The sequence below is a fragment of the Rhinolophus sinicus genome, chromosome 14 (assembly GCF_057876585.1).
Source record: "Rhinolophus sinicus isolate RSI-liver-muscle chromosome 14, RSI-T2T, whole genome shotgun sequence".
NCBI lineage: Eukaryota > Metazoa > Chordata > Mammalia > Chiroptera > Rhinolophidae > Rhinolophus > Rhinolophus sinicus.
Genome location: NC_142514.1, coordinates 139,029,967 through 139,142,732, shown reverse-complemented (window position 1 = coordinate 139,142,732; position 112,766 = coordinate 139,029,967). Strand labels below are relative to the sequence as shown.

At 51.3% G+C, this 112,766-nt stretch overlaps 2 protein-coding genes across 8 annotated transcripts; one reads left to right on the top strand and one right to left on the bottom strand.

The window, feature by feature from the left end:
* The first annotated feature begins 24,097 nt into the window (after positions 1-24,097).
* TPBGL (trophoblast glycoprotein like) lies at positions 24,098-27,829 on the top strand. The gene has a single exon (XM_019726470.3). The coding sequence runs from the start codon at positions 25,120-25,122 to the stop codon at positions 26,287-26,289; it is 1,170 nt and encodes a 389-aa protein (XP_019582029.2). The 5' UTR covers positions 24,098-25,119; the 3' UTR covers positions 26,290-27,829.
* A 10,272-nt stretch (positions 27,830-38,101) lies between these two features.
* Positions 38,102-109,589, bottom strand: ARRB1 (arrestin beta 1). 7 transcript variants are annotated; one of them, XM_019726468.3, is made up of 16 exons: positions 109,282-109,589; positions 62,812-62,842; positions 61,017-61,077; positions 59,297-59,341; positions 58,385-58,581; positions 57,018-57,077; positions 56,093-56,160; positions 53,856-53,991; positions 52,904-52,988; positions 52,364-52,436; positions 51,415-51,552; positions 50,189-50,272; positions 48,899-48,922; positions 46,616-46,686; positions 45,773-45,824; positions 38,102-44,445 (listed from the first exon to the last, which is right to left on the bottom strand). In XM_019726468.3, the coding sequence occupies exons 1-16, from the start codon at positions 109,299-109,301 to the stop codon at positions 44,334-44,336; spliced, it is 1,257 nt and encodes a 418-aa protein (XP_019582027.1). In that variant the 5' UTR covers positions 109,302-109,589; the 3' UTR covers positions 38,102-44,333. The 7 variants fall into 7 exon arrangements, with proteins under 7 accessions (XP_019582027.1, XP_074191862.1, XP_019582028.1 ...); XM_019726469.3 differs by lacking the exon at positions 109,282-109,589 and adding an exon at positions 75,387-75,407 and having other exon boundaries at positions 44,119-44,445; XM_074335760.2 differs by lacking the exon at positions 109,282-109,589 and adding an exon at positions 75,081-75,142 and having other exon boundaries at positions 44,119-44,445.
* Positions 109,590-112,766: the final 3,177 nt, after the last annotated feature.

Below are 112,766 nucleotides of genomic sequence, written 5' to 3'. Positions count from 1 at the left end.
CTTGAGCAAGTCCCTGCTGCTCTGGGCCTCTAATAATTATAGCAAATACTTATTGACTACTTACTATGTGCCAAACACTTTGTTAAGACCTTCCCTTCCATTATCTCATCCAATCCTCACATCAAGTCTGCTATGCCAATATTTTTACTCTCTTTGTTTTAGGGATAAAGAGACTAAGGCCCAGAGATATTAGGAAATTTGCCCAAGGTTACACAGCCATTTAGTGTTATATCTCTGGATTCTGAATTCAGGCTCATCTCTCTCTAAAGCACAGGCTTCTGACCATAATGTTATACTGCCTGGTGATAAAAGAAAGTCTCTGGACAACATGACCTCTAAAGGCCTTTCCATCTCAAAGATTCTTTGATTTGCTATTCCATGTCTAGCTACATGATGAGCAAACCAACTTATCCCAGAGAAGAAAGAAATAAGGACTGTCTTAAAAGTCCATCTGAAAAGCTGTCGTGTGAGTGGGAGGTTAGGTTTACTCAGTGGAGCTCGTAGGACATGAACTGGACCAATGGGGGACACTACAAGGAGATACAGTGCAGTTTATATCAGGTAGAACTTTCCAGCTGCTGTTCAGCAGGGGTAGAATTATGCACAGAGGTAATGACTCCCCTGTCAAGAAGCTTATGGAAGCTTGTGTTTGATAAGCCTTTGTCAAAAGTACCGCATTGACTAGGGACGGGACCGAATGGCTTAAAATTTGTGGTAGGAATTAAATGGGATAATATACTAGAATACTCCCAGCACTTTAACTGATACAAACAGAGGGAATTGATAAATGATCGTTTCTTCTCCCCCTTGACACTGAAATTCTTGCATTTTAAGATTCTCTAATATGAATTTTTGGCTCTTTGGCTCTAATATTCTACAGTTCTATAATTTCAACACACTGTGATTCTGCCCTGCTAAGATGTTATGATTTTAATACTCTAATTTTCCATGATTGTGTGGCTCTAGAAGCTGAGCAGTCTGTGATTTTGTAATTTAATAGTCTCTAGCTTTAACAATCTCAGATTCAATAAAGTGTCTCTCACCAGCTCCAGAAACATGAGGAAGTTGCTCTAAATGCCGTGCTTCAGTGGCCTGCAAACACATAGGGCTACTCCCTCTAACCCTCTTACCACTCCACTGCCGTCCCCCCACAGCATGCTTTCCATTCCAACCAACCCTGCCCGGATCCATACCCCAACTCCACTCTGCTGTCTCCCAACTCACCAGATAGGTACATTCACTCTCTCTCTGCTGGTGATTGTTCACTAAATAAGAGCCTTCTCTGTGTCCAGCTTGTGCTTATTACAAAGGGGATATAAGAGGATGAGAAGTCATAGTTATGATTCTCAGGGGGCCTAAGATCTAGGGACCCAAGTCCCTTGCTTTTGTTTAAGCTCAACTCTACCAGGAATGCTTCCTTGATATCTAGCATTGATATCCTCACTTACATGTGTGAAGATCTGAACTCTTTGGTTGGTTATTGTGAACATTTTAACTTATCTGTCCATCCTGTATCCCTGATTATAATTGAGGTTTCCTTCTAAATCAAGAGCATGTCTCTTCAACCAGACTGAGAGTTTTCCAGAGGAAGACCATGTCTTCCCCATCGCACTGGACGCTCCCTGTAGACATGAGCCATGACTCTCTTATATCATACTTGAGTTAGAGTTAAAGATAGAATGATGTTCCTCCACCAGATTAATAAATTCTCAAAGGCAAGTTTGTGTTTCTGCCATTGCACTGAGGATTTTATAAAAGCAGAAGCTACATCTCCCCTTAAAACGAGGAAGTCCCTAAGGCCAAGGACTGGGCTTCCCCCTCAGACCGGGGGCTGTCTCCTTGCGAGCAAAGGGTCTAGGGCTTTCTCCTCTCTTTTTTATTCATTCAATCCCAGCCCAGGACTCGCCATAAGAAGGGATCTTTTCCCTAAAGCAGATAGACAAATAAATGGAAAACGGATGATTCCGGAGGCAGAGTAGGAACTCACGCCTCTCTCCAACGTGTCCAGACCCTTTCTTGCTCTGTCTGGGCCATCTCCTAAAAGCTGCCATCTCTCTGCCCAGTGGGCCCCTCCCAGCTCCTCTCAGCAACTCGGAGCAGTAAGTGAAGATGTCAGCACCTTGGACAGCGCCCAACCCATTACAGGGCTCTGGAGCCAGCGGAAGCCAAGCTCTCCAAATCCCTTAGCCTCTGGGTGATGGATTTCCTCGTTTCTCAATTTGATTAAAGACCCGTAGATAACCAGAGCGCCTTGTTCTGTTCTCTTCTCTCTTCCTGATGAACATAATTAACTCCGTCAGGCTGGGAATACTTGCTCTTAAATACTGCCTGCCCAGCCCCCACCAGGGCATGAATCAGTAAAACAGGGCCAGAACACTTGGAAGATTCACATGTTTCTTCCTGGGGAATGGAGGTGGGAGAGAAAACTCTCCCCAAGAAACACAGGGGCTGTGAATGGAGTCTTAAACGTGGTAGTTGGGTAAAGAAAACCATGAATTGAAAGTCAGGAAATTTGAAGTTTAGTTCTGGCTTTGCCACTAATCTAAATATGATCTAGAGCAAGCCACACGTCCTTTTTTAGTCAATTTTCCATTTGTAAAATGAGGATGTTGGACTAGATAATCTCAAGTGCTATATTCAGTGCTAAGATTCTGTGGCAAGGATGGGAACTTTTAAAACAGAGAAGGAAAGAGACTTGACCGAGGTCACACAGCAGGCTCATGGCAACGCTGGGTTTAAATTCATGGCTCCCGGCTTTTACTTCAATGCTAATTCACTTGCACAGACTTTCCCCCTTCATCCACATTACAGACTTTTTTGCCTGGGTATAGGGCTGAGGAAGCTGAAGATACTTGGGATTGAATTCACCTGTGCCAATAAAAGACTGCAAAGAGCATAGGAGAAATAATTATAATTGGGGGAAAGGAGCACCTGATAGAAACAGAGATACAACCTCAAACTCAAAAAAGTCCAGAAAGGTTCTGTGACATCTAAGGCCATCTAGTAGAATCTTCTTAAAGAGAAAAAGTGAACTCTTATCCCAATCAAGTGTTGAGGGGTGTCTCTGTCAGAGAAGAGAAGGGAAAATATCAATCATCAAGTATATATTAGGTTACTGAAGTGTGCCCAGCTCTGTTCTATGCACTTTGGAGAGGATATGAAGAACGATATATGAATTCTTTTCTCTATATCTTTGATGTGCTACTTCTTCTACTTGGAATTACTTCTAATGCATCTATGTACATCCAAATTCTGCTGTTCCATGAAGGCCCAAACCAAAAGTCTCGTCTGGAGGGAAGGCATCCACAACTTTAACCAGATGCAATTTTTCCCTCCTCTAAATCCCAAAGCATTTTCTTTGTGTCTGTTTTATAGTACTCAGCATCATCTGCCTCATTGGCTCCCATCCCCTCCCTGAAGAAGGCGGGGCGGGCTTGTATTTTATTCAGCTTTGAATCACTCAGAATACTCAACACAAGATTTGAAACGTAGTAGAATCTCAATAAGTATTAAATGGATGGATGGAAGGGTGATGAATATAGATGTATGTGTGACTGGGAGAGAGAGCAGAGGAAGGGTTGGCTGTGTGGATTGGTGAATGGATATATGGGTGTATGGTGGGTGAGCGGATGAATGGATAGATAAGTGCATGATCAGCTAGATGGATAGAAAGTGGATAAATGGGTAAATGGGCTGGTTGATAGGTGGGTAAATGGACAGCTGAATGAGTGCATGAGTGAATCTGTGGACAGCTGAATAGAAGGGTATGGAGGTGGACAGTGGAGTTGATGAACTGATAGATTAATATACAGTTAGACAGTTGTTGGGGATGAATGAGTGGATGGATAATTGCTGGATTGTGTGGAAAGATAAATGTAGGGGTAGATGAAAAGAGGAATTATGGGAAAGAATCATGGAAATGTTCCTAATATCACAAAGATCATTTTCATGGGTAATGTCAGAAAAATGACTATGGGGGTTACCTGACTCTATGTTTAAGCTGAGTCAAAAATGTGGCAAGGCCCCAAAAGGTTTCAGGCAATTTCGGGCTTATCAATGGAAGTCTAGTATCAAGATCCAAAGATCCAAAAAAAGGTGATGGTCCTCCCTGGTGGACCTGAGCTGTTCACACTGTCCCACTGTCCTGGAGCCTGTCTTATGGTCCATGAGTCTTGGATGATGACATCCATGGCTTAGCCACGTGAGAGATACAGTGAGGAGGAATCTGTGAAGTCTACCAAATGAACTGGTGGAAAAACCCAGGTGTTCAGCCTGGAGAAGAGCAAAGTCAGGGGGCAAAGTTTTGGGATCTGGCTAGCTTTCCAGAGGCAAATCTGGGTCCCTACGGAAGGCACATGGCTGATGTCATAGACCAGGGGTGTCACAACTGCAGCCTGCGGGCCAACTGCGGTCCACAATCCATTGTTAATTGGCCTGCAGCAAATTCCAAAAATATACTTAGTTTACTTAAATAAACCAGGTGAGGCAATACGTACTTCACCTCGAGTGAGTGGCCCAGCTGTTTGTGTATTTTACTGCATATGGCCTTTGGTAAAAAACGTTGAAAAAAGTTTGGACACCCCTGTCCTAGACCCTTGTGAGAAAGGTCATAACACAAACGGAGGACTATCTGAGGGGTGTGACCCCCTGCATCGCTGGGGGTACATACGTAGGATCTGGACATCCTCCATCAGAGAAGCTGCAAAGTGGGGACTTGCTTGCTATGGAAAGTAAATAAAGGCAACTCTGAGGTCTCTTCCCACCCCAAAATTAAATCATCTGTTCATCTCTTTGTCAACAAATTAGGTTTAGCTGTGCCCTGTGCTCAGCTCAGAATGCCAGGAATTTCTGTCCAGAGCTGAGGGTTTGGGGAGATTTGAGAGACAAATAGAGTCTTATGGGACCCTCACCTTTCTCTCCATGTAGAACTGGGGTTTGAAGAATGAGGAGGAGCTGAAAATGTTCTTTCCGAGACACAAATGGTTGGGGAGGGGGGGATTTAGAGCCACTCAGAGCCAACCCATGACCTAGATTCTCCGTAATTAATGAGCCCTACGTCACTGATGTGTTGGCTTCTGATCAACCTGTCTCCCTAACCCCGCCCAGCTCTCTGGTATGAGATTAAATCAATTAGAGGGAGGAGATCTGGCTGGCGCTGGTTGGGAACAGTGGATAATTCACTTACATAACAGGGGATTGAGGTTTGGACAAGGCCCTTGAATAGTGGGCATGGATCCCAGATCCCAGGCCTTTAGAGAGAGACATCAGGACTTGGGAGTGAATACAGGAGGGGAAAGGGAGACCAGGGGAGGGGGCAGAAGTGACTCTAGGCAAAGGCCCAACTTCCATCCTCCTGTTGAGAACTAACCCTCGTGTTCTCTGGGCTTGGAGAGGACCAAATTAAATCACTCTTCTTTCAATAAATGAAGGGGGCCAGCCACCAGGATCGTTCAACAGCTAAAATCTGGCCAAGCCTCTCTCCTTAGTCTGGCGTTCAAGGCCCTGCAAACTCTCTAGCCGCATCTCCTGCCTCCAAGGTATGGGGGTGGACAGAGAGAGAGACGTCCTGGTTTGCCCTTTGTGCTGGGTTCTGGCTAGGCACTAGAGGTACAGAGAGAAACAGACCCAGTTCCCTCAGAACTGCTGCCTGGGGGGTTGGGGGAATACCACAACACTGTGCCAAGTGGTATAACAGGCCTGCAGGGGCAGGGCCCAGACGTGGCACAATGAAGGACCCTCCGGGAGCCAGTTCCTGAAGGCTTCCCAGAGTGGCAGTATTTGCACTCACTAAGCCTTAAAGGAAGGATGGATTAGTGGGAGTTCATTGGGCCGACCTGGTTGAGAGAGGGCCTTGGGCAGCGGGAACAGCATGTCCAAAGGTGTGGCAATGACAAAAGTTTGGCACACATTCTGGGAAGGAGTTGGTGTTGATGGAGCCTGGAGTGCAAGGTAAGAAGGAGGGCTATGAGGCAGGAGACGTAGCAGGGTCCAGGTCTCACGTTTGATGGCATGCCAAGAAAGTCCTCAATGATCCCCAAGTCTCTGATTAATCCACCCTGAGCACAGACAGTGGGCCAGACCCTGCACTGAACTGGGGTCAAGTGGGAGTGGGGGAAACAGAGATGAAGCAGACTCAGGCCCTGCCCTCTGGGAGTTCTAGAAGGACACACAAATATTTCCCCTTGCCATGCTGGATAGTTCCAGCTTGGCTCTGGGTGGGATTCAGGTCTGGCTGGTGTCTCTGGAGTTCCACTTGTTGGCTGGGCCTGCCCACAGCCTCTCGCCTTAGGACTGAGATAGTCGGGGAAGTCGTCTTTCTGCTCAAAGGTAAGCTGGCCTCTGGGGGCCTGTTTCTGCCACTTAACTGGTCTCCTGAAGACTAGTCCTGTGGCAAGCAAGGTCCCCATGAGCAAATTCTGATAGATGAGAGATAATGATGGGCTGAGCTCGTGTCCTGGGGATGGAGGCAAAGCATGGACCGAACATTTACGAGGTAGACTGGAAGGGTCTTGGGAGACACCTAGGGTTTTTATCTCGGGTCACGCCACCCTCTGGGAAACACAAGGGCACGTAAAGACGGGAGGGGAAGAAGATGAGCTGCAAAGGTTTCAGGCTGCTCACGTCACAGGATTCATCGGATGGAGGCCCAAGGAGCCTTAGTTCAAACAAACCTCACACAAGCTGCCTGCAGGAAGTGAGCAGGTGGAAATCCCTTTCTGGCCTGCTCTCTCCCTTCCTTCTCTTCTGCAGCAGTTCTGAGTACCTCCTCTCTCTAGGTAGGCTCTGGGTTGAGCAGTGAGACACACATCTAGGGTCGCCTTGTTCTTTGTCCAAAAGGCCAGCATTAAGCACAATATTTCTAGCACATCCAGTACTTGTCCGCATGAAAACTTTGGCTGGGAATTGAAGCTAGTGCCTGAAATTTATTCTACTGTTGAAAAGATTTAGGGACTAACCTTTGTGGTTGTAAGCAATAGAAACTCAGACTAAGTAAAACAGAAAAAAAAAAATATTGGCTGTTCCAGTGGGCAGCTCAGAATGGATAAGAAAGCTGGAGAACCAAATGACTGGGCAGCCGGATTGAGAGCCAAGGTCATACCATAGGAAAAGCTGGTCCCAATGGCTCCACCAGTAGAGCCTTTGAACGTCACCACATTGCACATGCAGAGGTGTCACTGCTCATGACAGAAACATAAATGAATCCTAACAAATCTTCCTTCCAGCCTCACTAATGGTCACATGGAAGTCCTGAGCCAGGTACAGTGGGCCAAATTGCCAGGTGGTGGCAGTGGAAGAGTATCTGACCCTCTTTGGCTTTGAAATGGAAGGGGGGGCCCTAGTTTCCATAAAGATTCTCCTAGTGGGAGATTCACTCAAAATACAAAGCAAGGGATTAGTATTAGGCAGCAAAACACGTGACAACTGTCCATTGCACCTTCAATGAGGACACACTAAGTTCTGGGTGCATGGCCAGGAGTTTTATACACCCAAATCTGCAAAGCAACTCTCTAACTATATAATGGTTAATCCCATTTCATAGCTGAAGAAATTGAGGTTTTAGTGGTGGAGTAACTTTCCCAAAGTAAGTGATGGAGCCAGGATTCGAATACAGGTGGGTTTTTGTTGTTGTTGTTATAAATAGGTTATGCTTTCTCCTAAATTGTAAACACAGAGCACTTGTACTTATGGTTCTTAACATGTTTTAAAAAAAAAAAAAAAACAACTGTGGGGCACAGGAAAATAACTAGAAATAAACATTCCAATGTCTTCACGTAATTGTTTTCGGCATCTTAATGTTTTTCTGTACTTTCCTTTTTTAAAAACAAAGAGCATGTTTTACCTTGATAATCATAAGAAAAAATAAAGTAAAACAGTTTTAAAGATTATAGCTTATTAATACAATTATGGAGAAAATATGCATAGAAAAAAGACTAGAAGGAAATTCGTCAAAAAAGTCTCTGGATCACATTTCTCCAAAGAGGACATACAAATGGCAAATAGACATATGAAAAAATGCTCAACATCACTAATCATCAGAGAAATGCAAATCAAAACCACAATGAGATATCACCTCACCCCAGTCAGAATGGCTATCATCAACAAGACAAATAGTAACAAGTGTTGGAGAGGCTGTGGAGAAAAAGGAACCCTCATACCCTGTTGGTGGGAATGCAGACTGGTACAGCCGTTATGGAAGGCAGTGTGGAGGTTCCTCAAAAAATTACGAATAGAATTGCCGTATGACCCAGCAATCCCTCTCCTGGGTATCTACCCAAAAAATCTGAAAACATTTATAGATAAAGACACGTGTGCTCTAATGTTCATTGCGGCTTTGTTTACGGTGGCCAAGACATGGAAACAACCAAAATGTCCTTCGATAGATGAATGGATAAAGAAGTTGTGGTATATATACATAATGGAATACTATTCGGCGGTAAGAAAAGATGATATAGGAACATTTGTGACAACATGGATGGATCTTGAGAGTGTAATGCTGAGCGAAATAAGTCAGACAGAAAAAGCAGAGAACCATGTGATTTCACTGATATGTGGTATATAAACCAAAAACAACAAAAGAACAAGACAAACAAATGAGAAACAGAAACTCATAGACACAGACAATAGTTTAGTGGTTACCAGAGGGTAAGGGGGTGGGGGGTGGGAGATGAGGGTAAAGGGGATAAAATATATGGTGATGGAAGGAGAACTGACTCTGGGTGGTGAACACACAATGGGATTTATAGATGATGTAATACAGAATTGTACACCTGAAATCTATGTAATTTTACTAACAATTGTCACCCCAATAAATTAAAAAAAAAAGTATCTGGATCGTGGGATTATGGGTGTATTTATTTTTCTTTCAACTTCTAATTTTCAAATTTTCTACAGTGAGCACACTCTGAAAAAAAGTAAAACCAGTTGTATTTTAAAACTAAGCATAAAAATATTAGCAAAGAAATGGTACTGCCATGTCTTGGTCCTTTCAAACACCTACAGTCATGTCCTAGAGTGGTTTGGAAGCCGAGGTAGTTCTGAGTTTTCTGGGGCAGCCTGGCAGTCGTTGCAGTGTCTGCTGCCAGAGCTGCCAGAGCTGGCATGGATCACAGTCACACTTATCTCAGGCCGAACACTCTGAGCCAGGGTGGGAACAACCCAGCATGCCCACCTCTTGTAACAATGTGGATGTTACCAGGCCCTGCGACACTGAGGGTTCTGCCCCAGAGGCTGGAATCCTCTTCTCTGCCGGTTTTATCTCTTATTTCCCAGGCTTCAAGTTTTACCTTGCCCTTTGTGATGGAGGCAGGGCTGCTCAATCACGTGACACCAAGGCCCCTCTGAGGTGCCTTCTGCATCTCTTCGTCTGAGTTGCAAGCCCCCAGTCCCCTCTCCGCCCTGCACTGCTCCCACGATGAGTGTCATGGATAAACAGCGCATTTGGTCCTGTCTGGGCCCCAGTCTGGCGGGGGAGTCAGTCCTCAATCTCAGGACGACTCTAGGCTATTCCCTGCCTTACGAATGTCTCAGATGGAAGAGGCAGTCCCTAGTTTACAGGAGCTCCCAGTGTGATGGGGAGACAAGTGGAGAGAGAGTAGGGGCTGATTTATATAAGAAGACATCAGTCTCAGCCAACCTGGACTCCTGAGCCTTCTGCAGGACCCCTACAGCTCCCCACCCCTTCCTCCCAGCGGGACAGTCACTGTCATGGCCGCCCCCGGCCTGCAGGGCCCATGCTCCCTCCCCTCCCCCACCTCCTCAAGCACAAGAAGGTTTTCTTGTGGCCTGTGCATCCTCTGGCAAGTCCCCCAACCCGCTTCTCAGTTTCTTCCTGGGCAAAGTGAGGCAGCTAGATCATCTTGAAGGTCTTCCAATCCAGTGGGGACATTCTGTGTCTCATTAGCCCCTTCCCAGCTCCTCCCCTTTCCTTTCGCTTCCCAGCATCTTCACCAATCTGCTCCCTCTCCTCCTCCTTCCAGGTACACCCTCTTGTTGCCAAGCCCTCAGAAACTCCAGGCAGAGGTTCGCTTTGGCTCCTGCAGTGGCCAAGCTGCTGCAGTATGGGATGCAGTGGGGCAGAGTGGAGGCGGCTGGGGGGGGGGGGGGGGAGGAGGGCCCAGGCCAAGGCCGAGGTCGAGGAGGCTGGGCAGGGCAGGCGGCCAGCCCTACTAGCTCAAGCCAAAGCTACCTCAGCAGCTTCTGCTAAACTCTAGCAAGGCGTCTACGCTTGGGTGGCAGCTCCAGGGCTGAGAGGCTCATGGGGGAGGGGCCCTCTGCTGAGGTCAGCGCAGCCTCCATAAACCTCTCAGGAGGCCACAGAGAGTCCCAGCCCAAAGCCTGCCCTCAGGGATAAGAGGAAAGGACACTTCCTTCTCCTTAGGGGAGGTGACTCAGGTCCTGGTAAGCTAGAGTCCAGGGCTGAGAGGGTCCCCAGAGGACATCTGCTAGGAATCTCCTCTACTCCCCCACAGGGCATAGGATCCCTACTCACGTGCCTTCTGGGGCAGGAAGCTCATTCCTTTCTATGGCAGTCCTCTCCACTGAGAGCTGGTTCATGCATCAATGACCAAACTGCCACCAGTGCCTCCTCTGTGCCAGGACCAGTGCTGGGTTCTGGGAGTGCAGAGATGCATGTGGTCCCGTCCTCAAGGAGCTCGCCCTCTAAGGGGAGAGGCAGACATTGCCCACAGGCTGCAATGGGGGAGCTATGGGAGCCCAGAGGCAGCCCTGAGGCAGCCTTGGAGCAGGGTGGGGGGTCAGGAACTGCTTTCCATAGCAGACAATGGGCCCATGGGACCCTGACTAAGCAGGCAGTTTCAATTACCACCTGGATATCTCCACATCTCTAACTCATCAGGACCAAGGCCAAGTTCACCCTCTCTGTCCACCCTGCACCTGGCCTTCCCACTCTCAGTGAATGGTCCCACCATCCATAAGCCAGACACTCAGGAGCCATCCCTCCCACTCGCCTTGTACCCGGCCTGTCACCAGGCCCTGAATGACAAACCCACCATTTCTCCCACCTCCACACCACCACCCAGCCCAAGCACCAGCGTCTTTCACCTGTACTCCTCCAAGCGTCTCATTTGTCTTCTTACACTAGCCTCCTCCAATCATGCAGTGATGGTGATCTTTCCAAAATGCAAATACAATTGTCACCTCTCTGCTTAAAGGCCTTCAGTGGCTTCTTCTTGCCATTGGAATAAAGGTGAAAATCTTGAACTAGTGTGGCCTGCCCTTTGCAGACCTCACCAATTATATCTGGCAGCGGTCCCTCCTCCATCTCCAGCCCACCAGGTTTTATGCCCCACTTCAGAGACCTTTGTACTTGTTCATTGCACTGTCTCCCCTATGGGCCAAGGACGTGGGCTGCCCTCCTTTCCTCCTCCAAACGACTCCCATGACATCTGTTCTTTGTGTGTTCACTGCCTCTGAACACCAGCCTCTGGCCCTTCTCATTTGAAGGAACAGCTGCGGGACGCAGCCGGGGGTTATAAAGTAATCTGCATCTTGGAGCCTGTGCTCCCGGAACCTCCCAGCGTTCCCGGAGGCAAGCCCCTGATTCCAGCCCCAGAAACCTTTCGGAACCCCCACTCTCCTCCTGCGCTCTTCTTCCATTTCCTGACTGGGGGCTGGGAGTAGGGAGTTGCCAAACCTCCCCATCCCCTCAGCCTGGACGCTTCTGGGACTTGTAATGGAGCTCAGCGCTGAGTGGCAGAAATGAAGTGCTCAGGCTGGGGCTTCCCTTAGACCCTCAACCTCTGTGTTCCCTGGGCTCCCAGACAAGCCAGCCGTCCTCAGGCCTCGGGCCAGACACTGCCTCCTCTGTGTAGTTTGCTGGGACTCCCCAAAGCAGGAGGCCCCGGTTTTCCCTGGGCTCCCATGCCACTGGGTGGTACGCCCTGTCAAAGCCGTTGTGTCAGTTTCTCTCCTCAGACCAGAGCTGCTCAGCTTCCTCATGCACTGTTTTCATCTCTGCACCCCCGAGCCTGGTGGAAGGGTGGTCCCAAAGGAGAGGCTCAGAAAAGCCTCAGCGTTAGAATTCGGGACTAACATCACATAAATATGTGTTTCTATTTTCTTTTTATATAAACTACTGTTCAGCTCTGTCTCCTCCCTCCTGCATATTTGTGAGAAGGTGGACCTCTGAATCTGACCAGTTTTGATCTCAGCTCTCCCTCTTACTACTGGTGACCTTGAGCAAATGCTTAGCTTTTCAGGACCTCAGTCTCTTCCCCTATAAAATGAGAACACCACCCTCCTCTAAGAGTTTTCATAATTCAATGAGCTATCATATGCAAAGGGTGTGATATACAGTATATGCTCAGTAATTCCTTCCCTTCTCCCCACCCCAACCTTTGAGCCCTGAGAAGGACTTGACATTTACCTCCATGAACTTGAACCTATGGTTGACAGCTGTAGGTCAAGTCAATCCAGATCATTTTGAAACCCAGTTCTGCCATCTGATATAGTCACTCTCTTGCCTATAGATTTTAATACAAATGTTTTATTCGGCCTCATCCAAATCCTTCAAAAACACATCAGACTGAGCGAGTCAGGAGGAGGACTAAGGCCCAAGCAGAGCTGGAGTCTGCCCCCCAGGCTGCCATTGATGCACTTACCAATCCTCCACCGGTAGTCCAGGCAGCCAGGGACTCCCCTAGACTAATCACTACTTGATTCTGCCCCTCACCTTACTATAAAAATACCTTGGAAGAGCTTCCAAATGCCTTTTCAAAGTCAAGATTCTCAGGACTCTGACAGACCCCTGACCTGTTCCTCAGTTCTCCCAAAGGAGGAGAGAGGGGAGGTTAGCCTGACTTCCTTCAAGTAAACCTATGGTGGGTCCTGGTGATCGTTACATTTTCTTCTTCTTCGTGTTTTACTGATATAAATCAATGTTTTTCTGCTGTGTTTGTTAGTGCTATTAAATCTGAAGAATTTTCAGTCCTCTCTGAAAGGTCTCACTTAGAAATGATCAAATTAACCCAGGCTACTTGCCTACAACGGTTGGCTGTTGGTTGAAAACAGCTCAAAACACTTACTGAGAACCTCCCTCTACCGCAGGAAATTTGGTTTCTGATTGAAGGAAGGTTTCCCATAGGAAGGTAAATTTCCATCCTGCTCTTGTGACTCATTGTAAGTGTAAAATGGTGAAATTCAAATAATTGCTGTCTCCTTTTAATCTTGCGTCAAACAGTCACTTGTTAAAAATATAACAACATTGTATCTTAATAAAAGCTGTATATTTTAAGACCGAGAAAAGAAGCTTGGCCGACTATGATTTTCAAAGTTTTGTAAGATTATTGAGAACACAGAAAGCCAGTACAAGAGGGAACATAATGAAATCCAGCAGGAATAATTTGTAATTAGAAAACCCCACGCAATTCTTCAGCCAAGGAGAATGGTGATCCATCTTAAGAAACACATGTGTCCCATGCTGGGCACTGATGAGCCTAATCAGACACACTCCACTGACATTTTTCACAACACCAATGGGCCCCTAATTGCTGGTGGGTGCAGACTGGCAAGCTTCTTGCTGCTTCTCTCAGGAGATCATGATGATTAAGAACAGGCCTGGGGCCAAACAGCCAGGGCTGGAATCCCAGCTGTCCTCCTACTCACTTTGTGACCTTAAGCAAGCGACTTACCCTCTCTGTGCCTCAGTTGCCTCATTGTTAAAACCAGGACTGAAAATCACTACCTTTCAGGATGGTGGTTATGAAGACTGAACCAGCTGCTATGGGAAGTCTGCCTGACCCAAAATGTGTGTCTCCCACTCCCCGGTTGCTACTGGGGTGCTCATGGGCAGGGCCAAAAAAGGCTCCCCTCCCCCTCTCCATTCTGCTGCCTCTCTCCTTTGTGAGGGACACTTGGCCCCTCCCAGAAGATCCCGCCTGTGTGGAGGGGCACTGTGCCCACAGGGACCTGCCCTGAGGCCCACTGTGTCCTCTGGTTCTCAGAGCCCCCCACCCCACTCTGGACCACATCTGGTCCTAGCCCAGCTGGCCTGGTGGTGATGTGCCCAGGTTAAGCAGGGGTGGCTTGGCTCCAGCAAGGGCTAAACATTCTTCATTGTGTTTTCTCTACAGCCATCGGGGGTGGGTAGAGGGGTAGGAGGAATGGCAGAGGGGAGAAGAAATGCACTATTCCCACACTCCTTCCTCTCCTGTCTCCCCCAGGGCCGGGCACAGGTTGTGTTCATTCCAGATTGTCCTCAGCCCCAGGAAAGCCCCTCCAGAGGCCTCCTGCATGGTGTCTCAGGGGCTGGGAGTGATCTGGCTCTGTCTCTGCAGCACCTCCATCATTCCTCCATCTGCCTCCCTCTTTATGTCCTTCCCTGGTTCTGCCTGTCCTGCCTGTTGCGTTCTACAGCGCCTCTCAGCACTTGCCACAGGCCTGGCTCTCCCCAGGCCGAGCGCAGAGGTGGGGGCACAGAGATGACACAGGCCAGGGCTCTGCCCTCCAAGCATTCATTTTATAGCAACAAGAGCACAGGCTGCAGAGCACACAGCCTGAGCTGGACTCTCTACTTGGTCCCTTTTAAGCTATGTGATCTTCGGTCAACTACTTAACCTGAGTGTCCACCTCTTTACCAAAAAATGGGGGCCAAAGTATCTCCATTTCAGGACCCCTGTGAGAATTAAATACAATCATGTATATAAAGTTCTCCACTCAGGGCCCTGCCTACAGTGGATGCTGTGAAGTCTGCCTGCCTTCTGTTCCTCTAGCCAGCGGCCTCTTCCAGAGGAGAGGACCAGGACAGAGTCTATGGGTAGATATAGAGCCCCCCATAGCAGGGTGGTTGTGGTGGTGGTGGACTAAGGGCCAGGGTCTGACGGGCCTGCGTGGGGCCAGGCCTCGTGCTAGGTGGTGTGGGGGCACAAACCAGCCATGGCTCTGCCTGCCAGGAGCTTTCTTTTAGATGTAGACTCAGTCCTCTGACCTCTTTTTCTCTCTCCCAATGGCTCATTAGGGCTGATTGTGGGCTCCTTTTTAGCCTTTCCTTTTCTGGACTTCCAACTGGCTTCTTTTTTCCTTCCCCAGGGCGGGGCTGGAGACACACTGGCAGGGCCGAGCTGAAGTCCCCGCCTCAGCCAGGCCCTACACTAAGGAGCGGGTGAGAACTCTTTATCCTGGGTGTACCATGGGGGCTGCTGAGGCACAGAGTTTGGGGTGGCCCCAACAGGAAACTGCTTCTTGACCGTCCAGGCTGCTGTCTATCCATGTGTCCCGAGGGTCCTGTCCTAAGTCCAGGAACATGTGGGGCAACCAATAATCAGAGTTGGGGCCAGTCTGCAGGGTCTTCCCGCCCACTCAGGCCTTCCAGAGAGGAACGAGCTCAGCAATCCCCAGAGAGATCACGCCCTTATTAAGTTGAGGGAAGATACCCTAACCCCACCTGAGGCCGAATGCTTTCTCTACCATTTTGAAACATAGTTGGGGAAATCTAGGGACCTAGAACCTGACCCACTGGGGGAAACCAGCACTAGATCATCCTGGTAAGTGGCCAACATGAGGCTAGCAGGAGAGAGAGGCTATTGCGTGGCAGAGAACCTCTAGTTCTCGAGGCCTCAGCTGGTGGCAGTAAATGGCCTGCCTGCAAAGAGCAGAGCTCTCTGGGGGCTCCTGCGTGTGCTGGGAGCTCCAGCACTCCAGCGGTGGGAAGTGAGCCAGTCATGTGTCCCATGGCCAAGAATTACCAGCAGAGTGGGCTGAGACCCAAGGTGGGACCCAAACATCTTCAATCTCTAAGAAAGGACTGAAACCACAGTGAAATAAAGCTGCTCCAGCTGGGCAGAGAGAAGGAGGGCCACAGTCACGGGACTCAGGCAGGGATGCCACTTACAAAGAACACAGATCAATGGAAAGGGTAGGTAGGTCAGGACAATGTCATACAGGAGCTCTGAACACAAGCAGAAAGAGAGAAGGGAGTGGGGGAAGAGGATTCACAGGGAACCTTCTGGGAAAAGGGCAGTCACTATGAAGATTGGGAAATCTGGTGTCCAAGATTCAGGAGGGGAACTGGAGGTGGGTTCACCAACCAGCCAAAGCACCAGGGCCTGCGCTGGGGTTCCCTCTGCATTCTAGGTGGGTGCTGCGGGAGTGATGCTGGAACTACGTAGGCCAAGGTGTCCTCCATGCTCCAGCTCCAGCGGGCAGGAGGCTGCCACATGTTCTCATCACGCCTTCTCACCTGGAGCCAGAGCCTGCTGGCTCCTCTGCTAATGGCTTCCAGGTGTGTCCTTGGGCCCCTGGGGGAGACATCCTGAAGAACACACCCCCTCCTACCCAGGTCCCACCCGCCTGCTCCCCTTCAGCTGCAGAACCTGGGCTGTCCTGAGGCAGGTGGTGGTGACTGGTGCAATCTCCCTCCAGGTGGGAGGGGTACCAAACGTCAGACCGCCTGCTTCTCCGATTGGCTGCTGAGCTCTGAGCCCCCTTACCAATGTCATTTCTGGCTCTTCGGTACGTTCGGTGTGTGGGTCCCAGGAATAACATGGGAGTTGTCCTATGGAATGAGGTGGCTGATAGCCTACATCTCTTTGGGGGGAGGGGTTACCCTGGTGCCTCCTTGTGAGACTGAGTGTGTCTGTGCCTGTGGGTCTCCATAACTGTGGGCCTGTTTCTTTCTGCAAATCTGTAACTCTGTCTGCATGTCTTTGCAACCATTTCTCTCTATTTCTCAGGCGATGTGTCCATGTGTTTCTCTGTGCATTTCACAGCAAAGCTTTCCTTGACTGTAACAACAAATTCCTTCGGTGTTTATTGTCTAATAAAAAAAGTCCAATATTGCCCTTCCCGCTTCATCTCCCTAAGGCCCTAAGTTTTCATTCCAGAGTTATTTTCAGCCTCAATGGGGAGAATCTGATTTATGCTCTGCTGGGGGTGCCTTAGACTCAAGAAGATGAAAGGCTCATGGCTGATGAACGGCAAAGCATCCGGGAAGCCAGAAATCACTCCCTGGTGGCTTAGAGCGGCTCCCAGCTCCAGACACCTTACAGGCACTGGCTTCATCTCCTGGTCCAGGGTGATGCTTGAGTGAGTCTGTGACCCGGGACCAGAGCTTATATTGACCGTCAGCTTTATCATCAGCATCCTCACCGTCACCCCCTTCTTTATCATCATCACCACCGTTACCATTATCACCCCCTCTACCAACATCAGCACCACCACCGTTCTTTCCCACTGTCACCATCGACACCACAACTAGTATATCACAGGGACTGTCACCATCAACACTGCTGTTCCGTTACTAATGGCAAAGGTTCTCGTCATTTTTTAATAGCTATTTTGCCTTCTTCTTCAATAATAAGGACCACAGCTATTTGCTGGCACAGTGCCTCCCACTTAAAAGACTATTATTTCCCAGGCCCTTTGAAGCTAGCTAGAGGTAGCCATGTAAGTGAAAGTGTTGAATGAAATTAGGGGAAGTGCCCATAAGGGGAAGGTGGACCCTTATTTATTCTTGGCCTCCATCTGCTACCTGACGTGATGGCTGGTGCTCTAGCAGCTGTTTTATACCATAAGAATGAAGACTACATACTAGGGAAGGCAGAGGGGGAGGCTGATCGGAGTGCTGGTTTCTCATGATTGTGGAGAAACCATTAAGACTCTGGACTGCTACTTCCGGACTTTTTATGAGAAAAAGAAATAACTATTTCTATATCACTTAAGAGATTGTTATTTGGGGCATTCTGATGCATACAGCTGAACCTAAACTTCATTAGCATACATCACCACATAGTTTGCTTTTAAATAGTCCAGGCCAATGATTTCTATATGAGAGATGGGGGTGTGATGGGGTGGAATTCTAGGACATGGGAATGATTCCATGATTCCTACCCTTGGGAAGCAGCCATTCAGAATCAGACAGTGGCCCGGCAGATAAAGAAGTTCAGCACCACGGACAGATCCCAGAACAGCGTAATGAGGGGACAGGGCAGGGAAAAGTAAGAAGTTTTGTGGTGGTGGTGTTTTTCCTCAAGATCTGTTCATTAACCTCCACTCTGTGCCAAGTGCTGTGCCAGGAACTGGGATAAATATCAAGACAAATTTTCACCGAGTCCACATTTAGCTCCCAAGACCAGAGCAAGTAGATCAACGTGGGAAAGCTTCCTAAAGCATAAGACAGAGACTGAGAAGCCCGCTGAGGGAGAAGGAGAAATAGCTATTGAACAAGAAGGCTGCGTGACATAAGGACAGAACACTGAAGAATAAGGGACCCTGTGGGGTAGGGGAGAGGGCTCCAGGTTTGGAAGAGGGTGAGTGGGTCAGTTGGTCTGTGAACTAAAGGAGAGTGCAGCACTATATGGGAGTGAAAACGTGAGTTCTCAGAACCCTTCTACTCTTCAGTTACTGTGTCAAAGATTCCAGTTTCTGGTCCCTAGAATCTGTGAGACTGTGATTGCAGGGTATATGGAATCAACGACTAAGATTCTGCAATTCTAATTCTAAGGCTCTGAATCAGTTATCTACTGCTGTGTAACTTAACGGCTTAAAACTGCAACCATTTTATCTGTTCACAATTCTGAGTCAGCAATTTGAGCTTGTGTCAGATGCGTAGTTCTCCTGGTCTTACCTGGGGTCACTCAGGCACCTGGAGGCAGCTGGAAGATTATCTGGGAGCTGACTGGTCTAGAGGGCTTCAGCTGGGATGGGTCATTTCTGGTCTCTTCCTCTAAGAGGCCTGCATGGGTTGCTACACATGAGAGGGGAGGGAAGGACCGGGGAGGGGAGGGAAGAGAAAGGGAGGGGAAAGGAGAGGAGGAGAAGAGAGAAGAGAGGGGAAGGAAGGGGAGGGGAGGAGAGGGGAGGGGAGGGGAGAGGTTGAATTCAAAGACATGGGAATGATTCCATGATTCCTACCCTTGGGAAATAGCCATTCAAAGGCAGATCATGGCCAGGAAAATGAAGGCGTTCAGCACCACGGACAGATCACGGAACACAGTAATGAGGGGACAGGGCATTTGTGTAACAACTGACAGCAGGCTCTGAGTGTTTCATTCACCACCATTCATATTACCAGCACCGTAAGAGTCTTATGTTCTGATTCAAACAGACCATGGTTCTATAGCTCTCCGAGTTTGTGGTTCTTAGAATCCAATATTTTGATTCCAAGATTCTGTAATTCTAGAAGTAGGTTTGGTACAGCTGAGAACGATCATGAGGACCCGAGAGGATGCTAAGGAAGTCAAGCAAACTAAGGTCACTCCCAGGTCTACGCAGGAACCCACCTGCTTCTCCCATTCCCATTCCTATCCCTCAGTCCCCAGCTTCCTGCCTGGAGGAAGGCAATGGCACGGGCACCAACTTGGGAATCAGAAAACACACCTTTAATCTGGGGTGACCCCAAGCATAGCTCTTACCGCTCCGTGTCCTTATATAATAAAAAGAGATATCAATCCTGGTCTGCCAAATGACACAGAACAATGGTGAGGCCAGGAGAACTGGGCCCACTGATTTCCATTTTCAGGAGCCTGACCCTGGCACAGCTTCTTAGGACAGCTTTGCTTCCACCTTCTGAAACTGCATCTACAGCTGCCGAGACCCTGAGTTTTCAGGAAACTAAGATTTAAACAAGTTATTTCCCTTGGTGTGTCCTGACCTCTACCTGCAAAAGAAAGGAAGGAGGGGAGGGGAGGGCAGGAGAAGAGAGGAAAAGAGTACAACTGTTCTTTCTCCTTTCCCCCAGTCACTCCTGCTCCTGACCCAAATGAGTCTACACTGGGGCCAGCTCCTGCCTGGCCTTGAGCCTCCGTCTGCTCTGCCCTTTAGCTTCCCCAAGAACAGGAGTGTAGAGACAAAAAGTAGCTCGAGGAGAGGAGACCTAGACTAGGGCAGCAATTCATGAAACTTTATAGCTACAGGGCCCAGTGGCAACCCACCAGCTGAACCACCATGAAGTACAAGTGAGGAAATAGAAGCCCAGAAAGGGATAGGGACCTGCTGACGGTCACACAGCCAGCCAGTAGCAGACCAAGACCAAAAGCCAGAGTCACTTCCTTTTTCTAAAAATCTGTTTCTAATTCTAAACTGGGTATAACAAACCCAGCCTGTGGCACCACTTAAAAACTGTAACGCACTGTGTAAAGGTAGTAAGGAATCGGATTTTCCCTCATGACCTGGAAGTCTGGGGTGGGGGCTGAGGGTGGGTTGAGCTGGAGGCAGGAGTGCTTATGACTTTCAGAGGACTCAACCAGCTTACTCACCTTTCCTCAGAGGCCCAGGCCACAGAGTGGAGGAGCAGGGTATTAAATATCAGAGAGTTATTGAAAAGCCAATGTCCACCCCTCAGAAGCACTGTGGCCTCTGCTGACTCAAGGAGAAAATGAATCTTGGGCCTATGGATTTTCCTGAGTCTCATGGCGGAGGGGGGAGGGAGAGTGAAAAATAGGAACAGCGAAGTCTGCAGTGGAGTTTTCCCCTCCTGCCAGTGCAGAAGCTACGTCAGAGGAAAGAACCTGGGGCCTCCCCCACTGTCTAATGACCGAGCTCCATCATGTCAGCCCAGCCCAGCTGCTCCTGGCTGCTCCTCCGCTTGCCTTAGAGGAAGGAGGAGCGGAGGGAAAGGGAGGTGCCGGGATAAAGGGACCTTGGATCACAGGCTGCTACGGGCATCAGACTTAGGAGAACCCCAGACCATCCTACCACCACTGTCTAGTCGGGATGGGGCCAAGTTCAAGGTCATACATTGGGAGGGCAGGGGCACCAACTTGGGCAAATCACTATTACCTTCCCCTCCATGACCCCCACCCCTAAAAGGCCAAGGGGCACATCACTCAAAAGCCTGCCAAGACTGTCCTATCCTGTGTTCATACACACCTTCTTGCAGACAGGGAAACAGCTGGAAAGGAAGAGGTGCCCAAGGATTTCAGTAACACAGACCCTTCTGACGGACCAAATGTAGCTGGAAGAGGATGGGGAAGGGGCTACCCGCTGGGTAACTTCAGGAAGTCCCCAAACCTCTCCCGGATCCCTCCCAAGGCTCAGTGGAGTTTACAGAGGGCAGGGCCTTTGTGGGGAGAAAAGGCGCCCTAGTGAAGGTGAGCAGGGGAGGGGACAGAGCCTTGGACGGTTGAGAGGGGCTCGGGGGTCCAATGGGATAATAAATTCAAAACTTGGGGTCCAGAGTGGCTGACCTGGGGGACTTTCAACCCGGCATAGGGAATACAACTTTGTTTGGGTGGGGCTGGGGTGACTCTCGTGCTGAATCCTAGGGAAACCCTGAGGGCCTGAGCTCTTTGCCCAGAGGTTCCCCTGGGACCCGACCCAGTCACACTCCCCAGAGAGCGAGCCTGGGATGTGGAAGGCTGTGGCTAAGGAGAGGAGCAAGAAACCTGAGCTCCCGTCAGACTCAGGTCCAGTCAGCTGTGCAACCTGAGGGAAAAGCACTTCACCTTTCCGGGCAGCTCTCTCCTGGCATAAAGTGTAGATGGGGGAATCCTCACCTAGTCTGGGAGGGAAGGATCGAGCCAGAGGTTTTTAAATCATTATTTCAATGTTCCTGATGACACCTCCATGCTGAGCTCCGAGCTGTGTGCTGATAACGCAGGGAATCAGACCAGACCTGAGTCTCCAATGCCGACAGTCAAAGGGCTCAGGGGAGCTCTAGCCCTCTTATCACTAAGTGGAATCTAAAGGAGAGAGAAGGAAGCCATGAGGCCTTCCTGGAGGGGGCAGAACTCAAGCTGAGCCCTGGGGGCAGTGGGCTGGACTGGAGAAACTGTCCAGGGGAAAGAGCACCCTCGCGGGACAAGCAATCTGAGCAAAGATACTTCCACTGGACGCCCCAGAGAATAAACACACAGCCTCCCATGCAATTCGACATACATTTATTGAACACCTACTACATGCTGAACACTGACAGCCCTAAGATGGACAGGGCTGTTCCTCCAGAGAACAGATACCCCAAAATGGCTCACAGACTTGGCTGCAGGGGAAGCTGGACAGATAAGGGAACACCTGCACAAAGACGGGCGGGTGGGAAGGAGGCTGGGGAGAGGAATACGGAGAGACAACGAGTGTCAACTCACTCCTTTTACTATCAACCATGAATTTGCTGTGTTCGGGAGGGGAGAAGATGGAGCACAGCCAAAAGACATGGGAGCTGTTTCATCCCAGAAACGGGCAATGCCTCATCCAGAGTCAGATGGTAAAAGCATGACAGGATAGGTGCTAGGTCCCTAGATGCCAGATGATACGGCTTTTCTTGTTTTGAAGCCCTTTCCATTTCCTTTATCCTGTGAGAGGACTAGGAAGGAGAGGATTTGAGAAGCCCACCTACTTTCCAGAAGTAGAAGCTGACAGCTTCAGAAGGGTGGAGAAAGTTCCAAGGTCACACCAAACCCACGCTAGCATCTGTTCCTGGTCTGGAACATCTGCTTCCGGGTTTGGATGAGATTTCCCTGTGGCTCAGAACCCTCACAGCTGCAGCCACTACCTTGGACAAAGCCTTGACAACCACTGGCTTTGGGGCAAGTCTCTGACCCTCTGGCCTCTGTTTCCCCATTTATAAAATGATCACTGCCTTGTGCTCTGGCACCTAAATGATTCTAGGTTCTCTTTGGCTCTTTTCCCCGATTGAGGTATCTAGCACCGACCCCCATCCCCCCGCCATGTAAGGCTGCCTACGGCCCTGCAGCACTTTCCCAGGAGGCCAGTGGCCAACCAGGAACCAGCCACCATGGGGACTGGGGACGGGGCTCTGGCCTTGACAGTTGGACTGTGATTCCTCAGACGCTAGAGGCTAAAGGGGCTCCATGCAGTGGGAGAGGAAGGCCAGAGACCTTTTCACTCCTTCATTCATCTAGCAACATTTACTGTCCACTGTCCACTAGACACACAATAGTGAAGAAGAGTCAGTACCTCCCTCTGGGGGAGATGTCAGAGTTGGGACTTGGAGTTGATGTGGGCTAGGGCGGGGGCTAGGGGGAGGGTGGTGCAGGAGCTGAGGGCCCAGCCCCAAAGCATCTGTCTGAGTATTGGTGTCCATATGTGAAAAGACACCACAGCCTGTCACCTCCATGGACCAAGGGCATGGTGGAGGGCAGGAATGGACTCATTGGAGTGTTGGCCAATCTCTGGATGCACGTGCTTGTACTCGTATGCAGGGGTCTCTAAGCTTGCCCCTCCGAGAATGCACCCAGGAACTGCACGGGCTCAGAAGTGTGAACATTCAAGTATGAATGTGCTTATGAATCCACGGGCACATACCAGGATGCATTCAAATCTGCACATGTATGAGCCTGCACGTATTTGCATGAGGCACATCTGAGCCTGCCTAGAACCCTGCACAAGCTTCTGCAAGACTTCTGATGCATGTGTATTCACACCCAAGTTAGCATGAGTCTGTGCGTGTTCACATGTACATCTGTACAGACACATTCCATCACGCATTTGTAAGTTGCTGTTCTCATCTGCCAATACCTGGGACTGATGGCAGGGATAGGGGAGAGAGAGGGAAGGGGGATGGAAGGCCAGGCCCCTGCCCCAGCATCAAAAGCCCTAGTCCTTAACAATGGTCCTTGCCTGAGACCCAAGCAAGCCACTGCAGGGTCTACCGCTTCTCCTTAAGTGGTATTGATCTGTCGGTCGCTCTGTTAAATATAACCTCAGGGACGGAGTCAAACCAACAACCGTCCCTAATTCAGGAGAAAGAGACTGACTAATTCTTAGGTGGGGGGAGCCTCTATCCCAACTAGCTCTGCTGATACCAGAATGGCCTGCTGGATCAAGTGTCAGCCTGAATAATTCATGCCAAGGCCAGGAGTGCTCCCTTTTCAGGAGTCTGTCTCTTTAAATCAGGTCTGGAGCTTCCCAGTTCTGCCAAAAAAAAAAAGAAAAAAAAGAAAAATCCAGAACAAAACAAAACTATAAACAGCTCAGCCCTGGCCCCCTCTAAGACCCCCTCCACTCCATGCTGCAAAATCTGCTCCTATTCTCCTAACCACTGGCTCCCCAAACCCTTCCACCCATTCACCACTTCTAGGTGGGGTACCCTGGAGGCAGGAGGGGCAGCTGATGGTGTCCAACAACGCCAGAGTCCTTGAGATCCAGTAGAACAGTTTAGGGGAGTGCTGGGGTGCTGGGATGCCGGGGAAGGGACAGCAAAGAGTTGAATCACCACACCCACCGTTCCCACAGCTTGGGAGTGTTTGGTGGAGGAGTCCAGCCTGGTGGAGGAAAACCAGATGAAAGAACTCCAGGTGTAGCAGCCAGTGAGTTGGGGAGGGAGGGGAGAGGGGAGGAAAGGGAGGAGGGGGTATTGCTGACTTCCGGGGGTGGGCATGGGATGGGGGTCGACAAAACGCCAGTCCCACCGGACGTGCAAAAAGGTGATACCTGAGCCAGGGCTAAAGTCACTGGGGTTGTAGGCAAGGGGGCTGAGGCTGGGGATTTTCCAGTTTCTCCTAGCACAGCCCTCTCCTTGATCACAGAGATTAGGAAGAGGCTGGAAAATGAGTAATTATCTCAGCCCACCCCTCATCCCTGCCTGCGCTTGTAGGGGGAACGCTAAAGTCCTCGCCCCAAATTATCGCTTCGTGGTGCTGACCCACCTGCCGGCTTTTCCCGGTCCGGCTCCGCCCCACACGTGCCAGAGAGGAAGGAGGAAGGAACCAGCTTAAACTTGGGATGGGGGAGATGAGGGGGCAGCAAGTCAGATCCTCGGAGAACCAAACTTCTCAGGAGCCCCCGAGAGGGGGGAAAGAGAAAGCGCTGCAGCCCAAAGCCTATTCTCGGGAGCCTCCCACCCCGCCTCTTGGCGAGGAGGGCGCGGAGAGTCCGCTGGGGGCGGAGGAGGAGGCCAGGAGGCGGGGTGGGGGGGAGGCAAACCCTGCCCACTCGGCTCCGAGCCCGGAACGGCCGCGGAAGCCGGAGGCCGGCGCACAGGGCGAGTAGGGCACCAGGGCGGGGGGCGCCGCTCCCCGCCAGACCCCTCTCGACCCAGCCAGGAAAGTGAAGCCTCCTCGGACTTTACAGCCAGCGGACAGACCGACCGCGACTGCCAGCCTCTCCGCATCAAGGACTTACCCCACCCGTCCCCCTCCCCGCCCCCCAGGCGCTCCGAACTCACTGGTGAGCGCGACGACCCGGGCGCTGAATGCGGGGGCAGCCGCGATGGCCCCGCGTGCGGGACAGCTGGAGCCAAGGGGGCCGCTGCTACCGGGGCTGCTGCTCGTGGCAGCGGCGCTGAGCCGGCCCGCCGCGCCCTGTCCCTTCCAGTGCTACTGCTTCGGCAGCCCCAAGCTGCTGTTGCGCTGCGCGTCGGGCGCCGAGCTCCGGCAGCCGCCGCGGGACGTGCCGCCCGACGCGCGCAATCTCACCATCGTAGGCGCCAACCTGACGGTGCTGCGCGCTGCTGCCTTCGCCGGCGGGGACGCGGACGGGGACCAGGCGGCGGCGGGCATCGTGCGCCTGCCACTCCTGACCGCGCTGCGCCTCACGCACAACAACATCGAGGTGGTGGAGGACGGCGCCTTCGACGGGCTGCCCAGCCTGGCGGCGCTCGACCTGAGCCACAACCCGCTGCGCGTCCTGGGCGGCGGCGCCTTCCGCGGGCTACCGGCGCTCCGCTCGCTGCAGCTCAATCACGCGCTGGCACGGGGCGGCCCCGCACTGCTGGCCGCACTGGACGTCGCGCTCGCCCCGCTTGACGAGCTGCGCCTCCTGGGCCTGGCAGGCAACGCGCTGAGCCGCCTGCCTCCCGCCGCGCTGCGCCGGCCGCGCCTTGAACAGCTGGACGCGCGCCTCAACGCTCTGGCGGGCCTGAGCCCCGACGAGCTGCGCGCACTCGAGCGCGATGGCGGCCTGCCCGCGCCGCGCCTGCTGCTCGCCGACAACCCCCTGCGCTGCGGCTGTGCCGCGCGCCCCCTGCTGGCCTGGCTGCGCAACGCTACGGAGCGCGTCCCCGATGCGCGGCGCCTAAGATGCGCCTCCCCGCGGTCGCTGCACGACCGCCCTTTCCTGGACCTGGATGAGGCGAGGCTGCGCTGCGCCAACCGCGGCGCCGACGGTCGCGGGGAAGAAGGGGAACTCCCTGGCCCGGAGCTGGAAGCCTCCTATGTCTTCTTCGGGCTGGTGCTGGCGCTCATCGGCCTCATCTTCCTCATGGTGCTCTACCTAAACCGCCGCGGCATCCAGCGCTGGATGCGCAACTTGCGCGAGGCCTGCCGGGACCAGATGGAGGGCTACCACTACCGCTACGAGCAGGACGCCGACCCGCGCCGCGCACCCACCCCGGCCGCCCCAGCCGGCTCCCGCGCCACCTCACCGAGCTCAGGGCTCTGAGAATTGCCTTTTGGGGTTTGGGTGTGTCCCTGCCAGCTGATGACCTTATTGGGGCTGCCTGGCCTGAAGCCTTCGGTATGAGACACTTGAGAGCTTGGGGCTTTTGAGACCTGACGCTGACCGATCTGAGACCTTTGGATTATGGCATCATTCCCCCCGCCCCCCCCCCCCCTCCGCCCCAGGTCCCAAGCTGTACCCTTCTTCCCAGCTTTGAAGGCTCTCACCATCAAAGACCCAGAGACACCCCCTTCTGATTCCAGAAACCCTACCCACCCATCCCAGGCTCTGACACACCTCTCTGGATCCACCAAAAGTCCCCCCTCCCCACCTCCCACCATCGCCTTTCAAGACTCACCCAGAAACCCCGTCCTAAAACCTGAAAGCCTTGAGACTCTCCACCACTCTGTGCTTAGAGCCCTAACCTCCCAGAGGGAAACACCCTTAATGTCTCGGACCCCCATCTCCAACTTGGAGCCCTCAGCTCCCTTCCCAGGGCTTGGGCCCTCACGTCTCATTCTGGTCTCAGAAACAGAGCACTCCCACAGGAAGGTTTTTGTGGACTTTGAGCCTTTTTTTCTCATCCTGCATAGAGACCCACTCCCGGGTTGGGAACCCTCTCCCAATCTGAGGATGTATTTCATACCACCCACCACCCTCGCTTTCTTGGCCTAGGCTTGGGGCTCAGCTGCATTGGTCTCTCCCATCCAGGGACAGGTACACCCCATTATAGCCTTAGTGTGGAGCCAATCCTCAGCCTTTCCCACCAGGGCTCTGATCCCCCAGTACTCAGTACTTATCCCCAATCTCAGCCTCTCAGCTCTTCATCCCCATCTGAGTTTCATGCCCCTGCCCAAGTGTTAGGCTCTTGATTCCCCCCACACCCATAGCTTGCACTCAGTACCCACCCTTGCCACTCATTGGGTCAGGGTTCAGTGAGGAATCCATCCCTGGGATGTGCCCACCCCTTTTATCTCCTAGGATGAGCTCTCCAGCCCCGCAAGATAGGCGCAGATGCCCCCACGCACACACACCCAGCCATACTGGCAGATCCCCATGGGGAAGGGAGAGTCCTGGGGGTGTGAAATCAGGCCTCAGCACCAGGGTCACCTGCCCATCATGGCCTCAGAAGGGTGAGGGAGGGGACTGTGACGGACTGGGAGCTGCTGCCCACATGCTGTTTCCCACCCACGTGCTTCTACTCCCCTAAGGATTCCTTGCTGCTGTACCTCCTCCCCCATATGCCTTCTGGAAGAGGAAGGGGGTCTAGTCTTCTGTCTCAGGCACAAGCCCTCCTGTTCAGGGTCAGAGCCTCAGCGCCCTGCCTTCTGCATGATCCCAAAGCACAATTGGTGAGTGGGGAGGGGGCGGCCTCTCCCTGACTCCCACCCCCTTGGTCAGGCAGAATGGGTGGCCTGCGCTGTCTCCACAAACAGGAAGTCACCCTCTTCAATATACTGGCTGGAATCCTGCCTTCCCACACCTACCCCCAAATCTGGATGTCCCTTGGGCAGTTTTCTATAAAGTCTGCAATAATCTCCGATACTCTGCTCTTGTAAGTGGTACCATGTCATTCCTGCTGACCTTGGGGCATTGGAGGAGGTGGAAGGGGATACTTGGGAGGGCATTTTGGACTGCCCTGAGGTGAGGCAGTGACCCTTGGTGTCTTCTCCCAGGCTGTGTGAGAAGAAATGGGCTCTGGCCGTGTGTAGCAGGATTTAGGCACGTAGACTTCCCATTGGGATGGCATTGCTGTCCAAACCAGTCTGCTGTTTATCCTCTGAGATGAGGTTATCCGCGGCCAGGGTGGGATCCTACACCGCTTCTACATCCTTTTATCCTCCCATTCCTCATGGGGATGGGGATGGGGGTTGTGGGGGAAATGTAGTCGGACTGACAAGCGCTAGCATCAGACAAGGCCACCAGGGAGGAAATCCAGCCACAGAGAATTGAAGCACTTAATTCAGACAGGAAAGGGGGGGGGGGGTCATTGTTGGCTGTTTTAGCATCATCCCCTCTGACAAATTGCCTGATACTTCCATATGTCCTTTGTCACGCCATGCTCTCCTAGCTCTCCTCAGGGGTAAGAACTGCCCCTTAGGTGTGTGAGAGGCTGAAAGGAGAAGCAGCCTAGAGGTAGGGGTGTGGATAAAATGTCCACTTGAGATGTGGAGCAAGGAGGCAGGTGGGTTCTGGGCCAGTAGGGCCAGGGTAAGACTTACGTCCTGCCTCAAGGTCCCCAGGCTGGGTTATTTTCCCTTCAGGGTCTCAGAGCCCTGGAACCATATGGCAGAAGTCCAGAATTGTGGCATTTTAGAATCTTAGGGCCACATAATCCTAGAATTTGTGCCTTCTAAACATTGAAAAGGACCTCAGAGGTAATGTGGGAGCCATCTCCTAAACCATCTCAATAAGGAGCACCCTCTCTTGAGGAGGTGCTCACTCCCTCCTCTCCTGGGAGCATCCGTTTCAGTGCCAAAGGAATCTGCCTCCCAGTCCCAGCTTTGCCTTGAGGCCAGGAGCACACCTCACCCTAGGACAGCTCTTTTCAGAGTTGGAGGCAGTGGAAATTTTTCGCAGTAAATTCCCTATCCCTTTTCCCAGTCATACCTCATGAGAAGGGGTTGAATTCTCTCAAAGCATTTCCATCTATCAATGACCTTCAAAGGGTGCTCCACCAATCCTCCAAGACAAAATAGGCTAGTGTCTCTAACACAGAGAACTATCCCTAACAGGTCACCTCCCCAGTTCCGAAGACGTGCCCTCTAATGATGTAACCAAAGACTGCAATAAGTCCTGGCAAACAAAACCTGCTGTTGGCTGTGGGTTCATTGTCAGCAAAAGTCTTTGAGGGTTCAATGTGAGAGCTGCTGCTAAGTTAAGTATCAAATCAAGTTAAAAATCAACTAATTGAGTGCCTAATATTTGCCACTTGATATTTACCTTTAGTGCCCACTAAATGTCTCTGGGCTGCCACCCTTCTTGCAGCCTGTTAGTGGCCTTTGTCCTTATGGGACTCTCAGTAGATCCCCAGGGCCCTCAGCCTGCCTCCTCTGCAAATCCAGCCATTCATTCAGCCTCTACTGAATACAACTTTGCCAATTTCAGAGAGGCGAATGACCCAGGGGAAGAGCCATATTTAATCAAGGTCTAGAGAAAAGAAGTCCTAGGAAACTGAAAACTCAGAGTAGGGATCCGTGACCCCACCTATAGAGACTTCTTATAGGAAGTCACATTTGAGTGAGGTTTTGAAGGATGAGTAGGAGTTTGCAGAACACAGGAATATCAGAAGTATCAGCTTGTGCAAAGGCCTGGAGGCAGGAAGATCTTGTTAGTCCAGGAATTGCAGAAGACCATTCATGTCTGTGGTAGTAGGAGGATGAATGTGGGTGAGACAGTCTGTGTTCCCCACCTTCTCCACTGGGAAGCACAAGAGGGACGCCCTCTGCCCTCAGATGAGAAATCAGGGAAATGGAGAGGTGGGATATGTGGGACAGGAGAGCTGCATGGTGCCTCTTACTTGTTACTTCCTTCTGCCCATCCTTTTTGTGCCAGGCCTCATGCTGGGCCCTGGAGACATAGAAAGGAATCAGAACTAAACCATGCCCACTGGAGGCTAGATGGGCAGGGGGATAATGGAAGGGGCCACTGGAAGAGCCCAGAAGAAAGCTTGCAGGAAAAGGTGAGATGGAGGGATCTGGCTAGCCCTGCCCTGACACCCTGGTGCCACCCACCAGCCTCTCAGCAGTGCCGAGGCCCCCCTGAATGGCCAGCTTCCCACTATAATCATATGCTGTGAATGCTGCTGGAAGTCTGAGGTTGGCAGGGGACTGCAGGGTCCCAGTGCCAGGGGGAAAAACTCCCTCCAGGATGTCGCCTTAGAGAGTAGGTACGGGAGAGAGCAGGAAAGGGAGAGGAAGTATGTGTGACTGTCAGAAATGTGAGACATGAAACCAGCTATGCATGTTGATAAACATGTCAGACTGCCTGGGCTTCTGTGACCCTGTAAAAACGGAAATTCGTCTCAAAAACAGAGGGAAGCCACGATCACCATCTCCTTGAGACGTTTACCTCCATGACCCCTTTACTCCCCACGCCCTGCAGGTCTGGGAGTGGGAACTGCCCACCTAGAGTCCAGAGGATGGGGTTTCAGTCTGAGTTAAGCATGACTTGTCATGTTATTTGATTCTTAGTCAGAAATACCAATTGAAATCCTACTGTGTGCTGGGAATCCAGCAGTGAACATGGTAAAGCCAGCTCCTTCCCCCGTCCGAACTGACTTTGGACACCCTGTCCCTCTCTGGCTCCAGGGTCCATCTGTCCAGGCTGGGGCTGGACTTGGGACCTCCAGAGGCACTGGCTGCTCTCACTGAAGTCCATCTCCTTCTTCATTAAGTCTGTCTGGCAGACTCACAGCCCTAATTTATGGGCGTGGCCTTTCCCAGAATGGGAGAAGTGACGGGGGCAGTTAATATTCCTGGGGTAATGCACTTGGCTACCTTCAGAGTCCCCTCCTCCACCCTTTCACCCCTTCCTCAACGCCCCCACCCTCTTACCTCAGTGATGCCTCAGGGCAATTTATCCTGGCCGACCAGTCCCATGCAGAACCATCTCAACTAATCCTTCGTTGTACGGGTAGGGAAACTGAGGCCCTTCAGGTCACAGAAGGTGTCAGAACAGAGCAGAACCAGAGTCCAGGATGCCCTGGGGCTCTCCCTGCCCTGCTCTGGGTCTGTCAGACCCAGGACCACCTCACCTCTGTATCTCTACTCCTGTGGTCATTGCCTTCTGCAGCCAGACCCAAGCCTGCGGCAGCCGGGAAATGGAAAAAGACTGCAAACAGGAAGGCGTGGGGAGGACTCTTTGGCCTTCATCTGCAGCTTCCAGCGGCCTCAGGAACCCACTGTAGCCTCCTTGTCGTGCGGGGCAGCCTGTGGGGTCTCTGCTCCTGCTCCCCACACAAGAACGCAGGACATGGTGAGGCCAAAAAGGAACACCCATGGAGCCATAGATGGGGGAGTCATACCACTATATTCTCTCTGGCGGCACTATACTCTCACTGGAGGCTGGATGCACACAGTCCGCAAACCGCCATCCATGCTTGCCAGCCCAGCCGCCATCTTCTTGCTAGCCCCCATTCTTTCTCTCTCTCCTCTCTCCCTCTCTTCTCTCTCCTAGCGTAGCCACAGCAGTTATATTAGTGGCCAATGGCTCACTGGTTACAGCTGACGGCCAAGTAGCCACAGCTGATGGCCATGCAATCACAATTGATGGCCATTTACTACCTAAGCCAGCACCTGTCTATGTGAGGCTGAGAGCCTGGAAACTACTTTCTGGGGCTCTGCCCCCACACTCCTGCAGGCAGGAACCCTGCTGGGGAATCCTTCTCTACCCCTCCCTGAGAAGAGAAAGGGGTTTGTTCTGGACCCCCAAGCTCTGAAGTCCCAGGCATGAAACTCATTCTTCCTGAGCTTCTCCTCTCCACTGAGCACTGCTGAGTTGGACCAAATCCTGCTCCTGTCTTCATTGTGATAATAGAAGCTCAAGGGGCCCCTAACTAAGGTGACCGCTCAACCTAGGAAACTTTGGAGAGTGAAAATGGCTACTATTAATGATTACATGGTGTCATGCAGGGCGGCCTGCGGGGTCTCTGGTCCCGCTCCCCACATAAGAACGCAGGACATGGTGAGGCCAAAAAGAAACATGAACGGAGCCATAGATAGGGCAGTCATACCACTATAGTCTTGCTGGTGGCTGTGTTGGAGACACAGGAAGCAGAAGCCACACTATCCGCAACCTGCTATCCACTGCTTTCTGCCAACCCACCTCACTTGCTAGCTGCAATCTGCCGAGCTAACTGCAATCCACTCTTGCAGCCACCATCTTCTTGCTAGCCCCCATTTTTCTGCTAGTGTAGCCATGGCAGTTATATTAGTGGCCAATGGCTCACTGGTTATAGCTGACGGCCAACTAGCCACAGCTGATGGCCATCCAATCAGTTGATGGTCATTTACTACCTGAGCCAGCACCTTTCCACGTGAGGGCGAGAGCCTGGAAACTGCACTCCTGGCTCTGTCCCCACACATGGGGACAAGAATAAGCTAGGACTGTGCCTGGCTGGGGACCTGGACTTCATGACTTTTGACAACACCTGGATGGGAAAAGAAAAAGTGCTAGACTGCTAGACTAGTTAGTCTGCCAGCACTGCATAACTAATACACTCCCCACTATTGACCCTGTTCTCCAGCCACACCAACTGCTCAGATCTTAGTAACTGAGCCCAGCTATTCCAAGCTCCATACCTTTGCTCACACAGTACCTTCTGCCTGGAATGCCCTCCCCACAGCATGAGTCCCCTCTGCTTTCCTGACCTCACCCTCTTCCTCATGTCACTGTGCCCCACCCCCCGCAGACCTTTACTTGTACTGATTGGTTTTCTGGCCCGTTGTGGGCACCAGACCAGATGCTCCCCACAGGGGCCCAGTTCCCTTTCCAGTCCCCAGCCCTGGTTCACAGAGAAAATGTGTGAACACTGCCCCTGGCCCACAGAAATCCACAGGACGGGAGGAGGAGCATCACGTCTCCCTCCGCTGCACGTCAGGTGCCCACTCCCTTTGACTCCCACAATCTACCACCTCACTGAACTGAGGTGGTGGTTCCTAAGATGCCTGCATGGCCAGCTGCTTATTGCTATTCAATCAAGTGAGAAAACAAAGAAAATGCAGCCTAAGGATATGTAATCATGCAAAACATAATTTAGCCTTAGCTTCTTGACTTTGATTTTTTAATACAATTATAGTTCTCTGGCCCTCCATTTGGAGTACTTATCCAGCGTCCTATCTGAGCAACGTTTGCCATTGGCTGGTTCAGTCTTAATTCCTTGCCCCCAGGGAACTGCAGCGACATCTGTTGGCCAGTTGTGTCCAAGCCGGACCAGTTTTAATTTTTCTTTGCATACATGCGCCATCTGCTGGTAAAGATGGGAAAGTTCCTTTTTGGATTGGATTTAGTCACAATCCATTCAACAATAAGTGCCTACTATGTGCCAAGCACTGGGCTAGGAAGAAGCTGAGGATACAGTATTAAAGAAAAATGACAAGGTATATGCCCTTATAAAATGATAATAGTGATAATTAACAGTTATATATGCTTACTATGTGCCAGGGATTGTTCTAGGCACTTAAGACATATTAACCCATTTTCGCCTGATGACAATTCTATGAAGTAAGTATTATTATTATTCCTACTTTACAAATGAAGAAACTAAGGCACACAAAGATAAATAATTTTCAAAGTCACTCCACTAATAAGGGGCCAAGTTAGACTTAGAACACAGAGCCACGTGCTTAGACTATAAACAAATAAACAAACAAGATACTTAGGAGGAAAATAAATAAACAGTGATCTGAGAACGATGGGGAAGGGTGTCCTTTGAATGGGGTAGTCAGGCATACCCCCCTCCCCCAGAAGGTGTCTTACCCTGAAGAATGGGAGGGAACACAATTGGTTAGGAGCCCAGAAAAGATCCTTTCAGGCAGAAGAAACAGTGAGCGCAGTTTGTTTGAGACAGAATGTTCAAATATCTGATGAGAGTCCAGTTCTGGCTACTCTACCCCTAAATACCTTTCCAATCAGTCCTTCTTCCGCTTCTCCATCTGGTCCCAGCTCTCAGGTTCCTCTCTGGTCCCCCTGCCTCCAGCCCCCCACCCCCACCCCCACACCATCCATACTCTGCAATGCAGCCAGGGATCCTAGAAATGCATGAGTTTGATCCCTCTCACCGACCTGCTTAAACCTGGCTCACTGTCTTCTGGATAGAAACCAAGTTCTGAATATCTGTAACCTCCCTCCCATCTCCTGCCAGCTCTTCTGGTTCCCTTCATCCTAACCACACCAAAGTCCTTACAATTCCCTGAAGGTCTCAGGTTGCCTCACCCCCTGAGACTTCCCATGTGCCATCCCTTGTACCTAGAATGCCCTCTCTTCACCCGCCTAACTCCTTTTCATCCTTCAAAACTCAGTTGAAGCAATTCCTCCTCTAGGAAGACTGCCTTCTTTCCCATCTCACCCACTCCAGCTGGACGTGATGACCCCTCCTTGGCGCTCTCATGGCATGCCACGAATACATGTCAGCCTCATCTCCAAATTTCTTAACAGCCAATCCATACTTTTGTTGTCATACCTTATCCTCCTATGAATCTGGAGGTACCTTGAACAAAGGGATTGTCTCATTTATCTTTGTATCTTCAGGGCCCAGCATAAGCCCTAGTAAATGGTACAAGGCCAGTAAATATTGTTTGTGGTTTGTGAGCTATAAATTGTTTAGTTTCTTTTCCAGCAGCCACCCCCCACCACCACCGATTTTTTGGCTTTTTTGTTAAGATACATATTTGCATAGAGTATCCACTCTTTTTGGCATACAGTTGATTTGGACAATCAAGATATGGACAGTTCCATCCCCACCCCCCAAACCCTTCTGTTGCCCCTTTTTGTAGCCAACCATCCTTCAACCCCAGCCACTGGCAGCTAATGGTCTGTTTTCTGTCCCCATAGTTTTGCCTTTTCCAAAATGTCGTATAAATAGAATCATACAAATTTGTCCTTTTAAGTCTGGCTTCTTTCACTTAGCATAATGCATTTGAGATTCATCCATGTGTTGTAAGTATTGCTAGTTTGTTCATTTTTATCACTGAGTAGTATTCCATTGAAAGCCTGTACAATAATTTATCTATTCACATTAGCTGAAGAACATTCCAGTTTTTGACAATTACAAATACAGCCATTATTAATGTTCATGTATGGGTTTTTGTAAGAATATAATTCTTCATTTCTTTTGGGAGTAGAACTGCTAACTCTTGTAGTATGTTTAAATTTATAAGGAACTGCCAAACTGTTTTTCAAAGTGTCTGTGCCACAGCATAGGGAATATAGTTAATAACATTGTAATAACTATGTGTGGTATCAGATGGGTTCTAGACTTGTCGGGACGATCACTTTGTAAGGTACATAAATGTCTAATCACTATGTTGTCCACCTAAAGCTAATGTAATATTGTATGTCAACTGTTATTGAAAAATGATTTTTTAAAATACATTTTTAAAAAACTGTTATTTATTTGTGTTTTTCCAGGACCCATAAGCTCCAAGTCAAGTATTTGTTTCAGTCTAGTTGTGGAGGGCGCAGCTCACAGTGGCCCATGTGGGGATCGAACTGGCAACCTTGTTGTTAAGGGCTCCGCACTCTAACCAACTGAGCTAACCAGATACATAATTTTTTAAAAAGGTGTCTTTACCATTTTTCATTTCCACAAAGAGTGTTCCAGGTCTTCCATATCCTCACCAGCATTATTTATTGAAAAGACAACAACTGGATTGCCTTTGCACCTTGTTGGAAAATCAATTGACAGTGTATGTGCAGGTCTAATTCTGGTTTCTGGCTCTCATTCCATTTATGTAGACACTGCTACCACACTGCCTTGATTACTGTAGCTTCATAGTAATTCTTCAGATCAGGTAGTGAGTTCTGTCTTCCTTCTTCCTCTTAAAAATTGCTTGGCTATTTTAATTTCTTTATCTTTTCACATAAATATTAGAATGAGCTTGTCAATCTACAAAAAAAAAAAAAAAAAAAACCCTGCAGAAAGCTTGATTTAGATTGAATCTATAATCAGTTGGGAGAGAATTGATACGTTAATAGTGTTGAATCTTCCAATCCATGAACATAGTACATGTCTCAATTTATTTAAGTTTTCTTTGATTTCTTTCATCAGCATTCTGTGCTTTAGAGATGTGCATAGGGGTTTTGCACACATTTGTTATATTTATACCTAAGAATTTTTATTTTGGTGCCATTATAGATGGTATTTTTTTTTATTTGGCATTGCCTTTTTATTTCCAATTTCCAGTGTTTGGTGTTACTATACAGAAGTACAATTGATTTTTGTATATTGATCATGTATCCTACAATCTCTGTTAATTCCTTATTAGTCCTAGTATCTCTTTTGTAGCTTTCTTGGGATTTTCTATGTAAATAATCATGTTGTCTATGAATAGAGATCATTTTATTTCTTCCCTTATCATCCATAGGCCTTTTATATATTTTTCTTGCTTTACTTCACTGGCTAGGACCTCCAAGAGGGGTGTTAAATAGAAGTGGTGAGAATAATCGTCCTTGCTTTGGAGGAAAAATATTCAGTCTTCTCACCATTAAGTATAGTGTTAGCTGTGGGTGTTTTGTAGATGCACATTGTCAGATTAAAAATGTTTACTGAGAGGTGTTTTTTGTTTGTTTGTTTGTTTGTTTTATGAGTGGGTATTGAATTTTGTCAAATGCCATTTCTGCATCTATTGAAAAAATTTAGCTGCATCCAACAAATTTAGTTATTTGTGTTTTCATTTTTCATTTAATTCACAGTATTTTCTAATTTTCCTTGTGATTTTCTCTTTGACCCATTTAGATATCTGTTATTTAATTTCCCAGTGTATGTGAATTTTCCAGATACCCGGTTAAATGTCAGAGCTCCCCTAAATTGTGGTATCCAGGCCAAAGTGGTTATTTCTATTTTATGGATGAGAATTAAAGAAGAGCTGGTGATTTGCCTATTTGTTCTCTAATCTAATCCCCTGACCTCCTGCCGTGTATTTCAGTGCACCAGTGCACCAACCATCACAAACTACATTTCCCAAGATGCCTTGAAAATTAGCTTTTAATTCGATTTTGCCAATAGGAGGCGCAGGCATGAAATTGGAGGGTGGGAGAAGAGAAACCAGAGTATTTCTCCCACTCTCTCTGCTTTGGGCAGGATCCCCAGCAAGAGCTGTGTTTCTTCTGCGGTCTGGATCCTCAGATCCCGTCTCTCCCTCAGTGTTCCTGCTGCGCTGCCCCGGTTCCTTAGCTCTATACCACCACCTCCTCTCCCTGTCCTTCCACCCTACACGTGGTCGTGGTTTCCTGTTGTACCTGACCTCTGGGTTGCCTCACATTCCATTTGCCCTTTCAACTCCTGCAACATTTTTATAACCAGTTTCTTCGATTATATTCCTGCTACTGAAATACCAGCATATCTGGACTCAGACTGATACAGTCCATGGGGGAGGGCAGCATGAACATCCTAACTCAAGTCTCCTGATTCAAATGTCGGTGTCTTCCCACAGCGCTCCTCTGGCTGGAAGTGAGCACCCGAGGAAACAGACCACCTTCTGGCCAACCAGGAGGGCAATGCTTTGATCTTAGTTGCACATTATTTTACAGGAATGTAAAAGAATGTTGTTTTTCATATATAATCAATTTTCTAGGAAAGTCATCTTATATTCATTGGCATCTTCTTTTTGCATTCATACAGTACATGATCATTTGAATCTTGCTCACCTCGCTCCTCACTCCTCCCAGGTGTTCTTTTTGGAACAGGTATGGGATAAGTCATGGAAAGCTGAAGTGACTTCCGGGAGACCCAGCAGAGCAGGCGATGAGAAACGAACGAAAACCAGGGCTGGGACTGGGAAGGCCTCCAGAGGAAGTGGTCATGCCAAAGAGAAGATGGGATGGCTTCACCCCAGGAGCAAACAGGGGTCATGGGCTCCAGTGGTGTCTGAGAGGGGTCAGAGGTCTTCTCCCAAGGCCACAAAGCTGGTAAATGGCAGAGGGGTGAGGAGAAAGTTTCCTGGCAGTTTCTAGAAGGGGTGCAGTTTGGAGTTGGAGCCACAGACAAGGGAAGAAAGCATGTGACGGAGCCACCAGCCCAGGACATCAGGGACAGCATTTTCTGGTCTCTGTCCTGACAGGGGCTTATGAGACAGCAATAAAAGCACAGCAAGCATCTGTCACAAAGAACCTTTAATGGTCTCCGATTTATGGTTCTTTTGTTCATTTGTCCTGTTGAATAAACTGTAATAACTTATCTGACATAATAAGGAATGCCACAGGTACAACAAATAAACCTGGTAGGTGGCCCAGGAATGAGAGTGTCACAAAATCATCACTGAACAGAAGGGTCCACAGACCTGGAGATGCAGTTCCAGCTACTTGTCACTCCCCATGCCCAGGACCCACACACGGTCACTGTGTCAGGCTGAGAGCTGGCTCCCGTGGATTAGGAAGAGGCAGCCACCCACCACCATGCCTGTGTCTGGACCTTAGCACTGAGCAGAGATTAAGACAGACAGTGCATCCTGTGCTTGTTCCCAAGTGCTCTGCTGATGTGCAATGCAGGCCTGACCACACCCCGAGTTTGTGAGGCTCCCGCCTCTCACATGACACCACCTTTCATACCCACCCCTCCTATGACCCTTGCAGTAATCCCTGTGAGGTGGGCAGAGTCTGGCACTAGCCCCGTCTTACACATGGAGAAACTGAGGTCAGTGGGTTCCCAGGGCCCTCAGCCTCACATCTTCATCTAGAATGCCCTGCGGGGCGAGGGTGGGGCAGGCAGGATTCTGTGCCAACAACAGGTCCAGGTCTCATCAAAGTGCCCACCCCTTCGTGAGCCCGGCTGAGGGGCCTGGGCAGAAGGCAGGCTGGCAGGGAGAGAATTCTGGAGATTGCAGGTGGGGGACCAGCCTCTCTTCCAGGCACTCTCCTGTGGCCCACGTGTTTGGTTGTCCACAAGTGTGGCCGTGGAATCCTATTAGAATTGCCGGAGGGCAACTTACTGCCTAAAAGGTCTCTGGACAGATCCTGCCCTCACAGACGGGACTTTTGTCATTAAGTCCTGCCTCAGTATTTCTTTGGTGAAACCTGAACTTCCATCTATCTGGTTGTAATATAAAGAGGAATCTGACTCTAGTTTCTCCTTCTCCCATCACACTGTTCCTTCTGTCATCCCATGGTCCTGGGCCAGGAGAGGTGAGGGTCATACTGGGGTGCAGACACAAGTTCTGGGGCGAGGGCTAGGCCTGTTTCCTTGCTCCACGGCCCCCACTCTTCACGGGCCAGTATCAGTGTCAAGACTCATCCTCACTGAGCACCAGGCCTCTGCCCAAATCAAATGTAGGCCACAGCTCCAGGGTGGGGGGCTAAAAAATCATCAGATGTGAGTGTGTGTGTTTGTAACAAAGATACTTTGTATTGGAATGCTAGAGCCATTCCAACATGAAAAGCAAGAGTGGAACATGTGCTTGCTGGTCTAAGATCAAACCTCAGAATGGTGGTTTGAAGAATTTTTTTCTTCAAAAGAAAGTTTGAAGGTAAAACCTCAATAGGCAAGATAGATAAAAGCAGAGTTGTCCTGGCGGAAGTGGGAATGTGGGGAGGGCTGGAGACCTAGCCTACGCCTCCACCCCCCTCTTCCCACCTTAGCAGCCCCTGACAGAACTCTGTGTCACACCAAGGGTTCCACAGCACCTGGTTTGAAAACCACTGTGTCAGCGTGTCTGCAGGTCATGGGTCCTGGGGGACCTGTGCTTTGACTTCCCTTTTGGAGTGGAGTTGGGAAAGAGCGATGAGGGGGAGTGATGCTCCTCCTTCAACAGGTCTCTCTTTGAAGCCACTGTGCAGCGATGCTGCAAGAGGGTATCGGAGGTGCTGATCCTGCCCCAGCAGGGAGGCCATCTCAGTCCTGGAGGGAGGACGAGGTGATGGAGCTGCCTGGATGAAGATGACAAAACACAGACCCCAGGCAGGCTTATACACGAGGGGTGGGGAGGAGTCTGTTTTGGTCCTTGTTGACTTTAAAAAGTATCAGAACAAGTATAGGCTTCTGTCCATGAAATCCTATAGGAACTCAAGATTGGGGCCTAATGCCTTCCTCTGGGACGAGCGGAGAATGTCCAGTCCTCAGTCACTGGCAGGAGGGAAGCTGCCTTTGTGGGCTAACGAAACTACCGGGGGATGGGTCAGCTGGGGCCCAAGTCTCAGCATGAGGCCTGGGTTCTCCCCAAGCCCAAATAGCTCCTAAGTGTCATTAGGAAGCATTGGCAGCTGCAGTTGATCCTGAAGGCTCCCCAATTGAAGGGGGCCTTGTACTTTGAAGGGCAGGCAATTTCTATCCCACCTCACCCTTCGGGTTCTCTGATGGAGCAATGATTCAGGGGCTGAGGGCTCTCCCTAACCTGGGGCCAGAGTCGAGGCTTCCTGGCCTCTGCGGGGCCTGAGATGGAGAATGTGGGTGACACCATGCCTGGGAGGCTCCAAGATGCTCCCCATCCCAGCCACTGACAAGATCCATATTTTGTCTCTGTCCTGGTCGCTGGGACCACTATCCATGGGCATGGCATGCCTACCTAGTGTCTCAATTTCCATCTCAGCTGGGTCACCAAAGCCTAACTGGATGCATCTCATTCTGGTTGACACCCACCTGCCTGAGAAGCAGGCAAGAAATGAGGACCTGTGGAAGGAGGGCTCAGCCCACGGCAAATTCCTGTGTGATCCTGGGCCACTCCCCCAAGGTGGCAGGGTCATGGCTTGTACAGCCATTTGCAATTTACAGGGCTGACTTTCATCTCAACTGACTTTCATCCGTCTGAGATTCACAAATCCTTGAATCAGGCAGGGAAGGGATTACTGTCCCATTTTACAGTCAGAGAAACAAGCCCAAGAGGTTGAGTGACTTGCTCAAAACCCTTCAGCTGGTTGGGGACAGTCAGGACTGGGAAGCATTGTGGACTTCCGGGCCAGTGTGCTTTTCGCTGCACCATATGGGAACCAGCTTGCCAGCGGCTCCCCCAATTGAACCAACACCCCAAGTGAGCCCACTCTCGCCTGCCTGGGCTCTGAGGCTGAGGAGGCACATAGAGTCCAGCGAAATAACCCAATCCTTAGCTTCTCGGACACTAAACTCTTCTCCTAGTTGGAATGTTGAGGAGTCTAGCTGTCCCTCTGCCTGGGGCTTTTCCCTCAGGACCGTACTGCTACTTACATGCCACCCTCCTGGCCCGCTGGGAAGTCCCAGTGTGGCGCTGCATGGTCAGCACAGGCCCCAAATGTGTGCACAGAAAGAACTGGCACTACGGGCTGGTGCCTGGGGCCATGGGGCTCCCCAACTCCCAGGGTCTCACATGACTCCAGATGGAGAGGGACCCTGCAGAGAAGGACTCAGTCAAGTTTGGGATCTGCAAGGGGAGTGGGGTCTGGAGCCAACTAGAAGCTTGGGAAGCTGATCTGGGCCTTTCTCTTAGGAAGAGGCCAGAGGACACGCTCGGACCTGTGCATTCCCTGGCCTACAGCACATGGCTATGCAGGAGGGGTAAGTGGGGCTAATCTTCAGCCTGTGCACCATTCACAAAGCTGTACTTTCTGCTGTGGGCTGAGTCCACCTGGAAGAGACACCGTTTCTAATTCACATCAAGGCACTATATGGGCTAGCAGCAGCCATGGATCCCTGAATGATGGCCCCGTTCCCCCCCCACCCATGACTTTCCCCTGACCTTGAGCTTCCTGAGAACAGGGGCTAGGACTGACCCATCTCTGTGACTCTGGTTATCAGCCAAATTCAAATGAACTTGACCTCTGCCCTTCTGCAGTCCTGCGCCCAAAGAATAAAAGGCTAGACGGGGATATGACGCTTTCTATAGCTGGAGAAATTTCAGGTAAACACTACGATAAACCCAAAAGTGTGAGAGAGCTATTAAGGGAGCGGAAGCTCAAGAAACCAGCCTGACAAGTCTTTCGTGTGCACAGGTTAGGGATGGGGGCCAGGGGGTTGCAGGGGAGTGATCATCCCAAATCCTACAGGGTCTTGTATGAACCCCAAAGGTTCCAGAGGAAGACAATGGAGACCGTATGCCTGTCGTGTGCGTTATTCCAGCATTTGATCAGCTTTACAGTTGCCTGATGAGGTGCAAACGGCCCAGCCAGTTCTAGCAGGGGTTGGACGCCCAAACACCTACAGCTAGGACCCCAGGGTAGCCAGGGGAGTGCAACTCTCCAGAGCTGACTTGGTTCGAACCTGGGGTCCCTTGGGTTGAGTCTTCGTGAGATTCAGAAGGGAAGGGCTGGGGTGCAGTGCCAAGCATGGGAACTGGGTACTCTCACCATGGAAAATGGGTGCCTAGTCCACCCCAGGAGGGGATGGACTGAAAAGTGTTGAAATTTAACTTGTGTAATAAAATTTTGTTGTCTCCGTTTCAGACAAGTATGAGATAGAGATACAGTGGTACCTCGGGTTTCGAACGTAATCTGTTCCGGAAGACCGTTCGAGTTCTGAAACGTTGGGAAACAGCCGACAGCTAGGCCTCAGGATCTTGCACTCAGCAGAAGCCGCGTGACGTGTTTGACTTTCGAGGCGTGTTCGAAAACCAAAGCATTTACTTCCAGGTGTATGGGGTTTGTAAACCAAAATGTTCGTCAACGGAGATGTTAGAAAACCAAGGTACTACTGTAGGAGGGAGCGGGAATTGAGGAGAGTCTCTTGTCCTACAAATCAATATATTTGCTTGTGCTTAAGGTAAACCTGAGGGGTCAGCATCCACAGGGGACTGTGACCTCCTGAGGCCCTATTACAAGCCTCCCCCACCCCAAGCCTCAGCAAATACAAGCTCTGTCCTTTTGTAATACTCAGGCCCCAGGGGCCAGCAGCTCATGTTAGCTCTGGCTGCCTCTTGATATCAGGCAACTCTCCAGAGACCCAAGAAGGGCCCTTCCCAGGCCTGGGGCTGGGGGTAGGCGCTCTCTGTAGCCCTGCCACCTCTGAGGTCCCATGAAGCGTTAATGTTTACAAACTCTTAGAGGCCCTTTGTGATCATCTGGTCAAACCCCTTGGTTTTCTAGGTGAAGAATTGAGGCTGAGAGAGGGAAAGGAACTTGCCCAAGGTCACACAGTAAGTGAACACCAAAGGCCATTCTAGAACGGACACCTTTGAACACTTTCTAGCTCATCGTCTGCCTGTCCTATTGCACTGGAAACACCCCAAGTCCCAATCATACCAACACCAGCCAACGGGTACTGGGTCCCCATGATGCTGGAAATTATTGGGGAGAGTCGTCAACTCCCCAAGGAAACAAAGGGCTTCTTGCTGCCCACCAGCCCCCTCCCTTTCAGGTGAGGGCATCCCGATGGACCCTGCCACCATCTAGGGAAGGACGCTCCCCTTAGACTGTGGGTACAGTGGCCTCAGGCACTCTCTCCCAGCCTGCAGGGCCAGCCCAGCCCAGCCCTGGAGAACTACAAGGGGAGGCAGGAGGATACCGGTGGCCCCAGCCCTCTTTGAACCTCTAGCCTTACTTCCCGTGGGATCACTGATTGCTCTTAAGTCCACAACAGAAGGGAATAGGGCAGATTCTCACCTTCCCACCCCTGCCCCCATCTCTCAGAGCCACCCTTCACGAAACCTCAGGAGCTTTGGCTCACTCTTAGGGGATTGGAACTTTCTGAAGACCCCTCCCTTCTCTTTCTCTCTCTCTCTCTGCATATTTACAGATAGGACACACGCATAAGGTACAAGGTAGCTAGGATGTTACATCTGACAATACTGAAATAGGCTTGAGCTAGTCCACAGTTTGCCTTACACTAGGTAACTGCTGGTAAGAAAGTCAGTCCCGTTGCTGTCTCCACTCCTGGGGTCTACTGTCAGACACAGGGGCAGGGACAGGGTGGAAAGGGAGAGGCATTTGGTGGGTCAGAACTGCAAAAAGGCGTTGGGAATCTAGCCCCCGTCCCGTCTGCCCAGCCAGCCGGAAGAAGGCGGCCTTCAGTGTGGTCATCCTGTAGCTGCCAGACTGTATTAACCACCTGGGACGGTGGACATCCTCTGACGCGTCTTGAGCCCTCATCCCCATCCCTCCAAGTCCTTCATGCCCCATCCTCCCTTCTCTGCTCCCCATCCCAAGTCAAATTCCAAGGCCAGAGCCATGGTGGCCTTTCTGGGGGTCAGGAGGAAAAGAGGGGAAGTGAGAGGTGACTGTGGTAGAGGGATGAAGGTCGTGCATGTGGCTCTGTTGGCATGGTGATGAGGCCCGTTCTGAGGCCAGAGGTTCATCACCATGACCTGGAAGACCACTGGGCCCCTGGTAGAAACTGGAAGAACAAAGGGGAGGGGGCACCAGAATAGGAAGAAGGCGAACAGGCAGCCCAGCGCCGGAGGCCCTGGCGCGGCCCAGGGGAGGGCCGGCCCCGTCTATCGGTCGTTGAGCTGAGGCGAGCCGGCGCCGTCTTCCTCCTCCTCCTTGTCGTCCTTCATGCCTTTCAGTCTCTGACGGGCAAAGTCCTCAAACACAATGTCATCGTCACTGGTGGGAAGACAAGGAAAACGGGGCGTGTTTGCAGGGCGGGGAGACTGGGCAGATCCAGAGGGGTCAGAGCGCTGGCCCAGCCGATGGGCCTCAGGCTGGCCTCCATTGCTGACCTTGGGCAGAAAGGCCTGCCAGGCTGGCACATCCGGATGCCCAGCAGTGACAGGAGGACTGGTCACATCTGGAGATACCAGAGGGAGGCATGAGTGTGCCTTTCATGCCACAGCACTGGCAAGTGACCCAGTTCTTGAGGAGTTGGGGGAGAGGGCGGTGGGCAGTGTGGCTGGGCTAAGGCCAGAGGAAGAACTTATTCCCACTGTGAGAGGCCACTTTCACAACATATTCTGAATCCCCCAAGAATAGGCCCAAGAAACCCCACCCACCCACCCACCCAAAGAACTACCCTCAAGAAGCATGCTTGTTTGTACACAGAAAGGAGTGGGCTTGGCTTACTGGAAGAGAACACCAACCGTGAAGACCCTTTCTCTAGGAAAATGTCAGCTCACATTCTACCCAGAGGGATCTGGGAGAGGAAAGGGTCTGGGGGGTAGTGGTGACAAATCTAAATAGGGAGGCAGAGGAAAGCTGGGGAAAGGAGGTGCCTGAGTGGGGTTTGAGGACTAAGGACTGCTTCCAAGAACAGTGAGTTCCCTTCTACCATGAAACATGTCCACTTAGCCCCACCCAAGCCCCCCGCCCCCCAGAATTCACCCAGCTGCATAGGGTGTCCTCATGGGGTGACTTGAGACCCCACATCCCAAATATCTCCTGGGGGACAAAGGAAGGGTAGATTTGGAGCTGGAGCGAGAAAGCTGTTTGGCCCTGGAGGTAGTTCATGATGTCGGCCCAGGTCCCCCACTCTGGCCACTGTCCAGTGATGCGATCACCTCTGACTGCAGGGAAATCTGCATTGGTCCTCAGGAGTCAGAAGCAATAAGATCCCTAGAACCTTCCCCAACCCCACAGCCTGATTCCACTGGTTGGTTGCAGGAAGGGCAGGAGAGCCCCTGCCCAGGGCCATGAACCAGCCCTGTTTGAGCTGAGCTGGCGCTGTGGATGGACGAACGAACTGACCGACGAACGTGCAAGGACGAGGGAGGAAGACAGACCCCACCAAGGCAGGAGGAAGAGGAACAGGCACGGAGGGTCCTTCAAGTCACATGCAGGCAAGCGGGTTGCTGAAGAGGCGAGCAGAGGCGGCTCTCAGCAGACGGGGTTAGACCAGCTGCTCCTCAGGGTTAATAAGCATATATGCAAATGACCCCGTTGCCCACCACCGCCCAAGGCCCGCCCCCCAGAAGTCTGCAGGCAGGGTTCCGCTTACTTTGTGTCAAGTTCTATGAGATTGGTATCTACTGGTGCCTCGTTCTCTGGAACTAAACACAGGGTGGGCGGGCGCCCGTTGGTTAGTGTTGAGTGGGCATGGAGCATAGGTCCCTGCCCCAAACAACCAAGTGAAGACGAGGAGGGCAAAGGAAGAAGGGAGTGGGGAAGGGAAGTTGGTCTCTGGCCTCAGAAATACCTCAAGTCATCCTAAAGGCAGGAATAAGGCACTAAGGAGGACCCCGCTGGCCCAGGAGAACAGAACACTTTCTGGATCCTGCTCCTTTTGGCCTGTCTTTGATTCACTTCTTGTATGCACGAGTTTCACTAACTCTAAAACAACCTTCTTTTTTTCTTTCACATTTTCACATCTCCCAACTTGGGGTATTTTTACAATCAATGGCACTGCATAGTTTAATTGTGGAAACATTTTTCTTTCTTTGAGGTACATACTATATATCTCTTTCAGCTGAAACAATCTGAGACTTAATTAAGTATGGAGACGGTGGGTCCAGGGGCCATCTTACTCTTGTAGCCTCTTCCCCTATACTTGGATGCAAGACAAGGGTTCCAAGCATGGCCAGTGGGTCCCCCACCCTCTACTCCCAACTTCCCCCCTCACCCTCGTGGAGAACAGAGTCAGACCTTTCTGTCTCCTGGGGGGTCAGATGCAAATAGGAATGTAGGCCTCACAAAAGATCCTGGGAAGCTGGGGAAGAGGGGTGACCCTAGACTTTAGGTTGTCCCAGAGGGAGGTGGGGTGAAGGGGAAACATGGTAGCTGGTAGAGAAGGGGGTCAGCTATCTGGAAACCCCCACCCCAGTGACCCAACGATCCTGCTCACCTTCCCGATGTGGGGGTTCCTCTTTGGGCTTGGGGTGCATTAGGGTGAAGGGCAGCTCCACAGCCACGTCACTGAAACAGAGACCCAGAACCGGTGAGCCGCAAGCCCAGGCTCGGGCTGTGAGACTCAATGCCCTGTCAGTTTGGGGATTGGGAAGGGTTTTATAGTCAGAGGAGGTAGCTCTCTGGGTTGAGAGGTAGGAAATCTGGTCTCAGGCCGGGGATCTGCCATTCTGTGAGCTTCAGTCTCTCTAGGAGTTGAACTAGGAGACCTCTTCTGGCTCCAAAAAGAAATGGAAACCTCCCCTTTTCCCAAGAAGGGTTTCTGGATTCCCACGAGCTGGGAGGAGGCGTGGGGGGTAGGGGGTAGGGCGGGGAAGGATGGCCCAGGTGTGTGTGCACCTCAGTCACTTGTGGCTCCAGAGGTGTCCAGGGACCCTGCCAACCTCAAATCACCACAGCCAGCCCAGCCTTCCCTGACACTGTACTTCCCAACTTCCTGGTTGGAACTACCCCCACCCGCACTGTCCCATCTCCCGGCATCTCCAAGAGGCTCCTATAAAAATGCTCAGGTGGCCCTAGCACCCCCCCATCTGGATGATGCCCTGACGAGGTTAGTTTAATCAAATTCAAGTTGGATGGGACCCAGGCCTCAGGGCTGTGGACACTGTGCACAGAGCCTTGAAGCCGTGTGGGGATGGAGGGTGAGGATGGTGAGTAATGGGGGGTGGGGGGGGACACCAGCCAGTGCTCCTGACAGGGCCTCCTCCCCCCTTTGGCCCTGATAACAAAAATAACAAGACACACGGCGCTGACTCTGTGCCAAGGACTATTCTAGAGTAACTCTAATCTTCACAACCATGCTATTATTATACTCAATGTACAGATTGGAAAACTGAGGCACAGGAGAAAAATATATCTTGCCCAAGGCCACACAGCTATTAATGGGAAATGACAGACAGGATTCCGACTCCATCATTCATGCCCTTAACCAATGGGTGATAAAAGCTCAGAACTGAGAAAGTGAGTCCTACCCACGCTCTGCTCTCCACTCTTACAAAAGCAGCCCTCGAAGCTCCTCCTCTTACCTTGGGGTGGTGTCACCCTAGGAGGCCCTGCCACCTATGAGTGCTGCCAGGTACATGCTCATCCTACTGAGCTTGCTGCTCAGGCCCAGTTGGGAGGGAGGACGGTACAGGGGAACAGAGTGGGCAGGGGCATGAGCTGTGCCACCAGAAAGGTCTATTCTGCCAGCCCCACCACTCACTGGGGGGCACTTGACATCCTCAAGTCTCACTGAGCTCATCTGGAAAATGGGGATAACAATGTCAACCTTCTAGAAACACTAGAACTTCCCAGAGATGGTGTAGGCAAAAGGCTTGGTTAAACTGTGAAGCTTGCGGCTGTCAGAATCGTTATCTTCCCTCAATGGGAACATAAACATTTCATAAGGCTGTTGAAACAACTTTTATTTTCTTTTTCGTACTTTGCATTTTGCTTCCAAAAGGGAATTACTTTCCCGAGGTCACCTGGAAGAGTGAGCTCTCAGAATGGAAGCTGCTGGAAGATTGAGTTTCCCCACCTTCACTGAAGCCATAAAAGATATGGGTGGAAGAATCTGGACCTTAACTTTCCAACTTAATCAAGGGCAGGGGTTGTGTCTGATTCCTCTCTGGGATCTCATCACCCAGCCCAAGCTGGGTACAAGTCTGGGTTCCAGAAATCTTTACTGAATTATACTGAACTGAATGGAATTGAATTAATTTCACCTTCCATGGACTAAGATTTTTCGGGACGAGTAACATTGCCATCTTGTGACAGGAGGAGGCAAAACCACTGCATGTGGGGTTCGTGCATTTTTGGAATGCATGTGGGTCCAGCTGGCAACATGGGGATCTCGTCCACAAAAGCAGATCTCTACAGGCCCTCTCCTTAGCAACACTCAGCCAGCAGTTCATTCTCATTAGTGTAGAAGTTTGAAAGCCATGAAGCCTGCATTTCTCCAAAACATGCTGCAATTCAAACTGATTGTGGCTCACTCCCCAGATCAGTGAAGCTGGTTTTGCTGTTTGCAAAGGTCCTGGTCACTTGAGTGGGATGCAAGGGAGGGCAGGGTGAGGTTTTTAAAGGGGGGAGACTGTGTCTCCCTGGACTCTTGGGAGAGGGTTCTCGTTCCGACACACGCCTGAGCCTGGCAATCAAAAGTGGCTGCCAAGACTCCTTCCAACCCAGCGCCCTGCTGTTCGGGAAGATGGGTTGATCAGGTCAAAGGGAGGGACTTTACCTGGATGCAAGATCTCCCAACAGGCTGGGTGGGTCATAGGAGGCGGGAGGAGTGGTCAGGAGAGAGTTCAGAGAGGAAGAAAACAGAAAGCATGTTCATTCACCACCCCTGCTGCCCGTCAGGGTAGAGAAGACCCTGGGACACACTCCCACCCCACCCCCCTGCACGGCTGGAACTTCTCATTCAGGAAGACACAGACATGGCATTAGCCCTGCCCGGGGCGTGGGGGGACTGAGATACAGGCCTGGCTCAGCCACACCCCCTGCCAAGCCTCACTGAGCCCCAGGATTTTCATCTGCAAAGGAGACCGTAAAACTAACCCCTGTGCTGCCTGCCCTGGGGAGGCCCATCTAAGGACAGAAGGAAGCCATTTAGGAGCCACTGAGGATTTCTCGAGGAAGAAGCTTTAAGCGGACTGTGGGTACTGCAAGAATCACAGGACATAAGACTTGGGATTTGCGTTTCTGAGATATCCCATAACATGTGGTCAGTATTACATGCTGCCACCTGCACGAGGCATTATTCTCATAACAAAGGGGATTTGATGTCTAATGCTGAGCTTTCAAATATCTTTGCAGAAACTGATCAATTAGAAAAGAAATCCCTGTGACAAATTAGACAATCCTAATTCCAGATTTATAACAGCATGTAGGGCCAATACACGGGGAAAAGTAGCTCTCTGTGAGCCTCCCGCCACCAGACTATGTTCCAGGGCAGGGAATATGTCTGGTCCACTTCCATGACAGCCCATGACCTGAGATTAGCGGAGAAGATTGCAGGAAATGTTTGGGGAGCTGTTCGGACCTCTGTTTCCCTATCTGTAAAATGGGAGAGTCAGAACATCCCCAATCCAGCTGTGGGATTCTTAGCCCCTTTAGCCATTTCCCCAGCAGATCAGCATGGACATGAATGGGGGTCAGTGCTGTACCCCAAGCTATGATTAGGGGCACAGAACCCCCTGGAAACCCCACAGCATAGGCTCTGAGGAAACCTCCCCCACCCATGTGCCCAGAGTGGTGGGGATAGGAAAGAGGGGGAGGAGGAGGAAGGAAAGACGGGAGGGGTAAGCGAGGGGCTGAAGGTCTCTGAAGCTGGAGAGGGGGAAGGGTAGAGAGGAGAAGAGAAGCAGGAAGGAAGAAGGGAAAGAACAGGAAGTCCTCAAGCTTGGTTCACTCTCAAGGTGATGCAGCTAAAGGTCCAGCCAACAGGCAGAACCGGGCAGCGGGCTGTGGGTGGTCGGGGGCACATCCCTCTGCACTTCGGGGTCCTGGGCTGGGCTAGAGCACTCACCCGCCCCGGGATACCACCAGCTTCACTTTCACTTTGTAGGAAACAATGATGCCCAGGATCTCTCTGTTTGCTCCTTCCCTCAACCTGCAAGACAATACAAGGCAGTCGGTTCAGGGAGCTCGCAGGAGGGATGGGACATGGCAGGCATGGGGTGCAGTAGCGGGCAGAGGCCACCCATCCGTCCCCCGAGCCCCTCAGCCATGAGCAAGCAGAGAGCAGAGTGTGAGAAAGGTAAGCTGTGCCCTGAGGGGGCGGGGACTCGGAGCCCTGGGTTCCATATCTATCTGTGCAGCCCTGGGAAGCCCCTCCTCCTGGGCCTGAGCCCCAGCAGCGCAGAGAGGGCCAGGCTCCTCCTACTTTCCAATGAATCCACTCTGCTTCCCTCATTGCTCAACAACCAGTGGGGCACAAAGGGCCAGACAGGGATTGGGGGATGGGGTGCAGTTGGTAGGGGAGGGTCGAGGGTAGCTGGGGAGGCTCTGCAGCAGGTGGTGCCTCAACCAGGTCTTGAAGACAGGATTTGAGCCAGGGTGGAAGAGGGCAAACGCTCGGAGGTGCGTGGCTAGCCTGTGCAGGGGGTGGTGAAAGAACATTCGGGCTGGAGCACAGGGTCCATGTTGGGAGTCCTGGGCTGGGGTGCTGAAGAGACAGGCCTACACCCCACCAAAGGACCAGACCTGAGTGGGTAGGGAAAAACAGGTTCCCATTCCCAGGTCTCAGACAGTCAGTGATGACCATGGGGAAGAAATGACCATATGTCCCTGGGATCCCTGCCTTTGGGGGGCACCCCCACATCTGCCCTGAACTCTCCAGCCTCCAGATTCATTCTCTCTTGGAACCCTTCCAGGAGCCAATCCCTCCCTCTGGCCTTACTATGCCCCAGGGACACGTCTCATCTGACTGAAGACACTAGGTTAGGAGCTGCTGCCTCTTGCAGGAAGCCTCTCTGGGTTGCCCTCCCCTAGGCAAGCCAGCAGATCCCTGCACTGACAAAGGGAGCTGGATCTAGGGGTCCATCTTATTCTCCAAGTCAGCCCTGGATAGCGGTGGGAGTAAAAGGACAGCTTCCCTGGCAGATCAAGCTCCTGAGGATGGGCTCTGGACAGCACCTGGGAAGAGGGTAACCCATGGCTTGTGCTGGCACTGGTGGGACCAAGGTGGGTGTGGATCCACTGGGGGCTGGGAGAGCATTCAAAAGCCCGGGACCAGGGAGAGTGGGTCCTCACAAAGTGCTAGAGGCCAGATTCGTGTCTTCATGCTTGAGCTTCCCGTCCAGGGCAAGGCCCCGCTTCTCTCGATTGTTGGCCAAGAAGGGGGTCAGCGTGTAGACCTTGCAGAATGTTGAGCTGGGTGCCACTGTGTCACTGGGAAGAGGGGAGACAAGTGTGGAAATGCCCCCATCCCCGCCTGAGCCAACCCCAACCTAGCCAGGACGTCTCAAAAACCACATAGTAACATTTGAAAACTGTTTTTAAGTGCAAAAATTCTGATTGCTATTACATGTAAATAAACACACACATACAGAAAAATTAATGAAAGGTAACTGCCCCTAAAAATTATTTGCAGGGCAAGGAGAAAAAAAAAAAAACAGTTGTGCTTTCTAATAGGAGCATCTACTTCCTTTAGGTAAGAAAAGATGTTTCACTCGATGTCTCTTCGCTTCCCTTAGCGGCTCACAAGTTTGGGACAAAGTTCCATGCTCGATCCTAGTAGCTCTCCTCAAACCTAGATTTTTAAAATAAAATAATTCTCTACTCTCCCACACAACCCCTTTTATCCAATGAGCTGGATTATTCCTTTATCAGACAAGAAAAGCTGTGCCCCTAGTGCCTTACCCTCTTTGCCTTGGCTGTCAGGAAGCTCAGAGCAAAGTACCTCTCTTCAATGTAGGTTTCTGGTGCAGTGTAATTATGACCTCAGCGCCCTTAGCGTCATTAGCTCTTATTTTGCCATTCTAATTTTTGCAGGTCTTTTCCTTGACTATAGCATGCATTTTCTTATACCTAAATCAAGTGGATGTTTTCTAAAGGGCTGTTGTGAGGGTCATGTACTATAAGTGGCAAGGAAGTGTGAGCGCAGCCCTCTGCCAGGTGGAGAAGAGCCATGAGGGCCAGTAACTCTTGTTCCCAGCCAATCCATGTGGGCAGGGCTGGGCTTGGGCTTGGGCTCACTTACTCAGCCTCTTCCATGGCCACGGGACACTTGTACTGGGCTGTGTTGAAAAGGCAAATGTCCGCATACTGGCGCACTGGGGAGGAAGGGGGAGACAGGTGGCATGAGAAAGGGGTGCAGCTCCCAGGCATTCCCAGCTCCCCCAACGTGGGAAAGTTCAGCCCTAGGCAATGGCCAGAGTCCACGGGGGGGGGGGGGGGGTCTTCCACAGGACACAGGCCCCATCTTCCACTTAAACAGCAGCCCAAACACACCCATTCCCTTCCATAACCAAAAATCTTTCCCTCAAGGATGGCTTTGCCCAGAGCCCAGGAAATCTAAGAGGTGGCAGCTTAAATAGTAAACTCATTATCTGGCCAATAGGCAGCCTGTGTTACCAGCCTCAAAAGCCTTACCCTTTGGCTTAGAGCAGGCCCTGGGCTTCCCCGTGGGTCACTAGTTATTTACAAGGCTGTTAACAAGCAGAGAGCCCTCAGCGACCCCCACCCTTCGGAGGATTCCCTGTTGCCCCACCCCCGCCCGGCTGGCCCTCTGCCCGTGTACCCGAGATCTTGATCTTCTTCACCGTCTTGTTGGTGTTGTTGGTGACGTGAACATTGACGCTGATGGGTTCTCCATGGTAATAGATCTGGGAGGCGTGAGAAGGGAGAAGGGGTGGGTGGGAGGAGACCAAAGCTCTAGAGAGGCAGAGGGAGAAGAGGCCTCCCACACATCTCCTGGGGTCCCCAGACCTCGGCCACTCTGACAAGGGCCACAAGTTCATAGCAACTTGCCACTCATGCTGGGCCACCAGGTATGTTAGACTTCGGTTCCTTTGTGGGACCTTGAAAGATACTTGAATTAGAAGGTGATATTCCTGGGCGTTAGGCCTGGCTTAGTCACCAGAAATGGTGCTAACAATAATAATAACGATGAGGAGGATGAGAGCGGTGTGTCCTTGGACAGGTGACCTAAGCCTCAGTTTTCCCCTCTGTACAATGCAGGAGTTGAGCTAGGTGATGTATCAAGTCCCTGCCAGCTCTGGCTGCCTGGAATGTTAGACACAGGAGATTCTAGAAGAAGCAGGAGAAAGGTGGGGAAGGGCTAACTGGCTCACTGAGGGAACCAGGCCTGAACCCTCACGGAAGGGCCTCCACTTGCATCTTGCCCCAAGAACGTGCCTTCAACTGTCTCCCGAGAGGGAAAAGGGGTGCACAAAGCTCAAGAGGGAACGAGGGTGAGGGAAGATGGCCAGGACCCAAGAGCCTTCAGGGCACCCTGACTTCTGAAGTCAGTTGTATGCCTCAGGCTCATGACCCCCTCTGCCACCCTTTTAAGTACCAAGAGGCTTCCCTGAATCCCCCAAGGGAAGCCTCGGGTCCCCTGAGTCCTGTGCTTCCAGGGCTGGGGGCAGAAGTGTCGACCCAAGGAGTCCCGAGGCCACGACAGAGCTGAGATCTGAGGTCCCAGCCCTGGTTGAGCAGCCCCCACCCCCTGCCAAGTCCAAGCCTCCTACCTCCTTATCCAGGGAGGCCTCTAGATGCAAGGGCTTGTCCGACATGAGGAACTGCCTGGTAGTCTCGGCTGTGGGCTGGGGGCCAGGCCTCTCCGGGGCATACTGAACCTTCCTGATAACCAGGCGCACAGAGTTCCTAGTGGAGATGGGCGGAATGAAAGATGACAAGAGTCACCGCTTCTAACCCCTTTCCTTGCAATCCTCACATCCCTCTCCTGCTCAAGGGACCGCCACGGCTCCCATGGCCTTTGAATCCAGTCCAAACTGCAGAGGTTGGTACGGAGGATTTGTCCCTGTCTGGCTCTTCTCCATTCGCTCCCTCTGTCCCCAGTCACCCCACTTCCTCACTATTACCCTTGATGGACTATCTGGTCCTATCTCTGAAGCTTCACTCGCATTGGGCCTCTGTAACTCCCTCTCCCTACGGCTTCTGTTCTTTGCTTCCTTCTTCAAGGCTTGGCTAAATGCCTCCTCTTCCAGGAAACCTTCCTGGATCCATCCACTTGGATCTTCTCCTGGTCTGAACATGTACAACACCAGAGCCGAACCACCCCATGGCAGCACTTCATGTGGGTCTGTCTTGGTAGCCAGCAGGAAGGTAAGAAAGGGGCTGTCTTCACTTCCTGTATCCCCTCATGCTACCTGATGGTGTAAGCCACTTGAGGACAGAAATTTTTGTCTCAATTGTTCACTGCTGTATTCTCCGCACTTGTGACAGTGCCTTCCATCTAACAAACGCCTGCTAAATATCTATTAAATAAAAATATGCAAAGTAGACAAAGGCCCCGTAATGAAATGGGGGCTTGGAGAGGTGACAGGTTCAGTTGGGGGAATGCAAGCCGATAAAGAGGAGAACCTCAGCGAGAGGATGGAGGCCCAGAGATGAGATGGGGCTCAACAAAGGTGACAGGGCTCAGGAAGGAAACAAGGACACGAGGGTTGTGAGGGCATGGGGACTCAGTGAGGCAGTCTCCATGACATCTGGGCATGCCGGCACCCCCATTTCTCAGATAAGCCTCCTCCATTCCCTGGAACCAGACGGCTAGGGTTGATTTAAAGTCCTAGCTCTCCTCTTACTAACTGTATGACACAGTAAATTAACCTCTGTATCTCACTTCTTCACCTGAAAAACATCAACAGTAGCAGGACCAACCTCTTAGGGTAGCTACGAGGCTTAAATTAGTTCATACATGTCTATCACTTTGAATAGTGTACAGCACTTAATAAGTTCTTGATAAATGATATTTGCTGTATCATTATTCTGGTACGGACTTAAAATGTCCCGTTGGTGTTGGTGGTGAGGGTGTTGGCTCTGTGTCGCTTCTCTTCCTTGCTCTAGTCAGGCTCCACCCCCACAACCCACAACCCCTTCTTTTCCCCTGGTCTCGTGCCTTGAGATGAAAAGGGGGACAGAGAAGCAAGGGTGAAGGGTTCCATCTCTCCCCATACATGAGCTGCTCAGGCTGGCAATAGAGATGCCTGCAATACACCCTGTGGCCTCCAGGTGGCAAACTCAGCGCACACCATGAGAGGTTGCAGTGCCTGCAGCCAGCCTCCGGTAGGAACTGTCCCAGGCAGGGTGCATCCGAGTTGAATGCTGACGCGGACGTGAGAGTGGGGCTAGGCAGTCCACCCCACAAGTCCGGGCCAGTGTTCTGGGCTGCCAGCCTGGGCTCTGTCTGCCCAAGGCAGTGCCTCTCAGGAGAACGCTGCCCCTCTCTGAGACATGAGCTGACCTCCCCCTCTCTCTCCCCTGGGTGGGTTTACTTTCTCCACTTCCCTCTCTTGCTTAGAAGCCTCCCCTGACACTCCCACCACCACCTGCTGCTGACTGCCTTCAAGGAGAACTGGGAAATAGGGGTCTAGGATGGCCTGGAAAGAATTGCTCACTGTTTAAAACAATATGAATTTTGGGCTTTTCCGAAAACAAAGTAAAAAGATACGCAGTCTGGAGGGGACAAGACTAAAAGCAGGGAGATACGGGAAGCAGGTATAGTGGTAAAGGAAAAAATGCTGCAGCTTGAGCCAGGGCAATTGAGGCACCTCCCCCAGGAAGCCCTCCATGACCTGACAGCCTTGCAGAGTGCCCTTCTCACAGCTTCCAAGGCTGGAATGTGTGGCCCCTCCTTGAACACTTCCAGGTATTGTTACATCTCTTCTTCTGACTCTGCCCAGCCTGCCTCCCTCCATCTGTCAGCAGCTAGCCCACACCCGGCCAGAAGCTGTGTCCTTCTCACCGTTTGTGGATCTTCTCCTCCAGGTTCTCCGCACAGAAGGCTTTGACTTCATAGTCCACACCACAGGCCTGTGGGGAAGAGGTCACTGCCCACAGGGCCTTGGAATGGGCAGGGTCTGGAGAGCACAGCCAGCCACCCTCTCATTTTACAAACAAGGATGCTGGATGGGGACCCCAAGCTCACACAGCCCGGCAGCCCCTCGGTCTTACTCAGGAGCCCTGTGCTCAGCACCAGGGCCGTGCCACCTCCTTCTGCAGCTGCCTCCCCATCTGACCTCCCCCCAGAGCTGCTCCCCAGCTTCCCCAACACTGGGCATCCCAAACCACCCTAACTGGATTCCACTCCCTGGACTCCTGCCTCATCTGAGTGGCCACCCTCACCAAGGCAGCTGCCCAGACACAACAACCGGCGCCTCAGGAGCCCTGTCTGGGAGCACGTCCTGTGTGCAGACTCTGCACTGGGTGAGTTGCTTCAGGGTCTCACTGCACCCTCCCAACCACACAAGGAGGCACATCTTATTATCTCCATTTCGCAGATGAGAAAACGGGCTCAGAGACCTGGGGCCTGTGACACTAGTGATGTCACTTCTCTCTGAGCCTCAGTTTCCCCACCTATGAAATGACTGCCCCTCCATATAACGTGTGAGGCCAGGTGGTCGTCCCGAGAACATTTTGGTCTTGCTGCAGCCAACGCCAAGGTCAGTCAGAGTGAGTCGGGAGAGACTCTGCCACATAACTGAATGTGGAGTGAGGAGGACACCGTAACTGTCTGAGAAGAGACTGTTTATCTGGGGCGGGTATCAGACTGGCCTAGACACAAGGAGGCTTCTACAGGGAGGGTTCTGGCACCTCCCAGAGAGAAAGCCGGGGGCCTGGGGACACAAGTGTCCTGCACCAAGAGAGATACTCGCTGTGGGCTGACCTACCTTCCCTGTGTCCTCAGGCCCCGGCTGCAATGTCACAGAGCATGGAAGGTTCGGAGGGATCTGTTACAAGGACACACAGAATAAGCCTCCTGTCACATTCCCCACAAACCACCCCATGTCTCCCACCCCCACCATCCCTCACACATTCATCACACCAGGGGCCCCTAAGGACAAGCGTGTCTCTTCCATCAGGACCAGGCCAAGCCACGCCCCACACGGGGCCAGAGGCCCCTCCAGAAAAGCCAAGGACTTCAATGTTTTTCTTTCTCTAAAAGGATTAGCTTAGCCCAATTCTCACAGAACAACAGTTGAAAAAGATCTTTCCATGTTTATTGTTGTGGACGGAATAATGCCCCCCCGCCCCCGCCAAATCACCAAAGCGTGTGATGTGACTAAGCTACCTTACACAGCAAAAGGGACTTTATCTGTGTGATTAAGGATTTTGAAGTGGGAAGATTATCCTGGATGATCCAGGAGGGCTGGATAGAATCACAAGGGGTCCTAACAATGAAAGCAGGAAGCAGAAAAGTCAAGTGTCAGACTGATGGGATGTGAGAAAGACTCATGGGCCATTGCTGGCTTTGAAGAGGGGTTTGGGGGGTAGACCACAAGCCAAGGAATGTGAGCAGTCTCCAGAGCCTGGAATAGGCAAGGAAACAGATTCTCTCCTAGAGCCTCCAGAAAGAACGCAGCCCTGCTGACACTTTGATTTTAACCTGGTGAGACCCGCTTTTTACTTTTAAACACCAGAACTGTAACATAAGAAACTTGTGTTTTAATTGGCGGGTTTAATTGCCACCAGGTTTGTGGTGGTCTGTTACAACAGCCACAGGAAACCTGTACATCCCCAATGGACAGGATAATCCATACCCTCTCCCCATCTCTAACCCTCCCAGAGAACAAGGGGATTTCACTGAATCACAGATTCAGGGTCTGAGAAATAGGACATTTGAAAACCTAGAATCTTGGAGTCTCAGAATGGAAAGGGGACAGAGCAGAGAAATCTACTATTTGCTATCCCGTGTTTGTGAGCTAGGCTGAAGCCGGGCAAGTGGATAGCCAGTCTGAGGAAGGAGGCAGCCTTGTAGTGACCCCACGGTGAGAAAGGTTTCCTTCTTTCTCTGCAGCCCTCTAGACCTTCCTTTCTCCCACCAAGGACCTGGACTCAGGAGGGTCCGAGGAGTAGCCCAGAGGTAAGAGTGATGCCCCCGGCAGAGGCCAGAGAAGGGACACTCGCCAGGCAGTGTAAGTGACAGTACCCCAGGTCCCAGGGTACACTGGGAAACTGGGTAACGTTTAGCTGCTGCCCCAGCTGCCCCAGGTGCCTGCCCAGCGGGCTTCCCACGGGTGGTACTGGCAGTTCTGACCTCAAAGGTGAAAGGGTAGGCGTGCTCGCCCAGCTTCTTGATGAGGCGCTCCTGCAGCCGTGTCAGGGGCTTCTTATCCTCGGGGGCCGGTGGGAAGGACTGCACATTGGCCACAAACAGGTCCTTGCGAAAGGTCAGGCCCAGGACATCCAAGTCCTCCCGGCCATAGCGGAACGCGCAGGTCAGTGTCACATAGACTGTGGGAGCAGTGGGCACTGAGGGGCTTGGCAGGGCAGCAAACAAGCCCCCCAGACCCCAGAGCACCAGCTGTAGCCCTGGGATTGGCCCACCTGGAGGCCACAGGTCGGTCCCAACGTTCCCGTGGGGAGGGCTGCACTGCCTTTGGGACAGGAGTATTGGGTACCTGGAAGAGCCACCTATGGCCTGGCCATTGGGAGGAGGTGGGGGCTGACTGCTCGGTCAGTTCCGTCCTCCACCCCCCACCTCCAGCCCATGGGATGTGTGGAGGGGCACAGTTGGAAAGAGCAGAGGGAGGGGGAAACAAGTGCTGGGTGGTGTCTGGAAGGCATGGGGTCTTATCCCAGCCCAACCTCTGCTTCTAATCTTCTTGCTGACCTTGGACAATACCCTCACCTCCCTGGCAATCCATGTTCTCTTCTGTAAAACGAGACTCTAACTTCTGCCCTGTTCGTAACCCAGCCTTGGGATCATCATGATATATTGTAAAGTGCTCAGGGCATTGAAATGGTATTTCCTAGTGGGCATGGGGCAGGGCTGCCCCAGGCCAGAGGAGGCCAGGGCACCTGCTCTGATGTGCAGTTGGGGCTTTGGAGGGAAGAACAAGTGGGGATGGGTAGGGAAGAACCAATAAGATTGGCCGCTGTCCTGCCTGGGAGGTCGGAGGGCGGGGGATGAGGAGGCCCCAGGACAGGCTGGGGGTGGGGGCCTTACCTCGCCTCTCCTTCAGATACTCAGGATCCACTAGGACCACACCATCTGGAGGAAGGACAGAGAGTTCAGCAGACACCCCCATAACTTGCCCTCTCAAATGCCTGAGCCCCAAACACCAAGCCAGACCGAAACCCAACCATCTGTCTGTCCAAAAGCACTGTGAGAGAAATGGGGAGGCCACCTCCACCCCCACCCATGGGCTGGCCTTACAGATCCAGCTGGTGATTTGGGGCAGGTTACTTAACTCCTCTGTTTCTTCATCTGTTAATAAGAATAATAACATGGGTCCAAAACCCCTACGATCAAGTATACTTCGGAATTTAGAAGTTTTGAATTGTAGAAAGGCCATATGTGGTACATGTTCCATATAGTCTGAAACACGCTCTGCAGGGTCAGGGCAGCTCCCCATGACCAAACCCACAGACACCTCTGCAGAGAAACGTGACTGTTCTCCCCAAGAGGCTACCTAAGGCATAAACAGTCTCCTATCTAGTCAGGTCAGGTTGGCCACTACATCAAGGCTGTATCAAACTTAGGAACAATTTTCGGCTTTCATAGCTTTTTGAATTCGGGATTTACAGGTCAGGGGTTGTGACTGTAAAGTCCTATGAGGACTAAATGAGTTAATATGTGGAGAGCCTTAGACGGTGACTGCCACATCTGACACTTGGGAGAATGTCCCAAGGCCCGACCTTGGGAGTGTCAAGTGCAGCCAGACACGAAGGACATTTTCTATGCCCAGAACCCGAGAGGCCAGAAACATTGGCTAGGCTCCTCCCCTTACCTGACGTCCCCAATTACCTCTGGCCAAACTCAACCCAGCCATATGTATTAAGCAAGCAAAATTGTTTCTCTGCCCACACCGTACGTAACCCACCCCAACCCCACACTGCCCCCCACAGCTGACCTTTCAGGGAACCTCGGAGACCACATCTGGCAGTGAGGGCCCGGAGGGCTCCTGGCCCTGTGCCAATGCTGGGAGGGTCTAAGGGATGGCTGGTCAGGGCAGTGCCCACCCGTCCCCACAGCCTGCCCTGTATCTTCCCTCCTTTCACTGTGAGCATTCCTTCTGTGCCTGGGCACCAGAGGCTCAGGGGGAACTCAGTGCAGAGGGCATCCCCTGACCAGGGGTATCAGGAAAGGCTCCCCGAGGAAGGAAAGCTGTAACCAGGTCTTAAAAGGCAAGTAAGACTTGTCAATTAGAGGACCAAGGGGCAGCGCCAGGCAGGCAGCAGAAAGAGAATGGCTGTCAGGCTGAGGAGAGCAGATCCTGGAAGCTGGTAGAGAGAGAACGGCCAGGCCTAACCTTAATTAAGTGTCCTGTCAGTGAGGCCGGAGGGCTTGGACTTGCCCCTGAGCTTGCAGTGGAACCACAGGGGATAGTTAAGCATCAGGAAAACACAATCAGCTCAATGTTAGGATGGAAATAGTATTTGTCACTGTGGGTCATTTGGTCAACTCTGGACAAGTCCCCAGGGCTCTCTGGGACCCCCAGGGCCCAGCACGGAGCCTGACACGACGCAGGTGCTCTGTGAACAGCTCCACGTGCCTGGTATGTTGGTAGAGCTGCTGCCCTCTCGCTGCTGCCCTCCCTTCCCCAGCCTCTGTGCCACCCCTGCTGCCATCCTTAATAGGCCAATGGGTTGGAAACTACACCTTGGAGGGGTCTGGCCAGCCCTGCCTCCCCAATCGCCTTCCTCCCTGGCCTCCAGGGACTCACCCACAGGGTCCACGAGGTCAATATGGTCCACAAAGTCCCGCTTTCCCAGATAGACGGTGAGCTGGGGAGGAGAGGCACAGGACACGTTAGCAGCTATGGGCCCGGAGAACATACCCCTGAAAAGCCCCGTGCCCTTGCCCTGGATGAAACCTTGGGAGCTGCCCCTGAAACTCCTAGACCCATCCCCAACCCTCATCGAAATCCTAACTGGTCTTGGACCCGAGCCCCAGCCCCACTATTAAGAATAACAAACCCTTGGACCATTTTGAAAGTACTTGTTCATCCCAACGCCTATGAAGACGTTGCAATTGTTCCCATTTGATAGATGAGGACACTGAGGCCTGCAGAGATTGTCATTCCACCCCTGAGGGTGAAGCATCTCCGAGAGGCCAAGGAAACAGCGGGGACAGAGGTGTGGTGCTCTGAACACTGAGTTCTGCGCAGTCTGGCAGAAACCACTTCTGTGAGGGCTGGCTGTCCGAGCAGTGAGAAATCCGGAGCTGGCACCCCACTCAGTAGCCAGCCTTCAGGGAAGACCCTGAGCTAGAACCCAGAGGGTCATCTTAGACGTTCCTAAATCCTGAGGTGTCTCCCTCCGTCAGTTTCCAGCCCACCCCTTCCCCTCTGTCCCTACAGACACTCCTGCCTGGACTATACACCAGCCCCCCCACCCCACCCCACCCATGGCCTGCTCTCTGCAGCCTCACACCCCTCCTTAGCCAGACTGGCTGTCCTAAAATGCAAATCTAATGATGCCGTTCCCGTCTGAAAACCCTTTAATGGTTCCTCGGTGCCCAGAGGCAAGATGACAAATGGGTTTCATTCCAGATGCCAACTCTGATCGATTGGTAGGAGCTGCCCCGGGGGCCCTGGGATGAGACGGAATCTAGGATAGACTCCTGGCTCAGCAGCAAAGCTGAATGGCGATACCTGCTGTGGGAGTGCACGAGGTGCCACTTGCCAGCCCAGGCCAGGAGTACAAGGTCCTAAGCTGCCACCAGCCTCCCCAGGACCAGCCCTACAGCTACCCCGCCTCAGCTCCAGTCTCCTTCTTGGCACTCAGACACAACGGCTATGATCCCCTCACACTCTCTGATTTATGTGCATGCCCAGAATGCCCCTTTTCACCCTGCCTGTGTGGAAAGACGTGCCTCCTAGGGGCAGCCGTCCCTGACCACCAGGTGGGGTCCTGCAGCCCCTGGGCAGCGCTTTATCTCACACTTGCCACATTACATTAGAATCATCGGTTTCCGTGTCTGCCCCATCTGGCTGTGACAGTAGCACAGGCTGTGTCTTACTTGTCTCGGTACACCTACCCCGAGCCCCTCCGCTCACTGGGACCTGACATGAATGATGTCAGTAATATCTACATGCTAAACTGAGAGAATTTCAGCATGGAGCCTGGGGCCGGTGAAAGAAAGCAGGGCAGCGACTGGGAGCTGCCCCCGATAACTAGATGAAGCCAGGGTTCACTAAAGAGGCTCCAGAGGCCTCTCACACCAGGGAAAGCAGTGCCCTGAGGTCCTTGGCACTTATTCCAATTACTGCACTCACACGAGTCTGTCTGTGATAGGCTGCATTTCCCTCCACCAGGCTCCACCAGGGCAGGGGCTCCCGGAAGTCCAGGGGAGTTTCCCACCTTCCCACAGGCAGAAAGTTTCTGGAGAGGGCCCCTCCCTCTGTGGTCAGGGGCTCCTATGGACCTCAGATGGAGGTGTGCAGAGTCCTGCATGCCTAAGAGGCAACCAAAGTTTGGGGTCAGGGAGGAGCTGGGGTGCAGCTGTCATAGACTCACCTTTCCATTCGGGCTCGCCTTCTTGAACACCCTGTAGAGAGAAAGAGAGGAAAGGCCAGAGTTAGCATATCCCATGCAAGTGAAGGCTGCTGCAGGCCGTCCCTCAGCAGGACGGAGGACAAGAGGCCTGGAGTGATTCTCAGGCACCATCCAAGCCTCGAGAGCATGATCAGATCCCACCATCTCCTCCGCTACCCTCACCCAAGCCACCACCACTGCCATGACAGCTGTCCTGGGCTGGGGCCCCTTCAGCCTGTTCTTCACCAGGCAGGTGGAGAGAGTCTTTCAAGATGTAAGTCAGACCAGGCTGCTCACTTGCTCCAAGTCCTCCCAGCCCACACAGAGGACAAGCCTTGTCTGCGTGTCTGCCCATGTCCTTCAGCTCCTGGCCTCACCTCCCACGTTCCTCCCTCACTCTTCCAGCCACGGAGCCTCCTTGCTGTGCCCCCACCACACCAGGGTGGTTCCTGCCTCAGGGCCTTTGCTCTAGCAGTGCCCTCCCCTGGGACTCTCTCCCCTCACAGATCGGCTCGCCCAGCCTTACAGGATGGGGCTTCACCCTGTACCCACCCCTGCTCCCACTCCTTCTCACTCTACTTTTCCTTTTTCCACAGCACTCACCATTTCCTAACCTACTATGTCACGGCTGCTCACATTTATGCCTGTCTACTCTGCTAATGTGTCAGCTCCATGAGGGCTGGCATCTTTGTCTCTCTCGTCCACTGATGTATGCCAAGTGCCTAGATGGGTGCACCTAGTAGGTGTTCAATAAACGTGTTAATGAATGGCAGGCAGCAAGCACTCCATAAATATTAGTTGAGTGGATGAATGAATGAATGATTGAATATTGGAATTAACTGAGAAACGGAGATCCAGGAAACAGAGGGGCTGTGCCCGTGGCCACAGAGCAGACAAGCACTGGATGCAGAGTCAGGCGGAGGTGTGCGCTCCAACTCCCACCAAGCGCTCACCCTTCCACAGCACACTGCTATCTCCAGCAGCTCCCCCTGCCCGCTCCCCCTAGTTGGGTCTGGGAGCCTGAGACCCCCTCACCTATCTCCCATCATCAAGCCCCAGAAATTCTCAGAGTAATGTTAGGAGGGAGAGAAGAAAAGTGAAAGATAGAGACAGAGACCCAAGGGAAGGTGTTAGAGGAGGGAAGGGCGGAGGGAGAGGGCAGGAGAGGGACATGCTCCAGGAGGTGTGAAAATAAAAGATGGAATGAGAGATAAAAAAAGCAAATGAATGAAAAACGATAGGGAGAGACAGTCCCAAGCAGAGAGAGCAAGAGCAGACACAGAGAGATGGAGCAGGCCCACATGTGGGCCAGCAGAATCACACCCGTCAAATCCTTCCCCAGGAGCGAGAGGGCCAGCAAGGCGGGGTGAGTTCACATTGTCACTGTGACAGTCACTCCTCTAAGGAGCTGGCAGTGGCTCTGTGCTGCCTCTGTAGCACGCTCCCCCCCCCCACACACACACCCCTTACTTCTGTGGCCCAAGGGACCGTGGATGCGTCTAAGCTTGGCTTGCAAAGAAGAGCCTGGTACATCTCTCCCCCACCTCCCCTAGGAGTTCTGAGCGTTTCTCCTCCTCATAAATATTTATCAGATTTGGAATGTGAAGATGCCATAGTCAGCTGGGGTATAATAATTGCTAAAGTGAGAAAAAATGCAGATCACATGGTTAGACCAGCAGCTCCCAAGTTGGGCTGGACCTGCAAAGGAGACCAGAGATCCACCTCTGGGCCACAGGAGGAGGGTGGGAGCCAGGCTGGGAGGGCTGAAAATCAGGAAGGGAGGAAGGGTGGTAAGAAAGAGCTAGCATTTGTTGAGCGCCTAATTATTTCTCCTAACAGCACTGTGACATAGGCATTGTGACCCTCATTTTATAGAAATGTAGTAGTTTGCCCAAGAACACACAGCAAGCAAGGGGCTAAATCAGGATTCCGAGCTAATTCCGCCCGTCTTCCTCCAGAGGACGGCTACTTTATATCCAACCCTGCTGCTTTCCTAAAGCAGGTGTTTCCAACATCAGGAACAGAAAATAGGGAAAATGAGGGCAGCGGAGGGGAAGAGGAAGAAATGAAAGAGCCATTATTCATTAAGGGGTGAGAAGGAGATTAAGGGTGACCAGAGGCAGGAAGTATGATCAGTGGTGGGGCATGTCCTGTGGCTAACTCAATCAGCCCCCTGGGGGGCCACCTCCTCAGGAAACTGACACACGGATGGCTTCCTCAACAACAGCAGCAGCTGCCATGACCTGAGAGTATGTTATGCCCTAGTCCTGTCTCTAAGTATTTTTCCCAGAACACTGTTGATCGTTCAACAATCCCACTTGAGAGATGAGGAAATTGAGGCTCAGACAGACCAGTGAACGGTGGCTGCCCGTCTCCACGCTGTCCTTTCCACTCTATCGCACAGCCAAGCCCTCCCTGAAGCAACGTCACCAGCTTCCTGACCCCAACGCTGTCAGAAAAAAAGGCCCCTCTGGGGGTGTTTCCAGATCACTGGGACCCCCACATGTGCAGCACCACACAGATGGCTTCTGCATGCCCACTCTGAAAAGCTAGGATAAACACGCAAGACTGTGATCAAAGCTAATCTTCCAAAGTGTGGGATGGCTGGGTCTGTTTCACCCCCAAGTTCCATCTATGCCCCACAAGCCTGATTCTCAGACTCAAGACCTGTTCCCATAAGAGAAATACTGCTGGTTTTCTAGCTGATTAAGGCTCACTGGAGACTAGGAATAGAAACCCACCGAGGGTAGCTCAAGAAAAGGAGAGGGTATAAGGAGAAAAAAAAAATCTCACGGGAAGAACGCGCAGGCAGGATGCACTGGGGCTGGAGTCAGAAACGGGGAAGCCATCCGCCCTCTCAGATGGTTGCTCTCTCTCTCCACCTCTCCCTCTGGGGCTGCATATTCTCCCGGCTGCACTGCTCTCTGTGCGGTTGATCCATTGTCTCTGTGGACCAACTCTCTCTGCTTACTCAGGGCTTTTCTGTTCTTCCATCATTTTGGCTTGCATCTGGCTCTCACTCTGACCCTGTTTCTACTCTGCCTCACTCAGCTTCCCACTGTTAACTGTTAAATGGCCCAATTCCAAATTCCCAGGAGAGGAATTTTATTGGTCAACTTTGATCAGGTGTCCCACACCTGGGCCAATCAGCTCTGCCTAGGGTGTGTCATGTGGTCTGTGAGGCATGGGAGAAGAGTCTATAAAGCAGTATTTTTCAAACCAGAGGTCAATCCTTAAGTTGGTAATGAAATCAACTTAAAGAACTGCCACCAGCCCTTTGCCGTTGTTGTTTTAATGGAATGGAATAGAAGATGTAAGCATGAGATGCAGATAGCAAAAGTATAATAGATATTACTGTCCATTCCCCTCTAAGGCTGGGCAAATTTCTCCAGTGCTGTGAAGTTACACATGCCAATGTGGCTTGCTCTGGCCAATGAAATATGAGTAGAAGTGCCACATGTCACTTCTAGGCAGAAACATTTACCAGCTGGTGCATGGTTCCCCATAGCCTCTGTGTTGGTTTTCCATAGAGCCTATGACAAATAACCATGAACTTAGTGGCTTAAAACAACATAAGCTTATCTTACAGTTCTGTAGTTCAGAAGTTCAAATTGTACCTGGGTTAAAATCAAGATGTCAGCAGGGCTACATTCCTTTCCAGAAGCTCTAGGGGCAAATCTGTTTCCTTGACCTTTCCAGCTTCTCAGAGGCTGCCTGCATTCCTTGTTTCATGGCCTCTTCCTCCAGCTTCAGAGCCAGCAGGTTAAGTTTTTATCACACTGCATCACTCTGACCTCTTCTGCCTCCCTCTTCTACTTTTAAAGACCCTTATAAATACATCCGTCCTCCTATTTCCCTATTTTAAGGTGAACTGATTAGCAGCCTTAATTCCATCTGCAACTGTAATCCCCCTGTGCCATGTAATAAAACACCTTCAAAGGTTCCAAGGATTAAGATCTAGACATCTTTGGGGAGCCATTCGTCTGCCTACCACACCCTCGTTCCTCTGCCACTGAAACCAACAATGATCTGGATGGGGAAGACTCCAGCAACCTAAATTCCAGGGCACTCCTGCTACGTGATAGACAAGTATTATAGCATGAGAGAGAAAGAAAGCTCTTGCACCACTAAGACCTGAGGGTTGTTCATTACTACAGCAGACCAGCTTCTCTCAGCTGATATACAAAGTATTATTTAGTGAAACTTTCATGTTAGGTGTACTGAGTTACAATGTGAAATGAATTTCATGCTGCAAATGTTTTAACACGTCTAAAATAAACATGCTTTATCAGTGTCTACCGTCTGTTGGATCCTGTTTCCTGATTCCATTCCATCAGGGTGGTGTTGCCAGAAAGGCTGGCAGGTCAGTTCTCCATGATCGAGAATGTTGGCTTCTCCAGTGATCCCCATTCCCCACCTGCAGTTTGGGGTACCTGTGGATCAATGTTGACACTAATATTTTGCTGCTATTCTGTGAGCCACCAGTCCTCCCAGAGTCTATTTGTGCCTGTAGGAAGAAGCCTGCACCAGGAGGGACCCAGAACAAAGCACCTTCCGTGACAGATTACCCAACAACCAAGAGTTTATAATCCCATGTAATACAGCCAAACAGTGGAATATTATGTAGCAGTGAAAGTATGCTTGCATCTTTCGTAACACAAGGAAATGCCTGTGACGGAATACTGAGCAAAATAAATCAGGATTCAAAGCAGTACATTGGCATGAGCTCAATTTATACTCAATACATACCAAAAGAAAAAATAATAAGACATAATGTTATTAAGATGGCAATACTCCTCAAATTGACCTATAGAGTCAATGCAATCTCTACCAAAATCCCTGTTGACGTTTCTGCAGAAATTGACGGGCTGATCCTACACTTCACATGGAAATGCAAAGGACCCAGAATAGCCAAAACAATCTTGAAAAAATAAAAATACAACAAAGTTGGAGGACTCACACTCCTGAATTCACAACTTAATACAAAGCTATCATAATAGTAACTGTGTAATACTGACAAAGATAGACATATAGATCAATGGAACAGATTTGAGAGTCCAGAAATAAACCCATACATTTATGGTCAATTGATTTTTGACAAGGGAGCCAAGACAAGTCAATGGGGAAAAAATAGTCTTTTCAACAAATGATGCTGGGACAACTGGATACCCACAGGCAAGAATAAATAAATAAATAAATAAATAGAAGTTAAATCCCCTACTTTACACTGTATACAAAAATTTACTCAAAATGGATCAAAGACCTAAATATAAGAGCTACAACTATAAAACTCTTAGAAGGAAACATGACCTTGGATTAGGCAATGATTTCTTAGATATGACACCAAAAGCACAGGCAACTAAAGTGAAAAAATAGATAAAATTGATTTCATCAAAATTAAAAACTTTTGAGCTCCAAAGGTCACTGTCAAGAAAGTGAAAAGACAATCCACAGAATGGAGAAAATGTTTTCAAATCATGTTATCTGATAAGGTTCTAGTATCCAGGATATATAAAGGCCCTATTATGATTCATTAATAAACAGGCAAATAACCCAGGCAATAAACAGGCAAATAAAGGGTAATGAAGGGTAAAAAACAAACAAACAAACAAAAAAACCCAAATGTTCATCAATTGATGAATGTATTTTTCTAAATGTGGTACACACATACAATGGAATATTATGCAGCTCCAGAAAGAGGTAAAATATGGACGCATGCTACAACATGGATGACACTTGATAACATTACGTTAAGTTAAAGAAGAAGCCAGACAAAAAGACCATATATTGTTTGATTCAATTTATAGGAAACGTCCAGAATAGGCAAATCTATAGAAACAGAAAGTAGATTAGTGGTTGCCTGGGGCTGTGAAAGTGGGAAATAAGAAATGTTTACTGATACGTAGGAGTTTCTGTTTGGGATGACAAAAGTGTTCTGAAATTAGATAGTGATGATAGTCATACTACCTTGTGAATGTACTAAAAACCACGAAATTTTACACTAAAACAGTGAATATTATGGTATGTAAATTATATCTCAATTTTAAAGAATACTAAAAACAAACCCCAAAAAATGAATGAAAGGAAAGTAATAGGTGTTGAACGAGACTCCCTCCACCTACCCACCCACTTCTTTATATCCCTTGTTTTCCATTTTGTACAATAAGCATAAATTACTTTCTAAAAATGTGAGGGCTTCCCTAGCAAGATATGTCTCAAGTCTTGGTGAAAGGAGAGTCTGGAAAAACCATTGTAAGTAAAGTAGAGAAATATGGAGCCTGGACAGAATCCTTCGATGTCAGAGTCTCTGCTTCTGCAATTTCCAACCAGAGTCCACTCCCCTATGATTCCTTAGATCCCTCCCCAGGACTGCTGTGTCAGCGGTGAGAACGCCTGTGCTATGTCTTCTGCTCAGCTATCTCCTTCTCCAGGAAGCCTTCCTTGACTCCCCCTATGTCTGGGTTAGATGCCCCCCAACACCCAATGTGTCCCCCTTCACAGCATTTCCCACACTTTATAACGCTCTGTTTACTCACCCTCTGCTTCACTTCTATAACTTCAACGAGAATAGAAATCTTATTTGTGTTATCGACACTGGATCCCTGGGGCATAGCATAGTGCCTGGAGCACAGTATGTGTTCAGTAAATAAATACAGGTTGAATGTTTCTGGATGAATGCTCTAAGAGAGAATGAGTCTAGAGTGAGAATAGATGAAGTTTAAAAAGATGATGGCTGGTGATGATTCTTTTCTCTAGGTGAGTCCTTTTCACTAGGACTCCAGGGATCTCTCCCGCCTATACTTCTCTTTGGCTGTCAGGATCAATGGGTATTAGGCTTAGAAAATGCTTCCTAGGGGCAGGCTCCCAGTTGCCGTCAGGCTGAGTCAGGAATACAACTGATACACCCCAAACGGGCCTCTGCTCAGTTTTAACTAATGGCTCTCCACTTATCATTAACTGGCCCACATTCACACAGCCCCTACCAGTGCCTGGCTCTGGGGGCACTGAAATGAAGAATTCCTTTTTCTGCTGACAAAAGACCATGGTATGGCCAAGTTAGAGAAACCCACCAGGTATGACATCCTCCACACATTAAGTTCTCCCTATAAGCAAGGTGCACTTCGTGCATGGTTAAGATATATTATTGCATCAAATATTCCCTTTTTTTTCAGAGAAGAAACCTAAGACTCAGCGATCCTACATAACTTACCCCATCATAAAGCCAGTATCAGAAAAGAGCAACCCCATGAACGAGCCACCTAGGGGAAATCATGTAGACAACATTCATCTTACTATCCGTAAAAGCAGATTCACTACCACTGACTTGAGAGCATTCCTTTGTGAAGCATCAGAAAATTCATGTTGGAGAAAAATCCTATGAATACAGTGAATGTGGAAGGACCTTCAAATATTACTCAGTCTTCAGTCAACATCAGAAAACTCATCAAGAAGAGAAACTAGGCGCCAGGTACTGTTCTATGTATGTCGTAAATCTTAACTCATTTGTTCCTCCAACATCCTTGTGAAGAGGTACTACTATCATCCCCATTTCGCAGATGAGAAAACTGAGGCAAAGAGACTCTAAGTAATTTGCCCAAGGTCACACAGTTAGTGAGAGACAGAGCTCAATTTTAGAGCCCAGGCAGTCTGGCTCCAGAGATCACACTTTTAACTGCTCATAATTCTACCTTATAGGTGGGATTGTGTGGTACTATCTGGGAAGTCAAGAGCTTCAAGGGAGGTGGAAGCAAAGAGGGAGAAGAATGCTCAGAGGTAAAGAGGTGACAGGCCTGCCAGCAGAGGCCCGAGGTGCTTGGGAAATAGTGGGCACACTGGAATGGCTAAAATGTGTCCTGAGTGCCTGGGAGGGGCACCAAGGAGGAGGCTAGGCCAGAGAAGGGTCCACTCGCTGCCCAGATAGTCATGGAGCCAGGTTCTGGACTAGGTATAAAGGGTCTTGAATACCAAGCTAAGGAACTTGGACCATATAGAAGGCTATGGAGAGCCCTGAGCATTTGGAGGAAGGGAGAATGATTGGCCAGGACTGTGTTTTGGACACAGAGATGTCCCAGACCCCGTAACTATCCCCCACCCCTGACATCCATCATGGCTCAGTTGGGTACGGTGGGGACCATGCAAGGGGGCATTTACTCTGAGGTACAGCCGCCCTACATTCTGACCCACTTTCCTGGGTGTGAGAACAACCATCAGGGAGCCGGGAGGCGTGAGGAGCAGGTGGCTGTGGCAGCAAAGAGGTTTCTAGGGCCCTTATCACACTCTCCCTGGTAGCAGAGTTATTTGTGTACAGGCTTGTCTGCTCTGCCAGAATTGAACAGCCCTCCCTGTGTCAGAACATTGCCTGCCTGTTTACCCACCATTAATGCACCTGCTTCTCAGGACAGCCCAGGAGGGGGAAGGAAGCAGAAAGTCAGGATATGTCACCCCCATTTCACAGATCTGTGGAGCCTGAAGGATCGCAAGGCAGCCAGCTTCATTTCCCAAATAGAAAAAGTAAAGCCCAAGGGAGGGAAGAGTTTTGAGCTCCGGCCAAGAAACTTAGGCTCAGAGACTTGTTGGTGTGCCCAGAGCCACACACAAGAAGGAGAACCCCAGGCTTCTGGGGCTCCTGTCACATTCCGGCTCAAAATCTCGCAGGCTCCCTTGACCTCTGCATGACCTCTGCAGGCTCTCAGGGCACCTGGTGGTGTCTGGCAGGTCTGAGGGGCAAGGGGTGGTGGATGGGGGGGGGGTGGCTAAGTCAAGCTCCCGGCCTCTGGACTTCCCACAGGCTTCTAGCAGACAGCAGTTCCTCCAGCCTCCTCTATACTCACGGGTTCACTTGACTGGCCATGATCCATATTTGTGGAGGTTTTCAGGGGGTGCAGAGTGAGGAAGGAGGGGAGCTACCAAGTGGCCATGACAGAGGAGAGGGTTTCTTAAAGTTTGGTCCATTTTCTGGCATCCAAAAAACAGGAGATCTAAAAGTCAAAGGCTAATAAAAATTTCACTGAGCAGGCTGGCAGCTGGGCCCCAAAGAGTACACTGACCGCACGTGAACACTCTCCAACCTTCTCTAGGGTCGAGATGGCAGGAAGGGAAGGCTGTTGGCAGAGGAAACAGTATGGATGCTGAAGTAAGCAGACCCTGCCTGACTCCTGTGTGACCTCGAGAGAGTTTAGCATCCACTCTGAGGCATACTTTCCCTGGTCTGGAAAATGGGAATGATATCAACCCCATAGGTTGAAGATATATATAAAGACTTGGTATCCAGTATGGAATTGTTAAAGGGCAGCCGGCATCAATGGTACTATAATTATTACTATTATTATTTATCACTCCCCTGGCCGACACTCTGCCCTCCCCTCCAGTGCCCAGGGGAGAGTTCTTCCCAAATGTTCCTCAGGTAAAAAGGCCTTGGGGGTGGGAGGAGGTGGTTATGTTGCCCCTGCTGGAGACAGGGAAGTTTTTTGAGTTATCTGTCTTCCTCCCAGTCTCAGATGAAAAACAACAGATTAGGACTAAACTAAATTCCACTTTAGTCCCTCAAATTCCAGAAATCTCCAGGGACAAGCTGTTATTCCCTCTTTCTGTACTAGCCTTTCTGTCAGTTCTCCCCACTGCAATCCTTCCCATCCTTCCTTCCCAATGTCACCTCATCCCAGAAGCCTTCCCTGACCGCTTCAGCTTAAAGTACACTCGCCCTGACTCTTCTTATCTCGGAAGGGAGTGGGGCGCGTTTCTTGATCCTCCCCGCTCTCTGCTCCCCTTCTTTCCTCTTTCCACCCATCTTTCCTACTTCCCTCCTTGCTTATCTTCCTTTTATTTTTCCAATCTCTGGCACTGGCACTGTTCTTACCTGCAGGAGATACAGCCCTTGCGCCCCATTGCCAGGGCACCTACTCTCTGGAGCAGGGAGACAAATGCTCCACAAATGAACACGCCCTCTTTCAAGTCAGAGCATGAGGGTGGAATATGATGGAGAATGTGCCCAGCTCAGCTCCAGGCACAGAAGGGCCACCTGACACATGTACACCTCCCCCTCCCTCCCCTCCATCCTCCCCACATCCCCTCGGCATCCACCTTGTGTCTCTACAGCTCCGCTCCTTGGCAGCCTGCCTTGGAACTGAAACCCTGACGAACTCCAGAGAGCAGGAACCCTCTTCCTTCAGTCATTCACTTTCCTTGCTACATAGTCGGTGCTCAATGAATATTTTGAATCAACAAATAAATGAATAAACAAGAGCCAAACTCTGAGCTCAAAACTGGGGAAAACTAGGACCTGGGCCAAGCAGCAAATCAGAGGCAGGCGGCCTGGCCACCAGGATGAGACACAGGTGGGCCTGTGGGGCCTCAGCAGGAGCCCGTCAGGTACAGGGCAGTCCCAGACACAGGGCAGTCTGCTTTTCCCAGTGGGAAGATTTTATTCGAAGTTTTATTTGTTTTGCTTGCCAATTTGAACACACAAGCTTCTAAGAATATAGAATAACATGTGAAAATGAGATGTTAAATTCAGAAGCATTACTTTTTCCCTAATATCACGTTTCATAAAATGTCAGAAAAGGTCAGCATGGATGAGCATCTCCGACTCGCAGCTCATCAACCACTATGGGGGCCAGTCAGGGCCTGAGGGCCCTCTGTGGTCAGGGGTCTGTAAGGAACGGAAAGCTACAGCCTAAGGTGAGCGCTCTTTCCTGAGAAAGAATTTTTTTTTAGTTGGGGAGGAATCCATGCCTTATATTTAGCCACATATGGTGCCTTAGCTGGAGCTGGCTCACACAGGCTGGTAAGAGCCAACTGTCACATTCTTAGGAATTTCGCGAGCTAGTTGTTACCCACAGCCCTTGCCAGTGGCTCTACACTGGGGGTAGAATTTGCCCCCCAGGGGACATTTGGCAATGCATGGAGACATTTTGGGTTGTCACAATTTAGGGGTGGGGTGGGGGGCCACTGGCATCTAGCAGGTAGAGGCCAGGAATGCTGCCTGCACAGTGCACAGGTCAGGCGCCTCCCCACCCCCAACAAAGAATCCCCAGTCCAAACGTTAACAGTGCTGATGATGAAAAATCCTGATCTAAACTTATAATTAAATCAATTATATTAAAAACAAGGGAATGCATACTCAAAACCTATCACTTACTAATTATTTTAGTAAATTTTACTATGATGCGCTTGAGGTGATTTATGTCTACTAATCTATATGGTGGGCATGCTATCTGGTGGTGTCCTCCTGTGCGCCTCTTCCCAACTCCACGTTCAAGGACATCATATTAGCAGTGTGAAATCTGTGGTGGCAGAATTTATACCACAGAACCTGGCAAACACCACAACCCCCAACCCCCTTTTTTTCTGGACAGCCGATTGCTACCAGTGTACCCCTGGGTGTAACCCTCAGTAGAGAAGAGAAATTCACAAGGCTGGTAGATGCTTCTAAGTCCCAGGCCAGGCAGACAGCTCAGCACCAGCCTGCTCTATGCCGCTTGGAACAGGGATCTGAACATGGCCACATGCACAAACTCTACACACCACACACACACACACACACACACACACACACACACACACACTACAGGCTGCATAAATATCACACACCCTACATACATACTTACAGACACCACGTCCACCACACATGCACACAACATACCACATACCACACATACCACACCACAAACACATTGTATACACTTGCTACATATACCTACACCACACACATACCATATATACTTCACACCTCACACCACATGTACACCATACATAGACATTTCTACACCACACACGCACACACGTACACACACACAAATACGAAGCACACTACACACCTGCATCATACTCCCCACACACATCTCACATACAACCCCACACACATACCACATAAATACACATGCACTGCCACAGTAGCCCACAAGCCAGCAGAAGACTAACTCAAATGAGGAGAATATAAAAAAACACCAGTCTGACTGACCACTTCTTGAGCGTCTGAGCATCCTTACCTTTACTACGCCCTCATCTGTGGCCCACACTCCCTCCACCCAGCCTGCTGAGGCGAAGGTCTCAACACCCCCCTGGGAACACCATCCAAGTGACCCCATCTCAATGCTCACTCCAGAGCCCTAGGAGAGTGGTCCCCTACCCTGCTCTGTGCCCAGCTCTCCACAGGCTCCGGAGCTGAGCCGACTGGCTGTCGTCTCCAAGGGTCTGGCCTCCACCCCTTCCCAGGGCCCATGACAAGCAGTTCCCTGGGTGACTCCACCCACCTGGCTACTTTAGCTGCCACCAGATGCTGGTACATGCACATCTCCATCTCCAAACAATCCCTCTCCGACCCCCTACACAGCAGCCTTGGGACATCTCTATTTGGACGTCCCCTGACTTCTCAGTCAAGTCCCAAACAGACTTCCTGTCTGCCCACACCTAAGCTCCCTTCCTGTTTCTCACCTCAGCTCTCTGCTCTGCCCACCCCAGAGGTCAGCACACAGGAAGCGCTGAATGCACATCTCAATGATGTGAATCCTACAAAGAGGGGAGAAAAACTTCCTTAGGAGGCAGATAGGAAGTCTTACCCCATTTTATAGATGAGTCTCGGCAAAGTTAAGGGACCAGCCCAGGAGCAGCATCCGAGGAAGACCCTGGAAGACCCAGAGCCGGGGTCTGCAGGCAGCTGAGTCAGGCCAGGGCAGGCCCTGCAGAATCAGCTCTCTCCAGCCCCAAATGAGGGGGTAGGTTACAAAGAAAAGGAAAAGGCGTTCCTGAGATACGTGTCCTGTTTCCTCTCCTGCTCTGGGCTTCGCAGGCCTTGGAGGGCGGATGTCTCTGGGCTGGCAGCACTCAGCCTGCACATGGACTGGCTGAGGGTGAGGGTCTCCAGGGCCCTTTGCTCTCCAGCAATCTGGCCTGCATGGAGACAGGGGCTCCCTGAGGTGAGCTCTCCAGTTTCCCTTCTCAGCCTGGAGCAGCCAGTGGATACTCGTCACAGCCAGGAGCCTCTTGTCCCTCAGACTGTCCCATAAAGACACCTCCACTGTGAAGCCTTCCATGTCACCATTACTTGCTATGGGGACCCCTCTACAGTCCCCCTCCTTCCCTTTCTCCTTGCCCCACAGCAGCCAAGCCCATCCTTCTGCCCAGCTCTCTGTGGCTACTGCCTGTAGATCTGGGCTCCCCATGAATCAGGTGGGGAGGTGGGAGGCAGGGAGGAGGAGGGCAAAGGAAGAGGCCATCAAATAGGGCTTCTCAGTGGTTTTGACAAAATGAACCTCCCCCAGCAGATAGAGGGCCTTCCTGAGGGGAGAGGTCAGATCTCCTCTATCAGATAAGGATTTCTCTGAGGGAGGCGGCCATGAGTCGTCCATCAGATAGGAGGCTTCTGAAGAACAAAGTCATGCCTCCTTCCTCAGACAAGGAGCTACCAGAGGGCAAGAGCGCTATGTCCCCTCCATGAGATGGGGAGTCTCAGGGAACAGGAGCCATGCTCCCCTCATCAGACAGGAGTCTGTCTCCTGGAAGACAAGGCCATGCCTCCTCCATCAGTCTAGGAGCTCCCAGAAGGCACGCTTCCTATCTGCTGCCCCCACAACAGTTTCCAGAATAGACTTCTGCTCAGTCTAAGACACAGAGAAAGGCTTCCCCCTGGGGCAGATCTGGGGCAATTCCTGCCCACATCTTCCCTTGCACAGGTCCTATGCCAACTTCCCATTCATGCCCTCAACTGAGCTGAAGCTTCCTTGAGGTCCTTAAGACAGCCATGTGTCTGGGCAGAGGCCAGCGGCTATCTGTCCTGGCCGTCAGCTTCCTGAGAGACAGTGAAGTGGGCAACTGGGAGATCCCTGACACGAGGATATTCAGCACAGGCTGTGCACCCAGCTCTAGTCTGGATGTGTGGGCTGGACGGGTCTCTGCTCCTGGCTCAGACACTAACTGCACAAACCTCTTCCCCCTGTGGCCACCAATCACCTCCCTCCCCAACCTCCCAACTCTGAGAGCACCCACCCCTGGCTGAAGTGGCAGGAGACACGAGGGTCAGCAGGGCCCTTCCCGGGTCCCACCTTGAGGATATTCCTGGCCTTCCCCAGGTGGGAGCAGTCCCTGAGCCTGGTCTAAGCCGCCTCCATAATCGGCTTCCCTACACGTGCCAGCTCTAGGGAGCCGCTATTAGTTAGCATCGATCCACAAAGTGCTTTGCCTACGCGTTTTATAAGCTCAGCCTCACCAGGGGCCTCCACGCCTGTGAGCGAGAGGTAGAAATGAGCAAGCCCAGACCACTGGTCAGAGCAAGGGACCAGCTGAGCCCCAAGACCAAGGCCCAAACAAGCCCAGGGACAGCACTCAGCACTCAGTAAATGTTAGCCAAATGTGCATTCACTGAAAAGCAACTTGACTGGCTTGGTAACTCAATCTGGGTATATTTTTGTATTTAAAAATAATATAATAATAATTATAATAACTAATTATTATATAATAATTATTATTATTATAATTGATGTTTATTAAGTATTTAGTACAAGCCAGGCACTAGTCTAAGCACTGTATTAACTAATTTAATCCTCACAAGAACCATATAAGGTAGATACTCTTATTATCCCTACTCTACATACGAGGAAATTTAGACACAGAGAAGTTAAGTAACTTACCCAAAGTCACAGAGCAGAAAATAAGAAATGTACCATCTACTTGATAAATCAAGAAGTAAAAACATAACAATGCTTCTGAATTTTAAAAGAATTAGATACTTTTGAAAGATACAGTTTATCCTAAGTGTGTTCCAAACCAAATCTATTCACTATTGGACATACGGTGGTATAGTTCAGAATGTAAGAGGTTCTATAAAAGAGTAGCATTACAGTTTAAAACATGTGCTTATCAGTCATTAAATCATGTTGTCCTTCTTTTGAAACTTTTAAATGAGTAGTCTTATTAAAATTTAGAAAACAAAACACAAGAACAATTAATTTGAGATGTATTGTGTATTTGTCACGGGCTAGGTACCTTATATACTTATCATGTTTAATCTGGAGGACAATGCAAGGGCGGAAAAAGGCATTATTCCCTTGAGGGAAGCTTTACTGCATCCAGGCTGAGCATGCCTATTTTATATACCTCCTTGGTAGGCGTGACCCCCCCAGGATGGGCGCTGCTCCAGGGCAGGGATTGTGCTTGGCACAGAGAAGATGCATCATGAAAGAGGTAGGGCTTGGGGTTGGGCAGGACTGTCGCTTCATCAGCTTGCATTTCAGCTGTCCAGAGTGTTCAATGAGACCCTGGTACATCGTTAGAGCTCTGTAAGTGGTACCCACAATAAACAGACTGGACGCTTGGCCTTGGACAGGTCCCTGTCCATCTGGGCCTTAGCCGGCTCACAGGCTCCCAGTGGGGGTCTCGTTACCTCATAGGGGCCTGGGCCGCGGAGAGGAGATAATGGGTATGAGGAGCTCCTAGGAGTCCAGAGTGCTGGGCAGAGAGAAAGGCCTGTTATTAGGACAAGGCTGAATTATAGAGCATTTTTAAGAAATGCATTTCCATTACTTCCAAGAACAGACAGGCCTGTAGATGAGGCGGTCAGTGAAGCCAGCCAAGAGCAGCTGCCTGTGAGGCAGGGAGCAGGGAGGAGCGCTCGCCCGAAAACCTCTCCCCAAACCACACCCTGGGACTTGCTAATAAACACCCCCACACCCACCCCAAACCCTGCACCTGCCCCTCACACTGGTTGCCTTCCTTTTTCCCGGGGCATTGTGAAAAACCTGCCAGGAGGGATGGTGCTGGCCCCTTCGATAGCCACCAATCTGTCTGGAGTGACAGCGTCGGAACCAGCTCTACCTGTCCCAACCTAGATGTTCATTTTTCCGAGACCCAGGGAGGCCACACAAATGGTGACAGACATGGGGAAGAGCAATTGGGAACAGGGTCTGAATCTCTGCCCCGGCATGTAATGGTTCTTCACCTCACCTGTCCTCACCTGGATAGTGGGATAACACGACCTACCTCCAGAGTGTTGAGGGGAATGAACAAGTGGATGTCTGCATATGCCTGGCACATCGTCCAAGATTGACATAGGAAAGGATTAGTGCACTAAGCGGCACCGCAAGCGCCAGGCTGAACAAGGCCATCGGCGTCCTGCCTTCATGTGGTCTAAAGTCTAGTGGGGGAAAGATTTCAGTAATCACACGAATAGCCAGGGGTTGGAGGAGTCTTTGACCACCATGCCGCATCTCCCGACATCCCTATGGCACTCTCTGTGTTATCCAGTGGGCTGAAGGCACTGGGACGTGGACCTCCTGGGGGCACTTAAGAGTGTGGCAGGAGGGCTTATGGAATATGCTCCCTAAGGCCTGGGCAGTCCCTCCCTTAGCACTCTCCCCTTGGCTCAGGGTTCACCTGCATCAGGAAACCTCATGACCAACATGGCCCCCTCGGTGTCCTGAGTATCAGCTGGAGGCCCCAGGTAGCGAGCACAAGCATTCACGTCACAGAAAGGGAAGGAAGGCCCTTGTGTCTGGAAGACTTGGCCACCCGCTTTGAGCTGGGACTCCTGTGAGTCTGAGTTAGTCATGGGGGTCTGCACAAATCTAAGGGCTGGACTGCCATGTGGGGACCTTCCCAAACCAGACTCCAGGAGGCCAGCTCCCCTGGTGCCTTTGCCACCTGCCTCTGTCCTGTCACAACTACAGTGTCCTTGAGAAGCAGAGGGGCCCGTGGTGAATGCAGTGCCCACATATGATAGAGGCGACAGATGCACAAACCAGCAACTAACTATCCGACACAGGAACCATACGAGGGGACTGTAAAGGGGGTGACAATAACTCGGAGGGAGAGGCTTGCTTTTTCACAGATGGATAGGGGGCTGCTGAGGAAATTACAGAGAGCAGGGGACATCAGAGCTAGGACTGGAAGGGTTAAGAGTTTGCCAGGTTGTCAGGGTGCAGAAGAGAGACCAGCAATGTGAAGAAACGCACACGCATGGAATCACACATCCTTATATAGCAGAGTGTACATTTCAAAATCACTCTCTCATTGGATTCTCTCAAATCCCATAATGGTGTCATTACCTGCCTCCACCGCATCACATGCACATGCAAATAAGAAAGTGAGGTGCAGTAAAGGCAGGTGATAAGCCTAAGGGCAAATGGTGAGTGCCTTCTGAGCAGAGGGAAGGGGTGGGGACGGGTGCTGGCTGAGATGGCCCTCTTCTCATGCAGAACAGTGGGTATTCCTGGCAGGCAGCAATCCTTCACTTCTGGCCCCTGCTGGTCTGTGACACCCTCCTCCCATTCCCAACATACATACACTCTCCTCTGGGCCCCAGGGCCTCTCGGAAGGGGGCTGGCAGAGGGACAGAGCAGCGTGGCCAAGGCCAGGCCCAGGAGGCAGAGAAAGAGCTGACCATTTGCTAAGGCCCAGCTTGGAGGCCCTGCCCCACCCTCTCCCACTCATCCTGAGCACTGATAACCCCGACCTCTCTCCCTGTAAATCTCTTCTCCTGGCCTCTCCTCTTCCCTTCTCTCACAGAAGCTGCCGCCAGCCTCTCCCTCTTCTCTCTCCACCCCTTGCCCTCCCCAGGGATCAGTGAGCTCAGCCTTTCCCATCAGCCATCCCTGGGAATGATGGGAAATGCTCAGCAAGCCAGGAACTGAGAGGAGGCCTAACCCAGTGAGGGAGGAGGAGAGGGGGTTGCTTTTCAAGGCCTGCTGGGGTCTCCTGGGGCGGGGCTCAATTCTGCTGCTTCCTAGGAATCCCGGGCTGGGCCAAGGGCACAGCTGGCCTGTCCATATTGCACACTCTAAATAAGGTGGGATCCCACTGCCGGAGCTATATGGAGTCTCATCTTGTGAATGGGGAGACAGGCCCAGAGAAAGAAAGGGGAAAAAAAGTATATTGAGGGGCTGACTGCCATGTCCCAGGCACTGTTTGAGCCTTTCACATTTCTTGTCTCATGTAATCTTCACAACTACCCTGCAAGATATGTGTAGTAGGCTGAATAATACCCCCTGCCCCCCAAGATGCCCATGTCTTAATCCCCCGAATTGTGAATGTTACCTTATGTAATAAAAGGGATTTTGCAGATGTGATTTCAGTTAAAGATCTGGAAATGGGGTGATTACCCTGCATTACCTGGGTAGGCCCAGTGTGATCAAAAAGGTCCTTATAAAGAGGGACACAGGAGGGTCAGAGAGAGAAAAGTCAATGACAGAAACATTGAGAGACAGACTAGAAGATGCTGCAGGGCTGCTTTAGGATGGAGGATGAAGTCAGGAGCCGAGGAACGCAGGCAGCTTCTAGAAGCAACAAAAGGCAAAGGAATGATTGTCCCCTAGAGCCTCTGGAAGGAACAGGGCCCTGCTGATCTTTAGTACTTCTGATCTCCGGAAGTGTGAAAGAATACATTTGTATTGTTTTAGGCCACTGAATTTGTGATAATTTGTTACAAGAACAGTAGGAAACTAACATAATAGGTAGCTCCATTCTCATTTTGCAGATTGGGAAACTGAGGCTCAGGGAAGCCCCAGGACTTCCTCAGGTCCTGCAAACTCCCCTCCATACCACATTGGCTTGCTGGGACTCTCCATGAGCTCTTAAGGCCAGAGTCCCTTGGTCAGGGCTTCAGGGTCATGGAGAGAGTCTCAGGAGGAGGCAGGGATCTGCCACCGCAGGGCCGAGGTTGAGGACAGGGAAGGGATCTGGGGAAAAGAAAGCTCTGCCTGCAAGGGGTTATACTACGGCTGGGCCCTTCTGAAGCCAGTGATTGAGTCTTGCCCTGCGCCAAATGGTGAAGCAGGGAGGCATGTAACACAGAGGAAGGGCCCTGGCTACACAGCTGGACTTGGTGGTCTGAGTGTTTCCAGGATTGACCAGGATTAGATGATATCACCCCAGGATCTCTCTTTGATCCTGATACAATCCCTAGGAGGAAGGCTCCTTAACCTTCTTCCAGTATTACTGGTCCCAGGGTTAGTGACTGGCCCAAGTTCTCATAGCCAGTAAGAAGTCGAATCTGGGTATCCCTCATGACCGACTTAACAAAATGCATCACAACCATGACTCATGGCTATTGAATGCTGAGTGCCTGATACTGCCTTAACTCACGCAGGTTTCTCAGTCCCTCCTCTGCCTACAATCTCTTAAGCGCTCCCCACAAACCCTTTGCCATCTGGCCCCTGCCCTGTCTTCCAGCCTCCCCTCCCACGCTCCCCTGCCCCTCCCCCCACACACACCCCCTCCAGTCACACTGACCTTGGTCAGTTCCCCAGAGCTACCAAACTCTAACTTTGGAATCTCCCACAGGGCTCCAGCCACACCAGGCCCAGGCCACACGCACTTGTGGCAGAGAAACCATGAGTTCTGGCCCCTCCTGCTCCTCCTTGTGGGTAAAGGTGAGGGAGCAGGGCCTGGAGTCGGCCTCAGATGGTAGGAGGCCTGGGAGGCTGGAGCTGACAGGGCCTGAGAAAGGTGGGCATTTCCTACACAGTAAAGACAACTGCAGCCTGGATGTGGGGCAGGGTGTGAGGTGTCACAAGCCAGGGAGACAAGCCCTCCCAGAAATGCACACCCCAGGACACTGGAACTGAAGGGGCTGCAGAGAATATCAGGTCCTGTCCCTCAGGTCACATGGCAACTCTGAGGCCCAGAGCAGTGCAGGACATGCCTCCGCCCCACCGTGGGTCAGAAGGGAGTCAGTTTGGGATAGTGGTTAAGGCTTTGGGGTCTGCCACTCACCAGCTGGGTGACCTCGGCAAGGAGAGAATCATTCTGATTCACCTCTAAAATGACAGTAATAATTTTATTCTTGATGAATGCATGGGAAGCACTGCTGCAGTGAAGACTGATAAATTAAAGCTGCTCTCACCATTGAGAGAGCTGGGCCTGGACTCAGGGCCTCAGCTGGGGGAGCTCAGCCCTCTCTGTGCTATACCTGGTGGGTCTAATTTAACCCCCAGGCTGGACCCCAAGGGAGAGATGGGCACTCAGCTATTTCTAAAGCCACTGCTTCTGGGCCCTCAAGGCTGGTTCGTTCTTCATCTCATCTGATCATCTCTAGGAAAAGGATTATAAGCCTCATTTTCCTTGTGGTTAAAGAAAGGACCCCTACCCCCACCCCAAGGGAGCAAGCCTGGCTGGAAGGGCTCCTGATTCAAACCTGAACTCCCCACTTCCACGTGGCTGGAAGGAAAGAGGGATGGCCAACCATTGAGCACTTCCTGCGGGTGGCGCTGTGCAGGGGCTTCCTTGCAACCGCCTCACTTCGACCTCGCCACAGCCCGAGCGCCGGTTATGAAGCCCATTTTGCTGAAGAGGAAGCCAATGTTCCCGAAGGATTAATAGTTTGCCTGCCTGCGGCACCAGCCGGCAAAGCCACATTCCTACACCGCTCCAGGAGCCTCTGGGTGAGGGCCCATTCCTATTCTAAAGCGCTGTGGTCTAGAGCCTTTTTGAAGGGAAGGAACCCAGGCCAGGTTACGAGGCCCTGAGGCTGCCTGCTGAGAAGCCTTCAGCCCCTGCGGCCCATCTCCTCCCTCCAGGCCTTCTCGTCTCACCTCAGCCTCCCCCAGAGATCTGTTTATTAATAACCAGGAAAATAACACATCGTAATGCTGTTGCCTCCATCTGGACAACGCTGCCCACCTCAACGCCGAGTTCACATCCACTTCATCTCACTTGTCTCAGACGTTTACTCGCTGGGCATTTCCTCAGAAAGCTTTTGGTGACCCCCAACTAGGTCAGATGCCCCATTAGGCATTCTCAGAGCACTTCTCACAGTGCGCCTCTCTGGCTGGCTGTTTCCCTGCTCCAGAGCATAAACCCCATTAAGCCAAGCACAGTCTCTGTTTGCTGCCATGGCGTCCCCAGAAGTGTGCCCAGTGCTGGCACGCGGCCTCAGGAAGCCACTCTCCATTGCCTGGGCCAGGCACTGTGCCCACTGCTGAACCTGGGCATCACATTTAATCCTCATAATTACTCGAGGCGGTGGGGAATATCAGTCCCTGTACAGATGAAAACAGTGAGACTGAGAGAAAGTGACTTCCCCGAGGACACCCAGCTGACCTGGTAGGCGGCTGGGACCAGCATCCAGGACCAACCACATAATTTGTGGGTCCAGTGCAAAATGAAAATGCAGGGCCCCTTGTTCAGATTGCAAGACGAGACAAAAGAGCACTGAACCAATCGTGAGGCCCTTCTAACTTCAGGGCCCAGTGAGATTGCACAAGTTGCAGCCCACGAATCCGGTCGGGTGTGCTCTCAGACCGAAAGCCAGGCTCCTCCCACTGAGAGCCCTTGGGCACCTGTCTGTAACGCGTGGTTCTCACACTTGAGCATGGGTTAGAATCACCTGTGAGGTTTGTTATAACCCAGCTTTCCAGGGCCCACCGCAGTAGTTCCCATTCAATAGGTATACGGTGGGCCTGGGAATTTGCAGTTCTAACTGTTGCGTTTCTAAAGGTGATGCTTCTGCAGAGGCCCTGAGACACAGACCACTCCCCTGATGGATGCATATTTAACAGGGGCGTTCCCAATCCAGGGCCTTGTGGGAGGTGACATTTAGGAGTGGACTACCAGGGCTGAGGATGCCCAGAGTCCTTAAATTGTACTCAGCCTCAGTCGAAAGGGCCCGCCCTGCTAAGAAGGAGTGTGTGTGTGTGTGTGGGGGGAACGGGGAGGATGGGGAAGGAAACAGGAAAACTCTACACAGTTACCTTGTTTTAATTTCTGTAACAAGCTTGAGAGGTAACTTCTATTATCTTTATTGTAGAGGAAACCATAGTATAAAGAAGTCAATTATTTGCCCAAGTTCACAGCCAGGAAATTATGGAGACCACAGTTGAATCTGGTTCTAGTTTATGTGTTGTCTCAACCAGCTGGCCCTGACAGGTCCGATTTCAGCCCAGGGGAGCAGAGCCATAAACTTGGGATGGATTCACACAGTCCCAAGCCCTGGCAAGGCCCCAGGACCATCCCCCTCGGTACTGCCTGCCTACCCTCCAAGCCCAGGCCTGCAGTACAAAGACCTGGGACACCGCTGAGGGGCTAACTGCTGACATCTCAGCAAGCCAGGGTGCCCACCCCCAGATCAGAGGTTCCACATCCAGGCCCTTCTCACCAGTCTCCTCTGGCTACTTGCCCAATGCACCCTAAACACCATCTGTTTCAGAGTTTGCACAGGCTGTTCCTTCTGCCTGGAATGCCCTTCCCACCCTGCCTATTTGTCCAACTCTTACTCACCCTTCAAAACCCCAGGTCAGCTCTACCTGCTCTGGAAAGTGCTCCCTCCACACCTTGTCCATCCTCACCACTCCATCACGCCACAATCTGATTCCCTTGCTGCTCCTCCAACCATTCATTCTACAAATATTTATTCAGCATATGCCTTGCTCCAGACACAGTGCAAGGTGCTGAGGATACAAGGTCCAGAATGAACTCTGTCAGGCCAGGGCATGGGTTTCCTTCACCCTTTGAACCTCTATCAGGAGGGGCAGGCAGAGAGGGGGGCCAGCGAAGGTCCCCAGGGGGTGATGGGACCTCAGCTGGGGATTTAAAAAGGTGGGGACAAGGGGTGGGGGGGAGTGATGCAAATTCTACATTCCAAATCATTGCCAAATTGTTAGGAGCAGCTCCCCAATGCATCTGCATCAGAAGTAAAGATCCTTGGCAAAGCAGCACAAAACTACTACCAAATAAACACAAGGCATGCTATGTGTCTCTGTGCCAAGGGGCCACGTTGGCTGTGGGCTGCCCTAGAAAACCAAGGCCCAGAGAGGGAAGCTACGAGCCCAAAGTCCCATAAAAAGCAGAAGGCCTGCAGCCTCCTCCCCCAGGAGATGTGGGTTTTAAACAGTGGAGGAAGAAGGAGGCAATGTGCCCTTACCCTGAAGGCATGCCCTGCAAACCCCTCCACTGAGGTAGAAAGCATTATGGGTGCGATCTGGAAAGCCAGAGCCCACAGAAGTCCCACGTGGGAAAGGATGGCTGCTGCCTGCCTGAGGAGGGGAGAGGCTGGAGTGGAGCCAGGCTGGCAAAGGAAACATCTTGAGAAGCAAGCAGGAGGAAGGGAGGAGGAATGAGAAAGGAGGAAAGAGCCAGACACGCAAACACCCCCGCCTCCTCTTTCCAACCAAAACAGAATCCCCAGTCGACTGAACCTGTGAGGAAGGAGACAGGGATGGAAGCTGAGGCCTCAGCGGGGCAGGTGGCTGGGAAGGCACTGGGGTTGGAGCGTCTGGAAGTTTTAGAGGCTGGGTAGCCCTGCCAGGCGTGGGGGTGGTGGGGAGGCCCCATCAGTCATCAGGGCCTGCTCAGCTTTATACTCAAGGGGCCGACGCTCAGCAAGAAGAGGATATGGGCTCCATCCACCTGGTCACTCTTACTGCTCCTGTAAGACCCCACTCGTCACAAAGCCCCCAGACCCGACCTCTAGGCTGGGCTGGGCTCCAGCAAAAGTTAGAATAAACTCAGAAAACACTGTGGAGTGAACTGACCTGATGAGGGAGTCCAGGCTTAGCCCTCAGAAAACCCACAGTCCAGTGGGAAACCCAAGGAATTCAAAGGAGGGAGTGTGGGCACCGAAGCTGCTCTGGACTCCCAGACAACCAGGGACTGGCAGCCACTTCAGGCCAGTGCACAGCACTTAACAGAGGCCTTTTCTCTAGTAGGTGCACTGCTGGGATGAGGAGTCAGGGGGAGCCGTGGGACTGAGGAAGGGGGGTGCGCCATCTTTGTCCCTCACCCCCACTTCTCTCTCCTCCCCCCCCTTCCCCTCCCCTCCCTTTATCTCTCTCTCTCTCTCTCTCTCTCTCTCTCTCTCTCTCTCTCTCTCTCTCTCTCTCAGTGCTGGGAGCTAGGGGACTTCCAGGGACCTGGATTCTGGTCCTAGCTCTGGAACTTGGACAGATTCCCTTGATTTCTGTGGGTCTCTCCATTACCTCACCTGTACAATGGGACTCTCCTGCCCACCCCCTCAGGGGAGGCATGAGGTGAAGAACAGGCATCCAAGTACCGTGTTTCCCTGAAAATAAGACCTAGCCGGACAATTAGCTCTAATGCGTCTTTTGGAGCAAAAATTAATATAAGACACGGTCTTATTTTACTATAAGGCCGAGTCTTATACAATACAATATAATATAATGTAATATAATACCGGTCTTATGTTAATTTTTGCTCCAAAAGACGCATTATAGCTGATTGTCCAACTAGGTCTTATTTTGGGGAAACACGGTAGGTAAGAACTGAGGCCTCTGGTATGACTGACTTCAGTACATAGCAGAGAATCCCACCCTGCCCCCACTCCCACCCCATCCCTGGCAGGTACCCTCTTTCCTCAGGCTTCCAAATGGTACAGACAGCCTAGGAGATAGGCTGTGGTCAACAGAATAGTCAGTCAGGCCTGGCACCTAAGGAGGAGAGTGGCCCCAAAGAAAATCCACTTCTGTCCAGTGGCCTTTTCTCTCCTTCTTCTTTCCCTCGTCACACATATGTCCCCACCATCATTTGAGAGGCTTTATTGTGATCACTTGTGTCTGGGCTTTTCCTCATATCCCTCCTCTGACTGGCTGTACGCTGCTGGAATGTAAAGGTCCTTCTTTCATTCACTTTCTTATCCTAGTGAACCAGTCTGCCTTGGTTGAAACCTCCACTCCCTAGATACCATCAATCCAAGTGATTCCCTGCCCCTCCGCCTGTTTCTGCCTCTGTAACTAAGGGAGGACCGTAGGGCCTACCCCAAAGGATTGTTCTGAGGATTAAATGAGCGTGGTGCTCGGCACCTAGTAATACATACGTATTAGTTCTATTACTACGAATAATACTCAACAAATATTTATTGAGCACCTATTGTGTGTCAGACAGCGCTGGCCATCAGGGACATACGGTGACTAGGGCAGATTTGTGCAATGGAACCTGTCCACGTGAAGTTTCCCTTTTGGCCAGGAAGACAATAGAGCTCGGCACTGCACACTCCAGGGGGCGCCACGGCACACATCTCAATGCCAACAGCATCCCCTGCAAGTGTACAACACAACAGTCCTGTAAGAGAGGCATCAAACAAACAAACAGGATGAGGTGACTCTTTTGATAAGTGCTGTCAAGTGCAGTGCTCCAAGAGGCCAGGATGGGTGACCTGACCAGCCTGAAAAGTTCAGAAGGCTTGCCCAAGAAGTGACATCTGAAATAGGAGCTAAGAAAGAAGCAGTCATAACCCTGAAAGGGGCAAGAAGTGGCGATGTTGCATTGAGGCAAAATGGAAAACAAAACAAAACAAAACAAAACCCTGGCTCTGGGGGAAGGAACGAGACTCCTGAGGGAACTGAGGAAGCTGGGTAGGCGAGGCCGGCAAGGGCAGGGCAGCCTTGGCCAGGAGTCGGGATTTTACCATCACTGTGATAAAGACAGTGGGGTTTCAGCAGGGAAGGGACATGATATAATTACACTTTAATACGCTCACTTTGGCTGCTGGGTGGAGCATGGAAGGTCTGAGAAGCTCAAGTGGACACAGGGAGGCCAGTTAAGGAGCAGGATCAGTGACAAGACTGCTTCGGGTTCAAATACCCGATCTGCCATTTATTAGCTGGAATAGAGATCGCAACAGCACCAGCCTCCTTGGATTGTGTGCAGATTAAATGAGTACCTTCATGTATGTAAAGACCTTGTCCACGGAGTGCTGTGTGTTTAGCTGGTATCATTCATCCAGGTGAGAAATGAAGGTGGCCCAGAGTAGAGAGGTAGCAATGAGAGAGAGAGATGTGGCCAGATTCCAGGGATAATATCACCCGATCTTGTTGTAAGCACCCAGCTGCTCTAGCCCCTGTGCCAGCTGCAACCACAGGAGACCATAAGCCAGAACTGCCCAGCTAAGCTCTTCCCACATTCCTGACCCACAGAAACAGGGATAGGAAGATGAAGACTGTTGTTCTGAGCTACTACGTAGATTATTGGGTGATTGGTTATGTAGCCAAAGATAAACGGAACAACTCATATTGAGAGTTACCTGGAGGGAATCTCCTCCCCACAGGCAAGAAGCTCACTTTAGGAGCAAGAAAAGGTATGCAGGGGTGAGGAAGGAGGGTGGCAGCGGAGCCTGGGACCTCTGCAGCTTCCATGATTCCGCCCTCGGGAAGTGATCGAATAGCTTCAAAGTTCACCATTTCAGCATTATTTACAAGAGCAAAAAACTGGAAATAATGTAAATGCCCAATAAGGGGGCAGTTCAGTAAACTGGGGAGCAGTCACGTAAGGAACTCTGTGTGTCATTAACAAATACAGGAATTAGGATAAGTTAATGGCATGGGAAATGCTGAAGGACAAAAAGCAGTAATCCAAACATCACACAGTTGACGCACAATTGTGTGTGAATACACCGAAGAGGGCTGGCCGCGCCCCAAGGGAGGCAGAGACCGGGTCTTTGAAGGCTGGAGCTCAGACCGGACCCCCTGACTCCCACTCTAACCCCGACTCTGGCTGGCCAACCCGAAGAAGACTGTCCATGCTTCCTCCCACGTTCCTTACGTTCCCTCACCATCTCAAATGCATAAAAGAAACCACAAACTGTTAATTCTCTGAACTATTTACTTCAGTCTGTTGAGATCTTGCTTCCAGGTATATCTTCTGTTTGGCTCAAATACATTTTTATAAGAATAAAATAAAATAACCCATTTTTATAAAAACCCATTTTAATTGATAAAAAACCCATCTTATAAATTAAATCTCAGCCGATGTGACACCTGAGGCCCATTCCAAACACAGGCTGGTGAATTATGCAGCTCAGAGATCTGGAAGCCAGAGAACACTGAGAAGAACCCCCAGAACGCAGCCAGCCTGTCTTCTCCTGTGACAGGTAGGGAAACGAAGGCCCAGGGCCTTGCTAAGGTTCCCACAAGCCCAGGTTATTTTCAAATGCCATGAAGGAGACCTGTCTGATCCTAGGGGAGCCGGTGCCTGCTCAGGCAGCTCTGGAGAAGCAGGAGGTAATGAACAATTTTCATTACAGCTGAAGCTGCGGGCGTAGCAGGGGAGCAGGGTCCCGTGGGTGTGACTCTGGGACCAGGATGTGAGGAAGCTCCGGAGAGCAGGCCCTGAGTCATTCTCACAGCTGTGTCCTCAGAATACAGCCCAGCGCCTGGCTCAGCAGGGGTACTCGGTAAGTGAACAAATAAATAAAAATGTGAATGAGCGATAATGACAGTAGCTAACATTTACACAGTACTTACTTTGTGCCAAGCGCTATTCTAAGCGCTTTATAGGTATTAACTCATTGAATCCTCAGGAAAACGTTCAGGTTTCTATAATGAAAGATGAAGATTCCCATAATAAAAACTTGATTATTCCCATTTTATAGGTGGGGAAACTGAAACAAAGAGGGGTTAAATAACCTGTCCAAGGTCATGCAGCTTCCATCCCTGGCAGCCTTGCTCTAGAGCCTTTGGTCTTAACCAGCCTGCCAAACTGCCACCCACTTGACGCCTTTACCCTGTCACAGCTGCTCTCTCCCACACCATCCTTTCCCCAGTAGCCTCATCTCAATACCCATGTCTCATCCCCAGTATCCCTTCCTAACAGATGTTGCTTTTGTTAGCAATTAAAAAAAATAATTTATTGGGGTTAAAGTCACATGGCATAAAATTTACCACTGTAAAGTCAGTAATTAGTGGCATTTAGTACATTCACAGTGTTGTGCACTCTCTATCTAGTTCCAAAACATTTCCATCACTCCACGGTAAAATCCTCCACCCATAAGCAGTTTCTTCTCCCCCAATCCCAGCAACCACCAATGTCAGCTGTCTGTGTCTATGGAGTTCTCTACCTTGGACATTTCATGTAAATGCAGTCATGCAGTACATGACCTTTGTGTCTGGCCTCTTTCACTTAGCACAGTGTTTTCTGTGTTTATCCATTTTGCAGCATGGATCAGGGCTTCATTCCTGTTGATGACCGAATACTATCCCATGTGTGGCTAGACCACCATTTGTTTAGCCAGTCATCCATCGATGGACAGACATTTGGGCCATCTGATTCCACTTTGTGGCAATTGAGAATAGTCAGTGCTGCTTTTTGATCCATGACCCTGTGAGTGAGGACTGTTGTTCTGTCTCATTTCCCAGAAGGTAACACTGAGGTTCATTCACGGTCGACGTGGTGACTTGGACTGAAGCCGCCCATCTCCAAGACGAGAGTGTCCTTCCCTATGTCCTCATCTCCTCCCAGCCAGTCACTCATCCCGAGTCACACTTTTCCTGGGCACCAGTTACCACATGCCAGTCTCTGGCCCAGGTGCGGGTAACACAGAGTGGATGTCTCCTCGATGGCCTGAAGCCATGGAGATGGGCCCCCAGCGCAAGGGTTCCAGGATCCAGGCACATCATGTCCACAATGAGTGCAGAGGCTGGAGTGCCATGCTCCTTTCCCTTCCTGGGTCTCAGCTTTCTTCCCTGCATAGATGGAAGATGGCCCCCAGCAGAAGTCTCCAGAGATCTGTACAGCACGACTGTCCAGTAGAGCAGGAATTGTTAGAACGGGCCTTCAGGAAACACAAAACTCACAACCCTGGAGTAGAGAGGGAGCATGGGACCAGGACAGCCAGTGGGGGTTTCCCGTCAATCAGTCATTTCACCTCTTAGACATAAATACACTAGAAAAAGCCTTTTGCTACTTGTCCCCACTATTTCTTCCTGCTGTGTAACCTGGAGCCAAACCTTCTCTGAGCCTTCTCTGCTCAAAGGCAGGGGCTCAAGCATTGAGAATTCCAGATTCTAGGTTGGGAGGAGTGGATTAGCCTTAGAGGGCCCTTCCTGTTGAAGACTACTCTCATTCAAGCCATTTCTTTGTGTAAGATGGTGTGGCTATGACCCTGGAGATCCACAGAGGCCACCCCCTTCCTGGCCCTCCAAGAAACCACCTTCTGCCACACATAATGAGACCATCCTGAGGGAGTATTTGGCATTCAGTGTGAAGGCAAACAGTCTCAGCCCAGTCACTAATCATCACCGCTGCCTCCTAAAGCCCCCGCCACACATGACAGGAGCCCAACAAATACATGATGAATGAATGAATGAATGAATGAATGAATGAACGAACGAACGAACTAATGAACAATCCCTTGGTGATTTCCCAACTTCTACTGCTCTCTAGTCTATTTTTCTATGTAGCTGCCACGTGATCCTGCCTCCCCTGCTGTGTGGCCTTGGGAAAACTGCTTAATTTAGTTGAGCCTCAATTTCCTCATCTGCAAACAGGGACTCCACTGGTGGGGTAATTAGGAAGATTGAAAAAGAAAGCACATGCCAGCACCTCAGGCCTAAGGAAGAGTCCAGGAAAAGCTGTTGAAGGAAAATGTTTCTCTTTGGCTACCTCCCCACCCGACCCTACCCCTCCCAGCCCTAATCCTCGAATCCCTCCTCTGTTCCAAAGGCTGGAGGGAAGAGCCTCGCCCCTGGGCCGGCCCCTGGCTGGATGTAACTGTTTATGCCAAGCCCAGCCTCCCAGGGACAAGTTATTTTCTCTGCTTGTAATTAATTGCAGAAGGCCCGGCTGGGTAATAAACTCTGCTGGGGAAACATAAACAGTGTGCACAGAGCTCCACATCCATTGTGAAGCCAACAGAGAGGGTCTGGGAATGGAATGTTCTCCCCAGTCTCCTCCCAGCCAGAGGTGGCGAGGTCATTAAAGGTCAGAACTGGAAGGACCCTTGGAGATCACTGGAAAAAGAGCAGCTGATGTGATGGGGCGCTTACCTTGTTCCAGGCACAGCTGAGCACTTGATTCTTTGGGACCACTACTTCCCCCATTTTAAAGAAGTGGAAACAAGCTGAAAGAGGCAGGGTGACTTGCCCCAACTAGTAAGTGGTTGGGCTGACGTTAGAGAAGGGAAAGGAAAGGACAGCCATTCATTCAAGAAAAATGCCAGGCACTGGGACCTGGGGACACAGCCCCAGCGGCTCTTGCATTCCAGCCGGGAGAGGCAGATCTTAAACGCTGACCAAATAATGATTGGATTACAGGGGTGCTAAGAAGAAAGGAGACAAAGTCGCTTGTGCAGAGGGTCATAGCAAATTACAAGTGGCCATTTGAGCTGTGAAGGGCAGAGACCACACAGTAGGCCTCAGCAGGAGCGCATAGTGGGTGCACAGTGAGTTTCTAGCTAAAATTTAGCACTCTTTCCTTTGGGCCTGTTCATGGTGTCTCGAAGGTACTGTGCCAGGGCTGGGGGGTATGATGATGGAAGAAGAAAACATAACCTCTGCCCCCAGGAGCCCACAGTCCAACTGGGGGTTTGCACAGATGGGTAAAGGGCTGGAGTGCAAGACAGGTTGATGGGGGCTATGGGATAGGAGAGGGGACAACCAACATTTATTGAGGACCTACTTGTGCCAGGCACTGTGCTAAGCCCTACATTATCTCATTTAAGCCTTACCACAACCCAGGAGTGGGGGAGATATTATCACCCCCCATTTAAAAGATGAGAAAACTGAGGTTCGGAAAGATTATATAACTGTCTAAAGGTCACATATAACAAGCAATAAGAGTGGTATGTGAAACCTGGCCTGACACGAAAGCCCATGTTCTTTCCTCATAGCATGCCGCCCCCACCAGTTTCCTCCCTCCCCGGCCTGAAGAAGGCACTTACATTGGGAGGGACAAGAGGCAACCGGACTCTGCAAGGGGAAAGCAGCGCACCCTGCTGGCCTGGCTTCCTTTCTGAGCAGGAAAGGTCAGGTTTGTCAGCCCCAGGAACTTTTTCCAGGCACAAAACAGGTTAGGCTCCTCACCCACCCCCCAACCCGGACCCAGAAGCAGGGAAGGTCAGTCCAGACTTCCACCCTGCCCCTCCCCTACAAAAAGGCCACTCAGTTTACAATAGCCCTTTCGCAGGGAGCTCTACTTCACAGCTTATAAACACTTGCACCCTCTTAGCTCATCTGATCACTACCACCCTATCCAACCAGCCTGTATGGGTGGCACCCAGCATCATGTGAATTTCACAGACAGCAGAACTGACTCCATCCCAGTGGAACGGGTGGGCTCCCCTGAGCCATCTCCATTCAGCTTCCATGAACATTTACTGGCTCCCATGACAAGCCTGGGGCTGTACCAGGCAATTTCATCTGTGGTACATTCTCTAAACCTTCCCCCAGCCTTTTCGTGTGGGTACAATATGTCCAGTTTGTAGTGAATGAGACTGAGAGTAGAGGCCTTTCCAGTCTCTTATTTACACAGCAAGCAGGCTCAGCCTGGCCCAGGACTAGCTCTCAGGTTCTGCCTCACCAGGGAAGGCTCTAACTGATGAGCAGGTCCACAGGGTGGGATGAGACCTCCCTGAGGATATGCAGCACCAGGGCACCAACATCCTGGCACAGAGGACCACCCAACCAGAGCAGGGGCACATCCAGGCTTGACTGGGCCTGAAGCTCATATAGTTTGGGAGCCCTCTTTAAAAACAAAAACAAAAACACCCCTTCCTGTGCACATTTCACAAAACCTCTGAGCACTCGGAGGCACTGCTAGGCCTTGAAAGGGCCCAGGAGCACGAAGGGCCTGAAGCTGCAGCTGCACTGGCCTCATGGTGAATCCGCCTCTGGGCTGGAGGAAGGGCCCAGAGGCGATCTGAGTACAACCCGCCTTCACAAAGGCCCTGCCTCCAGCCCAACAGACAGAGGAGGCTCCAAGGCGGCTCTGGCTCCGGAGGACATTCCTTCTTCCCGTTATGCATCCTGCTGCTACCAAACCCTCCCTGCAGTCAATCCAAGTCTGTTTTTCTCTCTCTTGCCAAGATTTCAGAAGCAGCAGAACCATCTGAGTGCAGGGCCTGCCCACAGGGTATGTGTGTACATCTGGACAGCACCACTGGATTTCGTGGCTGGAAAGATGCTTTTATGCCTCGGTGGGCAGGGTCACCCAAGCTGTGCCTGGAGCCCTGGGTGGGCAGGAACAGCTCTAGAAAGAACCTGATACCCAAATATGTGAAGGGTATGCTACAGCTTACCAGTGTTCCCACATCCTATTTGGCCCACACCACAGCTCTGGGAGGTTTGCTAAGGAAGTTTTATTGTCCCCTTTTACAGAAGGTGACCATAAATGACATTTGTTTTATACCTAGTATGCACTAGACACGCTAAGCTGCCTTCCACAAATGACATCTCACAGATTCCTTGGCAGGAAGAGCTGTATCCCCACGGAACAGGTGGGGAAACTGAGGCCTCGCTCAATCTCTGGGCCTGGGCCTGAGAATGGGGCTGCAACCCCACTCTCCTACCTCCCAGCACTGGCCTCTGCCCAATCTCATCACAGTCTAATGTGAACAGCTCAGAAAGCAGTGGACACACATGCTGTAAAAGGCCTCCAGCTTCTGAGGCAGAGGAGCAGCTGGGGGCTTGTTATAGGCTTTCCCATCCTCCACACGCCAAAAAAAAAGTGGAAATCAATGAGTGCCTTCTCTCTGGATGTCTCAGAGGAAGAGCGCATGGGCCCTGGAAGCCTGAAATTTGCTTGAAAGCAATCGCCTTGTAGACTTGGCCTTGTGTCTTCCCACACCCTGCCAAGCAGCAGAGGGCCCCCTCCCACCTCCCTTCCAGACCCTTCCCAGGACCACTTCTCACCCCACTAGCCAGCCCTCCAGCGCTTGCTCTTGCTCATCCAAGTCCCACCTCTGTCCTTCCCTCACAATTCATTCATTCGTATATCCATTCTATAAACCCTTACGGAGAATGGAGCATAGGGTGACCAACTGTTTCCATTCGCCCAGGACCAAGGGGTTTCCTAAGATGCAGGTGAGATAGTCCCAGGAGAACTGGGATGACTGATCACCATAATGTACTGTGTGTCTGGCCCTGTACTGGGCACTGAGGACACACTAGACATAGTCACTGCCCACAGGTAGCTTCCAGTCTGACAGGGGGTCTCATGCAATGAGGAACCACTGTCAAAAGCACCCACTCAGCACCTTACACACATTATCAACTGCAACCTTATAAGGAGGGTATTATCATCTCTGTGGTATATATGAGAAAACGATGGCTCAGAAAAGTGGCACGACCTGCCCAGAGTCACAGAGCTATCAGTGACATGCCAAGACTTGAACTCAGATCCAACGAGGCAGATAAAGGAAAGAGCAGGTTCCAGCATGAATATTTAGAAGACAGAAAAATATAAAGACATGTTTTATTTAATCAATTTTTATAGTGCCAGTGTCTGGCATGTCCTAGACGTTCAGAAAATGTGTGTGAAAGGAAGGAGTGTATGCCTTAAGGATAGAAAATCCCAACCCCCAATTCAAAATCTATACATTTCCCTTTTCACCGTCAGTTTTAGCTATTTTCTTCCAGCATCAGGGCCAGAAAGGAAGTGAGAAGAGGGAAGGAGCGCTTCTCCTTCAGCTCAGCAGCTCAGGGCTCACTTCCTCCAGGGAATCTTGCCTGACTCATTCCCCCACCCAACCCTGGCCCCCACTTATCTGAGGCTCCTATCAGAAGCTGGAGTCTAAGAGGTACTGGGCATGTATCTGCTGTCTAGCACAGGAAACTGTCACGTCAACAGTCAACTAAGATACAACATGCCATCATGGAAGCCTGCAAGGTACTGGAGGTGCATGGAGGAGCGCACTGTCGCTGTCTGGGCAGGAAGCGTGGAGTCCAGGGAAGGCATCACACCCAAGCACCCAGCAGGTGCCCAGTGAAACACGTCCAACTGAACGGTGCTGAGGTCAGGTTCAAACTTAAAATGCAAGGGAGGTCTCACCCGTCAAAGGAGAAAGGCACGCCAGACAAAAAGACTTGTCTGAACATAGGCAAAGAAGTGTGGAAAGTACAGCCAAAGTGCGGAGAAACAGCCAGAAAGTCAGTGTCGCCAGCGTGTTGGCTGTGTGGTGAAGAGAGTTGGGAAAGGAGCTTGGGAAGGAGATTTGGCTACAGACTATGAAGGGCTTCCAGGGCCAACTGAAGAATGTGGACTATCCTATGAAACAGAGCACAACGGATCGATTTTTAAGCAAGGGTAGGACAGGGTCAGATGTGAATTTCAGAATAAAAGAGGGTTTGAGGAGGGTTTAGACTGGGCAGAGGGACGGCAGCCAGAAGACGACAGCAATAGTCCAGGCCAGAAGTGGGGTTTGGACCAAGCTAGTCGTATTGGAATGGGGAGATGAAAAGCACTATGGTGATGGGGACATGTATCCATCACCATCAGGTTGGGTACCCTGAGCGTTAGGATTTCTCTTCTGCTGTGGAGCTCTGTGCTCACACACCCCCTCCCCCAGCTCTACACTCCAAGGGAAGCTGAGGCTGGAGGGAGCCAGGTCAGTCTTGGGGTCATGGTTCTTTGAAAGTTCTTCTGACTAAAAAATTTTGGCTTTTTTCTTTTCTTTTGCAAAGTTGACTCTGTAAAATGGTGAACATAAGATATGGCTGGACTGTTTCAAGTACATATACTGAGTCGCTGCTGCTGAAGTCAGCACTCTAAATAATATGGAAAATGAATACGAGGTCTGACAAGTAAGTTCGCAAACTGGTTGCAACAGTGTTGCTAAACTTTTTTGATATCGGAGGGATTAGTCATTATGAATTTGTACCAAGTGGACAGTTAACCAAGTTTACTATTTGGAAATGCTGAAAAGGCTGGTGAAAAAGTTAGACGACCTGAACTTTTCGCCAACAATTCCTGGCTCTTGCATCACGGCAATGCACCAGCTCACACGGGACTGTCTCTGAGGGAGCTTTTTAGCCAATAAACAAATAACTGTATTGGAACACCCTCCCTACTCAACTAATCTGGCCCCAATGACTTCTTTCTTTACTAGGAGATAAGGCAAATATTGAAAGGAAGACATTTTGATGACATTCAGGACATCAAGAGCAGTACGACGACAGGTCTGATGGCCATTCCAGAAAGAGTTCCAAAATTGCTTTGAAGGGTGGACTAGGCGCTGGCGTCGGTGCATAGCTTCCTAGCAGGAGAACTTCGAAGGTGACATAGTGATATTTTCAGCAATGAAATATATAGCACTTTTTCTAGGATGAGTTCATGAACTTAATTGTCTGACCTTATATGTGCATATTAATTGCTTAGTTTTACTGTCTGATCATCTTTGTCATTTTTAGTATATGTTTAAAAATCTATTGCAAAAGAAAGAAAGAAAGAAAAAAGTCCTCCTTACTGAGTTTAAAAATGCTTCCAGGTTTCTTCCACTGCACTGGGGCTATACAGCCCCATAATAAAATCAACCTGCTAATATGCTGGGCACTTTCATTAGTCCAGATAGAACAGAAAAAGCATGCAAACTTTATGCACAGAGGCTGTAAAACTCACCACAAAGCTACCGATAGAGGGGAGGTGAGAACCCCAGCCACTGTCTCTCTCCACCACGCCCCAGGCCCTCAGAGCTACAGAGATAGCACACGTGGCCCCATCTACCACACAACAGCCCCAAAGCCTAGAGCTCTTTCTCATAAGATGTGGTTTCCCAACTATTTCACGTCTGTCACTCCCCTGGAAGCAGTCATCCGACCTTGGCAGGGTCTCTTCGCTGGAGAGAAGCCTTTGCTCCCGCTGCCCTCCACCAGAGGAGATCTGGGCAGACCCGGTTTCCAGCGGTGGGGTTTGCTGAGCCCGGTGTCTCCTCACGTACCTCCCCCAGTTCCTCTGTCCAGGCCGAAGCATTCAACGTATGCCACGTGGCAGAACTCACTTTTACCCTAAATTTTATGTCCTCAGGCAGTCTGCAGTCCCCGGACACCCCTTACTTAGACAGCAGATGAAACGAGTGTCTAACACTATGGCTGGAATATAGTGGGTTCTCAAGTATCTGATGAAGGAAGTCAGTTCCGACTGAAAACATCTGTCGCAAATACCACCAAGACAAGTGTCCCCTCTGGCTCACTTCAAACTCACCTCCAAAGCTGGCTCCAGTATCCCCCTCTCTGAGGAGCTGCTTCTGACCCCTACTATTGAGTTTGCTCTGCACCAGTATAAACTCATCTCCATCACCCCTTCTTACATGTGTTGTAATAATCCAGTTCCTCGCCCCCAAAAGATATGAACAGTACTAGGGGTGAGACCTGTCTGTTTCCTCTTCATACTCAGGGCCCAGCCCAGGGCCTGCAATGGGACGGATACTCACAGAAATACTGGTTCCCAGGCACCAACTTGGGAGGGCTGGGGTAGTCAGATAGAAAGAGTATATGCCAACCTTGAAAATGTCTAGCTCGGAGGACCACCAGGGGGTGGGGGGCCGGTGTTTCTTGTCATGATATTATCTGCCAGTCCAGAACCCAGGAGGACGAGGCCCCAGCCTATGAGAAGGTGCATGGTCTTAAATGAGAGACAGAAGCAGGGCTGCTCCTTACATCAGCTGCCCATTGGGAGAGGGACATGCCACTGGAGTGGGCCAGGCGGCTTGTCTGGGCATGGCACCCAGCAAGCGCTTGAGAAATGTTTGTGAAATTGAACGGAACAAACTGAAAAATGCTGGCTATTTGTTCCTCTGGCTGCATAGAAGCCAGCTCCCCTCTGGGGGCATTCTGCAAGCAAATTATCTCAGGACATGGCCTGTTTCCTCTAATGAGGCTTCTCCCCTTTGCAGCTCAGCTCCCAGGAGTGTGGGAAGGGGGGCAGTGTGCAGAGCCAACCCCAGTGGCCTGCACGAAGGTAGCACACACAGCGCTCCTCCCGAAAGGGTGTGGGCAGCACCTACCACCACCCCAGGCAGGGGGATGGTCACAAGGCCCAGGAATTTGAGCAAAGCAGCACCTCCACCACAGGCCCCTCTGGGGAGGAATGGAAGAAGGAAGCTGGGAGTCGTGCTGAGTTATGTAACCAGCTTCCTCAGAGGCAGAGGCCCTGGTGTGTCACAGCCCAGCCCTTTGGGGAGAGGCTGGGGGAGGGGGAGGTGGCTTTCTTCCTTGTCTCCGCTGCCTGTCCTCCAGACGTTGGCAGACCTTTGTGGCAGGCACTGCTTTCCAAGCGCCCCAGCTCCAAGGAGGCTCCACCCGCCTAGGGGTTGGGTACCAAAAAGGGCTGTTGTTGTCCGAGTATGTGAAACAAGTGGCCTGCTGGCTTCCGTTACAGAAAACCAGGCTCTGGGCTCTTCATTGGCACCTCAGGGCAAGGACGAAGGGAGAGAAGCCTGGTCCTCCACAATGCCCACCCGTGCCCTGGCTTCCTGCCCCACATTCTCCCCACTTCCTCCTAGAGAATCTGCTATGGGTGAGGGGCCAAAAGGGAGGGGGCCCAGATTGCCCCAGCACCACAGGGCTCCTCCCTGCCTAGCACTGGGCAATCTCACTTCCCTTTCCTGCCATCATATGAGCTTCTCTTCTGGCCCAAAGCAGCCCCCGCCCCCACACACCTCGCTGTGTGCACAGTCCAGGGCAGGCCAGAGGAGGCAGGGATGCAGGAGAGATGGGGTCAGAGACAGAAAAGCTGAGATCCACTCTAGGTCTTGAATAATAACAATGATTTGTTCTTATCAAGTCCTTACTCTCTCTGCCCCGCCACCACCTGCAGTGGGTGATACCATTCTGGCGCTCAGACTTGAAGAACTTCACCCAAGCTCTTGGAGATTGGGAGCAATACTGCTGGACAGTAAAGCCAAGTCTGTCTGACAAATCCATGCTCCAAACCTCGTGGCTCCACCTTCAGAGAGCCCCATCCTCACATGCCTGGGGTTGCTACTTGAGAAATTCCTAGACTGATGGAAAAGACACTGTGCAGCCTTACATGGTCTCTCACTGAGGACACTAGCTTGCTAGGACAGTCAGGAGGACAGGCAGGGACAGGACCTGACAGAGGCTGAGGGCTTGCCCGCTGCCACCAGTCATCCCTTCGGATGAACCTACAGCAAGTCAGTCTCAGGCTAGATGTCTGCCCCTTCCAGAGGGCAGGGCTGCTAGAGGCCAAGCTGAAACACAGCCTGCCCTCTGTTGATGTCTTCTCCCCTTCCAGCTCTAGAGGCAAGAAAGAAAGTTCCTAGAAACCTTCTGGGCCAATGCCTCCCTTACTTCCTGCTTGACACATGGAGAAACTGAGGCCCAAAGAAGCAAAGCAGCTCTTCCATGGTATCACAAGGACAGTGAAGAAGTGGGGTCCTGTCTCCCAGGCCAGAGTCCCTGCCCCTGAGTCATGTCCCTTGGGTGCTGCCCCCGTAGAGCACCCCCTCTCATCCATCTGTCTGTCTCTCTCTCCCTGCTCTCCCGGCTTCTTGCTTCCTTTTCCCAGCTCTGCTCTGCAGGCCCTGCATTGCATCCCTCTCCTTCTCACGTCTCTCTGAGCCTCACCACTCCCACCTCCTTTCCATCCACTCCTCGGGGCCAAGAAGCAATTCTTGGGTGGTTTAATTAGCTGATTATGACCTCAGCCTGCTGGATGCAATGCCTAGAACTCTGTCCCCAGTAATTAGGTGGGTTCTGAGTACTTGCCCAGTGGAAGCCAATGGGGAGTTCTGTGCTCTCCAGCTGCATAAAGAGTTCCTTGATCACCAGTGGGTCATTGGAAGCCATGGTCCCCTCCTCAGGCCAGGTGAAACCACACTGAATATGCGGTAGCCAGATCCACATGTCCATCCTAAAAGGGGACTCCCCACTCTCCTGTGCCACTGCCTGGACCCAGGAAAGGCTCAGTAATGTCTAAGGATGGGGATGGTGAATGGAGCCCATCCTCTGGGGGGTGGGGGGGAGGGGCAAGAAAGGATGGCTCCATGGCTGGGGCACTTATCTAAGAAGTAGGATTTGGACAAGCAGAGAGACATGAAGACGGCATTTTAGATGCAGAGAGCAGCAGGAGCAAAGGCACAGAGGCTGGAATGAGCCACCACCCCCCTTGCTAGGGAGCTCTGGCTGTCAGAAAACACATTCTCCTAACAAGGTAAAGCTGCTCAACCAGTGACCTCCGCCCTGTGGGTCACAAAGAATAATTTAATACCTATGGCTCTAGGCCACCTTTAGATAGTTCAAAATCAGCACTGATGCCCCATTGTCTGCCACAAGCACACTGCTCCCCCACCCCCCAAGTATATCTTTTCCCAGTAAAACACCTACATTCAGCCTCCTTTGCTGAACAAATGTTTACGGAGCTTAGTGCCATGCCAGGTCTGCACAGGTGTTAGGGACAACAGACTTAGGCCAAGTGCCTTTGGCCTCACAGAGAAGACATCACAAGTGTGCAAATAACCAGGACCCACGCACAGAGGGAGGGGTCGGTGCTGCAGAGGAAGAGAATGGCACAAAAAGTCACAAGGCACTTGGAGATCAGGGAGGGCTTCCCAGAGGAGGAGGCTACATGTGATCCAGTCCTTAAAAGACAGGAAGGGAGTTGTGTGAAGTCAGGTCACCACCCGTGTACTGAGGGCCAACGATAAAACAGGCTTGTGCTGAGCCCTTTGGGGCCTCAAAAGTGAATCAAACAGGGTCCCTCCCTTGGGGAGCTCATAGCCTGGAGAGGGAGGCAGACCCAGTGAGAGGTCATCCAAGAGCTAACCTCACATAACACTGCCCTTGTGCCCAGGACTGTCTCCAAGCCTTACCTATTTTAACTCATTTAATCCTCATGAAAACCCACTGTGCAGGCACTATTACTATCCTGTTTTATTGATGAGGGAGCTACAGCAGAGAAAGGGTTAAATAATTAGGGCAGGTCACCCAGCTGGTAAGTGGCAGAGCTGGCATTTGAAACCAGGAAATCTGGTTCTTGTTAGAGCATACTCAGTATGTTAATCAGCCTCTAATCTATGCTAATCAGATCACAGAGGGGGCTGTGGCCATCCAAAGGAGGGTGTCCATAAGGAGGGAACCGCCTAGGCAGAGAGAATGAAGCCTTCCAGGACGTGCAGACCTCTGCAGGTGCTTTGAGAGGTGGAAGGCTGCTGAGAGGCGAGGACCTGAGGGAGACAGCACGACCCTCACTACCCAGACCCTGCTCCCCGGCAATCTCAACCCCCTGGTCTGTGGCAGAGGCCTGCGCTGCCCAATTCCCCGCTTCTGATCCTACAGAAGAAAGGTCACCCTGAAACTAATAGAACACAGGAAAGGGGTGACTTAGCCAAAAGGGCCTCACACAGGCTGGCTGATTCGGCTTCCATAGGGACACGAAGACCCAGAGAGGGTAATGTCCTGCCCAAGGTCACACTGCAAATGAGTCAGCATTGGCGCACACCTCTGGGACCCTCCTGAGAAGGTGCATCCCAGATGTCCATTCCCCACCCTCTCCCCTGGCCCTCTGCCAAAATGCACCCATGCCCATTGACTGCCCAGGCTGGGAGGAGGGGATGCAGCTGCCAAAGAAAAAGCGTGCAGCTTCTCTCAGTGCACCCAGAGGCTCAGGGCCAGTATGGGAGGGACTTCCTGCCTCATCCTCTTTAGTCTCTGGGCCTCTGGGTGCACTCAGAGAGAGAAGCTGCATCCTGCACCACCACTGAACAGCTCAGATCTGGAGTGAGGAGTCCCACCTCCTGCTGGCCTGCTGTCAGCTACATTGCCCCACTTTGCTCCAGGCTCTTTAGATCCCTGTCCAGGTATAGCAGGTCCCGGCTATGGTCTTAGCCAGGCTCAGCCCAGACCTAGGCAGAGGGAAAGCTGCTCAATTGCTGTGGTGACTTCAGTCACACAGAACTCCAGGAACCTGTCTGGTCCAGTCCCTGGGCCCCAACTTCCTGGGGACCTCGTCTGGCACCAGGTTTCCTGAGAAGGAACAAGCAGTTCCTCTAAAGTGGGACTAAAGATGGGCCCATCCCAGGAAGGAGGAGGTGCGTTGCCAGAGAGATGACCCTGCCAGGGCCCCTTGGGGGATGGGGGGGGTGAGGACAACAGTGTCCTTTGTTCCCCTCTCAAAAGCAGCCACCCTATCCTACCCCACCCCCTCTGTTCTACACCCCCTACTAGGACACAAGCCTCCCCTGGGGCAGGACCTGTCCGGTAACAGGAGGGAGGAAGGGTGCCCAGGAACCATCAGGGACAATACCTGTTCTAATCCACAGGTCACGCTGCAGACATGCCCACCTCAGGAGAGATGTAGGCGCTATGGATCCCACCTGCAGAAGTCTGTCTCATAGAGGAGAAACAGACTTCGCTCGCCGGAACCCCATTCTGATAAGGGTGGTACACCCCCACCCTCAGAACTTCCAACCTGATGGAGGAGACCCCCCAGCACCCAGTCTAATGTGGGAAGCATGACTTCCACTCTTAGGATTCCCCAGTGGGTTAGACCTGATTTCAGCACTTGGGGAGCTCCTAGACTGATAGCAGAAGCAAAAAGAGAGGGAGTTCAGTCCAGTCAACAAATCCCTGCCAGACAACTCCTATGGACCAGACCCAGAGGTAAATAACGGACCAGCAAAGAGCAAACAGAAATAGTCCCAAACCACAAGGAGCTCACCTGCTGGGGAACAAAGACACGTGGGGTATGGATACAGGAGTGAGAAAGTGCCTTGAAACGCACCCACCCCAGCACCCAAGGCCCTCTCACCAGGGCTGCCACCTCCCTCGGCAGCCTCACCCCTCACATCCATGCATCACATTCATGCATCCGCATCTACTATCTGCACTTTGGCATCGGCTCTTCCTTCTGTCTAGACCACCTAAGCCTTCTTCCTGCTCTAGGACCCAGCTCAGGGGGCACCTCCTTCAGGAAGCCTTCCCCAAGACCCGTAGCCTGAGTCAGATGCCCGTCTTTCAGGAGCCAGAACACACATACGTCCCCTGTGACCAGTTCACACGCCCTCCATGTCCCTCCAGGCCCTCGGCTGAGCCTCACACTCCAGGTCCCCACACTGCAGAGCCCAGCCTCACACCCTTCCTCCAAGAGGCTCACCCCACTGCCAGGCATGGAGAAGAGCAGGCTTCTCCCCTTCTCCTCTGCCCCTGGACCTAGCTTTGTCCTCATCACTCCATCAAATTCCCTCATCAAGTCACCAGCCACTGCCTTCTGGCTAAATCCCAGGGGTCTTTTTCCAGCTTGCCCTCTGTTAGTCCTTCCCTGCTTCTTTGGCTCCCAGGACACAGCCTCCCTTGTGTCCTCCCTCCTTTCTCCACCCTCAGCCATGGGTACTCTCCAAGGCCCCAGCTGTCTCCAACCGTCCTCTCTTCATAGGCCACACTTCACTTTCTCCCTGTGCCATGTTATCTACACTCCCCTAGTCAACTACCATCTCTAAACAAAAGACTTTCAAATCCCCACCTCCCACCTTCATCCTTACCCGCCCCCCACCCCCAGATCCTGACTTACCTCTGCACAAGTCCCCCTACATCTTCCTCAACTTCTAGTCTGGCTTCCTGCCCAGCTCTTTACCCCCTGCAGGCCTCATGAGATGGTCAGCATGGTCACTCTGGCAATTGTGGAGCATGTCCCGATGGAGGCCAGGAAGCTCCTCGGGGCAGGCTGACCCTCAGCTTATTGTTCTTCCATGGCCCAGCCCTGAGATCTGGCCAGCCCACAACTCAGGACCCCTGAACCCATGCTTCAACCTCGGGCACGGAGGCCCAAACTTGGAATGAAGAGAGCCATGCAGACATCTGAAGCCCAGAGGCTGGCCTAGAATCAGGGACCGGAGTCGATGGGTCAGGCTCTACTTCTCTTCCCAGCAGCCCAAGTGACCCTGGCCAAAGCCACAGGACTTCCCCACGTTCTAGCCAAGATGGGTCACACAGAGCTTAACTGCCAAGAGAGACAACAGCCAAGGCTCACAGAGAGCTGGTGATTACGTGTCCTCATGACATACGCCCTCCTCCGCCGCCAAAAAAGAAGAGTTCATAAACATTTGTAGGAAAGGAAAATCCATTCCACTCCATTGCCTTTCAGGAAGTCCCTCCTGTTATCTAACAGCAAGAAGCAGAAGGGAGGCACAACTTGAGGACAGGGCTGCCAGGGAGATGGGGGAGGCCCTCTGTCAGCCAGACAAGCTCCCTCCCTCTGAGTGAAAGGATGGAGCAGCAGAGGCGCTTTGTGGGCAGACAGGCCTGGGTTCAGAAGTTCACTGGCTGAATGCAGTGGATCAATTATTTAATCTCTCCTAATCTGTTTCCTCATCTGTGAAATGGGAACAACAGTCCCTTAATAGGATCATTGGGAGAATCAAATGAGATCATGCGTGTAACTCCTGACACACCAGATACCCAACCAGTGAGACTAAGAAGCTCCACCACCTTATTCATGTTTCTCAATTCCATCCTCTCCACAGCCTTGGTTCTGAGCTCGCCTTCTCTCAGGCTCCTCCTCAGCCTCCTCACAGGTCTGCCTGCTTCCAGGCCAGCTCCTCCCATCCACCCTCCTTGCCACTGCCAAAGGCCCCCCTCTGAAATGCAGATGTGCTCCCATCCCTCCCCTCCTCACACTCCTCTCTGAATCACCATCAACTTCTGGACAAACTCTCTCCTCAGCTTGACATTCCAGGCTGTTGATGACTGGCCCGTGTTTACGTCGTAGGGCTCACCCAGCATCCCCAGCCCATCTCGCAGGCTGCACATGTTGCTTCATGCTTCCAAAGCTGCACATTCTGCACCCTCTGCCAGGAATGATGTCCCTAACCCTACCCCCTTGGCCTCCTCACCCTTCCAGATTAAGCTCAGGAGCTCCAATGTTACCTCCTTTCCAGGGAAGCTTCCCTTACTGTGCCCCCACCGGGACTTGTTTGGGGACTCCTCCTTAGCCTCCCACAGCACGTCACTCTGCATTATAATCACCTGCTCTGCTCTAAATCCTTTGGGGACTGAGTGGAGCTATGCATCTTGAACCCCCAGCCCCTGGCACTCAGTCAACATTTGTGGAACGGATGTATGATTGTTCCCAGAGCACCTTGTTAGAACAGTCAGCATACGTGTACTACTTGCCCCGTAATGAGTCTTATCAGGTATTTAGCTCAGCCCTTCTTTCCCCCTCGACCCCAGAAGTTCCTAGAGGGCAGTGACAGTTTCTGACTAATTCCCTTTATCACTTTCATATTGTGGGTGCAAATCCAGGCCCAGAGATAAACATGATGACCCTTAGAATATTGGATGTTTGTCTGAGATAAAGCAGAGTCCCAAGGCTTTCAAACAAGGAAAGATACAGCCCATTATTGATTTTGCCTTTCTCTTCCAAATTACTCAGGAAACCTGCCTAGAAAGGAGAGGGAGGCCTCCTGGGGCTACAGGAAAGACAGAGGGGAGCAGGGCTACCCTTGGGTGGAGTGTAGCCACGCCTGGGCTCCAGATTCAGGCAGTACCTCTTCCCCTGCCAAGTGAATTCAGTACACACAAGGAGAGCCCTGAAAATGTTAAGTATTAATAGCTCCAATTTACAGATGGGAAAACTAAGGTCCAGAAAGGTGAAGACAATAGCCCAAGGTCCCCCAGGGACTTAGAGACAGAGCAGGGGGAATCATGGGAAAGGCTCTGGCCCCAAGGATAGGGTCTCTAATAGGTGCCTCACTGCTCATGGTGTCCCCATCCTGCTGACAACCCATGGCAACAGGGGACCAATGACATTCCTCCCCAAGTCACAGAGAGGCAAGCCAAGGCCCAAGAGGGGCTGAGTCACCGTGATAGCGAAGCAGCACAGGAGGAATAAAAGAGAGGAAGGGCTCCTGACTCCCTGCAGGGGAAAAAGTCAAACCTCACAGTCAGGTTGATCTTGGCTTTGGGGAACATAGATGTGGTGGAGGAGAGAGAGTCACACATCCTCCCTCCTGCAGAAGACAGAGACCTGGCTCACAGTGCTGGCCAGCCGGCTGCAATGGGGACTAGCCATCAAGGTACATGCAGACGACTCACGATCTTCTGAAGCCTCCCCCACCAGTCTGGGCCTCCCACACAGAGCAGGGCACCCCACCCAGGCCTGCAACCCAGGGCCCACAGGGGCTGGCAGTATCCAAGGGCAAGTCACAGAGAAACTGACCGAGTGGGCTCTAGCCTCGGCCCTGCTTCAGACCCTTCCTGACTTTAAGCAAGTCAGGTAACCTCTCTGAGCTCTGGTTCCTCTTGAGGGAAACGGGGAAGAGGAAAATTAGCCTCCTTGAAGAGCTGTCAGGAGAATGGTTGGGAAGCGTTTCTAAACCTTCGGAACACAAGTTACCTCTGAGCCTCGATTTCCATTTCCAATTTCGGAAAATGGAAATAATCTCTGGAGAACCTTTCTCATGCTGTTGAGAGAGTGTGTCAGATGGCAATGGGTGTGACATTGCTTTGTCAGTGGTCGCAAAACGTGATGACCTCTGGGGCCATTTCTCCCTCGTCTATTAGTTCCTTCAGGACACATCTTTGATCCCGACAGTATTTCTAATGCACAGCAGGGGCTCGACAAATAATTATTGGAAGCAAGAAGTGACCGAGGGAGGGTGGAGAAAGGGAAGAGAGGGGGGGAGTGGAGCACAAGGATAGGAGACAGGAAAGAAAGGAAAAATGAAAAAGAGGGGGTTGTAGAAGGTGTAAGAGGAAAGAGAACTTGAGGAAGTGGGTAAACTGAAGGGGCAGATCTAAAGTGCCTGACTAGGGCTGTCCCCAGGGGCTGCCCTGCCCCAGCCCTCCCCCCCCCTTTTGTCCCAGTTTCCCATTTCAGAGGCAAAGCCTCTCCCTTTCTGAGTTAGGGAAGGTTCCTAAGAAGATAGGAGCGCCTCTCCCCACCCCAGCTCAAAACAGATCCGAGCCAGGCCCTGAGGCCTGGGGAGGTCAGACAGAGGAAAAGGAAATCAGTGGATGGGATGCGGTTTTCCCAGGCTCCAGGGGGGCCTCCCACCCTGTGTAATATGTGTGTGTTTCCACTCCTTGCCACGTGAGGACTGGAGTGAGTGTGTCAGCAGCCCAAGGTCTGTTAGTTTGTCACCCTGGGGTACCAGTCTGTGAGGGCATTAGTCTGGTTTGTGTCCGTGGGGGGTCAGTGTCAGTGTGGTTTTGCTAACAATGTGTTAGTGAGATAAGTGCCAGCACAAGGGTTCATGTCGATAAGGGTGACAACACGTGTGTGCCAGAGTGAGTGAAAGTGACAGTGCATGTGTATCAGTGTAGACCAACATGTATGTGCTAGCATGAAGGTGTGTGAGAGTTGATGTGTGTTGGAGTGTGACATGACTGTCAGCTAGCATGTGTTGACAAGTGTGTACCCGTGTGTGACAGTGTGTCACTGTATGTGATGAGTGTGAGCCAGCATGAGCGTGCCCATGGATGAGTGTGCCCGTGTGTCCAAAGGACCGTGTGTACCACTGTGTGTCAACCTGCCCCTGTGTGTCTCTGCTGCTGCTGGCTGGGAGTGTGTGTGTGTGTGTGTGTGTGTGTGTGTGTGTGTGTGTGTCGGCGCTGAGGAGCCAGGAGCCTGATGGGGCGGCCGGTCCTCTTCTCTTGGTACCCGTGCCCACGGCCCTGCCAGCGACCACACGGAGACCGCTGGGGAGAGGAGAGCCTAGTGCCTCCCGAGCCAGGCGTTGGGGGTCCTGATGTGACCACGAACGCAGGGCCAGAACGCGGATTAGAACCCCTGGCCGTGCCCTCGCCCAGCTCGCCCCCACGCGCACCGGGCTGGACTGCCGCCTGCACTCACCGCGTCCCTTTGTCGCCCATGGTCCGCGGCGGCCGCAGGGAGGTCCGCGGCGTCAGCACCCAGGCTGGAAAATCCCCGGCCCGCAGGAGGAGCGGGGCCAGCCGGCTCTGGCTGCCTGCTCCGCCTCCTCCGCTCTCCCGCCGCCGCCACTGCCCCCGCCCGGGTCCACGCCCGCCGCCTGCCAGCGCCCAGGCCGCGGCCAGGGGCGTGGAGCAGTGCGGGGAGTGTGCGTGTGTGTCTGTGTGTGTGTGCGCGTGTCTGTGTGCGCGCGCGCCGCCCAGCGAGCTGCCAGGGCAGGGCAGCCGGACACTACAGGGCCCGCAGAGTATTTGGGGGTTCGCCCGCGCGCGCGTGTGTGTGTGTGTGTGTGTGTGTGTGTGTGCACGTGAGGGCACACGAGCGGGAGGGTATTCGTGCGGGAGTGTGCCGGCGCGGGTACGTGTGCACGCCGCGTGCGCGGGACGATTAGGAGAGTATTTGTGCAGATGAAGCTGTGTGCACGTCTTTGTGCAGCTGTGCGTGTGTGCAGACGCACTCCCCCACGCACGCTGGGGACAGCCTTTGTGTGTGCGGGCAGGTGAAAGCCTAGAGTCTACCCTGGCGGTGCCCCTGGTGGGGTAGGGGTGGGGTAGGTGTGAGACTCCAGGTGCCTGGCAAGGCCTTCACCCTCTGCTCAACCCTCCCCCTACCCCAACTCCCCGCCCTTCTGGAGAGAGAACACCCAACCACCCAACAGGGACAGGAAACCAGAGTGGAGAGGGCTGGGGAAGAGTGTCTACATGGGGGAACTGATGAGGATGGGAGGGGGACCCGAGGGAGTGGGGGCAGCGGTAGTGGCAGCCCCGGAAGAGGAAGCAGTGAGAAGAGGAGATAAGGAAGGGGCATAGGGCTGGTATGCTACAGCCTCAGAGGCTAGCTTGGCAGGGTAGCATGATGAGAAGCGCCCTGGCCCAGCTCCTCGCCTGCAGTGGGTAACCCTGGACACCACCCCTCTCAGAACCAATCTCCAAACACATAACGTGCGAGACTAATACCAGCTTGCAGAATTGGTCATAGGTGTTTGCTGGTCTTCCCTGAGTGCCTGACACATAGTAGGTGCCTAGTACAGGTTAGCTCCTCTCCCTGCAGGCCTCTTGGCGTCCTGAGAAATCCTGGCTGGAACCCTGCTTTGTCTGAGGTCCCTTCCTGCGTTGCAGATAGTGGCCGAGTGTGAGGTCTTTCACTATTGGGATTTGGCTAATTGGCCCTGATAGGTCCCTAATCTTGGAGTATTAATGGGAGGAAAGGAAACTATTATTTACTCCGATGTGATTGTGGGTCTGTAAACATCTCCTGTAATTATGCTCAGAAAGTTACCTATGCTGGTTATACATAGCCTGGTAAGGATATCCCAGTAGAATTACTGTAATTATGTCCAGATGGGCAAGTGGTAGGGGAATGGGGACTGCTAGGCAGGCAGGGTGGTCCAGGGTCTGGGTAATATTATCAACTAGGAGAGTGTGGATTAGGGCCCAGAACTCTCCTCCTGGCCTTGGCCTCTGGGCTTCACCCTCACTCCCACCGGGGAGGGATAGGTAGCCACCTGCTATTTCTGCTAAGGTCAAGTATCTTGAGAGAAGTACAGCAGTTCTGTGTGATGACAGGAGGCTCACTGAGTGAGCCAAAGAGGACTCTTCCCAGGATCAAGAGGCCAAGTCCTGCCACTCTCTGCATCAGTTTCCCACCTGGAAAACCGTGGTTTGATCAAATCACATGATCTCCAGTGACTCCCCATGATGATGCCCAAAGCATCATTTGACTCAATATAAAACATAATGTTATAAATTACTTCCACGTAAAACAAACTACCTAGGAAGATGCATCAAATCGCTTCTGGTAACCCCTGTCAGCACACAGCTCTTCCCAGCCCAGTTTGGAAAGCATGGTTCTAACATTCTCCGGACACTGAACAGATTGGTAGCCTGTGGACTCAACATGCCGTATTCAAGTACATCCCCGCTAGCCTATGAACTTCACGAGGGAGTGTATGGTATGCCTGACACTATTTGATACTTACAATTCTATGAGATAAATGTTCTTTTCCCTTTTATATAAATGAGCAAAATGACACTTGGAGAAGCTAAGTTTGCCCAAATCCATAGCTGCCTCTGGCCCTTGGCCCCTGACCTCCCCTCCTCTAAGCTTCCCCAAAAGGAACCTAGTATGTCGTAGAGCCGGATCGTGGTCCTTGATTTATTCTTCATTCAATAACTGTTTGCTGAATGTGTCATGCATGGTTCTAGGAACTTACAAATCGTGATCAATAGGACAAATGGAGCTGTCATTCCAGTGAGGGGTCTAGGATGGAGGAAGAGGCGGGAAGTGGGTATTTTTGCTTTACCTGTCAGGCTTTTCAGACAATGTTGTTATATATTCCTAGTATAATTAAAATTAACACAAATGGAAAAGTAGTAGTCTTGAGGAGACCTCTATAAATATAAACAGTCTAATTTCAGGCAGTAGTAAGTGTTACAAAGGAAATAAAGCAGTGATGAAACAAAGCGTGATGGGGTCAAGTGTACTTAGAAAAGGGCTCTTCAAGGAGATGCCCTCTGGGCCGAGACCTGTAGGTAAGGAGCCAGCACTGTGTGGTGTGTAGGGAAAGCCAGGGGAAGAGGTGCCCAGGCAGAGGGGAATAGCAAATATAGAAGCTGGGTACTGGGTGCTTGGGTTTGGGTGAACAGGGGAGTGGGGCCGATCACGCAGGATGGTCTGAGGCTGAGGAGTTTGGGGAGCCAGTGGACACTTAAGAGATGAGGAACACTACCTGCTTTACATTTTTAAAGGTCACTCTGGTTGTTGGATGGAGATGTCTTGGAGTGAGACAAAGCAGAGGCAGGGCATCCCATTATTGTAGTAGGCAAGAGAGAGCGGACGGTGGTGTGGACTAGGGTGGTGGCAGCAGAAATGAAGAGACGTAAAAGGGTTCATATATATTTGGAGGTAGAACCAACTGCATCTGCTGAGGGACCAACTGTAGACAGTGGAGGATCCAGGATAACTCTGAGGTCTGGGGCAGGTCTATTTGTTCTACTGGCCATGCAGGCCACCTCCCTGCACAGTTCTCCAAGTACACTGATGGCCGAGAGGACCTGGATGCTCCTTCCTTCCTATCTCAACCCATTTGTAATACATACTCCACCTGAAAACCACAAGGATTTTTTTCTAAAAGTCAACTAGATTCTACTACTGAGGCCCATAAGAGATGGTCATCTCCAACTATGCCCCAACTTGGGTCAGTCACATGCCTGAAAATCTACCACTCACAATAACAATTCCTTACAAAAGACAAATACCTAGATAGGGAGAAAAACAGTATTATTCCTATTTTATAGATGAGAAAACAAAAGCTCTAAGCTCTGAAAGGGAAACTTCCTAAGCCAAGGACATAGCAAACAAGAGGTAGAACTGTAGCTCAAACTGAAAGCCTCCGCTTAGCTTGTCAG

Bases quoted from the DNA above. Each gene is read 5' to 3' on its own strand.
- TPBGL (XM_019726470.3), top strand. From the start codon at position 25,120: ATGGCCCCGCGTGCGGGACAGCTGGAGCCAAGGGGGCCGCTGCTACCG.
- ARRB1 (XM_019726465.3), bottom strand. From the start codon at position 65,678: ATGGCTTCCCCGTTTCTGACTCCAGCCCCAGTGCATCCTGCCTGCGCG. The intron at 57,078-58,384 runs GTCAGAACTGCC...TCCTTGTAACAG, and splicing joins CCTACCCTTTCACCTTTGAG to ATCCCTCCGAACCTTCCATG. The intron at 45,825-46,615 runs GTGAGCAGGATC...CCCTGTGTTTAG, and splicing joins GGAACCCCCACATCGGGAAG to TTCCAGAGAACGAGGCACCA.